The sequence below is a fragment of the Musa acuminata genome, chromosome BXJ3-3 (assembly GCF_036884655.1).
Source record: "Musa acuminata AAA Group cultivar baxijiao chromosome BXJ3-3, Cavendish_Baxijiao_AAA, whole genome shotgun sequence".
Taxonomy (NCBI): domain Eukaryota; kingdom Viridiplantae; phylum Streptophyta; class Magnoliopsida; order Zingiberales; family Musaceae; genus Musa; species Musa acuminata.
Genome location: NC_088351.1, coordinates 553,855 through 687,948, shown reverse-complemented (window position 1 = coordinate 687,948; position 134,094 = coordinate 553,855). Strand labels below are relative to the sequence as shown.

Here is a 134,094-nt window from a genome sequence, read left to right as displayed (position 1 = left end):
AAAGGAGGACGATCAGTGAGGCGGAGGGGGATGATCGACGAGCAATATTATGATGGTCATTAAAAAACAAAAGATTGCTATCTATCAATTTTTCAAAGTTTGAGGCATTCAGTACAAAATTCGTAAACTTATAATTTTTTTAAAAAATTATTATTTATTATATATCTAAATTTATAATGCTCATCATCATTGGAGGAAAGAGATGGGTATAGAGTGTGAGGCCACCACACACAAGGCGTTTCGGGATGGTTTTGTGTGTGGGTTATTGATCGGGTTCGGATCTCGTCGCGCGTGCGAGAGGAGAGTAAGCATAAAGAGAGAAGGGTGTGGTGAAAATGCATACAACCAACGAAGGCGTGTGGGGGTAACTATTGGCACGACAATGTTTGATGTCGGGTGCTACGCACTTGTGAAGTCGTTGCTCCACTAAAGGTCAGTTTTTTGTGTTTTCCAAAATATGATGATTGCACAAATCATAAAGGATTTATAGGCATATGTAGAATACTTGTTATGATGTATTTTGAATACTCAGGTCCTCATGCATAATATTTGTTATGATGTATTTTGAATACTCAGGTCCTCATGCATAATATTTGTTATGATGTATTTTGATTATTCGATATGTGGGATAGATTTGGGTTCTCCTTCTGATTTTATCTTAGGTTGAAGTGCTCAGTTGCTAAGCGATTTTGGCTAACATCTTATAAATATTAGGTTGGGGGTGTGTCCGATAAGCTAAAGAGGGTTCGATAAATATCAAAACTAACGAGTATATTTATTCAAAAAATTCTTTTAAAGACCACACCTAGAAATCTTTCTTAATAGTATGACAGACGTTTGTTAGGTTGAGGTTATGACGGATATCGAAAATTTTTACACATCATTTGATAATCAATTGATCACGAGATTGTATGTCAAATATTATGGTTATGAAGTAATAATTTTATTTGTATGGCTAATATCATGGGGTCGACTCGACATCTTTGTTTGCATCACATCATTAACCTTGTATGATCATATCCCATCTAAAGTGTTAAATCGAGTAAAAATAACATATCAACCGTTGTACTTATAATAGTTCCAAAGTAACAAAATTTTTTGTTAAATAAGTTCTAACCTATACAAAAGGCGTAAGATACGATGAAATAGATATATTTATGAAAATGTAGACTATCCACGTATGAACAAAAAGATCATAGGAAACATTACTGTTCTTCGAGATCAACTTTTAGATATTTTGTGTAACTTAAGTGATATATATATATATATATAATTGTATGAATTCGATTTTCAATTGAGGTAAAAGGAACATTTTTTTTTTTGTGAGTAAAAAATAGGATCACGTTGCTATCATCCTCAGAATACCGATGGCTTTTTCTTCTGAATGACAACACTCCTTTCTCAGATTATCCAATGATAGTTTGATGTAGTGGATGTTAAATTATAGGACGAATGATTGGACCATCAGCCACTGCGGTGGATGCGAGAGATAATGATAGGGATAATTTATAGGAATTAAATTCTGTAAAGAGAAGATAAGTATGATAAATTATTGGGGGAATATTTGACACTTATCATATGATCACACATATGATAAATTATTAGCGTAATCCATCTTAATTTAATACATCAGTCAGCATTTAATCCTTCAAATAGGAAAAATCATATTAATTCTAACTTCATGTTGCCAGACATGTTGAGTTGGTCGATCTTCGTGGTTTGATCTTTACCTAGGAAATTAATTTGAGTATCGAAAAGATCTCAAGTCAAAAAAATTCACTTTATATCAATCCAACTGCAGAGCACACACCCAACCCCTTCAAGGATTGATTGTATTTGAACAAGTGAAAAGCTCTTTTATTTTCTTTTCTTTTAATGTTTTCTGTGATTTAAATTTATTATATATATAATTTGTACGTATAACGGCTTCATTCAACCAAAGTCATCTGTACATGTATTATTTATGGCTACGATCTCAATGTTGACACGTTACTACTGCGCTGTCGTCTGTCTTCCCAGTTTATTTACTTGTGTTCGAGCATTAAATAAGGATTATTAATATAAACGGACTTTTCATACTTGCATTTTGTTTGACTGTGTCGGCTTCTTCTTCTTCTTCTTCTTCTTCTTGCGTCGGAGTCCCACAACGGCAACATTAGCCCTCCGTAGCTTTGCCTTTTGTTAGTTCTCGTCTCTCCTCTTCTTGTGCTTGTTACTTAGCCACGATGATTTCTTACCCGTCTCCTATACCTGCATTGTGATGAGCGGCAGCGGCAGGTCACGTGGTACTACTTACGTCCTCTACTCACAAATCAGATACGTAATCCGGGTGAGCGATCAGACAGTTTATTTTGTTGATGAATACAAGAACCGTTAATTCAATTTTTTTTTCCAATTTTCCTATATATATATATTATTATTATTATTATTATTATTATTTTCGCTGCGCGGTAGAAGTATGGAATCATGGGATGCCCTGACCGAAACGCCGGGAGAAACAGGCACGAATCGTGTGGACACGATTGAATCAGATGACATCAAGATGAAATCACGGTCGTCGGTTTTTAAAATTATTTTGAATTAATCGGTGATTTTAATTTCCTGTATAAACGACGCCGCGAGACTCGAATACTCCTCCCTTTCGGAGTCGCAGAGCCGCCCCCTTTGCAGCACCCAATTCCATGGTGATCGCGTCTGGAGAAGAGGAGGACCGGCCCGCCGAAACGTTGGAGTCGCGGAAGGAGGAGCACCGCTTCGTTTCTTCGCGTCCGCCAAAGCAGCCGCCCCCGCCGCGACTCTCCCGGTCGAGACTGCATAACTTCACCTTCCCCACCGGCAGCTGGGGTTCCCATCGCATCCTCCGCTGCTGTAACCTCCCGCCCGGCGACGCATCCGGATCGGTGAATCCCGCGGCGGTAAGCCGGCCGCCATCCCCTTCGGAGATATTCACCTCCCCGCCGAAGCGGTCCACTGGTTTCAAGGGCTCCAAGGACGGAAAGGGGGGAGGATGGGAGGAATTGGAGGCGGAGAGATCTATTTCTGCGGCTGTGGCGGCGGCGGAGGCGGCGGGAGCGGCGAGGCCTTGGAATCTGAGGACCCGGAGGGCGGCCTGTAATGCGCCGTCCGAGAACGGGCAGTACCAGCACCCTCTCTCGGCTTTCCGGTCTCCGTCGCCTTTGGCCGCCGAGAAAAACTGCCCGGTGACGGAGATGATGAAGAGGAGATCAGATGGTTCGGAGAAGCGGGAACGCCGGAAATTCTCGATCTCGCTGTCGCGCGAGGAGATTGAACATGACTTTTGGGTTATGAAGGGGACGAAGCCCCCTCGGAGGCCAAAGAAGAGGCCTAGAATCGTCCAGCGACAGCTCGATGTAAGACATATGCAAAAAGATTTTTTTTTTATGGTTTTGGTTCGATTTCCTGCTTTTGGCTATCGTTCAAACTCTTCTTTGATTTCTGTCGCTAATTTGTGCTTTCTTTATGCTGTTTCTTTTGGTAATTCTTTATTCAGTCGCTTTTCCCTGGTTTATGGTTATCGGAGGTGACTCCAGAAACGTACAAAGTTGATGATTAAGGTAGTTCTTTTTGGCATACTCATACGAAAAAGTACATTTTTACCTAATTTATTGAATTACTTTTCAAATTTGAACTCATTGAATTGTTCTTAGTCATGGTTATCGTTGTCGTTGCTGCAGAAGTTTAGGAGTTTGCAGAGGAAGGGAGCATTAATGGTGTTTAGATGCTGATTATTGCTGTAATCCTGTAACGTGGTTAGTTTAATTTCCTAGAATTTCCTATTCATCTGTAAAATGAAGTTTGAATATAAGTAATAAAAGTTTGTGTTATCTCTTCTTCGTGTGGTTGTTCAGTTTTTTTTTTTTTTTTTCTACTGTTTCATTCCCATTTAGATCTAAGAAGAGTTTCATTCCCATAAAGCCTTGATAGAGAAGTTGAGGTTTGTAGATATTGTCTATTGCATTTTCTTTGCTGATGAAGTTGTGTGTTTTTATTTCCAAAATGAAATCAAATTATAATGATTTTATTCTGGAAGGATTCTTTTTCCAGAGGTAAAATTGTCCAAGTTGATTTGAAGATTTTGTGGAGTCTGGCAAGAGCTACGAAGAGAAGCTAAAGAGGTCGTGAAGCTAATTGCTTCTAATGTCGATGTCTCTTCTCATAAATTTGTAGTGTATAAACCAAAGAAATACATAATTTGTCTTCTCTGCCTTTAGATGTCATCGATCATTCTTTCATGTTCAAGAAAAACTTAAAGGTCAACTTTGAGATCTCTCAAACACCTGTGGGCCCATTGTAATGTGTCAACCTAGAATGCTTAGAGCAGCTTCTCAAATATCTTGTGCTTCTATGCACATATAATTCTTTAAGGAAACTCAGTCAAAAATTAGATGTGCATGATCGTGACCTTTCGATCTTTGGGCTGGGGACTAAAGTATGATTCTGGCATTAACACTATAGGGCGCTTTAGAGTCTCATGGATTCTTTTTTTTCTGTTTTTCTGAAGAGCTGATTCTGCTCTGGATAAATGCAAAAGTAGATAAATGGGTAAAAGATTTGTGATCAACAGCATGGTTTCATCATGCAGGGGATGCTGATACTACCTTCAGATGCTACTCCTGGTATATGTTTTGTAATTTATTAGTGTGTAATCATGCAAATGTGCTAATGACATGGAAGGATGTTTGAATATACAAATCTGGTTAGAAAGAATGCAACCGTGCAAAAGTTCTACTGATACATCTTATCTTTGTTATTTTTTCTTGCTTCAAACTTTTGATGTTTCCAAAAAGACATGCATCTTTGTTTAGCTAGCAGAGAAACTTGAATAAAAACTGAAACCGAGTATCCATCAGTAATATGACCAAGAGAGCTGAAATACTTCAAACTTCATGCATGTGCATATAGCATTGTTTCAGGTCACCTCATATTACTCTTGTAGTTTCAGTATATTGATGCAAGCTTAGTGTCTTTTCGACAATCACACTGCTTTATATAGGTCTTTATTTGCCACATTACTTGTTCCACATTACATTATTATATTATGAATTTTCTATATGAATTGATGAGATGGAGTGCTGTTCGTGGTTTCTAGATAATGAATTGATCTCCGTCCTTTTGGAAAATTTCATGTAGCAAGCCTGGCTTCTCTTCCAGTCAATAGCAGATGGCATTGTTGCTTTGAGGCTAGATACTGTGATGAAACTATGTGCTTTACAAGAAATCAGTACACATAGGTTTTGTGATTAATTAGGCTACGGGTACATTACAATATGATGCTAATTTGATCTGTTAGAGAATCCCCTACAAGTAACAAGGCAAGTTTCTATGTCAGATTTTAAAGCTCTGTTATTTTTTTTTGGAGTTCTGAGTAATTAGCATAATAAATTTAATTATATAACAGCACTCTAATTTGTAGTTTTTCATCCTTCTCTTTGGTTATGTAACAGTTTTAAATGATTTAATGGGGCCTTTGAGTATTTTGGTGTTACTCTGAGGATGTTAATTAAGTGTGATGCCTTTAGACAAGTTATTTTGCAGTTTCCTGTGCCTATCCGAACCATCTAATAGATTGACTACACAAGCTTGGTTTTATTTTACTGTCTAATGTCTACAGATCCTTTACGACTGCACTCGTGTAAAACTGTCACATGGTAGGAATGAAATAGCATGAGAAATCGTGGTATTTGTTATCATTGACCATCATAAACAGCAACTGTTGTTCTTCTTATGTACAGAAAATAAGGGGTAGTGACCACAACATAAATGTTGGGGTGTAATTGCTGTATCCTCTGAAGGAATGGCGGGTTAAAGCGAATCCTTCACTCACCCTTAGCATTATTAAAATAGTGAAGAGAGAAGAGAATTTACATGCAGAGCAAGAAAGAGAGCCACAACAAACCAAATCAAGGAAAGAAACTACAGAAAGCATCAGATGGAGAGGAAGAGAAATGAAGAGAGGCCTTCTCAGGCCATATTTAATGTGTCCTTTGAGATTAGGCTATGTTAAACATATTTAATGTGTTCTTTGTGATTAGCGGTTTATGATTATAGATATATTTGGTCTTTTTCCTAAAAAATTAAGTTGTTCATATTATTGTTTATCCAATTCAAATTTTTGTCTATTTATTTTGAGTCTCTATTTATTTTGTCTGGCTTTAATCGGTATTTGTTTAATATCATTTCCTTAATTGATTAATTTGACCTGTACGTGAGAAGTGATTATTAAGTCCTTTTTCTAAATTTAAGAATGTGAGGTTTGTTTGTTACCCAATTGAATTATCTATTGAAGGAGAGAGATAAGACTACCATTTTGATGACTATGTGCTAATATTTAATTGCATTGATGACTGCCATCCAACACTATAACACTTGTTGGGCAGAGATATATGGTAGATGAGTGATTTCATTTTTGAATTTCTCATTTCACCCCCAACAACATGTCCATCAAGGAAAATTCAAAATTTTCCATTACTCTTTCTATTTTAGTATTTCCCTTTTTTTTTACTATTTCATTATTTCTTTTTTTTACCTTTCAATTTTAACTCTTTTTTGTTTGGTCTATTTTTTTTTTAATGAGAATATGGTGATTCTCAAATCGACATGGAAAATTTGATTTGGCCTAACTTATTTTTCGATTTAGAAGAAAGAAATATGTTTATATTGAGAGGATATTATATGATAATCATGGCTATATCGGAGTGAATATCTCTTGTTTGTAAAATCGCTTGTATTTTATATTTTATTTTAGTTCAAATGTCAAAAAATACATCATATAAGAACCCCTTCAATTAAATAAATTTGAATTTGTTACTGATGAAAAAAAAAAAAACTTGTAAGAAGTTTAAGTGTTTACGTAAGTTTTAGTAAATTAAAAAGTACAGCTTTATATAATTTTATAAATGATATCGATTATAAAATATTAAGCGGTATGATATCTAGTTAATGCTTTATCATCTTCGATATCTAAGATGGTGTGCTAGTTGACATTTTATCATGGTTGGGTTGATCGAGCTTCATTTGTGAGTATGAGATAAGGACTTATTTGTTCTAAAGCCTAATGTACATATGAGATCTCGATAATTATTATCTATATAAAAGATTACTTAAGTGGTGTCTCGTATATCCTTTTTATTCTGGATGAACACATCGAAGGGCATAAGAAAATACGTTCACGGTGATGATCGTATTGAGGACATTTTTTTTCTTCTTCTTTTTTTGTCTTAGGCAAATTAGTTAGATGTTTTGAATATTTATTATCGTAGGTGAACACATCAAGAACAAGATTGGTATGTTAGGTGTATCAAGCACCTTAAAAAATTTTAAAGTAAGCAAACACATTGTGTTCAAGAAGGACAAATCGAAAATATTAGACACTTCACATGATCTTTTATCTTGAGCACACATATCGATGAGGGCAATAATGGCGACAGGATGTGAATGACGCCAACCACCCTGAACCAACGCCTCACGCCCCGGTCAACGAAACCCCGGGACGCCGACCCAGGCGCATTAACGCCTCGATTGGACCCCGTCCGTCACAACAACGCCACCACCCCTCAGCCGACGAGCCCGGCTCTTCGCCCTCTGGGCTCGGGCAAGGCTAGGGAACACGTCAACCGAGACGTGTCATACCCTGCAGCAGCTCGGCCTCCCACGCAGCCCCAATGGCCGTGTCAGACGCCACGTTAAGTATTCACCTGCCCCTACAAACAGTGACGTCAGGTAACACCCAGGCCCACCTATAAATACACCCGAGTTCCAAACAATGGGGGGGGGGGGGGGGGGGGAGAAAAAGGAGACAAAAAGACTAGAGAACACTACTGCCTCTCTTCTTCCAAAATCCTCTCCACATCGTTGCTAACTTGATCGTCGGAGAGGTCGGGCCGAATTACCGACCCGACCTTCGTGCAGGTACCAAGACGACGCCCCCGCCAACCCGACGACGCCTTCCCCGAGGGCTCCCGATCGCGGTAGGACACACCATCGAGAGATCCCCCGACCACGTGATTCGGACCAAGCCGTGTCGGCCCCGAGGCCACGGTTCAAGGGTGTTTGCACTAACATTTTGGCGCTAGAAGGAGGGCCCCCAGCATGTCGAGGGATCATCGGGACGGTCGTGTCGGACTCACGATTGGAGGGCCATACGCGACCGAGGCAACGAGGGAACTCCCCCCGCTTCAAGAACCTCGGGATGAACGTCCCGCTACGGCTTCGGAGCGCTACTGGCGGATCTTCAACGACCCGGGCCTGTTGCCCCCCGAAGGGGGCCCCGACAACCCGTCGCCCGTTTCGTCCGAAGCCTTCCACGACCTCACTCACCAGGTCCAGCTACTCACCGACATGGTGCAAACCATTGTCCCCCTTGTTTCTCGCCAATTGCGGCCCCCGGTTCCCCAACCGTCGTATCAACAAGGGGCGCCCAGCCGAGCTCCCACCCCGCCCCGAGAGCCCCCCACGTCACCTCGGATGCCCCTATCTCAACCCGGGGAACAGGCGATGCTCTTCCCAGGTCGTACAGAGCCGGAGGCACTATCCTCAAGCTCCGTGGATTCCTTGCGCGCTCAGTTGCGCCTCGTCAACCAACGGCTTGACGATGTGCAAAAGGAGATCCGTGCCGGGTCGCCAGGGGGGCCCACGGAAGCCAAGCATCAGGGATCGCCGTTTGTTCCAAAGATACTAGAGCATGCCATTCCCCCAGGCTTCCGACTTCCCCCCCTGGAAACTTATGACGGCTCCGTCGACCCGTCCGACCACACGGCGGCCTTCCGGGCCCAGATGGCGTTATACGGAACTTCAGACGCCCTAATGAGCAGGGCATTCCCCACCACGTTGAGAGGACCGGCCCTCGCATGGTACGGAGGTTTGAAGACTGCGACGATCGCCTCATTCGACCAGCTCGCCAAGGACTTCGAGCTCCACTTCATAGCTTGCGCACGCCCGAAGCCTTCCATGGCGTTCCTCCTCGGACTCAGCCAGAAAGAGGATGAGCCCCTCTCCCTTTACGTAAATCGCTTCGCGGCAAGGGTCCGGGAACTCCCGGACGCTCACCCTTCGCTGTCAATGCAGGCGTTCGTGACAAGCTTGCGTCCCTCCCGACTCTTCTGGTCTCTCGTCGAGCGACCCCCTACCTCGGTCCCCGAGATGCTCCAGCGCGCGAACCAGTTCGTTGAAGTCGAAGCCTGGACGGGGGGAAAGCGACAGGAATTCAAGAGGGAAAGACCAGAGCCGGCTGAGGGACAGCTCCCTCCCAGACGCAAGCTCCACCAGCCTGATCCTCCCCCGCTACGACCCCGCCCGCTCCCGACGGGCGCATCGCGAACAGAGATCTTTCTCCAGATCAGGGAAAGGGGACTGCTCAAAACCCCCTACCCGATGAACAATCCGCGAGAACTGGCCGACCGGTCAAAATACTGCCGCTTCCACCGCCAAAACGGACATGACACTGAGGAATGCCGCGAGCTTTCGCGGCAAATCTATGAGCTCCGCCGCGATCGGGAGCCCTCAACAGTACGGCCGGCATCCCGCACCCTGTCCATCAGGGCCGTCGCATAATGGAGACCCTACAAGAAGAGAAAGGGTCAAGGAAATCGGTACCAAGCAGCCGAACCCGACTGACGAGGCCCCCAACAGTACGGCCGGCATCCCGCACCCTGTCCATCAGGGCCGTTGCATAATGGAGACCCTGCAAGAAGAGAAAGGGTCAAGGAAATCGGTACCAAGCAGCCGAACCCTAAGAGAAAGGTATACTTACCCAGACCAGCGACTGAGCAGACTTGCTGAGGAGCGTCTCCGAGGGCAGGGTGTACAAATCCCGAGCCAGGTCGGGATGGAGCGCCCCTCGCAGGAACGCCGCAGAGGGATCCCCTCCGGCCCACACCCTATCCCCCCGGCAAAGACCTTCCCAACGGGCGACCAGGGGCTCGCGGAGCTCACCACACGGGATCTCGCTGACCAGTCGCGTCAGAAACGGCTCCCCATCCCCAGCCGGGAGTCGGCACAAGTCACGCACAGAAACGGGCTGGGGCCCCTTCCCCGCCGCACGCCGACCAGGCCCGACCCCGCCCTGGTGAGAGCTCGCTCCCGGCCCCCTCGACGCGCATGTCTTCGCCTTCTTTAAAGGGTGCCCGTCCCCGACCCCCAAGGGGGCACCCTCCGTGCCCGGCCGTGGTTCGGTCACCGGCGCCGGGGGAGGGGGTGTCGATTCGGCTGTCGAAGCCGGCTGTGGAAGTTGTGATTCGGTCTCCGGAGCTGGGGGAGGAGGTCGCGAGGCGGTCTCCGGAGTCGTGGAAGGAGGCTGCGACGCCGGATTCCCTAGGAGCGACCAGAGGTTCACCATCTCTACAGGAAATGGAAAATGTTAGCATCCAAAATCAGCCGCACGAACGCCCGACACAAATGTCACTGACATACCCTAAGGCACCGGGCTAAGGCCCCCCGCCACCAACCACTGCTCGGTCATGGTCTGGATGGCCTGCGACTTAGGGAGAATCTCTCTGAACCTCTCCCGAGCTTGGCGATCCACCTCACCCAAACAAGGGGGGGTATTGTCAATCACCCTCGCAGACCACCGAACCCCGAAGCCCCAATCCTGTGCACGGCTGACATAAAAAAATCTCCCCTTCCATCCCTTGTTATTAGAAGGGGCACCCCCAACGCGAAATCCAGTTCGAGCCGTTAAGAAGTAACCCCCCGAGCCCTTGCAAAAGCGGTAACAGGAAAGAAAGAGGCTGAGGGTGGGGGTGATATGAGCATAATGGCACTCCCCTAGGAATACCACTAGGTAACGCCAGGAGTTCGGCGTCACCTGAGACGGAGAAACCCGCCAGAAAGACAAACAAGACACGATGAAGGGATGAAGGGGGAAACGCAAACCCGCCTCCAAAGCATCAAGGGACAGAGCGAAACCCTTCGGGAACGGGTCATACGCCCGCTGCCCTGGCTCAGGTGCACTGAGGGCATGATCTCCCGGGACGCAATAACGTTCGCGGAGTCCCTCCAGCGAAGATTCACTCACAGTCGAGTCGATGTCATGCGGCCACATCAAAGCCTCAAGCGACCGCGCCGTCTCCTCGTCAAGGGACTCAGCCAAGGTCGAAGGGGGACCGCCCCCTCCAGCCCTAAGCACGGGAGAGGAAGAGGGAGAGGAAGACGGGGAGGAAAGTGAAGAAGGAGAGGACGACATCTCGACTGACCTCGAGAAGAAGACAGAAACCGCGCGGAAGGCCGGGAAGAAGCTTGGGGACACAATGGCGGGGCTCGAAGGTGGAAGCGCAGCAGCAAGGCTTGGAGGAGAGGACAGGCGCCTAAACGTTTAAAGGAGATATCCCGCCAGGGTCAACACCTCATCGCTTCCCGAGAATGGGCGACAACACACTCGCGCAAGCGCGCGCCCGTTACGTCACATCGAAGAATGCCCAAAGGCACCCCGAATTAAAGGAAAGGCCTGACGTGGCGAACCCGGAGGACGCGGTGCCGCCCAAGGACCCCCTCGACCTCAACGCCTGGAAACGTGCAGTAAAAGTAAACCCCATCCACGAGGCAGCAATTAACACGGCAGCTTTTAAGAGCCCCGATGCACGTGCTCGGCCGCTCCTCGGCCCTTCGGCTTTACGCCACCCAAGACATGCTCGGCCGCTCCTCGGCCCTTCGGCTTTACGCCACCCAAGACATGCTCGGTCGCTCCTCGGCCCTTCGGCTTTACGCCACCCAAAACATGTTCGGCCGCTCCTCGGCCCTTCGGCTTCACGCCACCCAAGACATGCTCGGCTGCTCCCCGGCCCTTCGGCTTTACGCCGCCTAAGACATGCCCGGCCGCTCCTCGGCCTTTCGACTTTTTGCCCCCTCGAGTCACACTTGGCCCCTTCTCGGTTCCTTAGCCTTGCGCCACTCGGGACGACACCCCCTTCCGCACCCCCAAGGTCCGTGTCTCCGCAACCGACCAACTCTAAAACACAAGCCATGCCTCGGACTCTCGCTACGACTGCCGACGCATAGCTTCTTTCCGGGGGGGAATATGATGAGGGCAATAATGGCGACAGGATGTGAATGACGCCAGCCACCCTGAACCAACGCCTCACGCCCCGGTCAACGAAACCCCGGGACGCCGACCCAGGCGCATTAACGCCTCGACTGGACCCCGTCCGTCACAACAACGCCACCACCCCTCAGCCGACGAGCCCGGCTCTTCGCCCTTTGGGCTCGGCCAAGGCTAGGGAACACGTCAACCGAGACGCGCCATACCCTGCAGCAGCTCGGCCTCCCACGCAGCCCCAATGGCCGTGTCAGACGCCACGTGAAGTATTCACCTGCCCCTACAAACAGTGACGTCATGTAACACCCAGGCCCACCTATAAATACACCCGAGTTCCAAACAAGGGGGGGGAGAAAAAGGAGACAAAAAGACTAGAGAACACTGCTGCCTCTCTTCTTCCAAAATCCTCTCCACATCGTTGCTAACTTGATCGTCGGAGAGGTCGGGCCGAATTACCGACCCGACCTTCGTGCAAGTACCAAGACGACGCCCCCGCCAACCCGACGGCGCCTTCCCCGAGGGCTCCCGATCACGGCAGGACACACCACCGAGAGATCCCCCGACCACGTGATTCGGACCAAGCCGTGTTGGCACCGAGGCCACGGTTCAAGGGTGTTTGCACTAACACATATTATATGTCAAAGGGACGCTTTGGGTATATTAAACACTTTAATGTTTATACATTAGTTGAACGTATCAAATGCAAGTAAAACGATTTGATCGAGATCATGCCATAGACAAATGCAAGTATACAATGGCCTCTCATTACATGCCATAGACATCATGATCGAGAGATCGACCAAAAGTAGGTAGATCTCTTTATATATATATATATATATATATATATATATATATATATATATATATATATATATATATATGATGGTTGCATGCAACCAAAATAACTTGTTTTCACTACTTAAACGCCGTTGACGGAGCATGAAATAGTACGTATACCCGCAATAATAGTGATTACCTCGTCACCTTTCCACCGATTGTAGCTGAGTTGCAGTACAAAGAAAGCACATAATGCCAGTAGTAGCCAAAGTCAATGGCAAACGTACCCAAACCTCCGCAAAACCACATGGCGAACTTTACCCAACCAATGTAGAACTAAAAATAAGCAAACGAAGAGAGTGATGAGACCTACCAAAAAGGCAGAAGAAAAGGGACAGCTGATCCCCATGAAAAAGTAGCTCCTATCATTACTACAAGCAAACTCATAATTCCCAACCAGCCAGCCCACGCCACACTATGGATAACAAGTCACGGCTGAGCTCTTGGCCATGGCCTTGTCCCCACGCTTGCAGAGGAGGAAGCCGAAGATGCTCAGGCTGCTCGGCGTCGGCACGTTCAGGATCGGACTTATTCTCACCGCATTGCCTTGCGATCCCCGCGAATTCCCCGAATAATAGTAGTACGTCCTCGTCCTCGACTCAGTCCATGGGCTGACGCCGGCGGTCGTGTTGATGGTGGGCATGTTGCAGTACCTCTCGGCGCTTGACCCGGAGGACTTGCTCCGCAGCAGTGGAAGCGGGCAAAGGTTGCTCCTGCGGAACCGCCAGAAGGACCTGCCCCGGGATGGCCCTCTGATGCCGGCGTCGTCCTCGTCCGAGGTCGCCATGATCTCTCGAAGACTGCTGCGCTTCCTCCCGGCCTCCGCCGCTGATGATGACGAGGAGGAGGAAGGATTCCTGATGGGTACGGGGAGGAGTTTGCCGTCGGAGAAGAGGTCGTCGGCGAGGGAAGAATCGTGGGAGAGAATGGCGCCGGCGTCGAGGCCGAAGTCGAAGTCGGAGGATACGGGCATGACCAGGGGAAGGGAAGCGTCGACTCCGCGATCGCCGCCTTCGGTGGAGTCCGAGATGCCGGCCTGGGGGGGTTCGTAGGAGAAGGAGATTCTTGGGCTCACCCCCGCCCATGCCGAGCTCTCCAAGCCGTCCTCCATCGCGCCACGCGACTCTACCCTGACGAAGAAGAAGCTAAAGAGAAGCGCATGGCATGAGGGGGTAAAGAGAGCCACATAAAGAGGGAATAATAACGGGGGGAAGTTAACGGAAAGGCGGTCCAAACGGTTAGACTCGGTCCGGTTCGAACCGGAATCAAACTAGAACCGAACCAGGTCGGTATTAAAACTGAACCAGGTCGATTTTGAAATTGGTCTTGGCCGAACTTGGTTTCCACACAAACCGTTCGTGTGGAGATTCATCCTATGGGCTTCGAATCAATTGAGGCTCAAGGGATGATTGAACCAAGATAGAGAAACAAAAATAAGAGATCATCCGGGAAGACAACAAATACTTATTCGATGTATCGATCGAATGAACGATCGAGATATCTAGCACCGATAATATATGATAATTTTATCAATTTTAGATCATTTTTTATGTCATTAAACTCATTATATGTATTGTAATACATCTAATTTTCAAAGTGACATTAAGAAATAAAATTATTATTTTTAAATTATTTTTAATAAAGCTTAAAAGAAAAATAAATTGTGGGAATCAAAATCAAATCACTAGAATCTAAAGTCGATGTTATTCAATTATGATTTCTAAAAATTAGAAAATAGAATCGTGAGCTCTGAATAAGAAGGTACAAAGGGGCAGATAATTGATGGAGATACTCGTCGGAGACGAATAAATAGATACTCGTCTCCGACGATCGATGGAGATCATTTGGGCATGCTTAAGAAACAAGTTTTACGTCGATACGAATATTTGTGTGTCAGCTATTATATATGTAACACGAATACAAATCTGATTCATTATGGGTTAAACAAATGCTCAATTGTATTGTAGGATGATTATAGTGAACTTGTGCCACATATTAATGTGATCAAATGAAGTCAAGTAACATGAAAATACACTCATATTCTTGCAATTTTCTTCCTAGAGTTAGCAGAAGATATCAATATGGATTAATAAGAAATGATGATGTTATGATTTTTTTCCTTGAGACACTATAACATTGGAGTGCAATTTTCTATGACACTAACACAAGTACGAGAAGCATCACAGAATTTAAATATGTGGGATTGTGTAACCAAGAAATTAGTACATCGATCCCCCCAACAACTCCCAAAGAAAGTCCTCTCTCTGTTGAATAATTCAAATCCATGTGAAATATTAATTAGGATATATATATTTTTTATAAATAATGTGATATCGATATGGATAATCATGTATTAATTGTTCGTTTGTCTTGAGTTTAGCAATATAGATAAGTGTGATGTAACGATGATAATTAGATGTAACATTTATAATGTATCATCGGAGATTGACTCAAAATATCTTTCATAATGATTGAGAATTTTTTTTTTCTTGATAGGGATATGATGGCATGTGAAAAAACCGTCGACACTTCGTCATTATCATATGACCGACACCTTTGATGCTGATGAACAATACATATCGCCCCTCAAATAATAAAGTGATCGAATCGACGCCTTATAGAGACTAATACATGGGATCTAACATAGTGAATTGTTACCTCATGTTCCCTAGATTTGACATTACATAATTGTATTTGTGACTAGAGAAAATGCACAACTACTTGGGACATTTAATCATGGCCTCAAGTGTGATGAGTCAAATCGTACTATAAAAAGATTCCTTATGTGTATTCTTTAGGGCTTCAAACTTTTTCCATACACCCACTTTCATAGATTTAACTGAATTCTTTGAACGTAATACTAAATGGTTCGGACTAAAGCTCTCTATATCATTTCACTCTGAAACGAATACAAAGTAGGACCTCGATTAACTCTAAATCCACATCAATATCAAATAACCAGATATTGATGTAAGAAAGACGACTTCTCGGTGGTGGAGGAGGTTCCTCCGTGGGGTTCACCAATGGCGGGCGGGCTTCGTTTCATGTCCTCAGGCTCAAAGATAGCCTTGATGACGACCTCTCTGGATCTCAAATCTCTGGGCCTGTCTCCGACACCGCAAACGACCAAGTGAGCTTTGAGTAAGTCCAGCCCATTATGACTCGGGCCCAACCCAGCTTTGTAATATACCTGAGCACAGTGGAACTGATCTCCATCGCTCCATTCTGATAGAAACAGACGCTCTCTCTCTCTCTCTCTCTCTCTCTCTCTCTCTCTCTCATCTGCACACGACTTCTTCCATGCATTAATTTGGTGAAGGTAGATGATTCTGAGGGCTCTCATTGCTAATGCTATCTATATGATCGATTCGAATAGTAAGAATGATGCCAAATTCTCTAAAGGATGTGACCTTTCTCCTCGATTATAAAGGAAAATTTTCAGTCTGAGGGACTTGGAAGTAGGAAAGAGCGTTAAACTGGAGAAGACGACATCCATGAGAGATTGATTATATTGAAAACGACTGAAGTCAAGTCCGCTTTTTCTTTGGGTTGCTCTCTCACAGTCTTATCTTGGCAGATCCATAAGAAGAGAAGAGATGAGATGGCACTTTAATCTAATCTCATCTCATGATTTCCTTATTAGTTTAGGATTCAACCTCGTGAGTTCTCAACGTGACTAAACTAAATAACACCGACAAAATAGTGCATCCTCCTAAAGTCTTATCACCGGTGCTGTTGTACAGTCGATTGGAATTGATGCTGCAGAAAAAGAATAATCATCAGAGTATACTTTTTCCCTTTATCCAGTTAGTATGACAAGAACACATGGATGGATAGCATACAAGTTGCACAGCAGACACTGTTCCAACATATGAATGGATGTAGAGAGAGAGAGAGAGAGAGAGAGGAGCAAAATATTTGCTGAATCGAACGGTTCACAGTTCCTCTTCCAGCCGCAGCCAGATACCCTACGCCTACAAAGATTGGCTCCACGTTGATGTTCTTTACCGGTCAGAGGACAAAAGGTTGCAGGTCTTCCGGCTGTTAGGGGATCAGAGGCCTGCAACCGAAGGAAATCTCTGACGGCAGCAGGTGTTGCTCCATCGGTGGAGGTGTAATCCTGCTACAGTGGGGTTTATTCTGTGTTGGCAGTGAGTGGATACACATCCAGGAAGGATATGGCCCGTCCCGGGAGATCAGTCCCTTCACGGGTCTATCTGACAGTGAAAGCTTGATGTGATCGGAGGCTGGCATGTGCATGCACGCAGTACATGCTTGTGAAGCCTCCTCTCCTGAAAATATGGCTTTGCAGGGAAGCACTCGAGACTTGCCCTCCTCCCCTGCTGTAGTTTTCTCGCACCATCACATTTCTTGCTCGAGTGGCATATCTTACAGTGCTTAGCAGCAAAAAGGATTTGTGCAATTATTGACGAGGCTGTCATGAAATAACAAAAATAATAATGTTTTGGTAGCGATATGCTGCTGCTATATACCGACTCCAAATTTTCTTATATATATATATACTTTTTTTTAGTGGTATTCGCTTAGAAGCAACCTTCACTTGGAAACCGATGTTTCGGATCCTGAATTTTAGGTATCCAAACAAAACCAAATGGGGTCGGTCGGTTTTGAAATCGAATTCAAATCGTTAATTTTAGGTAATTGGCTCTTTATAACCACAAACGAAGTGGCCATCCTTTTCCCTTAGTTTATTTTTTCACCACCAAAGTGTGGCTTGGGTAATTGCTTTGGAGCACCGCATCTGTTGTTTGCCACCCACCCGTTTCTTCAGATGATCATATTCCCCATCTTTTATCGATTCTGATTTCTCTTATGCTATCTATTATATAATCATTGCTCGTCTTACTTTGTGATGTGGAACACATTCGGATTAAGATACTTGCAAGTAAACATCTTCCGGTCGAGGAGGAATTGGGTTGCATCAATGCCTTCCGACTAATTAAGTTTCATGCAAGCAAACAAACAAAGCTTTCTTTCTCGGAGAACATGTGGAATCAGCACAGAGATAATGGGCGTGATGTGTGCAGCATATGCTCCGAAGCGAAGAAGAGATGTGATCCATCACTTTGATGTAATGTTTGCCATCATCAAGTCCGGAATCATCCCTCTCGCGCCACTGCTCATCGGTCTCAACTTGTGTCATGCTTGGTGATGTCGAGGTGACTTGTGTGGGTGCAACATGCAAGTGGATGAACATTTACAGGGCATTAACCTCCAACAATAATTGAGTTGCATGCATCAAAACCCTAGTTAGAAATCACATCCATTGATCCCTTTCTGTTGCCGAAGAGCTGATCTTAAGCTTCCTAAAAGGACCGGACAGCTCCCCTTGGAGTCCGAGAAACAATGTTGCGGACTTCATCTGGCGAGCAGATACACTTTATTTACTAAGAGTTGTGACCACCGAGAGGAACCTCAGGTGCTGCTCCACTCATGTAGCTTTTTAGCATGTCATATAACTCATCCATGCTCCACAAGCCATCGCCAACATTTCTGCTGCAATCGTCGTTGGATACGGTGCAATCGACGGCTGGATAAGTAGGCGCCGATGCCGGCGACATCGGCGATAGGTCCCAGCTGGTGTCTAGGTCGTAGGCGTCGCTCGTGGAGTAGCCAGTGGCGAAAGGGTTGAAGGTGACGGCATCGAGCTCGTCGGGTGGCCTCGATGGGAGCTCGGACATGTGATCTGTGAGCTGAGGCAGCGCGGTGGAGCAGGACGATGAGGCGAGTGAGTCCCGGTAATGAGCTTGCTGGGTTCCGGTGTTGGTGCTGGCATCTTGAGATTGCGTGGTGTGAGAAGAGTCCATGTTGGCAAGCAACCTCGGCATCCAGTAGCAGCGCACGGCATCTCGGAACGTGGCGCTGTTGGCGTCCACCTTCAGCTGCCTCGCCTGCTTCTGCACTCGAGTCCTCCAGTAGTTCTTTATCTCGTTGTCTGTTCTCCCCGGTAGATGTTGCGCAATTCTAGACCACCTACATATGCATAAAACTAGCTGCATCAATCTCATCAGAAAACGAGGATGCATCGACCAAAAGTCGACTTGCATCTGGAAACATCACGGTTGACTCGATCATGAGAAGAATTAATGACCTGTTTCCCCACTTGGCATGGAGTTCAAGGATCAGCAGCTGTTCTTCAGGGGAGAGATTGCCTCGCTTTACATCAGGCTTCAAGTAATTCAACCACCTAAGCCGACAACTCTTGCCGGTTCTCTTCAAGCCTATGAATCAGCCGGCTATAGATTAGGAACGAATCACAGACGCCTGAAACATGAAGGGAATTAAGACTAGCAGCCTTTTCCTGCAGGCAAGCTGTACCTGAGCACCTAGCAAGGAGATTCCAACGACCTTCGCCGTGGCAAGCAATGTAGTGGATGAGGAGCTTGTCCTCCTCTAGAGTCCAAGGCCCTCTCCGTAGCTCCATGTCCTCCTCACACATTCTTGCCTCCTAAGAAAGCCTTCTTCTATAGGGAGCCTTGGGGAAGCTACACGGAGGGAGAGGGCTAAGTTTCCGTGTTATATAGAGCATGCCATGGAGAGCCAAAGCCTACCAATAATGGGATACATTTGAAACAGTAGTACCTTAAAGATAAACCTCTTATTGGTGCCTCTTTGCTTTATGAATTGTGCCCAATCATACAGGAATATTTGGTGCTGAACTGCTCTTTACTCGGTCTTTGAGGTCTATAGTGGAGAAAGAAAAGGGAATCTATGAGCTCCATGGAGATGGAGTCATTCATTCAATCCTCTGCGGAGGATTTGATGGTGTTCGTGGATTCTTTCTGCGTGAAACGTGTTTGACTGAACAATAGATTCAGTGGTTCATATATAAATATACAGTGCTGAACTGGAACTGCTTAGAGAGATAAGTAGGGGGAGCTTATTTGCCTAATTCTGCGGCAGTTAGGCTGCTGGAATCTCAAGAACTCCCCTAACATCCTGTTGAGCTTCATGTTTAGGGATGTCTCCCTCATGGAACAAAGAGAGAGAGAGAGATTGATTTCCACCATTTCAACAACAGGAAACAAAGGAGGGAGCCACTCCATAATGATGTCCTCCGGCCTTGGAACATCATATTTCACCCCTGACAAATTTTTCTCGATCCATACTGCCAAGGATAGATAACAAGTAAGGAGAGAAGAACGTGGTTAATCGGATGCATGATGTGCAGATCTACAATGAAATACAACTCGCTGCTCCGGAGAACTAGTTGAGCAACCACAGTGTTTGGAACTCCGAGTTAAGAAAGGTGACCATCCTATAGGTGTTTTGTTCCATACCGTGGCATATGTTACATAGGTTATCCCTAGCTAACAATTTCTTTGTTTTGCGGGAGCCTATCATTCAGGATTCAGTCATTGTTCTCTACTCATCACAGGCTGGTGAATGATCTGCACTGGAGGCAATTTATGTCCTCTGCTCCAGAAACAACAGCTCTGACATAAGTGTTTGTTTCCATGGACCCATTGTATTGTCCTTATCTAAAAAATGTAATATATGCAGTCATGCGCATGTCACTACAGAACGATCGTAATCTACGAGGATATATATATATATATATATATATATATACACATAGCTCCTATGTGTAGCGTTAGTCTAATATATTTCCCGTTTCCATACGCAAGCGAGGAATGTGATGTAGGCTTTCACTCTCTTATAGGCGTCACCTGCTACCCTATTGTCCATCTTAATTAAAAAAAAAAACTCAAGATAAGATCGATAAAAAATTGGAATTAATAGTTCGATAGTTCTGATTTGAAGTTGATAGTGATCCTTCACATCGTGGCAGGGTGAGCTAGTACGACTTGGTTCAGTCTCGCAAAATCGTTCACGTCGGCATTCGGTCATCGACGATCATGGCCCGGTGAGATCAGGCTAGGGCTATGGCTTTAAGGCCTGGGACTCCTTTGGGTTGACCATCTGCTTGGCCTCCGATCCCTGCACAAAGGTTGAGGTTGGGAAGGAGTTCTCGACTTCGTTCCCTCCGAAGAGCTTGTTAGTACTGAGTGGTTGGCTCCTGCCAAAATTCTCCCATTGGTTGATCCCACAAGGGGTTTTTATCCTCCCCCTAGGGGACCAGTGGTACATGTAATGTTTATTATTACTGGTATTGTACTCGGTCAACGCCATCTCGACTCTCGCAGGATGGAATTGTACTCGATGTGCATCGTCTCGACCTTTGTGGGACGATGTTGTACTTCATCAACACCATCCGACCTTTGTGGATTGGCATTGATCGAAGGAAAAGTTGAACATGATGTCCTAAATGTTGATGTGGCCGAGAGCAGTGATGGAGATAGATTCTCGAGACATGTCCTATCATAAGTTTTAGTAGTTTATTTTTTTATTTCAAAAATCTTAAACAGTCAAAAAAATAATATAATAATTAAATATCTCTATAAATAATGAATTTATCTCTTTTAATAATTTAATAAATGATTGATTTGAGAATTTATCTCTTTTGGATTCGTTTCCAAATTCGATCGAACCAAAACCATCGATAACAGTCAAGTCTTTTCCTCCCTGTCTCTACAGTCTACGAAGGGACAAGGCTACATGTATTATTGCATGCAAATCTAGAGGGATGAGGTCAAATTATATTTACATCAAATTATCTATATGGATCTATTCAATTTGTTCTGACGTAAACGCTACTATTGCCATCAATTCCAGAGTCGAATACTCTTCGTTCGTTACGAGAAGATAAACGTTGATACATGGAATGGAATGAAGAGTTACGTCCGATGCTAACTCGGCAAAGTCTATTGAAGGTTGACCAGCTTAGCTTTCATCTCACCATCGAATCACAAAATATTTTTTATAAGAAATTATATATTCTGACCCGATGAGATATATATTCTCGAGGCTTTCTCTATCTTGTAGATATATTAATCCACCATGCCCACCTCAATATCCACCTTAATCTCGTCTGAAAATTGATGTGATTCGTGGCAAGAACAAAAAGCGGCATCAAGATTTCATCCTCTAAGCATATGATGATCGATCTTTACATTAATTTACTTTGAAGGACATGATGCTGAGATGAGATGGACTGCTGTCCATCGAGTAATGCGCATCGAGTAGGTCATTCATGAGACCCCACGACGCATCAATTCAAGAGTCAAGATCAAAACTGGGATGGGACTCGGAAGAAATTGACAAGTGAAGCAAACAGCCAACGGGAGTAGATAATTTGACAGACTCTCCTCATCCCTCTTTCGAAGTGGGTCCAAAGAATGATGATCGAGCTGCGTGCTCTCCCACCAGTTGAGGATTTGGTGCACCGTTTCCTCTTCTGATAATGTCTGCCAAATAGAAAGATACCACAATGAGCTGCCGCCAACAGTGTGGTTATTTCAAATCAGAATCTGACACATGCTATTTCCTCGAAGAAAAACTGGCGAGGAAGACGAAGCTACGTACTGCAGGTGAGGATAGTGTGATTCGCTATGCATAAACTGTTGACCTCGGTGACTTTTTATTCGAGTCTTGAGTTTGGATCAACACCCGCTTTTATTCAGACCAACTGTTATCCTCGGTGGGAACTGACTGATCTCTCGATCAGTCCACTTTTCCTTGTTCGTTCGCTTTCTGTATCATTTTTCCTCGTGAGTGCGTTGTGCAGTCACAAATCCACGGAGGGCTCGCGTAAACCCGACTACAGCAGTGATGATGTGATAGGCAAAACATGTGGTATCACACATCTTACACGTTTAGATATCATTTTTATTGCCTGCAACTGCACCTGCTAAGAAATCTCAATCCAGAAGCAAAGGATCTACGACCGTAATTATTGTCCTTGGAACTTGTTTGATTAGGAAATGTAAAGAGCATCAACTTTACATTTAGTTTAACCCACAGCAAACGATATCTTTTTGAACAAAGAGATCTAGAAGAAGGAATGACGGATAAGAGAGGTAAAGAAAGAAACAAACAAACCGCAAGAAGAAGGAGTAATTATTGTGGGCACTCAAACCATCTTTTTATCCATAGCTATAGATAATGACCGAAAAGATCAATGATCGGTGGATCCATGTAATAATCTTCATCTTTTCCGGTGGTCCTCATCCCCCATGGGAGGAAAGAAGCCACATGTTCTTTTCGAGATGGAAGCAGTCAGCAGTCAGCAGTCAACAGTCAACAGTAAACAATTCTGTCAGATGATAAATGATTATTCTAAGCTGATCATTGAATTGTTCAAACACTACATCTCCTCTGTTATAAAAATATAAGTCTACAAATTATGTTTAACTATCATCAATTATCCCCGATGAGAAGTAAACTAACTATGCAGATATTAAAAACAAAATAGTAAGACCATTGACCATTGACCATTGACCATTAAATGGCAGATGTACAATCTAATGTTCAGACCTGTCCTTAGCATGCTAACGACGTGTCATGTTGGACTGCAACTAAATGCTTCGAACTAATCAATTGCGGTTCAATGTGACTTTCAACCATTATCAGTGACTGTACATATTTATTTAAGTCCAACGATAGCATGAATAGGACTATGAATCAATGATTTGAGTGCTATAATAATACAGATTATTATGATTAGTATGATAGCATTACGTACGAGGACGTGGGAAATCGAGACTTAAGATACGAAGACTGAAGCAGGCCTTATTGGGTCTATTTGGGCCCTATTTGATGGCCCAGTTGAACCGGTCCATCAGCAGTCCCTTCCGACTGGAACAGGCCTTCTTGGGTCTATTTGGGCCCTATTTGACGGCCCAGTTTAACCGGTCCATCAGTAGTCCGTTCTACTTTCTCCGCTCCGATCACCACAATGTTATTACCTTCGAGGATTTGCAGAGCCCTCTCGATGCGACTGTTCCACCGCCATCACCGTCTCCGACCCGCTAAAACCACCCGGGCCACTTCTTTCTCCTCCTCCACGACCAGCACCACCTCCTCAACCCCTCCCGATCCCAGCACCCTGTCCCACCTCGTCTCCCGACAGCACTGGTCCCGACTAAAAACCCTCATCTCCGCCTCCGCCGCGGCCGCCGCCACCACACCCGCCGATGCCGCCGTTTCCTTCCTCCGCATCCTTCTCGATTCTGCGTCCACCTCCTCCGTCGCCGCCCTCCGCTTCTCCCGCTGGTCCCAGTCCCACTACCGCTGCCCCCGCGCCTTCGACCTCCCCCTTCACTGTCGTCTCCTCCTCGCCCTCGCCGCCGACAAGCTCTACTCCGATCTCCGCTCCGAGCTTCACTACCTCGTCAGATCCGGCCCCCACTCCGCCGTCTCCATCCTCCACACCCTCGCAGTCTCCGCTGAGCCCTCCCGCCGGCGCCATGACTCCCTCTCCATCCTCGCCGACATGCTCATCCTCGCCCTCGTCAAGAACTCGAGGACCAGCGCCGCCATCGAGGTCTTTTATCGTTCTCGGGATTTCGGGTACCGACTCTCGGTCCTTTCGTGTAACCCCTTGCTGAGCTCTTTGATCAGAGAAGAGAAATTCGACGCCGTGGAGGCCGTGTATAAAGAGATGATTCGTAGGAGGATTCCCCCCAACCTGATCACTTTCAATACTGTCATCAATGGTTTCTGTAAGGAGGGGAAGCTAAGGAGGGCAGGGGATCTCACGGAGGACATGAAATCATGGGGGTTCTCGCCCTCGGTCATCACTTACAATACCCTAATCGATGGGTACTGCAAGAAGGGCGGGGCTGGGAAGATGTATAGGGCCGATGTCCTCTTGAAGCAGATGGTGGATGCCAACATCCACCCCAATGTTGTTACTTTTAATACTTTGATCGATGGGTACTGCAAGGATGGGAACAGTTCGTCTGCGATGAGGTTCTTCCAAGAAATGAAGCGGCAAGAGCTTTCTCCCGGTGTTGTCACTTATAATACGTTGATCAATGGGCTTTCTTGCGAGGGCAAGTTGAACGAAGCCCTTGAGCTGCTGAAGGAGATGGTGGAACTGAATCTGGCACCAAATGTGGTGACCTACAATGCTATCATCAATGGGTTCTGTAAGAAAAAAATGATGGCAGAGGCTAAAGGGATGTTTGATGTCATTATGGGGAAGAATTTGTTGCCAAATGTTATTACTTACAATACTTTGATTGACGGGTATTGTCGAGCAGGAATGATGGAGGATGCAATGGGGTTGAAACGATTGATGTTGGAGAAAGGTATTAGTCATAATGTTTCGACCTTTAGCTGCTTGATAAATGGGTTCTGTAAAGATGGGGATACGAAGAGTGTTGTGAAGCTGTTGGATGAAATGAGGGAGAAGAATGTAAGACCTGATATTGTGATTTACAATGTGCTGATTAGGGCTTTGTGCAAAGAAGGGGAGTTGACGAAGGCAGTCAAGCTTTTAGATGAGACGCTGGAGGTGGGTCTGAAGCCAACCCATGTAACATATAATACCATAATAGATGCGTTCTGTGTGAAAGGGAACCTTAGGGCAGCTTTGAACATGAGAGCAAGGATGGAGAGGGGTGGAAAGCGTGCAAATGTGGTCACTTATAACGTATTTATCAAGTACTTCTGTGGAAGAGGTAAGATGGAAGAGGCTAATGAGTTTCTAAATGAGATGTTGGAGAAAGGATTGGTTCCAAACAGGGTCACTTACAATATGATTAAGGATGAGATGATTGAGAGAGGTTATGTTCCTAGCATAGATGGACATCTTTGTAACAATGCCTCTTAGTAGGAAAAGAAACAAGAGAATGGAAGTTTTTTTACGTTAGCGTTATTTTTCAGGTGCAGAAAAAGATTATATTTCATAAGACTTTGTTTAAGAAAGACATTGCAGTTTTCAAGATAATATTCTAAATCTTTCCCATGCTATGACATGAGCTGGACGGATTTGTGTTGTTAATGGGTTAAGAGCTTTAGTAAATTTGGTCGTCCACTGCATGATTCGGTAAGATTACTGATGTTATGATCGAAATTAAAAGTGTTGGATTCTTGGAGAGAGGACTGATGTCTATAGACTTACTGCTCTTCTTGAATCTAATTATTGAAAATTTCACATTGATCATATGTTTTGTAGAAGCATGGATTTTCTTCTAGGATATGTGTGCTCATAGAATTAAATTCTGATGCTTTATGAACGCTGCTGTGGCTTTGTGTGAAAACTCAGGACACTGAAGAATAGTTTGGGTTCAAAAAGTCTGCAGATTGAAACAAATCAGTCTTTGTCTTCACTTTCTGATGGAAGGTGCACTGGTACTACTGCTACTATCGAGTATGAATGACAAAGCGAAATTGATGATACACATGATGTAGCATCCAAGTTTCTTTGAGCAGCAAGCACACCGTATTAAAAGAAATATCCACTGCAGGCATACATGTAACATTGCATGCTGAGGGCATACTGTAAGTATAGCTATACTTATCTACACACAGTTTAGGCAGTGCTTGCATCTCATTGTTTTGTATTCTTGGTAAATTCATGTTAGATAATTCATAGAGCCCTCACGAGGAACCTCGTAATTGTTCGCCCCTGTAATAATAGTATACAATGAATCAGCTTGCCAGCTTACATCTTTCTGAGGCCAAGAAATTTTGCTACTCTTGTTCTTTGTTTTGCAACTGCCTTATGCTTTTAATATATTTACTTGCAGAGCATTAACATCTTTTTTATGTTGTATTATTATCAGGAAATCATTACTAGTTTCCGTTAGCAGTCTTTGATGCCGGATTGGTGATTGTTCTCTTTGGAGGAATTAATTTTCTCTATTTGTTGCTTGCTTGTTCCTCATTGGATCAGCAGAAAGCAGTTGAAAGGTTGTGATAGTGTTATATACTTCATTCTAGCGTTCTGGAAGAATGAATGCTGACGGACGAAGCAGGCAACAAAACTATTTACTTCCCTCGAAGTCTATGGTGGCATCTAAAGTGCTGTTCTGATTACTCATGAAACAATTCCTGATTCCACCAGCAGAGTACTTGATGATCTGCAATGGCCACAACACAACATCATGCTCCTGCTCTTGGATCAAAAGATAAATGCATCTCTGAAATCATTGATGGATACCCGTCGATCCATTTGTCAAGACAAACTTCATCAACTTGTTCTCCATGGGTAAGGGCCTTCTCCATCAGCTTAATGGAAGCATGTGTGCAGCTCCTTCAAATGCCCCCACTTTGGTTGTCTTAGGTTGCCTAAATCAAGTGGAGAATCATAATCATAGCTGAATACTGCATGGATAGTGAATGGCTTAGGAGAAGAGAACCCGTCGTTTGATCTGGAAATCATCCATGTGAGAGACCGCCATGGACAATCATAACCAGTTACAACAACGACAATCATAACCAGTACTTGGAGACTACCATCCAAACTGTTGTCTTCAACCTCCAGCAATTCATCTGGTTCTACATGAAACCACAAGTTCTTCATTTGCTTACATCACTGTAGATTTACAACCTTGAGCTTTCTTGTGTTTGCAAGTTCTGTTCTTATGTCACAGTAAAAGTTTGGTAACCTGACAGGCACCGAAACATCTGATTCTCTCTTTATAACATCAGTGTTTCTGGCTACTGAATGTTTAGTCCTTTTCATCCTCGAGACAAGAAAAACAAAAGCTGTTTTCACAAAGTTGCCAAGAATTCAATGTTTACCATAACATTCTCTCTACTTGTGAATGTCCATTCTTTTAACTTGATCAGTGTACCCGACTGTATCTTTGCGTATGAACTTGACGCTGCATCTCATGTTGGTCTTAGCATTTTTCAGCTGATCACGGGTTACAAGGTGAATCTAAGTGAGAAATGCTCGACTGTGATTCCACACCAACATTGCATTCCTAATCTCGTTGCTCGACTGTGATTCCACACCAACATTGCATTCCTAATCTCGTTGCTCTTGCTCCTAACCAAATCCATGATGTTAAAAATTATAACGTTTTTCTGAGACATGTCTTATAAATTATTATGAATAGGAAGAATATGTATTATTAACATAATAATGAAAAGATTAAGTTTCTTTAAACTTGAATTCAGCATAAGCATCTAAAAGGATATATAATATTTAAGTTTATCATAACTTTTGAAAATAACAAAGAAGAATCTTGTTAAAATCGTATGTTATCCTTGTTAAAAAGGGGAGATTGTTAAATTTGAAATGAGTGACATGGCGAAGGAAAAAGTGATGTGCTAGAGGTTTGACAAAATATTGAAAGATGGGACAACATACCAAAATAGTGTAAAACTTGCTTAAAGCTTCTTAAATGTGTTGGGTGTGTGGTTGATTTGTCAAAGTCTTGATTTGGGTCATTATTGATCAATTTGAATTGGTATTGGACTGAAATAATATCAATTTGTTAAGAAAATCGTTAGTCTTGAATCCAGGATGAATTTAACCTGTTAGAAGGTCGAAACAATTGCCTAAACTAAACATGGGCAGTGGTAACGTCAAGTTCAAACGATAGTACCGCTTTAGTCAATTGACAAGTACTATTTATACTTTGTCAACTTTTCTGATAGTGGTATTACTAGATTTTAGATTTCTAACATAATTACGATGGTAGTACCATCCAGTGCCAACGATTGTACCACTCGTACTTTAAAATTTTATGGATTTGAATTTTTTACTCTATTCTTGAAGTCTTTTGGGCTTATAAATACCTCTCTCTCATGCTTGGTTGATGGAGCATTTATTTATAAGCTAGTAAAGTATTATAAACTCTCATTTTGAATATAATTTGAGTCTTTTCCTCTTGAATTTGGTTATAATTCTAAATTATAGAAGGTAAGAGATCTTATGTAAAAAGAGAATATGAATGTTATTTTTTTAGCCTCAAAAATAAAAAAAAATTATAACAATAGTAATTGATTTTCGCCTATTAAAAAAAAATCAATAATGAAAGTCAAACCGATAGTCTTGAGAAAAGATAAATCAAGAGTGGACATAGTTTGGAAAGACCAAACCATAATAAATTGGTTTGTCTCTCTTTACTTGTCTATTAATTTAATTTTATTTTATTTTCTTTACTTACAACTTTAACTTGATCAATAGAGTTTTGGAAATATGTTGATTTATTTATTGAGTTCTAAAATTGACTAAAAATTGAGATTGTACTAATTCATCCCTCTCTCCCCTTAGTGCCATTAAGATATTAATAGTTTTAAGGTATCGAGATGGTTGATACTTCACATCGCCCTACAACTCACAGAGCCATGACACATAAAAATTAGGTTATTTTGGGATAAGTTTTGTCTATTTTAGTGAGTGATCGTTCTACAGCCCTGTAAATTATTTTTACTCATAATTTTCAAGTAAAAAAACATAGAAAACAAGAAAAATAAATTGTAAACATATATATGACGACAAACGATTGAATGTGTTATAAGTATACTGTGGGAAAATCTAGAGGCGATATCATATACGTAGTAGAATAATAAGAAACAAAATTCTTAGATTTTTCAAAAAGATATTCGTCCTCGTACGAAGATTAGTGTGCAAAATTTACAAAGTCAAAAACTGCGTATACGAAAGATTGTGTTTTACCTAGGGAGATATCTATAATAATCCACTCAACTCATCGACTATGGACGTACTAGGCCACTACGTCATAGTCCCCAAAAGGGGAATCTAATTCATTGGACATGTTTGTCCTCAATTACCGTGTATCTATAGTCCCTCGTCCATCTAATATCCCATAAAGTATATACCGAACATGGTGTTGTCAGACCCATACGATTTCTACTCGAGTCTCGCTCTAATCAAATTCTTCGGAAGAACTTATTCTCTCTCAATCTGAATAACCCTAGTTAGGGATTTGTATCTCGATGTCCCTTTCGAGTAACCTATGATCGATATTGTTTAGTGTCGATGTTTGAAGATGAATCTATCTCATTATCGTGATCTCATCACAATCCAATTCTCATTGCATAGATCAATGTATATATATATATATATATATATATATATATATATATATAATTAAAATATAATAAAAAAAATACACATCATGTCACACGTGTTATCACTCATGTGATCGGCACCTATAACTAGCATATATAATAAATATCCAATCATGTACATAATCATTTTTTATATTAACTAAGATCTCAGTCCAATAATGGTATTTCATACTATAAAAAATCTCTTACATATATATTAAAAGTGTTTTTTATTAAATAAATTAATTAAATCTTTTAAATTTATTAGACTTAAGAATTGGGGTAATGTACACCTGTCACATATTTTTTATATGATTTTGAGTTGAATCCACTAATTTTCTAATATTTTAGCGTGAGACATATTTCAAAAAGAATCTTGATTGGTTCATAAATGATAAATGTATTGGATAATCAAAATATATGATAATAGTACCATATATGGCTATCGCTAAACTATGTTCACTCAATAAAATACTTGTATATATTATATATAAGAGAGAGAGAGAGAGAGAGAGAGAGAGAGAGATATATATATATATATCGTATGACAATAGTATCAATTGCCTACAGCCGTAAAAGCCGTCTACTTGGCAGAGGGGGAGTAGGGCCTTGTACCCCGTCAAGCAGTGCGGTTGCACATCATATCCTGTCTCTCTCAAGAAGACAACAGCATCTTTCCTTCAGGCTTGAGAGGCTTTCCAGAGAGCAGCAGCTCATTACTTAGGTTGAGATGGTGGAGGCTCTCAAGGACCAAAAGTGTAGGGGGAAGCTCTGTCGTTAGAGAAGGGAAATGTTAGGAGTCACGAGATAGGGGGCGTAGCGAAGCACGTACAATTTTTTCTCACGCATACATGAGAGCAAATCGCAGCAGCTCATGCCTGAGCTGTGGAAGAAGACAACAGCGTGCAGCTTCACTGCAATGGTTATACATAGACATGCCTCTCACAGTTTCACTCCATTGTACAATGGCTACTTGTCACGCCATGGCAAAAGTGTAGGTGTAACAAAACTATACAGTACCATTTTCTCGTAGGTAGAAAGAATAATCATTAATACGCTGATTTCTGATGCTTCACTCCCTAAGAACACAAATGAGTTACAATCTGGAGGAGAGAGAGAGAGAGAGAGAGAGATAAGATTGACAAGCATCTAGCCGGCAGCGAGAGACAAAAAGAGGACGGAGAAGGAAAGATGTCAGATCATGTGAGATGGGAAGGAAAAGCATCGTCGCCTTCCCCTCGCGCTATCGCCGGCCGTCTTCCGACTGTCGGTGTTAGGGCAGTGGCTAGTCTTAGAAATCTATCACAGTTTCTCACTCCTCACCGCTTCGTTCCTTCCTCGTCTTGCTCCAAAGGATAAAAGGGTGGTGGGTGGACGCATAGCAGGGAAAGAAGCCAAGCTATGTGCTTCCCACTTTTTGCCCAGCCGAGGAAAGCATCAATCAATGTGTTCATATCAGAGCTCGGACTAGAGCTATCGAAGAATTTGATGAGGTTGATCAGGCTACGTTCGAGAGGTTTGTCTTCAATCTGGGGCTAATACAAAAGCCTTCCAGTTAAAATAAGTATGCGTACGTACGGTAACAAACCAGAAAGGGACTGTCGTTGGGCAAATCCCCTTGAGAAAAAAAAAAACTAAGTTTTTATTGCTTTTTCTCACAATATATTTATTTATTTTTTATTTATTTCCGTTGAACGCTCCTTATATTTTAAAGACAATATTATTATTTACATAGAGCACTTCTTATATTTTAAAAGATATAAATTTTCATTACCTTTAACCGATATAATTTGTCTTTGTCCCTCATTCGTCACCTCCTCTGTCGTGCTATCTTCGTCATCACTTTCTCCACACGTCATCTCCTCGCCTTCGTTGAACATCAGCACCTCCTCTCTCTATATGCAAGCCTCAAGTAATCCTCCCCCAACTCCGTCTAAAGTCTCCCTTATCGTCATGTCCCTTGAAGCTATCATAATAATTAAAGAGCATGCGGCGAGGCCCATTAACGCTCTTATTGCGACAGTAGAGGTGCAACTACCGACTCAATGGGAGAGCTAGCGATACCAAGATTCGATAGCTTGGCTCCACTAATGGATGGGCCAAATCTCAAGGCGAGAATGACAGTGAGGGCACAATGACGAGGGCACAATGAGATGAGGTACGAGGAAAAAAAAAAATTCAGGTAATTTTGAGGAATTTGCCCATATATTATTTGACTCAAAAACTTAATATAATCCTATACCAAGATGTTTGTTGAGGAGAATTCAACAATTTCAGTGAGGAATTTGTTTGTAATTCCCATGAGAACTCTCAGGAGGGACTCGCTATGTGAAGTTTGAACCTTGGGTGAGGAAAAGGTACATAAGGAACACATCCAACGCATATTTGGATTCAAAGCTTTGGCCGGAGCAAGATACCATAGCATGCATGCAGGGTTAGGTCCTGTCATCCTTGTGTTCGATGGGAATGCTAATGTTTTCATTCAGGTTCAGACCGTACCAACCGAGTCCATGCTTCAGATCTTCGTAGCAAGATCTGCACTAGCTTACATCCACATGCATACACTACCTATTGTGTTTTGCATGGCTGATCGATCGAACCATGGATGTTCAAGTCAAACCTGTGCTGATGAATGCAAATGCAAAAGCAAAAGAGATCAGATTCTTGACCCAAAGCAACAGTAGTATCTCGTTGCAGAACTGAAGCTCTTCGCTTTGCACTTTATAATAAACATTGGTAGATTGACACATGTACATATTTTGCATGCGCAGAGTATTCAGATGGTTTCTGCATGAGAAAACTCGGTTGCAATGCTACTCTTCAGAAAACAATCTAAGACGGACAGTCCGGTAATTGACAACAAGAAGAGCAGCACAAAGACAAGGTACAGTCTTTGATGGCCCTTATCATACACAAGCTCCGTCTTAGACCATAGGCCTAGCAAACCCTCCCTAAGTAAACATCCAAGAATGACCTTGTAAGAGGTGCCCTTGTGTCCTTATTACCTTCCCGGGGATGACTCCCTTCCTGCGAAGGACGCCGATCTTACATGGTACACCCACCACCATGGATCCTCTCCATTCTCCCATCGAGGATGCAGTGGTAGGGAAAAGAGACCACGGATAGCTGTGTTACCTAATACTTGCTGAAGCTGCAGGAGGGCTCAGAATGTGAAGGGGGCAATAGAGTAGGGTTTGTAGGCGGGGCGGGGGGAGAGAGGAGCGAAGGCGACGTCCCCTCTCAGCTCTGCCCTCGGCCCAACCATACAGAGGCCACCGCTACCGGTCCCCCGAGGCCGAAGCCACTCGTTTTCTGTCAGTCACGGAAACCAAGGCTCATCTGCCCCTAGCATAGCATAAGAAAAAGTGGGGAGAGAGAGAGGAGAGAGACATAGACGGCCGGGCAGTGAGAAACTGCCAGAGAACTTTCAATCTCTCTCTCTCTCTCTCTCTATTCCTCACATTAAAACACAGCCTTGCCTGGAGTGCAGTGGCAAACTGCAGTCTTTTGCTCTCGACGCACCGCAACCTTTCCTCCATCCTCGCTGGAAGAAGTCCAGTCTCTCATCCTCCGAGTGCAATAATACCATGTAATCTTCCATATCATCCTCTACTCTTATGTCAATTCAGAAGAATGCAAAACAAGCAGGGTTTGATTTGGTTTCAGGAGACCAGAAGGTAACTCGCTAGACCTCAACAACTTGCCGGAAGAACATGGCAAACAACCGGTAGAGGAAAGCTCAATGACCACTGCTGCTTCCGCTGACACCACCCGTAAGTAGGCATTTTCTACAGAATGTATGTGAAAATTGGATACTCTGATCCGAACGAAAGATTATTGCAGGGTTTAAGAAGAAGAAGAAGAAGAAGAAGAAGAATAGTGCAGGGAAGGAAGAAGCTGGAAAGGTGTACGAGTGCCGGTTCTGCTCCCTCAAGTTCTGCAAATCCCAAGCATTGGGCGGGCACATGAACCGACATCGGCAAGGCAAGACCACTGACCACCACATTCCTAGCTGTTGCACCCCAAAGAGTTTGAGAAGTTGATGTGACGTTGTTGATTGGAGAGGGAGAGGGAAAGGGAGACGGACACTTTCAATTCCTTTGTTCATTAGACAAATGAATTAGACACTTTCAATTCCTTTGTGTTCATTATTAGAGAGAGAGACGGAGACGCTCACTCGTGCTCGCCAGCTCGTGTTCGGCAACGAAGGCCTTGCCGGTGCTGGTGTTGGTGCGATCGGGTATGTGTTACGGTCAAAGCCATTACCTTACCATGCAATGCACATGAGAAGGTGGAGCTATTTTGGTCTTAGTTGGTTTCAGGGATCTCAGTCTCGGGGGCTTCCGACAACGAGGCGGCGACATCGGAGCGCCATGCCTGCGGTTCCAACAGGTCTATCCGAGCATACCAACACGGCCATCTAATCCGCCACCATGGCAGCAATACCTACACCGACCTACTCATCCGCCGGTCCGCAATTACTACATCGGTCATGTCGTCTCAGGGAGTGCCCAGCGTCTCCCCAGCTACATTTGTGCTCATCGTTATCAAGACACATGAGAGCAAGAAAGAAAGACTCTCTCTCTCCAAAGCCGATATGTTTTCTTCTAGTTTTTGTGAGCATGACGACTTGTCAAGGCTGTTTCTCTTAAGAGTTGTGGGTGCTACAGGACACTCGAGTCAGTAGATTTCCGTTCGAGAAAAGCTTGCCAAATTGGGTGTTGTGGGCACAGCCACCTACCTAAACTTGTAGCCTGATGGGTCTATGCTGGCTTTCATAATAACTTTGGTACACGACACACAAGGCAACCAAACGAGATGTATTAATGATAATAGCCAGGATTTTACCTTTGCGGTGCATGCATGGTTGGTTCTCCATCTGCGTTCTATGATTGGAATCCATGTATGTTCATCAATCTGGACAGAGAGATCATGGCCTTCACCATTCCTGCGCAGACGACGTAAACCAATCAGCTGTTAGGTAGGAAATGTCTTCAGATATCTCTCAGACAATCTTACCAAATGGTAGCTGTGTGCCAAATACCATATAAACATTTATACGGAACAAAATGCAATGACGCATTACCAACAAGCTGCAACATGTATGCTGGTGGTCATTGATGGTTACTGCACCCAAAAAACAAAAAAAGGCAGTCATTAACTTATCTGCCTTCTTTAGTTTCATCCCCTTCTTACACAAAGAATAAACAATTCTCCTCACACTGTTGCGACACTGCTAAGCAAAGTTATAAGCTTTTGCTAAAACCATAGCATCAACTCAACTAGTGATTAGGTATTCTTAAGATCAAAACTAAGCTTTAGAGTTACAATTACTTTATCCTATCTAATGTGTTGCTAACCTAGTAAAGAAGTACAATATTTGCTTCTAGAAACGTTACAACAGACCATAAGAACCACGCAACAAAGTACAGACCATAAGAACCATGCAACAAAGTATTTATAGTGATCCGAAGGCTCTAATTACTTTCTCCTATATAATGTGTTGCTCACCCAAAGTACAATATTTGCGCTCTCCGGTTCTAGAGACGTTACAACAGACAGTAAGAACCATGCAACAAAGTATTTTAAGCGATCTGAAGGCTCAACTTGTTGGTTCACCGAAAGCCAGTTCAGTCCCACCACATCTGTCATAAAGCAACTGAAATATATAAGCTAATTCAACAATGACAGAGCAACTGAAATATATAAGCTAATTCAACAATGACAGAGCAACTGAAATATATAAGCTAATTCAACAATGACAGTTCAAAATTTTGTGCATTAGATATAATAATCTACAGCAGGCCGCATGAGCCAAGTTATAAGGTACTCAAAAGGGTTAAAATGCTCAACTAATTTTAAATTCACCAAAGGCCGCTTCATTCTCATCATAAATTTACAGTAAAATTAACCAAGATACTACCTTCGTAAGAACAGATCTCACTGCTTTGGCATCGTTTGAACAACAATTTGAACCAAAAATTTTGTTGAAATACAAAGATGTCTCCACATTTCTCTTCAGCAAATCAAAGGATGTTGGCAATAATCTAAAAAAAACAGGAGGTCTCCATGTATGGAACTAAGAGGAGGCAAGATCACAGTAGGAGACTCCAGAAATAACTGAAAATAAATGACAAAATGACAGTCTGCTTAACATACATAATGGATGAGCTGGGTTCGTAAGATAAAGCTGCTACATTGCCGCTTAAGATCTGCCAAGAGGATCTATGAATATTTTTTGACATGACAATGGTAAAAGGGTATAGTGAAGTAGTGTACAAAACCTATTCAAGTACATCTAATCGTGTACTACTTTTTAAGCATAATACATATTGTGTAAAGTGTCTTCAGAAACTTCAAATTTCATCTCGTCAGATCCATTTTCAAGCAAAGAATGAAACCATCAGGAACTTCAAATGTCAAAGAATGAGAACTATCCTGCAAAGGCATATAATATATTGCTTCATCTGCTTTCATTCATCTCATATAAAAGTTGACAAAGTCATTGATCATGTAGAAATAGCAGTGACAGAAAGACCTGAATGGAAGAAACATATACTCATCCCTCCACAACCTTAACGCTGGGAACCAAGAAGATTCATAGAGGAATGGTAATTGAGTTATATTTAGCCCATTTGATCTGGACTTGAATTACAAAAATGGTTGAGACTATTTCATACTCAAAGTACTTCCACTTACTTGAATATTCTATCTGCCAAACTGAATAAAGTCAAACTACCTCTTACAGTGATGGCGACCAAGTCATCCATTATAAACCTCCTATAGCTGATGGAGGATGCTACCATGTGACCCAAATTAAAGTATGTGATGAACAGGACAAGAGAAGATAAGAATGGGATGCACCCTTCCTCATCTCAAATTTCAACTTCTATTATCCTTTTGTTCCTTTTCTTTTTGTTGGCTACAAAGTGGCCTGCACCATTCAAGATAGTGATGATGGTCCTACCAGCAATACCTCACCCGCTATAACATCAACTGGTATAGGACTAAGGAGTCGGATCAATTGGGGCTTTGATCGTGACACCCGACAAGAAACGTTGTCGGATAACTGGATCCGGGGGCGGCTCCCAAACATGTCCAACCCGAGCCTTCGCCCACCCAATTCCCCTTGGAAACAAAGAACAAGGAGACTAATCGAGCGAGTACCGTGAAGTCTCTGCTTATTCCTCACAAAATCTGACATGAATGAGTTAATCTAACACCAACAACGGGTGGATCCGCAACAAGGTCTTTGATTTGCTATGCATTCATAAGAACAACACACCGACGGGCATGAAGCATGAATTAACCGAGACTTGGGAAGCAAATGGTATATCATCATAAGAACAGTCGATTACCCATTCCGCAGAATCAAATAACAAATTCCCGGCTGAAATCCAAGAAGAGACGCATAATTTTCCGACCTACCCGGAAGAAGCAGCCACCGATCCGAGCAAAGCAGGTTGTTGAAGGCGTGAGGCCAACCCCTCGGAGCCGGGCGACAACTCCACGAGTCACCTCCCGACGAATCACCGCCCACGCCGGTGCTGCTGCGGTCGACTCGACACCGCAACTCCTCTTGAATGATTTGTGCATTCCAACCCTAGATCGAATCTTTACCAAGAAGACGCTCGCACGAGACAGGCGAAAGCGGAGGAAGAGACGCGTGACGTGCCGTCGGGGCTCTCCGCTGGCAGTGGACCCTCTGCAACCTTAAATACTTCCCTTTGCATGGTGTCCGCTGAGATAGGCCCCACCAAAATCAGTGGCTCCAATTCAGCCTCCACTTTGGGGGAGGTCCAGCTTTACATCAAGACCGTCCATTAGTGTTGGCCTCATTGCTCAGATCAATCAACGTCCCTATGATCTAAAATTTCTTGTGTGCTTAGTATTATATACATAATCGCTACACATTTATGTCGAACTATTATCCTCTCACAAAGACCACATAAACTTAGTCAAGCCGAACACGATGTCCCCATGGATCTCTTAAAGTATAATTAGTGCCATAATCCTGGTTTGACCAAAACAAAGATGACACTGTAAAATAGACTTGGCATGAAAGAAGGCACTGTTGTTATTAGTGTTTGTTTGCTGCCTGCCAGCTTCTTTTGTGGGAGCCCTATCCACCAAGAAACGTAGCCACGTAAAGCAAAAGCTAAAGGTGCGCTTCTCTCTCTCTCTCTCTCTCTTCTCGCTGTATATATATACATATATAATATATATATCACTTTTGTTTTGTCACTCAATGTTCACAGGAGTCCTATACACTTTTCTCCTTTTTCTACCCGACATTGCATCCCAAAACCTCGATCTCCAAGTCACACCAACATGCATGCACCCATGTCCAACTGTGGGCACTTGTCTCTGTCTTTGCAGTGACAAAGGCAGGGTGGGATGCATGTTCTCATGTATATCCAGGTGCTTTATCTAGTCATCAGGCAACCTAAAGCAAAGCAGATTACACGACGCTGGCGACGTTGGAGTCAGCGAACAGGGAAGAAGAAAAGTGGGGATGAATCTCTTTGGATTTTGCCGTCCCATACTTTCACTTTGCTCATCTTCTCCTCGCACCACCGCAGCTGCTCTTGGCTGATCTCAGGCATCCTTAGGACTCTGGACACGATCTTCATGTCTATTAGACCCATCAATATCTCCATATCCTCTTCTCCTTTTCGCTTCTTCTTCGTCAGACACCTTCTTCGCTTCGAGAGATCCTTAAGCCTCGTCTTGTTCTGAAATGAAGATATCGTGTCCGTATGAGTATACAAGGAAAAAGAAGAGCAGAAGTAGAAGAGACAGTGCATGAATGACCCACTTTCTTATTAGTTCTTTTGAGTAGACGAAGAAGATTTGGATCCACCGAACTGGGCTTTGTCTTGAAGAAAGCTTTGAGCATTTGGCAAGGATTCGCCGTGTCTGCCTTGAGGAAGTTCATGAAGGTTCGAATCGCATCTTCGAGAATCGCCAAGAACTCGGTGGATGAGATCATTTCTTCTTTACCTTCATCTGCTTCTGTATCTTTTGAGGTCAGTGATGCACAGAGAGAGAGAGAGAGAGAGAGAGAGAGAGAGGTTAGCACTTGGGAAAGTCTAAAAGATAGGCAATGAGGCAAAGGAGACAGGTGTGTAGCAACCTCGGAACTCAGGAACTTGGAGCAACTTTGGAGAAGAAATCCGCTTCCAAGCGAAGACTTGGGGCCTCCGACCGCGCTCATAAGGCTCATTTTCTATGAATCGCTGCAAGAGGACCTGGAACTGTTGGAATTGCTGAGCTATCCATGCGGTGCAGGAAGAGCTTTCGCTGTCTGATCCCTCGGAAATCCTTCGCCGGAAGTTGGTGTAATTCCAGTTAAGAGCTTCCCATGCGAGGCAAATCTGAGACACATAAGCACCCTCCAGTTCTTGATACGGATCCCTGCTTCCCCTGTTCTTGTGTGTTGTAAATATGTGAGCTATCCTTTGCGAGGTTGACCTTGGTTGGAACTTCATCGATCTAAACAATTCTGAAAATTACGGTATACGTGATCTTGTCAATCCGTGAACCAAATTTGTCGAGGGAGGATGTGAGAAATGCATGACGAATGACCTGTTTCCGTCAGCTTTTGTGCGCTGATTCTATCGAAGAACATCATCTCCTCGTCGTACTTGCGGAACAAGGTGTACGTTTCCCAGTTGGAAGAGCTCCTGCGTGATGAGGAGGAGAAGGGGCATTCTGTCTCCGAGTCCCTGAAGATCGTGGAGCTTCTCCACTCCATAGAGCTCTTGGATGTCGATGCACCTGTGAGAGAACCACCGAACGTGTCCTCCTCCAGCTGCAACCTTTTGCTGTCGACAGAATGGGTTCGGTCGACGATGAAGAGTTTCTCCTTCTTTGACAACTCCTGCTGCTTCTCATCTTCATTGCTGTGGAGCGCATCCCCACCCGTATCTTCATCTGTAATCAACAGCATAAGCAATGTCAACAGAAGGCTTTATGCTTCCAACAAGTAGTGGCATCTAAAGGTACCTTTTAGAGGCCCATTAGATATGATTGAAGGTGGATGATTCGATGGTTTTAGGTCGACGATCGCCACAACATCGCCATGCTCGAGCCCGAGACCTTCATGCTCTTCCAGAGGGGATTCTGCGACAAACCTTTCGTCGACTTTGAAGGCGTGTCGCTCATCGAAGTCTTTTGCTTCTTCGAGAAGTGGGGTATCAGCAGTGATGCTTTCGTTGTAGAAAAACAGTAGGCCGTCTTCCCTGCCAAAGATGCTGGCAGCTAACTCTTCGACATCAGAGTAGCAGTCGTACGTTGTTATGGGCTTGATCTCATCTTCGCTGACGAGCTGCGAATTCCTGCAATAGAAGGTTAGTTAAAGAGACAGTACGAAAGAGAGGATCAAGATAGTCGAGTACCTTTGGTCTGTTGAAGCGGCAACTCTTTCAAGGAGGAAGGTGAACAGCTTGGTAAGGAGGAAGGTGACGAGGTGGAGGAGGACGAGGAAGGCGGAGACATGGAAGACAAACATCACAGCGTATTCTTGGGTGGTTTGGCCATGCCAAGAGAGATGAGAAACTGGTTCGCTGGGAGCTTGCAGGCCAATCACTCGGAGGAATGCAAGGGGGAGACTGGTGGTGTTCATTTATGAGGGTGGGGTGGTGGTAATGTGCGTTGCAGCGAGCACGATGACGAACTGCTGCTTTGTGGTGAGGAAAGTGGGATGACACGAACAAAACTCTTAAAGCGAAGGTTATCATCATATCCTCTGAAAGTAAGTGGGTCAGCAGTGGTGACCTGATTCAACAATTACAAGCTAAACTCCGGCATGGCTCCAATGACCCTTTGACTCGATGGCATAATATGACCAAAGAGGTTTGGCACGTGACACCCGGGAGGTGGGGTATGGCGGGCTCGTCATCACCTGTAAAAGCAGTGAAGCAAACTGAACTACGTTGTTATATCACAATTTGTGTTGCGCCCGCAAGAGCATCAAATGCAACAAATCTTGGTGTGATGACTGACCCAAAGGGATCAAAAAGGGAATCACCATCGCAGCAAAAGAACTTGCTTTTACCTTCTTTTGTGTGTGTGTGTATGTGTGTACTTGGTTATTCTAGGCTAGTGAGAGTCACATGAGATGCAGGCAGATGTCGAACCTTTTTCTGAATTTTGCTGGACTTGCTTCGAACGACTAGGAAAACGCATCAGGGTGAAATCATCCTCTCCAGCTTCAACTTGCTGCTGGTTCTTTTGTTTCTTCGAGTTGGTTTGGGGAGGCTTTGATTTCCGATGCTGGCGGGTCCTTCAGAGAACTGCGCATAGAGCAACTGTTCAAAACGAATGGATGGCTAAAGGCATCCAGCAAAAGCATCTTCATTGTTCCAGAGGAATTCAGCATGCATGCATTAAAACAACTGGGAACAACAATATTATCAATTCATTGAGAAAAGAATGATCACCTTCAAGCCTCTAAACATACTATTGTCTACAATAACAGCTATATATAAGCAAGCATATACTCTCATTCTTTATCGTGGAGGGAAAAAAACCTCTTACTCCAAGTCAGACTAATTATTTCACCTCTGAGCGTTAATTATTTCACCTCCTTTCTCAAGAACACTACCAATCTTTTTCACAGGACAAAGTATGCGATAAATAGTATCAATAGGTTTAGTTGTCGTAGAACCACGACCATGGCTAGAATTATGCCTCTTCCTTTTCGCATTATCAAACTGGTCTCGAGATCGTTTCCTGAAACTGCCTGATTTGGGCCTCCCATATGACTTATGATCATCAATGTTGCTCCTAATAGACCTTCAATGGCACAAATAAAGGCACTATGAATTAAAACGAGTGCTTCCACCTCCACTAGCAAGTAAACTTCCCAACCATCCAGCAAGTCACAGTTGGCAATGAATTAATAGAACCACTTCTTTTGTTACAAAAAGGTACTCTATGTCCAAAATCCATGCCAAAAAACCCTCTACTTGGGAACAAATTATAATACTAGTTAGATGTAAAGCTCTGACAGATGCTTAAAGCAGGTGGTATGTCCACCTTTCATATGCATACAACAAAAGTAGCTTTTTGGAGGAAGCTTAGCATTCTCACATCCTAATAAGTTTGGTATGATGTAGAAAACGAAATTCTGAGTGCTTTGCGAAAGCTTATTTATCCAAACGACCTGACTAAATCTCCATAGCCGATTCAAGAAGCACAATTCGTTAAAGCGAACAGCCCAAGTAAAGCCGAGCAGCCCAAAACGTGAACCGAGGGTTGCAAGAAATCATCCGTCACGCAATTAACACCCAATATTCTCGAAAAACCCTAACTCAGAAACGGAGACACTAAGGGTTGCAGGAAATAATGTGTCACATATATGCTACTCAGTATTCTGCAGAAACCTAAGAATTAAGAAACACTCGAGACTATGGGCTGCAAGAAATCATCCGCGACCCAACAACGACTCAAGAACCCTAAGACACAACAGAGGAAGACAGTGGACAAGAACTATAGAAACGAGCAGAAGCCGATAAAAGCAATAAAGGGGGAGAGTGAGAGAGCTTTCCGTTCGCGTGGGGAACTGCCGCCTCTCCTCGTCCTCCTCCCTAGTTCGAACAGACGTGACAGAGCACAAGCGACAAAGATCGAGGATGGGTTAGGTCTGGTTGCGGCGACGGAAACGCTGTTCCGGCTAACGGAACGCTGACTCGACCACGAGATAGTTCAGCAGTGGCTTCGATAGTCGGATAATGGATTACGAATGGATATATAATTATTATTTATACATAAAAAGTAATGATATGAGAAGAGATAAAGAAACACACGTGTATATATATATATATATATATATATATATATATATATATATATATATATATATATATACGAATGGATATATAATTAATATTTATACATAAAAAGTAATGATATGAGAAGAGATAAAGAAACACACGTGTATATATATATATATATATATATATATATATATATATATATATATATATATATTGCCATTGAATGGCGACAGGAGGAGGAAGACGAACACGTTGGCGGTAGTGGCGGTGGTCCCCGCCCCACCGCAGCCTTTGCTTCGTCGCTTCGCTTCTTTTACCCATCTGTCTCTCTCAATTATTTCACCTGTCGGTCACGCCCGCTTTGTGGTCCCCACACCCCCAGCCCTCACACGCACACGCACACTCTCTCTCTCTCTTTTCCGGTCTCACGTGACTTCCTCCCCGTGTCGGTCTGACGCCTGCCACGTTGCCGTCGCTACCCACGTGTCCTCCTGCCCGTGCTCCACCGGCTCGGCCAGCCGTCGCACGAGTCATCACGAGCCGCACGCCACTGAGAGATGGATGATAAATGCCACTAACCCTCTGCCGCATCGAATCGCTGTCCCCGATCGACCACCGAACACCACTTGCAGCCACTCATGCAGCTACTTCCCTACCTCCCTCGACGCCATCGCCGACGTGCCCGCGTCGGTGGGCGCAAGTTTCGGGACGCAGATGGAAACTCGCGAGGGTGACTAGAACACGTGGCCATATTAACATTTTAGGGCAACTAAAATTTCAATTATCTTTGATCGATTCAAAGTTATCCTATCCAAAACGCGGTCAAAGAGAGAGGGTTTGAATCCGTTAGTGATTCCCCAAACAACATAGAAGCCGCAGGAAACGGTACTTGCCGATGGAGATTAAGATAGGGGAAACCGTCTCCAGCCGAGCCGAGAAGACGAAGCCAAACCAAAAGTAAAAGGCGACCCGCCCGGCGCTCGTGATGCGGTGGCCCCCATATTCCCCGATCTCCGCGCCCACTGCGCCTCCACCTTAAGCCCCCCGTGTTTCGTGACTTATTGCGCGTCTGGTACAATCTGCCAATACTTTTCGTGTTTACGAAAAAGCCCCTGGGAAAGAGAAGAGCAAAATCCCAAACCCCCCTCCCTCGCCTCCCTATATAAGTCCCCTACGCCGTTCACGAACCCATTCACACGCGTACTAGTGCTGTTCTCCGTGCGCTTTTCCTTGCTTTTTCCCATTTTACCCTAATGGAAATGTCTTCTCCATCCATCAGCCGCAAGAGGCGTCGCGACGAGGGCGAGGAGGAATCGCCTCAGATGTCGTCTCCGGAGGCCAAGCGCCTTCTCCTCGACATCCTCGACGACGATGCCGACGCCGACGCCGACGCCGGGGACCAGGACGTCACCTCCGTCATGAAGAGCCTCGAGGAGGAGATGGCCCTCCCCTCGGCCCCGCCGCACGTACCCCCGCAGGATGCGGCGGTGTCGGACCCGCCGGACTTGGGGTACCTCTTCGAGGCCTCCGACGACGAGCTCGGCCTGCCACCGCCGGCTCCGTCCTCGTCCGGTGATGGCAGCGAAGCGTACAATGAGGAGGAGGGGTTCGGGTTCGGCCAGATCTGGGGGTTCGACGACGACGATCTCAGTGGGTACGATGGATTCGAACTTGGGATCCGGGCGGAGGCGGAGGACGTGGTGGTGTCCGACGGCGAGCTGTTCGATTACGGCGACGCGACAGCGTGCGCGGCGCCGCAGTACGCGGATCTCTCGTGGCGGTCAGAGACGCTGCCTGCCGTCTGATGGAAATCGGACGCTTCTCCTCTCTCTTACCTTTTTCTTTTTTGTTGTTTTCCTTGTTTTTAGAAACGGTAGGTGGTGTTTGTCCGTGAAAGGCGAAGCCGTGAGAAGCAGTAATGGGGTCATCAGTTTTCTAATTCAACGATGTAATCCACATGACTCGACCTTCTGATGGGCATCCAACGGTGTAGAATTGTGGAGTAATTCCAAGAAAAACGATTTACTTGTGATATGGGTTACTACTACACCAATTGGGATTACAAGAAAAACTACATGAATTTTGACATTAATTAATAATTAGTTTGTAAAAATGATTTTTATTTTTTTAAAATTGTCATAGGAGATAAGAAATAAAATTGACATAAACATAAACATATATATATATAGTCTAATAATAATAATAATAATATGGATTTAAGTTGGTATATACATAAAGTTGTAAATCATCATATCCACTGATGCCTCTCCCCCCTCTAATTCCCTTTTTACATGTTTATTTCATGCGATAGACAATATTATAAACCCTGGTAAAGGTCAACTATTTCAAATTTTGACTTTTGATTTTTCGTCAACCATTGAAATCCCAATTAATCAATAGGTTACGCCAAATCAAACTCATACGCATACGCACGCTTGGTTGGTTGTAAAAGGTAGATTTTATCTTTAAATAATAATATAATAATATTCATTAGGGTAAATCTAACCATTCTATTTGTTTATATTTAACCAACTATCACTTAGCTTAATAGAAATTGATGACTAGAGTTATCTATTTGATACATTGCAAATCATAATGAGTGAATGGCACGTTACTAATCTATCACAATCATTCTCTTAAAAAATTTACGATGAAAGAAACATCTCTTCTCTCGTATGAATCATGTAACGTAAACGAAATAAATATTATTAGTAAATATAATAATATAATTATCTAAAAGTGGTTAAAATATTTTATTCATCAAATTCACAAATATTATAAGGGTTATTCTTAAACCAAATAATATTATCAAGAATTTATAGTGATCGTATTGAGTTCTAAATAATATTATAGGAATATCCTCCTTAATCTTCAATTGATAGCAGTGAGATCTCTAATTAATTTTTAAAAATATATGTGCACCCTATAATCGATCAAATGCATTTTCAGATAGATAGATGATACTTAGTTTAAACTTTTATAATTAATATAAAGTCTCGTTATTCTATCATTCTTTTTAATAAATAAGGAGCAATGAAACACTAGACAAAAGAAACTTTTATATAGTTCTTGCAATGACTTTGCTAATTCTACAAGTTGGCTTTGATATTTATATCGGGATCAAATTAATAGCTAATTTAACCTTCATATCAGAAGGTAATTTAGGTAAGTCATCGAAAAATAAATCAAGATTCTTCCTAACCATTGATATTTATTAGGTTCTTGAACTAAGCACTCATTTACATATACAAATAAACATTAAAAATCGTTTATAAGATGATGAGACCAGATGATGAATATAAGGTAAAAAGGTAAATCGTGCATAATACTATCAATATAAAATATTAACTGAATTAACCTATAAAAAGTGATCATTTTTATATAATAATTTATACAACCATGAGATTCCAAACAAAGACTATATAAAAGCTGTGTCTAATGATCCTATCGAGTTCTAAATTTATATAATAATTTATATAATAATTTTTATATAATAATTTATACAACCATGAATAAAATATTTTATTCATCAAATCCACAAATATTATAAGGGTTATTCTTAAACCAAATAATATTATCAAGAATTTATAGTGATCGTATCGAGTTCTAAATAATATTATAGGGATATCTTCCCTAATCTTCAATTGATAGGTGAGATCTCAAATTAATTTTTAAAAATATATGTGCACCCTATAATCGATCAAATGCATTTTCATTTTCAGATAGATAGATATATGATACTTAGTTTAACTTTTTATAATTAATATAAAGTCTCATAAGGAGACTTTATCTAGTAGTATGACTTTGCTAATTCTACAAGGTGGCTTTGATATTCATATCATCTTAGGGATGAAATTAATTGCTAATTTAATTTTCATATTAGAAGGTAATTCAGGTAAATCACCGAAAAATAAATCAGGATTCTTCCTGACCATTGGTATTTATTAGGTTCTTGAACTAAACACTCATTTACATATACAAATTAACACTAAAAATCATTTATAAGATGATGAGACCGGATGATGAATATAAGGTAAGAAGGTAAATCGTGCATAATATGCTCAATATAAAATATTAACTGAATTGATGTATAAAAAATGATCATTTTTATATAATAATTTATACGACCATGATACGAAGAAAGTCATCTTGAATAGAATGTTCAAGCCTATTATTAGTCTTAAAATCAACGTTGAAGCGATTTTAGTGAGGTTCCAAACAAAGACTATATAAAAGATGTGTCTAGTAGCATTTCTTTCGATTGAATTATGTTTGAGAGAAAGAGCTCGAGGAACACACTTAGGGCATGGGTTTAGGATGAGATAGAGAGAGTCAAAATGATATTTATTTTCAAAAAAAATCATCAGGGAAGATTTGTTGAGCATACCTCATACTAATAAGATGGGGAGTCTTAGCAACTTATCGAGGTGATCGGATAACTAAGATGTTGGCCTATCTAAACATCTAAATCATCTTGAGTTTGGTAATTCAAAATGGTATTTATTTTCAAAAAAAATCATCAGGTCACATTAAACTTAATGTTCTAAGATGAGGAACAAAATCGATATAAATAAATAAATAATAATAATGATGACGATGATGATAAAGACTTAAGTGGGTATACAAACGTACATGTATATTTTCTTAAAGTTATCAATCATCATATACGATGCATCATGAAGTTTCATGTTTTGCATGTTCATGACGGACAATACGAATAAGAGCACACGCTATATACGTAGAAAGTGGGATATGAATCCTCATCAGGTGAACTATTCCATGTTTTGACTTTTTGCTTTTCGTCAACGTACGTAGCGCCAATCAATCAATAGATTATGCCAAGTCAAGCATACATGCACGTAGATTTTATCTCTAAATAATAACAATAATAATAATAATAATAATAATAATAATATCAATCTAATTATTTTATTTGTTTCCATTTGAATGAAGATCTCAATCTAATATCTTACCAAAGATAACGAGTGCATCAAACATTACGAATCTATCACGATTATTCTCTCAAAAAACAAATTTTTTTAAGATCCGATGAACAGAAAATTTCTGTCATATCAATCATGTACATGAACGAGGCCACTAGAGGGGGGTTGCACTCAATAGAATTAAGTTGACCGAAATCTTTCCTCACCACCGTATGAATCTGATTTTTAAGTATCTTCTCGTTTTTCTCCTTCACCTATTTCTTGAAAGTAATAATTCTAAAATAAAAGGAAACCTTTTTTTGGGTATATTTTATTTATTTATCGTTTAAATCACGCACCGAGAATGACACGAACCCGCTTCTCACCCGATGGTTGTTTCAGCCGTTTGATTACTGATCGCTCTCGTCGAGATTCGCATGAAAGGAGGTGGGGCCAGCGACAGATCAGCGTCACACGTTCACCCACCCCTGCCGGGTCGCTTTAGCTGCCGATATAAATGACCCCCGACCCCATCAGCTTCCTTCCTTTTGCGCCCCCTCCGCCCTCCTTCTCCTGGGGTTTTAGAGAGGACAGGAGCGAGCGAGAGGTTGGATTTATGTCGTCTGGTTCCTTCCATCTATCGTCGCTCCGTGCCGGAAAGATCGAAGCTTTGGATCAGCAGTGCTTTGCCTCTTGTACCATCGGTGGTACCGCCTTTTTGCTCCTCCTCCTCCTCCTCTTCCCACGTCTCATCTTCTATCCGCATGCGACAGAGGCCGGAGGGATCCAAGAAGACGGATTCGATGCGATATATCCGGTACCCATCCATCCCCGCCCTCTCATTCTCGTTATTTCTCTTAGAAGATAAGATTCGGGAAAGATCGATCGTTAGGGCTTTCTCTATTTTTTTGTTGCAGGGTTGGGTTTGGAGTGAAGTATTTTGGATTTCAGCATATAAAGCGGTGCTATTACCTTGACATCTTCTCGAGAGGAGACTTCACTTGACGGAGAGATCAAAACCGCCTACTTTTTTTTTTTTTTGCTTAATTTTCTTTCGGTTTTGTTCCTTTTTTGTTTTGGGTGTTGGGAAGAGAAGCAAAGTGCTGGAGCTGCAGCGTGGAATGAAGCAGGATAAGATGGGGAAGAGGAGGAGGGGGTTAAAGCAGCTCCAACGATCCGATTCTACTCCCAGGATCGAATCCAAACTGTTGATGCGAAGAATCCGCATCGTTTTCGATGATCCTGACGCCACTGATTCGAGCGATTGCGAGGGGACGAACTCCCCCCGCGGGAAGAGGGCGACTCACGAGTTCCCGTTGCCTCCCCCTTTCCCTCTTCCCCTGGCGCAGGCCTCGTCGCAGGAGAGCACCGGGCGTAACTCAAAAGCCCTTCGGAAACCCAAGGACAGATGTCTCGGCTCGGTCACCTCGTCTTCGACCGCTTCCTCCGTCGCCAAGTTTAAGGGAGTCAGGCGGCGGCCGTGGGGGAAATGGGCGGCCGAGATCCGCGACCCCATCCGCGGCGCCCGCCGCTGGCTCGGCACCTACGACACCGCGGAGGCCGCCGCCGCCGCCTACGCTGCCGCCGCTCTCGTCTTCCAGGCTGAGAAGAAGGGCCTCTCCTCCGTCGCGTCATCCAACTCCTCGACCACAACCATCACCGCCGCCGCCTGCGCCTCGGTGCGCTCCGACGCCGTGGAAGTGGCGGCCCCGGCCTCCCCCTACTCCGTACTGGACGTCCCTATCTCCGGCGTCGTGGATCCGCCGGCAAAAACTACAGCGGCGGTGGAAGTGGAGGAGCAGTCCATTGCAGAGCTGTTCGAGGGGCAAGGGCCGCCCCTTCCTTGCCCGATGGAGGCGGAGTTCGGATTCGGGTTCGACCCGTTCCTCATGTGCAATTTCGGGTCGGATCTTTATGCTAACGAGTTGGTTCCCCTGGCGGATCTCCCCATAGACGACGAGATCGACGACGGAGATTTCCCCAGCCTTGACGTCATCGAGCGGTGGATGGACTTTGACTTCTAGTTGACTGGAAAATTTTGCAGCTCATTCATCACCCCCATTTAAGTTACTACTTGTGGAATAAATGAGAGTCAGTTCGGTGAGTGTGGTAGGAATTAGCAGTAGAAGAAGAAGAAGAGGCGTTTGAGAGGAGGGTCCATTTTGCAGTGTTCCTTGTTTGGTTTGTTCATCTGGCGCTCTAAGAGCCGCCCCTTAGTGAATGAGACGCTTGTCCTTAGCTCTCGGTTTTTGCCCTCGGCTCTTTCAGACGCTTCTTTTTCGTGCTCTCTCTCTCTCTCTCTCTCGTGGACTCTCTCCTTTACTCGGTCACAGTGAACCGCACCAACAGCTTGTTTGAACGTCGAACAAACTGACACCCACAAACACTGACCATGAAGAGACGAACGCTTGAATGCTACTAACTATGTGGAAAAATATGACTTATTATTGGGAGAACACTTTACGAACAACTGACAAAGTGCTCGAGACAAATACAATACGTTCGATCACAAGGCTACAAATGTCAAGTAGACGAAGACAAACACTCCTTTGTCGGGCTTTATTTATGTCCCAACTCTAAAACCCCAACGATAGAAATAAAGGGGAGCATGGAAATGAAACACATATAGCCTATTGTACCGCTGTACTATAATGACGTACATGTAGCTGCTGGAATTTGCAACAAGGAACGCTTTGTCCTCCATCAATGCTTCAGCAGCAGGGGTCGAATCATTGCGTTGTCTTCATGATCAAGAATCTGCACGCACAAGGAATTGCAAGTCAGTTGAGTCACACAGACCATATGCTCTGCACATAAGAAGGGCGCACGTAGGAAGCACTTACATGGCAATGGTAGACGTAACCTGGCTCAGCTGTTGCATCAAACGGGTAGTGCGCGTCTCTATCGACAAGCTTAAACTTCACCACGATCGTGTTCATGTAGCCCGGCTCGATCTTCACTATGTTCTTCCACGTCTTCTCGTGCTCCGGCACGGCTTTCAGCTGCCCCGTCGCATGCGCCTTCGCGTTGCACTTGACGGCGTCGTTCTTCTGCGTCATGCACGCTTTGAATGCCTCCAGATTCACTAGCTCCCTCACCCGCACCGCCTGAAACGTCGCCAGATGCAGGTGAAGAGGGTGGTTGTCCCCTGTCAGGTTGATCACCTCCCACACCTCGGTGCTCCCCTGCTTCGGCGTCTCCGTCCCCGGGTCCTCCAGTCTCTTCCCGTTGATATACAGGTGCGTCGGCTCGCCCGTCGTGCTCTGGTACTCGTACAACACGATGTACCTCCGTACCGTCCCCTCCTTCTCGTCCGCCTTGGGGTAATTGGTCATCAAACCCGCTGGAATCCTAGAGTCGTCCTTGGTCTTCTTGGGAGATACGACGAACTTCATGACCTTGCTGCTCAGGGTGCTCACCGGGTCTCCGCCGGGAAATGGGTACGGCGCGCTATTCGTTAGCCTGACGGTGGAAGTTTTTGATTCGGAGAAGTCGACGACGACGTCGAAGATCTCGGCCGGTGCAAGGAGAATCCACGACGCGGTGACGGGCTTCCGGAGGTACGACACGTCGGAGCCGATGACGGTGAAGGACAAGCCGTTGGACAAGGAGAGGTTGAAGTAACGGGCGTTGCTGCTGTTTAGGATACGGAAGCGATACCTGCGGCGCTGGACGGCGAGGTACGGCCACGCCTTGCCGTTGACCACGATGACCTCCCCGAAGTACTCGGGCTGCCACTGCGGGTGGATGGTGGGGTTGTTGCCGGTGTAGTTCATGTAGAGGGAGCCGTCATCGTAGAAGCTCCGGTCGTCGAGGACGAGCTGGCGGTCGTACTCGTCTCCGGTGGGGAGGCCGAAGGGGGCCTCCGCCAAGGGGTTGCGGATGACGTAGGTGCCGATGAGGCCGGCGAGGAGGTTGGCGCGGGTGAGGCCGAGGGCGTGGTCGTGGTACCAGAGGTTGCCAGGGTGCTGCACGTTGGGGTAATGGTAGGTGGCTTGCGTCCACTTGGGGCCCTTGTCACGGAAGTCGGCGGTGTACCACGCGAAGGCGCTGCCGTCCGACTGCGGCTCATGGACGCCGCCGTGGAGATGGACGACAGCAGGGACGCCGCCGTGCTTGGCGATGGCCACCGGGACCGTCGGGTCCCAAGGCAGGATGTGCTTCTCCGGGAGGTGGTTCTCCCAGGTAACGTTGAGTGGGACTCCCTGCAGGGCCTCGATGGTGGGGCCTGGGAATGTGGCCGCCTCGCGGCTGGCTCCGTAGACGAAGAGGGTGGTGGCGGGCAAATCCCGGTGGAACTTCTGCATGAACAAATAAAGGAGAAATTACATAGATTAACATTATATATACCATGATTTTAATACATTAAATTTAACTATGTAAGACCTATCGACCATGCAACAACTCACTAAGATGTCTCCACATGTCCTAATAAGCTACAGTAAGTTTCAAGGAAATAGAATGTTACCCATTTCTTATGGAACATGCCAATGGTGAGACTGATAGACTTTGGATGACCATCCTGCGTGGAATAGCCATAGATCTTGGGCACGATGGGGAGGGGTTCGATGTACTTCTTCAGAGAGTGAGCTATCCTTAGAAGGCTCTTATCGGTCACAGCAGGAGGTGATCGGTTTCCGGCAGCGAGGCCGACGATTAGGACGAGAACAGCGAGCACCAACTTGGCCATCATCGATTTGCGATGGATATCCTGCGACGAACAAGAACTATTGCCACCATAAGAGCACGAAAAAGAGCTTACTTAACATGCAACATGATTATGGGGTCGGATGTGGCAAGCACAAGCAACTATATATATATATATATATATATATATATATATATCTCTATGATTGATCTTGAACATGGTAGGTCATCTTGAGTTGCTTGCCACGCATGAAACAATTGCGGCATACGTAGATTAAAGTGAGAAGAACAATGCTTTTGACACAAATTGGGCTGTTTGAGCTATATGGTGCATGTAGGTAAGGTGGGTTTGGTAGGGAAGTGATCAAAGTAGGGTGCCTTGCTTCCCATAAGCTTAGATACGGTTGGTAACTATTAATAAGATAGCATTTACTAGATCGACTCCATTCTAAATCCCGGTAGAAATCGTCTATAGACAGCTCTCTCTTTCAAGAGAAAGTGTACATTGGTAGCCATGCATGCAATTGAGAACTCATCTCTCTCTCTCTCTCTCCTTGTGCCTGTGAGATTGTATGAAACACTGGTGGTTATCCATCCATATGAGAACTGACAAGACGAGGAACGAGAAGGGAGATGACAAGAAGAAAGGAAACCTTGCCTATTGTAAGGGAGATGTCGTAGCTTTGGAGTCCGGAAAGAGCAACAAGCCGTGATGGAATGGCCGAGGGCATGCACAAGCTCCATCTATATACACACCCAACAAAACCAACGCGTCAACATGCACTATCTCTACACGTTACGTGAGAGAATGGTCTAAGAGAACCGATCAAAGTTATTGTCTTCAGCCAACAAAGGGCTACAAAACAACGGCACCAGTCGATGGATGACATCCCACATCATTATCAGAAAGATTCCTCTTCGTTGAAACATCCTCATCATCCTGTGACTGCTTCGAGCTTTTGAGCATTATAAGCATTCGTTCGTGTTCAACGCTAGCTGCGGAGTGGTTAGCACATAGTGGTATCATGTTTTCTTCCATGGGATGATCATGAAAGGTCAGCTGCAAAGTATTTGTGAAAGCTCGGTTGGTAAGATATAAAAAGCCTCGAGGAAGGACATGGTCGACAATCTTCACATCCTTCTTTTTGGATTTGTTAGTCAAGTCGATCCGGCATGAGAAAGAGTTGACACTCTCTTCTGCCAAATGGACGCAGGAGTTCCACTTCTTGCAGCTGGCTAGCCAACTATTTTGACAAGCGTGCTTCTCTCCATGGAAGATTTTTGCAAGCCCACTGGTTGTCAAACCAACACTCATACATGCATGAAATGTTAATTAGTGATCTTGCTTCCTCATAGGAGGATACTCACCTTTCAAATACATAGTTTATGAACGTAATGCTAAGTAACAGCACTTCCATGTAGGTAGGTGATGAGGCTTTTGTAGGTGGAGAGAAGCTTACGGGTAAAGGGCAAAAGAGAGACGCCGTAGCTCTTCCACGGGCCCACATCGTGGGCCCGCACGAATCTTGATGAAGCTTATATCGATTCTGCACCCATCTTCAAGCGTCCTGCAAAGACGGGACACGAGTCGCGACAGCGCGGGTGTGCATCGTGGGCCTGCGCGAATCTCGATGAGGTCCATCATGATTCTACGCGAAACTCAAAGCGTCGTCTCATGGAGACTTGTTTCTTCTACTTGCGTGCTCGAGACCTGGTTTCGTTTGGTGGCCGAGCGACATGGTGGAGGAACAACTTGGAGGACATTTGAATTCCACGCTGTGAGGTCGGTTCTCCTTTCGCTAGTAGATAAAGATTGGACCTTTGCATGCGGTGATAAAGGAGGAGTTCCTCTTCCGAGGACCTGCTTTTGATGGGTCAAAACCTTGAAGTGAAGATCTTTATGGCATCACCTACTACGTCGACTTTGTGTTTGATGATAAGCCTCTATGCCCCACTCGGAGAACCATAGCAGTAGGAAAGAAGTCGGATCGTTGCAGAGAAAAGATCGGCCTTTTCGGCTTATGTGACGTGTTATGGACGATGGGATTAGGCTGTATCTTTTTTTTTCTCGCGATTAGGCTATATCTTAGATAAGAAACGTATAAGACGCAAATTGTGTGTTATTTGGTATCTGAGATTGCACCATCGTATAAGTTAATTGTACTACAGTGGTTAGGATTTAGAAGTTGAGATTTTAGTACAGGTTTAACACTTCTATATAACCACAAAATGATGATCAAGAACGATCAATCTCTTCTTGCTTGGTCTTCTCTGTTTCCATTGTCTATTGGAAACCAAACCACAAGAAATTGGCAACTGCTTGAAGCTTGATGTACTTGTATGCTGTCCCTGGTTTTAGTATGTCTTATTCTCTTGGCTTCCGGTATCACGATGCTATTCTCATAAGGGCACGTTAGAACCTGGTAGTGAATGACTTGTTGGTGAAGAATTTAAAGAAGATAGATGAAGCTGAATGTTTATGGACGAGTGAGGACAATGAAGGAGATAATGAGAATAATGATAGCCATTTGGAGATGGACATTGGCAAAGGAAGGAAGCGGGCAAAGGAAAACTAAGAAGCTACTGATGGTGATAACAATAATGATTTGTGAGGCGTATGTTGTCAAAGTGTTGAAAAGGCTACTTTGTAGAGTGGGAGTGATGATGTTCCTATTGATGCACACCCAAATGAACATAGTAATACGTATGTAGACAAACTACTTGATTTTTAGCAGACCCCAAAGTTTAAGATCATTTCGGAGCTGTCAAAAGCAGCAAAGGATCCCTTTGTTTATTCCAGGATGCAGCTTGGAGAGCTTTGCACACTGAGCTTCGTTGCATCAAGTGGGAGAATCATTACATCAAGAAGAAAAAATGGATTAGAAGTCCAGGATAAGTCAAATTGGTTATTGGTTCTTGAAATGGTTTCTTGAAAGAGAATGATTCATCTTAAATACAATTAATATAATGTATCTTTGGAGACTATATAAACCCCATATGTTGGGTCATGAGGTGAAGAGAGTTTCTGAAATTGTAAAAGTGTTTTTCTTGAGAGAAATATAGAAGATAGAAAGCTTGTCATACTCTTCCTCTATTTGATAACTCCATCCCCTTTTCCTATCAACATCAACATTTGGTATCAGAGCCAAGTTATGGCCTCTTCCTCAAGTGCCATCCAACTTCAGATCCCCAGATTGACAAAAGAAAATTATGACATATGGTGCATACAAATGAAGGTTCTTCTAGGCTCCCAAGATGTATGGGAGTTTGTAGAAGATGGATTTGCTGAACCAAGTCCAGCAGAAGAAGGAGCAATGAATGCAGAAGGAAGAAAACAACTCAAAGAAAGAAGGAAGAAGGAGAAAAAGGCTTTGTTCACAATCTACCAAGGCCTTGATGATACAATGTTCGAGATCATCGCTCCAGCAAATACTTCAAAGGAGGCTTGGGAAATGCTTCAAAGAGCATTCGGTGGTGTTGATAAGGTAAAGAAACTTCGTCTACAAGTTTTACGAGCCGAGTTTGAAAAACTACAACAAGGTACTTCTGAAACTATTTCTGATTACTTCTCAAAAATCATTTCAATTGTTCATCAAATGAGACGAAATGGTGAACAAGTAAATGATAAGAGAGTAATAGAAAAAATATTGAGATCTCTAGATCCGAAATTTGATTTTATTGCTGTTGCGATTGAAGAATCTAAAGATTTGGAAAAAATGTCTTTAGAAGAACTTATGGGTTCCCTTCAAGTTCATGAACAAAGGATTACAAAAAGAGGAGAAGAGAAAACTATGGAGCAAGCACTACAAGCTAAGTTTGCTCTTGAAAATAAAAGAGAATCAAATTCTCAAAGAGGAAGAGGACAAGGACAAAGAGGAAGAGGAGGCAGAAATCAGACCAATCAAGAATCTCCAAACAGTGAAGATGTTGGAGAAAATTATAGCCAAAGAGGCCGAGGTTATGGTCGAGGACGTGGCCGAGGTCGTGGACGTGGCAGAAACTCTAAAAGGTCTGAAATACAATGCTATGTTTGCAAAAGGTATGGACATTACTCTTATGAATGTTATTATAATCCTAACAATCAAGGTGATAAGGCAAATTTTGTTGAGGAAGAAAAGAAGGAAAATCAAGTTTTGATAATGAGTTATGAAAATTTGAAAAATGATCAGTCTATGACATGGTATCTAGATACAGGAGCCTCAAATCACATGTGTGGCATCAAAGAGCTATTTTCAGAAATGGATACAAGTTATTCCGGGAATATTACATTTGGTGATTTGTCTCAAGGACCAGTAAAAGGCAAAGGTAAAATTCTCCTTGAACTTAATAATGGCAAGGAATTATGCATTTCAGATGTTTATTATGTTCCTGATATGAAAAATAATATTCTAAGCTTGGGACAATTACTTGAAAAAGGTTATGATATTGAGATGAAAGATATGGCTCTCTCGTGACAAGAATAAAACATTGATATCACATGTGAAAATGGCAAGGAATAGAATGTTTCCTCTACATTTGAGTATTTTTGATCAATCAAATTGTTTTAAAGCTGATATTGAGGATATTTCTACACTTTGGCATCTTAGATATGCTCATTTAAATTTTGAGGCTTTGAAACTTCTAGAAAAGTATAATATGGTGACAGGAATGCCAAAAATTGATCGCCCAACAAAATTGTGTGAAGTATGTGTCATGGGTAAACAAGAAAGAAAGCCTTTCAAAGTGAGAAGAACAAAAAGAGCATGGCATCGACTCGATCTGGTGCACTCGGATGTTTGTGGCCCTATCAATCCAGTAACACTTGGAGGAAGCAGATATTTTCTTACATTTACTGATGATCATAGTGGCAAAACTTGGGTTTACATGTTAAAAGAAAAGAAAGAAGTTTTAAGCAAATTCAAAGAATTTAAGGATTTGGTTGAAAGACAAAGTTGTTGTAAGATTAAATGTTTAAGAACAGATAGAGGTGGTGAATATATATCAAATGAATTTGAAAGTTTTTGTAGAAATAATGGAATTCTACATCAATTCACCATGCCATACACACCTCAACAAAATGGTGTCTCGGAAAGAAAAAATAGGACTATCCTTAATATAGTCCGATGCATGTTAAAGGAAAGAAAAATTCTGAAAGAATTTTGGGGTGATGCTGTTGCTTGTGCAGTTTATTTGCTTAACAGGTTTCCGACAAAGCGAATTGGTAATGTTACACCGGAAGAAGCATGGAGCTTACAAAAACCAAGAGTTGATCATTTGAGGATTTTTGGAAGTGTTGCATTTGCCAAGATACCAGAAGAGAAGAGAACAAAATTGGAGGATAAAAGTCAAAAATGCATTTTGCTAGGTTATCCAGAAAATTCCAGTGGTTACAAACTCTACAATCCTATCACAAATAAAGTTGTGATGTCAAGAGATGTTGAGTTTGATGAACAACAGATTTGGAACTGGAAAAGTGATGAGCAGCATAAGAAAGCTGTAGTTTCAGAAGAAGATGATATAATACAAGCAAACACCGAAGTGGCTGTGCCGGAATCATCACCTAGATCAGCTAGGTTACATGATTCAAGAAGTCCAATTATAAGAAGGACAAGACCTATTCAGGACCTATATGATGTGACTCGAAGGATTGATACTAACAATGATGAACTTTCCTTATTTTGTCTTTTTGCAGGATATGATCCATTAACCTTTGAAGAAGCTTATAGAGATGAAAAATGACGACAAGCTATGAATGAAGAGATTCATGCAATTAACAAAAATAATACATGGGAGCTTACTACACTTCCAGAAGACCACCAAGCTATCGGTGTTAAATGGATTTTCAAAACAAAAAGAAATGCAAAAGGAGAGGTGGAGAAATACAAGGCCAGATTGGTCATGAAGGGATATAAACAACAATATGAGATTGATTATGAAGAAGTATTTGCGCCAGTTGCTCGATTAGAGACAATAAGATTACTTATCTCTCTAGCAGCTCAAATGAAATGGAAGATTTTACAAATGGATGTCAAATCAGTATTTCTTAATGGAGTTCTTGAAGAAGAGGTATATATTCAACAACCCCCTGGTTTTATTATTCAAGAACAAGAAGACAAAGTATACAAGTTAAAGAGAGCTCTTTATGGGCTTAAACAAGCCCCACGGGCATGGAATTCTCGAATAGATACTTATTTTATTCAAAATGGCTTTTCTAAATGTCCACATGAACATGCTCTCTATACGAAATCTAACTCTAATGGAGATATCTTGTTTGTATGCTTGTACGTAGATGATTTAATATTTACAGGCAATAATAGCTCCATGATTATAGATTTTAAGCACTCTATGAAAAAGGAGTTTGAGATGACCGACTTGGGCTTAATGACTTATTTCCTTGGTATCGAAGTTATACAAGATGATGGAGAAATTTTTATCTCACAAGAAAATTATGCAAATGAGGTTTTAAAGAAGTTTTCTATGGAAGATTGTCATCCTACAGATACACCTGTTGAATATGGCACCAAGTTGACCAAGGAAGGTGAAGGTACATACATTAATCCAACTTATTATAAAAGTCTAGTTGGATGTTTAAGGTATTTGACATGCACTCGACCTGATATACTATTTGGAGTTGGTTTAATAAGTAGATTTATGGAAGTTCCAAAGACATCTCATTTAAATGTCGCTAAAAGAATTTTACGATATATCAAAGGAACAATTGAGTATGGAATGTTCTATTCATCATCTAAAAAGTTGGAGCTCATTGGATATAGTGACAGTGATCGGGCCGGAAGCTACGATGATCGGAAGAGTACAACTGGATTTGTATTTTATTTTGGTGAAGCTACATTTACTTGGTCTTCAAAAAAGCAACGAATCGTTGCTCTATCAAGTTGTGAAGCAGAATATATAGCAGCTTCTTCTAGTGTTTGTCATGCAATATGGCTAAGAAGATTACTCCAAGAGCTTCATATGCCACAGGAGAAGTCAACCAAGATTTATGTTGATAACAAATCAGCTATTGCCTTAGCCAAGAATCCAGTCTATCATGAAAGATCGAAGTATATCGATACAAGATTTCATTTCATAAGAGATCATATCAAAAATAAAGAAGTGGAGATACATCATGTCAAGACAAGTGAACAAGTGGCTGATATACTCACAAAGCCTCTTAAATTTGAAATATTTCAACAACTTCGAAGAAAACTTGGCATGCTGGATGGAACAAGTTTAAGAGGGGAGAATGTTGGAATTAAACTTGTTCAAGTGTCATAAAAAGGTTCATTGCATCAAGTGGGAGAATCATTACATCAAGAAGAAAAAATAGATTAGAAGTCCATAGAAGGATAAGTCAAATTGGTTATTGGTTCTTGAAAGGGTTTCTTGAAAGAGAATAATTAATCTTGAATACAATTAATATAATGTATTTTTGGGGACTATATAAACCCCATATGTTGGGTCATGAGGTGAAGAGAGTTTCTAAAATTGTAAAAGTGTTTTTCTTGAGAGAAATATAGAAGATAGAAAGCTTGTCATACTCTTCCTCTATTTGATATCTCTATCCTCTCTTCCTATCAATATCAACAAAGGCTACTTTGTAGAGTGGGAGTGATGATGTTCCTATTGATGCACACCCAAATGAACATAGTAATACGTATGTAGACAAACTACTTGATTTTTAGCAGACCCCAAAGTTTAAGATCATTTCGGAGCTGTCAAAAGCAGCAAAGGATCCCTTTGTTTATTCCAGGATGCAGCTTGGAGAGCTTTGCACACTGAGCTTGCAGTATGTTCACTTTGTGATGAGCTTTGCATCTCTATCTTACACAACACTTTGACAGAAAAGCTATCAAATTAATGTGCGATGCAGTTGGATTTGAAGTACAGAAAATTATTGGAACCTATTATATGGGTCTGGCCACATGATTTGTTTTACTGTCACTAAGCTGCGTCGAGGGAAACATCATCAATTAATTATTTGGTTTGGCTGATTCCAGATAACTTTGCACAGGTCCTTCAAATGGTTATTTCTAAAACTTGATTTAATACAGAAAAAATGTAATGTCAGGGGAACTCTTTTATACTAAAAATTTGTGTTGCTAAATCCTAGAGTAGTTTCTTCAATAAGTACAAACTATGGTGCTCTCATGGTAGTTAGTAGATTGAACAAGAAGATGAATCAATCATAAGGTGATTCCGAGTTTGCTGCTAATGATAACTATGCAACTTTCTCTATCTGTGATTAAAACATGTCCATATCATTGGAGATTGAAGGAACTGGGTACCTTTTAGCTTTAGGAAACTGATACAGGAGAGGATGCTGGGTGCATTGTCCCTTCAGCTACTACAGAAGGGGTATGTGGTAAATTTGCAGCAACTGGATATGGGATTAGGTAGTTTCAAAATCTATCTGCAATTCAGCTCAGGAAGAAGGAAATTTCTTGGCCATGGTGCAGCCATTGATTTGGATTAACTCTTGTGTTAATAAAGTTAATTCCATAAGAGCCACACAATTGGAGTTTGCAGTACCATTTTCTGGTTGAAACACATTAATCTGTTGCAAATATGGACTGTCATTAGATAGTGATCTTTATTTCTACTTTCTCTATTTTGGTCCATAAGATATAGTTAGTCTAATTCCTTCTGGAACACAAGTGCTTCAGATACAATTTAGTTATGCAATAGTTAATCCAACCAAAATATCTGACCAAGGTTCAACAAATGTGTCCATATCTCTCTGATCTTGAACATTTGACCTGCTCACTAACTATTATGTTGGCTGATAGGATTACAAAGCTCTCTGTATTCTAAACTGCATGCCAAAAATGCAGAAGCTATGCTGCTTGATCCCCCGGCCAATCCCTGTATCTTTAGACTTTTTATAAACCCTCACCCTTCCTGTCATCATGTCCTTGTACTAAAAGTAAGTGACAAATCTCCTAATGCTACTAAAGCTGACGAGCAACATCCAAAGACTTGTTGCATTTACATTGATTTTGCTGCACACTGTCTAATATAGTCTCAGCTTTTGTCCATTATTCATCTGTTTCTGTCTCTCTGTCTTCTACCAGCCAAGATGGGAGGACTGGTGTGTGGGTATCACATGGGTATTGGTAACCACTCTTTGCATCATTCCCCTGGTGACTCCCAGTGAAAGGCTGCTGACTACCTCTATCTTTGAGACTAAGTTTTGACTGTTGGAGAAAAGGAAAGCAAATCTATCAACTGTGGAACCAAACCTGATCATACCGGCATCTTCTTTTTATCATGCATTTGCAGCTCTGGACTTTCTTTATCCGTCCATCGAGGACTGTGGCACTGAACAATGCTGGTAAGTCATCATCTTTATAGTTTATACTAGTCTTATATATTTTGTGGTTGCATATGTGGTTGTTCTCAGTGCCTTTGAAGTTATTTCTTTATGGCTTCATCGTTTCTTACTCTACACTCATTGTCGCCAATCGAGAGAAGTGGACCTTAAGTTTATTTGTGGATACTCTCATTTCTCATGCTCTCAGGCTGTATTGAGTAGTGCACATTTGTCTGAGTAGTAAATCCTTCTATTGCCATGATATTCCTTAGGGTAGAAGAATGGCTAAGTCTACCAAACCAAGATTTTCTTATCTTGTTCTCTTGGTAATTACAACTTTTTAGGTAACAGTCAGTAGCATCAAAGAGAGTGGAAAGCACATGAACAAGGGGGCAGTAAAATGTCCAGCCAAAGGTAACACCAAGAATGCTGACAGTTTGGAGCACCACTGAGTCACCACTTAGAGAAAACCATAACAGCAACACTTGATCCCATATCCTACATACCTTCTTTTTACATGATAATACAAGCATTAGTGTTTTCATCACTGAAAAGATGGGTACCATAATAACCATTATCAACTTGGTTACTGAGATAGTAAGGGCTTGGGTAGCAGTTGTAGTAACCAGCGTAGGGGGAGATCTGAGAGGTCCTGAGGTGCATCATCTGAGGCTGCATGTATCTGCTTTCATGCACCACCATGTTGTGCCCTCTCAAATTGTTCACCATGGATGATGATGGATGGGTCTGGTAGCCCTGCATGTTCACCGTCACTGGAGACTGGTATTGACCCCCACATTGTGGTGGGTGTCCTGTGTAGCCTTTGAAAGCATTTCCTGGCAAGCATCCATTGGTTCCACCAAGCCCAGGGGGGCCAAGACCCATCACCCCATTGTTGCCCTGAACTTTAGGATTGCCATTGACCACCCTATTGTTAGCTGCAGCATTGGTGCCTTTTTGTTGTGACTCATTTGGACTTTTGATGTGGTTTTGGTTAGCATTTTCTCCCCCTTTCCTGTTGCATCCAATTTTGGCATTTGCACCAGCTTTTCCATTGCCATTCCCACTTTGCTTTGCGTTGGTTGGGGCGTTGTTTGCCTGCCTCATGAAATTAGTTTGCTTCATCTTACTCTCAAGATTTTGCATATCAGCATCATCTTCTTCTTCGTCATAATCTACATCCTCATCGTCATCATCATCATCATCATCAAAGTCTTCCTCATCAGAGCTGGATGGGGAAAGCTTGTTGTGCTGGTTTTTGAAGGCTTTGAGGCCTCGCATGAGGCCTTGCTTGTCTTGTTCTTTATTGTTTTTGTTGGCATCCTTCATGGGGTTGGCTACTTTCTTCTGCTGCTGCTTTTGCTGGTTGAGCTGCTGAGTCTGGTTGATCTTTTGAGTCCATAGCTCTGCATGCTTACGTGCTTTGATCAGCTTCCTGATCAGAGTTTCAGAGTCCACATTTCCTGAAACTGTGACCTTCTGCTGTTCTACATCTATGCTTACTGAGAAGACTCCTGAATCAGATGCAAACACAGTTAAACGATGAACATTATTACTCAATAGACATCAAGTTTCTAGCCACACTTTGTATCTGCTGTCTTTCTTACAATGTGCTTGTGGCCACAAGATAAATCATGGACATCCACAAGGAACAAAAGAGAACATGCATTGTGCTTCTAGTTTCATACTGTAACCTTGAAAACTCTGCATGTAGACCAGAGATGTAGCAGAAACACAAACTAAAGCCTTCCATCAGAGAGACTTCATGAGCACCTTTTTTTCCTTTTATCCTGCATCTGATTCTTGGACTGGAGTTGTGGAAATCAACCCCCAAATATTCGCATTTAAGAGTACTATAATCAAGTAGCAGAAGAACTTGCATGAAACAAGTGGAACTTGGCATTCCAGTAAAAGATCATCTCATGCAAAACTTTTAGCAAAGATGGATAACTGTGGAAGAGTTATAAAAGTCTTTTTGAAACAGCATTATCTTCAGAAAACAGAACATGATGAAAATATGTTCTGGAGAGGGAAAATAAGACAGAGCTAAAGATCTTGGAATTAAGTACCTTCAGTTCTATGGAGGAGTTTCTTTACTTTAAGCTTGCATCCATCACAATGTATGTTCACCTTCAGGATGTGGGTCTGCAAGAACCAAACAAACAGTCTCCTGCACTTAATCTTCTGACTAAATACAAAGCAAAGAAAGGAAGAGAAATACCTGGATTTTGAGGAGCTCGAAGTCTTCACCCTTACCCATTTCCACTGCTGATTCCTCCTGCTGTCTGAGAGATAAAAAATGAATCAGGAACCAAAGTTTTCTCTAAGAAGCTAAGCCTCTACTAAGACAACCCTGGGAAGCCTTTGCATGCAAGACTACCCTGCAGCATGGGAAGCTGCTTCACCGTTCTCCTTCTTTCCCTCTATATATTTCAGGAAGGAACCTCCCACAGGAGACTCCTTTTGTCCTACTTTTTTTCTTTTATCCTTTTGTCCTACTTGCACTATGATACATACACATATTCACATACTCTCCCTTTTCTTTTTCTTTTTGCCTTTTTACTTATTTCTTACCTCGATAGACTACAATAGTATCTTCTTTTTTAACTGTCTTAGGAGGACATTATTCAGGGAGAGAGTGTTGTGAGTAGATATGGCTTGTGGAAGATTAAATATACAGTTGAGCAGAGGAGCTAACCAACTGCGACCTGATCTGACCTGACCTCTGCACTGTTTAGTGTAGTAGGCATAGCCTGTACAGGATCGTCCCTTTGCCTCGTTCCTGACATACAAAGCCACACAAGCTTGCATTCCATACCCATTTTGACCCCTTTTTTTTTCTTTCTCTTTCATCAACTTCGTTCCTGAGATCAAAAGATGTGGAGAAAGTTGGGCAAGATAATGCCTTTCTTGTCCCCAAACGTTTTACTACGCTCAAACTGTTCTTGGGGCAAATAAGCATAATCGCCACATCATAGGCTTGGTCGGATTAATGTAATAACACAACTTAGCCTAATAAAGCTTGTAATTTTATCATGGTACTTGAAATAAAAGCACAGGACAATGAAATCCATATTTGAGAGCTTTAGGTTTCCTTTTGCAATGAGATAAAAAGCTTATCAGGAAGATTGACACCTCAATCCTATAATCTCAAAACTAATCATGGATGGCTCCAGTGGAAAGATTAATTTCGTTGAACATGATACATGGACCAAATGTGCATATATTTATGTGTATGGATAGATATTTCTTTACTATGTTATAACTTGTCCTTTTGTGGTCTGTTTTTCTCTTCCAAATTTTACTCCTTCCATTCAAGGAGTACATGACATGCATACGTATGGGACTCTTAAATCTTTTGACTGTGGACATTGCACCTTAACCATTAAATACCTCCTCAGAGATTCCTTGTAGCATGTTGGTTTAACAAGAGCTGCTGGTTTTCTCTTATTTCTATCGTGGTCAGCTTTTCCTTGGGCTGGCTTTGGGTATAGATCTCTTCTGTAGGTGGTGAGCAATGGAAGGATTACATTACTTGACTGCTATTTTTTACACTAGTTAAACAGACAAATCAAAAATTCAAAATGTTAAACATGATGTGCTTTGCTAATTCTTTGACACAATCATGTTTTCTTGGTTGTCCATGGCATTGATATTATGTTAGATGTTCTATAGGCCGTTTGAAGTCTAAACCATTGTTCTGGTCACATTTAAGTTGGAACTAGTCTTTTCGCTTCTAGTGCCACTTAACCAGTAATGTGCATTTAATTTGTAAGTATAATTGAGGCCCTAATCCCGTTATTGAGATTAGCAACCTCTTTTTATCATGTTTCATTGTCTTTATAGATGCTAGCTTTGTGCATAGCATATATTATATTGTTAAGATTTTTATCTTTAGCTCAAATTTCTTCAATAAAAATATGGCTTTTTTTTTTTGTTATTATTACTTTTGCCAAAGATTTGAAGGTGCCTAGTTATTTCTATGCAGATTCCGATCCCGGAAACAACTTTTAAAACATGCTGGAGGGCTCTTCCGCATTTTCGTACCTTTAGGTCAATTAGCTGAACCTGTGTATAGCCATCCTTGGCTTATTCCAAACATATATTACCTAACTTTTGCTTTATTAATTATATTGTTCAGTTTGATGGAGAGTTAAAAGATTCACTCATCCAACATTCTTGTTCTTATCTTCTTTGCTTCTTGTATATGCTGATTGTCTATATATAATATATATCATATATTTCCTATTTGAGCTAATTCTGGGCTGAGCTTCATTATCTATATCTACAGGCACTTCACCTTCATTTTCCTTGAGTTGTGTCATCCTTCAATTTGTTCAGTTGGAAAGAAAAAAATGCTTTATCCTTTTTCATGGGCAATTCTTAGTTTTAGCTGGTTCATGCCTTTTTATGGTTTTCAAGTTCCAGTAAAGAATGATAAATACTGTTAATTGCATCTCTGCTTCTTGTTCTATCTTAATCTTCATAATTTCCATTTTATTCTTGACTTGTCTTTGGCATCACCCACTTTTCTGCTGATTTCAATATTTTGGTACATAGATGCTGACTTGCATGTTAGTGTAGATCCTCAATAGAAATGAATCGTGAACTATAGTGTGTATTTCTTCTGAATGGAACAATGTAGAACCTTTTCGTGTATAATCTTTCAGGTTCACGAGTGGTCCGCTGCTCATGGCATTTACCTTCGTTCTTTGTTGAATTCATACGGTGCTTAACAGGTAAGAATCCATTTTGTACCCTTTTTCTTTTCTCCAATATATCTATCTGTAACTTTTTCTTAAACTCAGCCCTCAAATTTTGGTCATTTTCTTTGGTATTTGAAGGGAAACCACAAATGCCTTATAATGGATGAATAACTACACTATTTTCCTGAGGAGACAATTCTTGGCAATGTTCTTTCATGTGTCGATGAGCGGATGACGAATCACACACCGTGTCGAAGCAAAGAAATAATCTTCCATCTTGTGAATGCAGCCAGCATGGAAATATCTTCCGTTGCAAATTTAGATGCCGTGCCGCCATCTTACTTGAACAACCAGTATGCTCCGCAGTTCCTTATCTGAGGAAGTGTGATATGCTAATGCATCGGCGGTACGTACAAGATTCTACTTTTAGAATGTCCCTTAGATGTGTTTTACGTTGAATTCTTATCTATTACCTTGATCGAAAATTAAAATAAGATAGTTGACCAGCCCTGTTTTGAGAATTAAAGTCCTTTTTTATCGATCTTTCAACTTAAAACTAGGATTTGGTGGCCAGCATGTGCCATTCTATGCTCTTGATTCTGTGTGGCGAGCATGGTACCTGTTCTATGCTGGTCCTCTTTGGTAACCAGCCCAACGCCTTGCATGTTCTAGTTTGATTTGGCTGTATAGGTTGATTTGGTGGCTATCTATGCTGTTCATGGCTGCAGATGTGTGCTGACACCCCCTGCCACTGTACCCAATTCGTCAAGTTTGTCCTTGTTAACACCATTGCCACTCTCTTCTTCTGCTCTTAGCTAGAAAATTTCAGAGCAGATGATACCAGTTGTTTATGCCCTGTAAGTTTGCAAATCAGAATTCTCTGTTGTTTACGACATATGAGATGTTAAAACGGCAGCCATTGGATTTCTTCATGAAAATTCTACTCCACGCAGGCAGGCGCATTGGTTTATCATTATTTGATTTTAGTTTCTAGTATTAAAATTTTTCGTATAATAATACGATTATAACTTTTTTGTGTTTATAATTTTACTTAAAAACCATGCAAACTCTTTTGCTTGCGTTTGTTTTCAGGTGTATTCAAGTGCCACCAAAAATCCCAGAGACGTCGACCAAATATGTCCGACAGCCGATCTCTTGGAAGATTTCTTTGGTGCAGAACCTGATATAAGATGACACCCCAAGTTAGCAGACGCATGTGGAACTCGGAACGCACTCGAATTCTGCTTGCTATCGAACCTTTGCTTCCCGCTTACGGTGTCGTGAGATGGAGATCGAAAGCAGTTTCCCAATGGCGTGGATCTCCATTTCCATCATATCGTGAGAGATTTCATCCTTGAGGTCTAAGAAAGATGGGAATTGGGTCAAAAGCAGTTGATGACGCTGATGGAATCATGTGTTCGGCAACTTAATTCATGTTGCGGTCAATTCCTTGGGAAGCTAAGTTGACAATCTTGACATGATGGGTTGGGTGTGGATCCAAATCTCGACTCCGTCCTTCTCCCACCGGCACACGCTGACCCACACCCAGTTGAAGGAGCTCATCGAGTGGTCCGGGTAGATGAACTACCAGTGATTCATTTTCTCTTCCACCTAATCCCTCTGAAACCGAAGACCACTGATTCGCAACCATCATTCCAAGGTTTTCTCTGTCTCTCTCTCTCTCTCTCTCTCTCTCTTCTGTGCAAGCCAAGCCTATGACCGCTTCTTTCTCCTACTTGGGTGTGTGTGTGAGGTGGTACGTACTCTCACTCGACTCACTCCAGCCCCTTAATCCTACTGTACTGAAATGTGATGCCGCCTTCAATTTTGCAGATGCATCGACTGCTGCTGGTTTTGTTTCTCGACTCGCCTGACAACTTCAATCCGCTGTCTCCTCCTTCGAGCCATCAAAGCCTGCAGTTCTGTTGACTCGCTTGTCATACGCAAGCTAAGTATTTTTCTAGATGCTGCTAACATGATCATGGTCCCTTAAGATTGTCATTTTGTGGACACCCAACACCTCTCTTCTTCTTCTTCTTCTTCTTCTGCTTAGGACAAGACGAGCTTGGGATTGCCACGTGAAACCCGCCAAACTAGCCATCAAGAATGCATGTACAACTAGGATTTAACGTGTGTTAGTGGAAGGCAATAAGTGCCTTGGGATCTTTCCTTGTCACACAAGACCATGACTCCTTCAATAGTCCCACTCTGACATGTGTTCACCGACAGGTCATCTGAGAGGAGGCGGGTTGTTTAGCTACCGGCCGTCACCTAGAAGAAGAAGACGACGACGACGACGACGACGGCATGGGCCATGGCCATTACTTTGCGGTGCAGAGATGTAGCTGCTACGAGTCAACCGGGTAGGGGATTCGATACGGGTTGTGTCCGAAGCACGGCGAGCTCGGTGGAGGTGTTGTGTTTCGGAATGATTACGACCCAAAGCTTCGCATCGCAGCACAGGAGGTGATAGATGCTGCGAGGGGGCGGTGATGCGAAGGGAGGAAGTGCCCCCTCATAATTGTGATAGGAATTTTGCTCTTCATGTGTGTTTTAGGAAGCCATCTCGTGCATTCGCTTTAACAAAATGAGTGAGATTGTCTGTCAAGTTCTTCTTAAAGGAGCGAGAAGCGTCGTCATGAACGGAACATGTTTCGATGGATGTCTGACTTCATATTGGATTCATGTCTAGTTATAAAAATTAGAAGACGACGTGACTATCTATCTTGGGAGGCTCACGTCGAGAACCCTTTTTTTGTGTTTTGGCCTTGGTGTAAAAGAGAGACTTTGAGCTCGATACTAAGTTGGACGTTCGAGGAGACACTTGGAGCGAGATCAAAGTTTGTGACGTAAATCAAGTTTGAATCAAATTGGGTTGGTCGACTCACTCGAGGATGATCATCGACGTCAGATAATAACAATAAAGTAGCTAACTAGTTAGCATATGTAGCTATAACATACAAATCTACCTGTTTTTGAGTGAAGATTGATCCCTTGAGCTAATTTTGCTCCTTAATTCTGATGTAAAGAAGGGGAAGTAGTAGTATATTGGATACAGTTAGTAAGAGAATCTTATTTTAGAGAGAGAGAGAGAGAGAGAGAGAGTGGTACAAGTAGGGCCAAGGCCATAAATGTGGTGTGATATCAATGCATCATTAATCACACCAAACCAAACACACAACATATTCAAAAGGAGAAGCCACTCCGTTTGCTGCTGTGCTCATCTTCGCTGACCAAACCACTAATATCTTTCTCATTTTATCTTTAATCGACAGCTTAAATCATGTGGGAGGTTCGGTGGAACGAATACAACATATGCTCATCTGCCTAAGCCACTCTTTAGAGGACGACGACTGCAAACACCCACCCCGTTTGGTGATGATGACATGCTGTGGACGCAAAACCAATGGGATCGGACCATGTTAGCAGGCTTAGACGTCATCGAGAGATGCCGTGACACCACGAACGAGTTCGACTCCGAAACCGGTCGTCGCAATGATTGAAGTGGCACCACCGTGACAAGCATCGTGGATTAATTTCACGGCAGAAACGTTGAGAAGGTGATGGCCTATGACGTGCGACGCCATTAGCCTAGCCTCTCTCTCTCTCTCTCTCTCTCTCTCTCTCTCTCTCTATATATATATATGTCTCACTTGTGAGAGAGAGAGAGAGAGAGATATTTGGGGGAGAAGAAATTGATATGGGAATGGGAAAATAATGGCGATAAGAGGGCGAGTCATCGAAAATGATAGGTAAAAGGAGAGTAGAAGTGATGTAAATTAGGACTGTCATCCCATGTATCATGTGAATGTTATATAGTTAATGCACCGAGGGATAAAAAATTGATGAATTTTTTAATATATATATATATATGAGAAAAATAATAATAATAATAATAATAAATATTTATAAATTTTAAAAATTAAGGAATTGGATTCTGTTTGAATTAATATGGACTCGAATGATTCGATTAGATATATTTAGTTAGAAAAGATTTATTATTAAGATTATACTTAAATACTTATTTAAAGTATGATAGACCGTTTGATTGAGATCGTAATAAATGTGATGAAAAGTTATACACATTATTTAACTATCAATAAGTCATGAAAAAAATCATATGTCGATCCTAAAAATACAAGTACTATATGATTAATATAATAGAATCAATTTAGTGTTACGTCATTAACTTTGAGCCCACATGTTGAATGAGATTAGAGTATTTATCGAATGAGAATGATATATCGATCGAATGAGAATGATGTGTCTACGATATGTCATATAGTGTCATAATTATTTGAGTATTAATTACGAACAACAGAAAACACACTAATGTAAGCATAAGTATAAATCCATACATACATACGCACAACTTTGTAAGGCAAATGTGAAATTTTGTAAAGAAAAATAATTAGAGAGATGGATGAGAAAGAAATGCAAAAGGATGGATATGGATGTCCACAAAAAAAGTGCAGGAGAGGGGTAGAATGGGAAATGGATTCTCAGGTGTATTTAAGTTGCAGGACTCGCTTCTCTTGCTTTGGGTTCTCTGGTAAGAAACACCACACCACTCCCTCTCTCTCTTGCTTCGTCCTCAGCTCCCCTGATCTGCTCCTCGTCCCTTCCTTCGCTTCAACACATCCAAGTCCAACCTTGTAAGTCTCCTCCTCCTCCTCTCCTCCTTCCGCTGCTCGGTTTTCTGCTCGCCATGCCTTTGGGTTTTACTCGCGTTCTTTGTCTCTTCAGATTGGGAAAGGAGAGAGGAGGTTTCGGAGTCCATAAGAAAGCTGCCGCCTGTCTCGTTGGTCTAATCCTTTTCTTCTTGGTTTTTGGATTCCTCTGTCTCTGGTGGGTCGTGCTTCCTTTATCGGATTTCCTTCAGTTTGATTCATCCCTCCTCTTCTCATGCCTTCTTCAGATTTATGGATATGTTACCCTTCTTCTCTCTTCTTTTTCGTTGTTGTGGTCATTTGGTGCTTTGTTACGGTGAAAGCTCCCTCCATTTTCGAAAAATTTGAAATTTTGGCGACGTTTTGGTTGCTGCCCTGCTCATGGTCGACTGGATTTTGATTGGTATTTTCCTTCTCAATTTCTCTCTGTGTGGTTCGACAAGGAAGACATCTTTGTTGTGCTTCTCTACTGCAATCTGTTTGGCTTGGTCTCTTTTTCTGAGTATTTATAGATGTTCAGAGTGTTCTTGATCTTATTTTAACGATACTAATAGAAAGCTGTTTTACATTGTAAAGGTATCTTATTTCGTCATTATGGGGTTGGTTGGTTGCGCCCAATTCTTTTCATGATTCTCATGATCTTTCCTTGGGTTCTGAAGACACATCAAGTTGGCTTCTTAATTTAATTTCGTCTTTTCTTGAAGTTCCAGAAGAATGGGAGACCATCTTGCTTTATTAGTGGACCATCTCCTTACTGAGTCAACGCTTGAGGCGGCTATTGGAGGTCAGAAGCACGACCAGATTGCCACCGATTCAGCGCCTTTGGAAGATCCAGGCAAAGAGATTACTAGGAAGAAAAACATCAGAGACAGGAGCTGTGTTGGAAAGTTAGTTGAATGCCGAATTTGTCAAGAAGAAGAAGAAGATTACAACATGGAGATCCCTTGTTCATGTTGTGGCAGCTTGAAGGTAAAGGAAGCTCTCTCTCTCTCTCTCTCTTTTTCTTTTTTTTTCCTTTCCAATTTCCTTTATATTGTTTATCACTTTGGGTTTTATTTTTGTTGATGATGATGCCTTGTTTTTGGGGATTTTACTTGTGCGGGGACATGAAAATTGTGCATTTATCTGTTTCCATTAACTTTGTGTTTACATCTTAAATCAGTAACTTGGTTTCTGACCTAAATTCCTATGATTTTGCCATCCTTATATAAAGAAGGAAACTTGTGTACCTTGAGTCAAACAGTTAAGTAAACTGGTCGATCAGTTCTAGCCTACAAACTAACTGTAGCTCATAACTATGATTCATTAGACGTATGAAAGAAACTAGTACTTTTAACGGCCTAAAGATTTGATTTGTGTGTATTCTATGCCAGCATCTCTGACATGTTAGTAGTGAGGTGATTCGTTTAGTTTGGTCTTACTGATTAACTACGAAGTATTTACTGATTGGAAGAACCATTGCAAAACTTCAAACTGTTAGCCAGCGAGAGAGATTTTTGGGCACTTTCTAGAGTATCCTATTATGTCATCAAAATATACACAGATTTGCTTCGAGTTGATTCACTATAAAGCTATGAAAATGTTCAATTGCAAGGTGAAGAATCTGAGAACCAACCAGAATCATTTCATACTTAAATCATTACAACATCCTTTGCTAATCCAATTCAGGCGTAACCTTACGGAATACATTTTGTAAGTTAACGAAATTGCAATTAATTAGGAATCCGTAGAATGGTCAGTATCCATCATTGACGGTGCATAATTTTAGTTCTGTATCTGTTTGGCAGAGATGATTGCACAATGCTTTTCTCCACCTCCCTCAGATATGTCCTCCATTGTGTTTTGACTTTTTCATTTGATCCAGTGTTGCTTCAGTCTTTAAGACTTCTATTATTTAAAGCTTAGATATATCTGGTATCTCTTAACCTAGTGACGGAAATTGCACTAATGATGGAACATGGTGTGTCCCTTTGCTTTTTTTTTTTTTTTTTTGAGGAAATGGTCTTTTCCCATCTTATTGCTAATTTTCTGTATTATTCAGTTTAAGCCTTGTCTCCTAATTTGTGTCTATGATCTCAGTTCAACTTTACTAGTAAATTGTGTGGTACAAGTACGTTAGTCTTTGTGCTCCAGAAGTAATCAGTTCACTTACTTATTTACTTCTTGCCGTATATTTTCTTCTCATACTTTGTGCTGGATTCTGTAACATAATTTGCATAAATAATAAAAGTTAACTGGATCTTTTCCTTTACTTTCAGTATGCTCACCGTGAATGTGTTCAAAGATGGTGTAACGAAAAGGGTGACACAGTTTGCGAGATTTGCTTGCAGGTGATTCTTTTTCTGGCCCGATAATTCTCTTGACCTCAACATCCCATAACCACCATGGTGAAAGCTTGTCCAACACGCAATTGAGGCTCACTCATTAAGTGGTCATGTTTGCCAGATCACATGCTGATTGTTTCATCTACAAATGTATTTTGATGTAGCATCTGCATTGTGATAGTTTCTTTTCTTTTAATATTGCTTCTGTAGATTCTAATTCTTATCACTCATATTCAGCAATTCAAGCCAGGTTATACTGCTCCCCAAAAGTTGTTTCAGTATGGGAGTATCCCGATGAACTTCAGGTATCCTTTTCACTGTACCCTCTATGTCACCGTTTCTTTGCTTCCTCGTTAATTAGACTTCAAGTTGAGGAATAGCCTTCCTTTCTATAGGGAGAATGTTGCATATTCCTTTCCTAATTTGCATTGATGAGAGCTTCATACACTGAGCCTCCCTTCCTAAGTACATTCTGTGTTTGGGTACTGTTTCTAGGGATATTGGGCAATTTAGAGTTTCAACATTTTCAATTTGAATTGCTGATAGTGTTAAAATGCTTCTCAGAGGAAATTGGGAGATTACCAGACAGGACCTGAATGATTCTCAAATCTTAACGTTGTATCCATCAGAACGTGATGTTATGCATCCTCATGATGATGATTATTCAGCTCTAGGCATGAGAACCACAGTTTGCTGCCAGTCAGTAGCCATAATAGTGAGTTCCTTTCTATTCAAGAAGCACTTCTGTAGAGGAACTTCTGAGTCACAATTTTGTCTTCTCATGCTTCATGTAATTTGATAGAATGTGTTACACACTTTTGTTTCTATCCAGTTCATGGTTCTTTTGGTTCTTCGCCACACTCTTCCTCTCGCGATCAGTGGTGCTGAGCAGTACTCATTCACTATATTCTCAGTAAAACTCTAAACTAAGAAGTTTACGATAATGTTCTTTCAATGTAGTTGCCTAGTTGTTAGCTTCTGAAGCTCTGCGTGATGTACTTGTTTATGTATACATATATGGAAATAAAGCTACTGGTGTTGAGGACTGCTGGAATACTTGTACCGGTCTTTGTTTTGATCAGAACAATTAGGACATTTCATCAGTGCCAGCGCCAACAGGTATGTTTTCCTCAGTGGCTCTAGAAATGCAAGACAATGTCTGTTCTTCTCTGATTATTTTGGGAAAAAAGTCGATGCAGGGAACTCGGGAAGTATCTGATCGAGCTGAAGGAACGCACGAGCTTAGCTCCTGGCAGCTGGTGCAATCTCAACCACATCGCATTCAAGTGCACTGACTTGCATAGAGGTGAAGACTAAAAGGGCGAAGAATAATTCCACCGTCTCGCTTGGTGACACAAAAAAAAGGTGAAATAATGGAAGATGAGAGAAGGTAAAGCGGAGATGAACCAAAATTGATGCTTCGGCCGGCATGGGTATGCAGCCTGCTGCTCTGTACATAATGTGGTAATAGTATATTTGCTCTCAAAATGCTTGAAAATATTGACCATAGTTGGATCACTCTATCCAAAGCCACTCACTTCACAATTGCCATGAATGAAGGGAGAAGTGGTTGCACCACAAGTACCGAAATGGATGCCATGATGTAAAAGGAGATCCCAATTGACATGTTTGACATACTTATGTTGTATGCCATGGTGTAAAAGGAAAAAAACTCATGTTCATGTTGATGGATATTTATTTATGAGCATAAATAATGATTTTTTTTTCTTTGGAGCATGGAAAGAGGGCCACCCTAGCAGAATCTGAAGGTGCATGAAACAAATTTATCTGTGTGGATGTCATGATTGAAATGCAAACTACTTTAGTTTCCTTGACAAACTTCCCATGTAAGATTTATATGCTTACTTCTTGTAATATTTTTGTATTTATTAAAAACTACCCATAATTCACATTGTATTATTAAAAAATGAATAAAACTGCATCTGAAGTGGATATTTGAATATCCATTTTTGGCAAAACCTATGATCCCATAGGTGTTGAACACAGGAAGAAATAGTAGGCAATGTGTTGAGTTTGCAGCATTCTTGGAACTTAAAAGGCCCAACTGGAAGCAACTAGAAAATAATTAGAGCAGTGATAATAATCTAGTAATTAGAGAAACTGGATTATTATCATTGCTATAATTATTTCCCAGAAGGTACCTACAAATCATGCTTCAAATTCAACACATCTGCTACTACTTCTCCATGAGTTGATTATATGGTTTCATAGGTTCTGTAAGAATCGATATGAACATCCACTTTAAGTTATTCACTTTTTAAATAATACATCTATTTTTTGTTACTTATTTTGAGTATATATACATATATAAAATCGTGTGTTCCTAAAAAAAAAATTAGAACAACTTTCAACAATAATAAAAAAAAGAAATATCAAAACGGATGATACAAAACATGGTAATATGTAGATTATTAAGAACAACAAGTAATGCATTAAAGAACGTTAAAAATATAGAATCTAAATTGTCTAACAGATTATATTTATATGTGTAACATCACATATGCATCATGATTGACAAATAGAATTTGTGATGTTTTGAGATGATTTAACTCTTTCAACAACCGATAGAGAGGAATCACATTGAACTCCAATGGTGGTGACGACGACACCATTGGACCATAAATATATCTCACCGAAACAGCTGGGAGAGTGGTTAATATCTCACCCCACCGACGGTGACGACGACACATCTGACCTATCTCCGCCAGCAAGGATTCACCTTACCACCGGTCTGGCCTGTTTGACCCGGCTGCGCAAGCACAGGGATAGCTGAACCGGGAATGATTTGGTTCGGGCGCATGAACCTAGGCTTGGACCCGCTCAGCACAGTGCTAAGACCGGACCGTAAAGTTGGCTGCAGCTTCACTCAGCTCGACTGCACAGGCTGGGCTTCAGTGGTTCGGGTTGGGTTCAGCGAGTCAGAATTAATTGACTCGGTTTCACCGTAAATCACATCGAGTTCGAACCAGCTCAAGTCTAGATCGGGATTGGACTCAACATCATGGCTAATCCGGCTGGACCATTCATGACCGCCGCATCCGGATCCGGTTCACACAGACAGATTGGGTCACCCACGCTGGCTCGCTGCAGCACGCCGACATGGCAACTGGGTTTGCGTGGTAGTGGATTCCATCATCTCATGGCGATCCTCGCACAAACTCTTCGCTTTCCTTCCACCGTCCACGAAGAAGAGAGGAGAATAGGAACGAAGAATCGCGATTAAATAATAGCACTTGTAGGCTTGAGGAGGAAGGGGTTGGAACTATGGCCGCCGACAGCAGGTAGGGGCCTGCTTCTAATAAAATCAATGCCTGTTCCTCTTGGTTAGCTCAGTAGAGAGCTCTCTCCTCCTCCTCCAACTCCTCCTCCAAGGATGCATGCATCATCTGTGTCGTGACCACCGTTACCTGCTTTTCCCATCTGCCATGAGTGCCTCGAGTATACTCTTGTTTTGTTCCGTGGAGGCATGCCAATAAATTCTTCTTCCAGGACTGGTGGACGACCTCAACATGTGAGCTCTTTTATTTCTGATTTAGACATGTAGCATATGTTATTGGTGCAGCTTTCGTTTTCTTGGCAGGGGCAGCCCATGTGTGACCTGTAAGAGCAAGCTGGAGGACTCGTCTCTTGCCACTGAATCAAGTCGTGCGGTTGCCTTTGGTCCTCCGAGACGTGTTCTTCATTGCTGTTTGTTCAGGCAAAGCACGGACACAAACCAAGAAGAAGGGTGGAGGATTCCCGAGACAGACTCTTCTTCCATGGTAAATCTTTTCTTTTTTGTCTTTTATGCTTCGAAGTTTCAAGGTAATGGATTAGATCTGGGCAGTAAAAGATTAGGGAAAACGACGTCCCAACGAAGCCTACTTATGATGATTCCAGGCACGGCAGAATGACGTACAGTGGCCTGTGGGGCGCTCGATCATGACAGGAGCGAGGGGTGCGTTTCCCATGCATTAAAGCTTAGAAAAGTTACTCATGGTTTCCGTCAAAGATTGAGCTGCAAAACTCGGTTTGACCGTGAAGGATGACTTCATTTTTTGGTAATCCACTCGATCATTTCCTTCTTCGCCCATTTCGAGCAGAAGATTGACCCTACTCTTGTTCCTGTCTTCGCACGAGGTACTGCCTCTCTTTATGAGAACAAAACAAGCGCACTACTCACGTTTTAACGAATCTGCTTTTCTGGAAGTCAATGTGTTCTTTCACACAATTGGTGGGGATGAAAGTCTGATCACTGCGTTGAACTCCATTACGGCGTCCAGAGATAATCCAAGTCGACATCATGGTGCCAGCAGTTCACATTCCCCAAGAACGGAAGCAGTGAGTGGGGGAGTCGGAACGTCCTGCTGCTACGTTGTTTTTACTTGGTGACTTGCCGGAGATTATAACCCTCGATTACTGCAAGTCACCGCCAGAAATCACACAAACACGAGTCAGCTAATAAATATGCTCAGATCCAGCAGATCTGCACGCCCATGCTCTTCAGTGAGGAGGAGAAACTTCGAGCTCGAAGCCAATTCATCCTACAGTAGTACTATAGCCTGTCCTTTTCTGGTTGTCTCCATGAATGACTACATCTCCGATCTGATCGTTTGAGAACGAGATCAGAATAGTTGTCACGAGGTAAAAGTCGTTCCGTGTCCAATCATCTCTTATCAGTTCCTCTGTCCAATAGCATTTCAAGTCTTCCTCGAAGCGATAAAGAGAGAGAGAGAGAGAGAGAGAGAGCGAGCGAGCGAGCGAGCTCAATCGTTAGTTCATCATACTTCGATCCATGAGCAGCTGGGTGATTTCCAGGTAGAACGTCCGCCGCAGGCGATACAGAGATGGGGTATCATAAGATCTTGGCGAAGAAACTGGGGCAGATGGAGGCGAGGAAGCTCGGGTTGCCTTTGCTTCTAGGATTCTGCGTCGGAGTATTGACCTGTGTCGTCGTCATGTCAGTATCCACAAGTGAGTCCTCACTCTTGCCTTTCCTTCATCTCTGTGTACGTCGAATGGCATCATGTGTCGGCAAATTGTTTGAGGTCTCTTCCTTCTAAAATCTTCTTCTGATTGTTTTGCAGTCGAACAGCAGTTATCCCTGTTCTACGGAGTTTGGGTTCATCCTGCAGAAGAAATTAGTCGTGATCCACAGATATCAGGTAAAGAAAGGGTCTCGCTACGTTGTAATGGTAGGCTGTCTTGCTTCATCACTGCGCTTCCGTTGCTAATGTCTCCGAGTCATCGCTGAGAAGACGCAGGAATTAGCCCAAACAGTAGCGTGGTCGTCAGAACCAAGCAGAACTCGCCATCAACCATGTTAAACAATGCTGCTTCTACGGGACTGATTCAGCAGAACACTCTGCGGTTGGGTGAGTCTCCTATTTAGCCACCCATGAGAAGTCACGAACAAACGCCGGCGGTGTTCAGGACTTGAAACTAACGTGATCTGACTTTCTTCTCCTTCTGCTCTGCAGAGCATGGAAAAGGGGCGGAGAGAGATCGAGGAAAAGATGCCGACGAGAGGGTCCAACGCCACAGTTCATCCACCACGAAGTTGTCAAGTCCAAAAGTAGAAATAATTGAATCTAAACCGCCAGGTAATCATCAACTCATTCATGTTCGCTAAATCCACAGAGTTCTGTGTCCATGAGTCCGTTACTGTAAGCTTTTTGTTCGGAGCACCGGCGTGTTTGCTGTAGATGGAACGATGAAGGGTATGAAAGCCCGAGAGAAGCCAGTCTGCGATCTCTCGAATTATAGAACCGACGTCTGCGAAATGGACGGCGACGTTCGAGTTCATGGGAAATCTTCCTCTGTAGTTCTCGTGACCGATCACCAATCCCAGGATCCCGGCGTCCAGTCATCGTGGCGGATCAAGCCTTACGCTCGCAAGTTTGACAAGGCTGCGATGGAGCACATCGGCGAGGTTTCAGTGAGATCGTCGACTAGCCTCGGCGACGTCCCTCGCTGCACCGTCAATCACAGCGTCCCCGCCATCGTCTTCGCCATCGGCGGCTACTCCGGGAACTACTACCATGACTTCACCGACGTGCTGATTCCTCTGTTCATAACGTCGCGACAGTTCGACGGAGAAGTGCAGTTCCTCATCGCGACGCAAAAGTTCTGGTGGATCGGCAAGTACAAACCGGTCCTGAGGCAGCTGTCGCGCCACGAGATCATCTTCTTGGACGACGACGATCAGGTCCGTTGCTTCCGGCACGTGGTGGTCGGTCTGCACAGCCACAAGCCCATGTCCATCGACCCCGCGAGAGCTCCCAACGGGTACTCCATGGTGGACTTCACCAAGCTCATGAGGTCCGCCTACTCGCTGGAGAGGGACTCCCCGATCGGGCTGGGGGAGAGCCCGACCGCGAAGCCGAGGCTGCTGCTGATATCGAGGAACGGGACACGGAGATTCGTCAACTTCGAGGAGATCGTGCGGGCGGCCGAGAAGCTGGACTACGAGGTGGTGGTGGCGGAGGCAGGAACGCGGACTAATGTGGCCAGCTTCACCAGGGTGGTGAACTCCTGCGACGTGATGGTGGGCGTGCACGGCGCCGGGCTCACCAACTTCGTCTTCCTGCCCACCAACGCCGTCATCATCCAGATCGTCCCCTTCGGCAACCTGCAGAACATCTCGCGGTCCTGCTTCAAGGACTCCTCCGAGGATGCGCAGCTGCACTACCTGGAATACTGCATCGGCGTGGAGGAGAGCAGTCTGACAGAGCAGTACCCGAGAGACCACCCGGTGTTCAGAGACCCCAAGTCCATCCACAGGCTGGGATGGAAGAAGATGGCGGACGTGTACTTGGATCACCAGGATGTGAAGCTGGACATGGAGAGGTTTAAGCCACTTCTGCTTAAAGCTCGACATCTCCTCCATCATCGGCATCATCATCATCACCAGCGGCAGTAGCATGGCAGAGGCATTGTTGGATTTCTTTTCCGTCACTCTTTTGGATTAAATTATACTGATAAAATGATAAATTATATTACGATGAAGGAGATGGAAAGATTATTTAGGTGGTAGGTAGGTAGGCATCCAGCTGCGAAGTGGGGTCAACGCTGACGCGACCATCGAATGGTCCAGTGAATGAGGTCGACTACAATAAAATGCTTTCATGAATCAACCTACTGAATTCACGTCGTGTCCAAAGATAGCTGGTTGATGTCGACCGAATTTTTGGTAAAACAATGTCACGTGATGATGTCGAAGACCAGAATCTTTCCTTCATCATCATCGTTGATGTCCGACGACGACTATTGTGGATCGGAAACAAATGATCGATGAATAGTTAGTAATATATTATGTATGATAACGACAATTTCATATTTGTTATGAAATATTACGTGCCAGAAAGACAAAAGGGAAAGCATTAGCCGGTGTCGGATACCATTGACGTGGGGCAGGCCACTAATTAGAGGGAGGGAGTAAAAGGGGCATTTTCCAAGCCCAGCACAGGACTTGAGTTAGCACAGAACTTGACTCCAAGATTCCGGACAAAACAAGGATTGTCCGATGGCGGAGGCCCCAACCAGACTGACCACCTGAGTGCTTCCGATCGATCCACCGCACACTGCATTGCGTCTCAGCTCATGCAAGCTGTTCCTGCAGCCCCCCCCCCCCCCACCACCCCACTTGATGGAGTTAATGTGACATTCCGTCCATCCAGCTTTCGACAAAAGTTGCTATTACTTCCTTCCCAGATTGGCGTTTAGTATGGGCAACTTGTGCTACATACGACATGTGCCCCCATGTCCTCACTCCTTAATTAAAATGGTGGCGGTGGTGGTGGAGAAGAGCACGGCACAACATATGAGGCAGAATAATTAAGTTGGAAGGCTGAAGAAGAAGAAGGAAGGCGAGCCACTCAACATTCCCCCGTTTGGTAGATGCTTTCTCTGGGGAAGACACAGGCCAAGTCATCAGTTGTGCCAATGAGGTCTTCGCCTTTTTCCGACTCTACCAGCCGCCCGATATATGTATGTATATATAGTGCTCACTCTTGCACTCGACCATCATCTCCCTCTCGCGATGGGTCTCTCCAATCATCTCCACGGCGTTTCCGGTGATTCTCTCCCCCTCCTCATCCTAGCCGCCGCCGCCGCTTCCCTCGTCTATCTCCGGTCGGTTCTTCTTCGCCTCCTCCCATGTCCGCATCCGCTGCCGACCCCGAGCCGTCCATCGGTTCTGGCCTCGTCGTCCTGGCGGACCACCTCCTCTCCAATCGGGCCTTCCCCTTCTACTACCCGGAGGAGTGGGGGGTGGGCCGGTGGCCGGCGTGCGCGGTGTGCCTCTGCGGCCTCGCCGACGGAGACCGCGTCCGGCGGCTTCCCTGCAGCCACGTCTTCCACAGGGAGTGCCTTGACGACTGGCTCCTCCACCAGCTGAACCTGTCGTGCCTCCCGTGCCGCTCGCAGCTGGCCGAGCCGGATCGGGGCCCAGCTCGTCGACTGGCTTTCCATCTACTGATCCAACGGTGCTCATTCAAAGGAATCTACTTGAAGTAGATACATTCGGATCTCATTCACATATTTTGACTGGTTTCACCAAGTCCATCCTAAATCTACTTATAACAAGTAGCAGATACATCACAAATGTGTCCGGTGATTCTTTATTCTCTCACATAAATTTCATAGATATAATCGAGTATTATTATCATTGTTTCAATAACACAACCGATCGAACAATCGTAGTTGGATTCTAAAAATTGTTGCAAAGACACTACGAGATGACTAACAGAATCTAAACATGAGGAGCATGAGATAGAGAGGCAATCCAGATTTCTTGCCGTGTATCGCGTAGTTTCAGAAGAATTTGGCGAAGGCATCGGTCAGAGTCCTGCTAGAGACCCAACATGCTTTCAGAAGCTTCAAAGCCTGCAACACCGAAAGAACATTCAACAAGTCTATTTGAATTAGAAGGGCAAGAGATCACTAACTACTACCTCTGCTTCACCCAGTGTGAGCGTCTCCTCCCTCAGGTTTTCGAAGTATACATCCTTGGAGAAGACGAGGTCCAACGCCTCCCGGCTGTTGAATGGCGACACATCCATGGTGTCTGTGATCAGAAACTTTCTTGGTCCTTTCATGTATGCTCCTCCGAGTTCTTTGCTTGGAAGCAGGGACTTGGGATTAACCGCAAACACCTTAGCTTCGACCCCCGTGACATCGCTGCTGATGCACGAGTTATCTTCCTCCACCCCCAAGAGCGACACAAGTACATCGCAGCTGAAACTGGAGGCTAGCTTCGGAGCTATGAGCTCCAGCTTGCAATTCTCCGACCTGATGTAGTCGCCCAGCTGCTCCACGCTTCGATACAGGTTATCGACGCTTCCGATGGAGGAGCTTCCGCCGGAGAGCCTTACCAAGGACCCTAAAGGAAGGGTGAGAAAGCTGAAGAGTAGATCCACGAAATCTTCCCCTCCTTCCGCGTAGATCACGTCGTCGTTGGATTTGTCTCGGAGAAGCCTCACGACGATCTCCTTGGACTCGGAGGCCATGTCATTTCTGCAGGGGCGACCTCCTTCAGATATGTATGTCAGATCGATCACATCTTCGAAATCACTCGTGCTGCTCGTCTCCAGGAAAACATCGGTCAAGGGAGTCCTGGATACGAGTGATCTCTCCAGCAGCTTCAGAATCTATCGTGCCATGGAAGCAGATTGATTCAGCAGAGTGAAAGGTTTACGTAACTTTTACTGTGAGGAGACAAGGAGTACTCACCCGGCTTCTCCCAATCTTCACGAACCTCTCCTCCAGGCCGTTGCCATCTTGGATGCCATACCTTCGGAACACCGCTAAAGCATTCTCCACGGAGCTCTCCGCCACACGCAGGTCATCAGTAACCAAGAACATGGCGCCTCCTTTCACGAAAACCCCATCCACGCCATTGGCTCCGGAATGCTTCTTGCACAAGTGTACGTCTCGTTGCTGCACCATGATCCGTCCGCAGGCGCACAACGTGTCCGGAACGAGGCTGAACATCCCAGAGCCCTTGGGGGGGAATCCGCACTTGGGGCACGAGAAGAACTTTTGCGGCCACTTGTCGTCGGCCCTGAGCTTTAGGTTCTCGCAACGTCGGTGGGACGCGCTCACGGGGGAGAGCAGCATGGCTTTGCAGGCTCGGGTCTGCAGGTGCTCCGTGTCCAACTTCTCGACGCTCTGGTAGAGGTGATCCATGCAGCCGAGGGAGGCGCGCTTTCCAAGAAGGCGGACGACGGTGCCCGCGGGCAGCGTGAGGAAGCTCAGTAGTGTGTCCACGAAATCCTTGCTTGACTCGGCCAGCACGACGCGTTCGTGCTTCTTGTCCACGAGAAGCCTGACGTCGAGCTCCTCTTCCGCCATGGCTAATCCTGTCTGCACGTAATATTTGAGATGAAGGTAATATTTGAGTGAAAAGAATTAATTGTAAATATTATAGATACGTAAAAAATACACATAAATCATCATACAAGATTCAAAATTATTATTGATATGATGATTGAGTATTGAATGCTTGTTCACCATTTATCATCGCAAAATTATGATCTCCATATCTACAAGATTGCCTCTCTAATTTCTTCATCGGTTTATGGAATTACAACTGTTGTTTTTATCAATACGAAAAGATTTAGACAGTTTATGGAATTAGATTTATAATTAAGAAACGAAAAAAATTATTATCAATACAAACAATTATTTCTGATGACGATTACACCAAAAGAAACTAATTTAGTCTTCTATTATCCTTCTTTAGAATACATGCAATTTAACTTCCATAAAATACTCTAAATAATAAATATTTTAGACATCTCCAAATACATTCAAAGATCCAAACAGAAATTATTACTCTCCCAAACATCGAACCAAAATTAAAAGGAAAGAAAAAATATAATACAGATCAGGTCATACCATACCATGATCTTTATAAACAATAAAAAAATGAAAAATTTAAACATCTAATCGAAAACAAAAACAGGAAAATATTCTGATGAAGCCTTCGATGCAATCACCTTTTTGTTACAGAATTTTAAACATCATCGTCTAAAAGGTAAGAAACACTACATAAATGAAAATTAATTATAAGTTCCTTTATATTTTATTTACTGCAAAAACAACTCATCATGTTAAACATCGTAATATATATGTATTTTCTTGGGATCATGGCCAATATATATAAAAGCACATAGAGAGAGAGAGAGAGAGAGAGCGAGATGAACCTTGAGGAGCTCCGGCCGGCCCGCTGCCTCTTTTCGAGGTTGGGAAGAATCCTACATATATGTGGATCGAAACATCGCCGAGTCGGAGAGGCTTTCACTTAATTCGGTATTATTATAGTCGAAGCGGAAGACGGAGTTAATTGCGGTTCTTGAAAGATTAAGGCGATCTGTGGGAATCATTGATTGATTGGGATGAGGAGGAAGCGTGATGGATTCATGTATCCACGAGAGACGTCAATCGACGATTACATCAAACGGAATCAGATCGTCCGTACAACAGTATATTTAAGTTAATTTCAAATTAAATTGTAACATAAACACAACAGCTATCGAATAATTTACTAGCCTAAAATGTTTCATTTCTAATTAACAACAATGTATCTCTTACAAATCAATCTAATTGAAGTCTTAGATTCACAATATCCTAGTAGCTTTCTTGAGCATTGCATCAAAAAAAGGGTTCCCATACATGTTTGTTTATTCGAGATACATTACATTAACAAGAGAAGAGGCTTCATATATGAGAGAAATGACAGCGACGAGTACGGGAGCTTCATGTACCAGATGGTAGGATGCATGAATGGAATCTGGTTGAAGCGTGTGTGTTCATCTCTGATGAGTAGAAGAAACTCAGCATTAGAAGCTTCCGAGTGTAATGTCTAGAATCAAACATGTCTCGAGGGGATGGCCACAAGATTTATATTCATGGCCACTTGATCCAGGGTCGTGGAAGTGATGAGAAAGGAAGGAGGAACTCACATGGGATTCCCAGACTTCCGGCGTCCCTTTTGCTTCCAACTCTCCTCCATTCATTCTTTTCATGCCACCTAACGACTCCTCGCAAAGTTACATGCAACTGCTAAGTTGCATTTAATTCTGATCATATACAGAATCTCACCCACATGCACTTTAATTATATGAGGCGCGACTCGAAGCGTGCGTATATAACAACATGCAAGAACAGCACCACCACAAGTAGCAAATCCCCTCTCCTCTCCCTTGTGTTACTCAGCAGATTTCACACCTCTTCATGTCCCTCGCAAGAGATCGGAGTCGAGAAGGCTCACAAGTGTGCCCGCTTGAGCTATTCGGTATGATGCTCCGAGAGGGAGAAACCTCCGATTCCTTCGGGAGCTACACTGGCAGTCTTCTTCCTTTCCTATCAGACCCTGGCAATTCGTCCAGCACTGCGTACGTGCATGGTACGGTGAATTCCCCGCCCCAAGAAGTCCTCTCTTTCATCGACTGTAGAACCACCTCATCCGAACACTGGGCCTACTCCAACGCTTGGGTGCTTAGTTTCGAGCAAGGCGACGACGAGGGCGAATGCGCTGCCTGGATTGACGCCATGGGTCGAAATTGCCAGTTGAATCGCCCTGATATCACGCGTCGAACTGCCGATTCCGGGCCGATTCAGGGGCTGGAAAGCGGGTATGGTTCGGTAAGAAGCCCCGTGAAGGAGAAGCCCTGTGCAGCTGCTGCTGTCGATGGCCTTCAAGAAAGCATGGAGCAAAAGCGCCCGCGCACGGTATTTGTAGATTTGATCATGCTGATGCTTACCAAGGTAACCCGATTAATGAAGTGGTTGGTTTCATGGATTCAATGATGCAGTACGCATGTGATATGCAAAGTCCCAAGAAGCAGTGCGGTAATGCTAGGAAGACCAAAGACAAGTCTAGCCCATCCGAGGATCCTCAGAGTATTGCAGCAAAGGTGTTCTCATTCATCTGCCTCGTCTCCATCGGGTTCAGTAATATGGCTTGATGGTCAAGAACATGACCGAGAATCAATCACTCGGAGGTAACTCGCAGATTCGGTCGACTAACAGATGCATCCTTGTTGCAGAACCGGAGGGAACGGATCAGTGAGCGGCTCAAAGTTCTACAAGGCCTCGTTCCCGATGGCACAAAGGTTTGTCTCACTTCACATCTAATCGCGTTCCTAATTCTGTTTCCTGCACGGTTGTCTGATTAGCACTAATAGCTGCCGCATGTGTTCTCCATTAAAATCTACGTAGGTTGATTTGGTGACCATGCTAGAGAAAGCGATTAGCTACGTGAAGTTCCTTCAGTTGCAAGTGAAGGTAGCGAGATCAGACATTGATGTTTTCCTTCCGAACAATATTTTTCTTCGGCATGAAATAAATGAATGAGGCCTTTGAATCAATCCCATGCAGGTGTTGGCAGCCGATGAGTTCTGGCCGGCGCAAGGGGGGAAAGCACCAGATGTTGGGAACGCAAAGGAAGCCATCGATGCCATCTTATCCACTCACGGAGACAGGAACCGCAGGTCTAAGCAGTGACCCAAAACAGCCATGGATTGAAGCCAGGAAGGACTTGTTCCCTTTCCCTTTTCATTTGTAACTCAGATGTAATGCTAACTGAATTCATCAGTGCAATGAATTTGGCCTTTTGTCTACCTCATCAGTCTGTAGAGAAGAAGACTCCATTTTCTGCTGTGAAATTATTGGCAGCACAAGGATCCAAGCCGAGCTATTAGTGGAATAGAATAAGGATTTTATGTACAGTGTTGTCTCTAATCCACAAGGCTCAATGTCAACTACAAAGATAATCATTAAATGAAGAAATATATCGATGGGTTGACCTCTATCGACAAGGTTACGTAGCATGGGAGGTGCAGCAAGCAGTACTAGCAACAAACCATTCGTTCCCTAACTCAAGAGCCAACAAAAGCAACACATGTTTCTTCCGGGGAACCGGCCACCATGATTTGCGTCGTGTGGAGCTACAGACCACATGATCGATCGATCGGATCAGCTTTCGAGCTGGTATATCGATCGTTTTAGAAGTAAAACTGAAATTGATTGAGGGCAGCAATGGAATCAATTGATGAGAAATCTAATTTATATTTTTCATTCGCTACCAAATTCTGCTGCATACTAATCTACCCGACAACTCAATCCAAAATAGATTCACGAGTCATTCGCAAAGTATTGTTCTGAGATGAAAGAAGAGACGAATAGGGTGTGTTTATTGGATCGTACAGATAGTATCAGAATCAACATCTGCTCTATTTCTCTTCCAGACTTCCAAACCATGTGATGTGTGATGGACCTCACTATCTATCTTTTGTATCTGAACCCATCTCTTTGCACGTAGCAAAGGAATAAATAATAATAATAATAATGTAGACGTGACTTCCCTTATTTTTACGTTCTATCTCAGCTCCACAACGTAGAAACCTCTTCGGTCACACACGTGTGGGGATAGCTTGTAATGTGGGGATTCCACATTAACACGCGCCAATCGGAGAGATCCCACGTTTGATCTGCAACTCCTCCTTTCTTCTTCGTCACGTCAAAGACGACGGCATTAGCAGGTCGCAGGGAAGGGCGTAGCCATCGTCGAGGTGCGGAGGACAAGACTGCAAGTTTGAAGATTCTGGTGACCTCCGGTGCTGATAAGAGAGCGGAACCGTTAAGGATTTGACGCCAAAAGAATTTTTTTTGGCCCTCTTTGTCGCTGGACTTGTGCACGGTAAGCACACAGGCGGTGTTCATACCAACAGTTTATGGGTCTTGCTTGTAAGGTAATAGTCGTGGAGGACAAAATCGTAAATTCCAGATTTCGGTCACCATCAGTGAGAGTAAGAAAGCGGAGCATCAAGGATTTGACGCCAAAATAATTTCTTTTGGCCCTCTTTGTCGCTGGACTCGTGCACGGTAAGCACACAAGCGGTGTGCATACCAACGGTTTAGGGGTCTTACTTGTAAGTTAATAGTCGTGGAGGACAAAATCGTAAATTCCAGATTCCAGTCACCATCGGTGATAGTAATAAAGCGGAACATCAAGGATTTGACGACAAAAAATTGTTTTTGGCCTTCTTTGTCGTTGGACTCGTGCACGGTAAGCACACAAGCGGTGTGCATACCAACGGTTTAGGGGTCTTACTTGTTGTAAGTTAAAAGTCGTGAGGACAAAATCGTAAATTCAAGTTTCCGATCACCATCGGTGATAGTAATAAAGCGGAACATCAAGGATTTGACGCCAAAAAAATTGTTTTTGGCCCTCTTTGTCGCTGGTCTTGCTTGTAAGGTAATAGTCGTGGAGGACAAGGTCGTAAGTTCAAGATTCCGGTCACCTCCGGTGAAAGTAAGAAAGCGGAACATCAAGGATTTGACGCCAAAAAAATTGTTTTTGGCCCTCTTTGTCGCTGGACTTATGCACGGTAAGCACACAGGCGGTGTTCATACCAACAGTTTATGGTTCTTGCCTGTAGGGTAATAGTCGTGGAGGACAAGGTCGTAAGTTCAAGATTCCGGTCACCGTCAGTGATAGTAAGGAAGCGGAACATCAAGGATTTGACGCCAAAATTTTTTTTTTTGGCCCTCTTTGTCGCTGGACTTGTGCACGGTAAGCACACAATCGGTGTTCATACCAACGGGTTATGGGTCTTGCTTATAACTATAAGGCCAGGCCCATGGCGTCCATTAATGGAGCCCAAAGTTAGTCTTTGGACTGTGAGCCGACCATAACTGCTCGATTTGTACTCACAAAGAATTAATATATCCAAAGAAAAAAAAAAGGGTAAAAGGAAGGGAAAAGAGAAATAAAAAAGAAAAAGGCATAAAGCAGAGATGCTAATTTCTCCCCCCCCACACAGAAGGCTGTGTAACGCATGATGATTGATACAAAGGCGACTTGAAATTTGAAGTGCTGCATTGCATTGCATTGCACAGTGCAACTCCAATTCCATGGTCGTCACCCACTTTACTGCTCTCTGGAAATTTTAGAGGAGCCGCTTTAACGGGATTCGAGCACATATGAGTTTTGCATGCCACAGAATTCATGGCAATGATTGCAGAGGCTCCGAACGACAGACTAATGTAGTCGCAAAGCGGAAGCCTGAGCTTTGTTTGAATCCTCCACCAAGACGAAGAATTCTCGAGGCAGCAGCTGAAGAGCGTGTTCCCGTGGAGAGCTCTACAACAGGGTTGGGTTGCACGGTGATGATCCACGGAGCACGAGAACCGAGGTGGAATCTCTGGGATTTGTTGGTCTCTGATGTACCCAACACTGGTCACTCTCTGTCCCTCCCTTCAAGGCTGGCAACTTGGTACCGAGGGAGGATGATCCTAATGGAATGGCTGCAGCTGTGGAGTATGTTTGATGAACCACCCCATTAGAGTAGGAGAAAGCAGAGGAAGCTCATAGATAAGGAGTGTCAGTCAGACCAGCTAAATCTTGTCTCGACTATTTTTTTAATTGATTTTATTATTATTAATTTTTAAGATTGTTCTCTTGCTATCTGCTATTGGTGATTGACAAGAACAACATAATTTTTTTAATATTATTTTGAAATATTTATTAGAAGATATCTTCTTGAGGATGATACATGATGTGGAGGTGCCTGCCTGACAATAACATGACATTAATCTGTGCAAAGATGGTCCCCAGAATTGTCTCATGTGGATCTCTCTCTCTCTCTCTCTCTCTCTCTCTCTCTCTCTCTCTCTCTCTATATATATATATATATATAGATATAGATATACATCATGTCCTTGTTAGACTATAATCATGCAAGAAATTTACCATCTTTACTGGTTATTACACAGACACTGAAAGTGTGTGGCTTCATCATCCCCAAACCCAATCAAAGCTGTTCATATAGCAGCAACTGTAATATAGGGGAAGATACAAAGCACTAAAAGAAGGGATATTTTGTAGTCTATTATCTTTTACTCTTTCAAATAAAAGGAGATGTAAAGTTAATAACTATATTGTCCTAATTCAATAGATCTTTTACTCCATTGTATTTATTCATGGAGAAAGCTAAAATCCAAGCAAAGCTAGAAGAACAAGTTGAGTTGCGTCCATCACACTGCACGATGTGTGGCAAAAGCCGTGCGCTAAAATGGATCCGATGAGGCTTCATACAATAATAAGATGCTTCTTGTTCTGACATCATAGTACCCTAAATAATGAGGGTTGGATGGTACTGAAGAGCAGCTTACAGGGAATCAAATGTGAAAACTTTGACCAACAACAAAGATTTGTTGCATCCAAGGAGGAGAAGAAGAAGAAAGCACCACACAAGTCACACTTTATGCTGCTGCTGCTGCTGCTACAGCTTTAGAAAAGCAGGTTGCAATCATGATGATGCTTGCAGAAATCCTTAATGGACTTTGTTTGGCCTTAGCAAAGTGGGAGCTCTTCTGCCATTAAACCTCTTTAACATTTCAAATTGGCAGCAGCAGCATCAGCAGCATCAGCAGCAATGATTGAGGAGCGTCTGCAATGGAGGTTTCTGTATTCCTCTGGCTGTTTGGCAGAGACAAGACCCTGTGAAATCTACTGGAATCATCTTCCGAAGCGAAACAACATAGGAAGCTCCTCTTCTTCTACTTGACAGTCGAGTGATACGCTTGCCATGATCTGTAAACAAGCTGCGAAGTAAAAGACCGTGCCGAAGCTTTCCTTGGAAAAAGCCAGTGCAGATTTATGTTCACAGTGAGCAGTAACAGAGGACGGATTACAATACCCAGAGAAGAAGTAGAAAGGCGACTCATCCCACCCTAAGCACAACCTGTAGATTACACTTTAATGTTAAGGAGTTTGGCTATTATCACAAACAAAGCAGCAGAGTCTGATGTTGTTAGACTCTGAGAAGATAGACACTGAGCTCAGGGCCGCCGTTGTTGTCGGGGTTCATCATGTAGAAGGCCTCCGAGTCTTTGGAGCCGACCACCCTCTCAAACCTTGCTCGCATGTACATCACATCCCTGTCGGTGCTGCCGCCGTCGCCTGGGATCACACCGGCCCCCATGGACACCGGCTCGACGGCCCTCAGTACCTTCCAGTCCGCCAGCCCGCAGTCGCGCTGCACCGCGAACCCGCACTTCTTGCCGTTGACGTACGCCCGCCAGAGCGGCTCCTCCACCAGCCTCGTCGCCGTTGTCGTCGTCGTCTCCGCCTTCTCACCGCCGCCGCCTGACTTGCGCTCGCACTCGAGCGAGATCCTCACCAGGCCGGAGGCCATCTCGCGCACGAGCGCGCTCGTGGCCGTGGCCAGCTCGACCAGCACCACCGGGCACGACTTGCCGTCCGCCTGGAAGGCGAGGTGGACGTGGCCGCGTCGGTGCCCGTAGAGCGTCCCCGTGACGTGGGCGCCGAGGCCCGCCATCCGGTTCCGGCGGAGGAAAGGCGCGGCCGCGAGAAGCGACCGAAGCCTGGAGACCGCAGCGTCTGCGACCGAAGCAGTCCTCTTCTTCTTGGGCACAGCAGCGGCGGCCGTCTCTTCTCGGCAAGGACAGGATGAGGAGGAGGCCAAGAAAGAGGGAGCGGCTTTCTCTTCATCCGGCTGGTCATCTCGCTCCTTCCTCTCAGCTGCTCCTTCCTTGGGACACTTGTTTATCCTCCACTGGAAGTGTCTTCTGGTGGAGGAGGAAGAGAAAGGGGAGGACGGGGAGTCACGAGGAGTGCTTCTTCCCATGTCGATGGTCCTCATCAAGGACTTGGGAGGAGTAAGAAAGAGGGGAGTGGTGAAAGCTAGGAAGGAGTAGGGTTGCTTTATGGCGTGTTGTCACTCCTCTTTTCGCGCTCTCTCTCACTCTCTCCACGACTGGGTGGGCTCATCCGTGTCCCATATCCATGCATCGGTGAGAGCATGCCGTCCTCCTCCAAGGCAGGCTGGGGATCGTCCCCAGAATCCTGACAAAAGTAAGGCTGGTGGCCGCCCCCACACAACTGCAAGTGCATATGAGGAGGGTCGGAAGACTGAAAGCCATGAAGAGATATCATCATCTCGGCGGGCACCCATCCCTCGTCCGCTCCCGATTTACTGTGTGTGTGTGTGTGTGTGTGTGAGCGTGTCTGAGAGAGAGAGAGAGAGTGATGAAGACTTACAGAGAGAGAGAGAGAGAGAGAGAGAGAGAGAGAGAGAGAGAGAGAGTGATGAAGACTTACAGAGAGAGAGAGAGAGAGAGAGAGAGAGAGAGTGAGAGAGGCTTATGAATGAGCCACACCAACCGACCATGGAGCTCAACCTGGTACTGCTGGTGAGCCCACCGATGGAGCCAACGGCAGCAGCGTTATGGAGAGACTCGGCCGTCGGTACAGACATGTAGGTCCCCATCGGCTGGAATGCTTTAAATGCTGTGAAATGGAGTTGATGTGGGCACAGCGACATCATACGGTTGGTTGGCCCTTCCAGGGTTGGATGAGCAGCAGTGCTACTGCTCCCGCAAATACTCATTTTAGCATTTGCAACCCACCGAATGAATCCATTCATTCTCCGCAGATGAAGTCTGCGACGTAGCGTTTGCTATATCCACCGAGGTTGGTTGACCTGTCGACATGTTGATTGAATCACTATATATATATATATATATATATAACACAATGAACAAGCAACTCAAATATCAGATAAATCATGTACTCTTTAGCCCAGAGCAGCAGCAGCAGCAGCAGGAGGAGGAGGAGGTAAAATAAAATACTGTGCTCTATGAACTCAAACATGTTTGAGAATTTATATCCTTCCGTAAAATAGTGTGGATTTGCCTTCGAATCTGACCAGGATTTGAATCATATTTGTACCCTGTTTCTCGTATCACTTTCAGCATGGTGACCTTCTTGACCTACTTCTGGTTTTCCACCTACACATCAAATGCTGGAAACAGATGAGACTCTTTCACCATACTGAACAACTACATGTACTTGTACACATGAAATGCCGGAAACAGAAGCGATGGTGTAGCCATCAGTTGTTTCAAGTTAAATGGAGATCGGTTTCATTGATGGTTGTAGTCATACTGCCTCAATTTCTTGCAGACGCTCCCCACGTTGATGTGAGTAGATCAGTGTGGAGAAGCAAGAAACATTGAGACGAAGAAGTGCATCATAAGAGTTAGATCATGGAGGTGCAAAGAGCCAAAGCACAGCGCCAGCCAACATCGAGACAAAAGCATAGGTGGGATCACGTGCCACGCCAACCACCAGATATGTGGCCTCTCCAACTGCAAACAAAAGAAATCCAGGGTTAGCATCTCACACATGGCCTTTATATGAGCCAGAGATGAACAGTGACAATGGTTTCAAATATACAGTTGCAACGAATATACATTATATTTGGTAGAATTAGATCTAAGATCTGCAATGTAGAACATGTATTACATGATTTATATTATTTGTCCTGTAATCGAGATATTTTCTAATCGAACATAATCAAACTAGACTATGTTAGTGTTTGGCTCAGTAAAAAAAAAAAAAAAAAAAGACTCCACTCATGGTGCGCATGAACAGAGTTTGATCTGTCTGCAAACATCATGCCAAGCCGATAACCTACCAACCGCAAATATCTATTGTTTAGTGCGGAAAATATATATTACAGGGCTAACAAAACAAATCGACCACGCTTCCACAAGAAAAAAAAAAAATTGTTTCCTCTTTTAGCTTGACTGCCGGTAAAGGACAACAGGAAATGAAAGCAAGTTTAGTTTTGATTGAAACTGATGTCCTAATATCTACCTTCTCATTATAATGAAAGCAAGAGTAATGTTGCATATAGAAAATCATCTTCTAATATAGAAAATGAGACTGGTTAAATAGCATACTTTCGTTAACTTGCTCTGTGGGCAAGTATGCTCCCTCCTAAATGAAGAAAACCAAAGCTGAAGCTTTCCTTGCATAAGCAAAGGACCCTTATTTGCAATGGGAAAAACAAAAGCTTCTGCACAAAATTTCATAAGAAAACAGACACACCTAAGACGGCAACTTTTTGTATAAAGTAATCACAGAGACATATATTTTCCACTTCATAACTGGAACAACGAAAGCATCACAAGTAGAATCATTTTCTTTAGTATATTATAATCAAACACTATTTGTCACTACCCACGAATTTCCAATGTTTTCGATCATTAAGATTATATACTCAAGTAAATGCTTTGAAATCTATAAACAATTTGGGGTATTTAGAAACTACACTGATGACAAATGGAAACACAGGGGAAGTTACACCAATATGAGCACAACTTTGAAAGTCTATAGGGGTTATCAATGGCAGGATCAACTTGAGAACATAAAAATTACCAAAGTATGCAAGCAATTTTCATAGTTCGCAAACAAGACACATATTAGTGCATGGGTAAATATGACCCTCTAAAGTTCTAGGTTTTGTCAATTCAATTTTACTACAGAAGATGCTGATACATTTGCCATTTATTTATTCTCCATTTTTTATTCCATGAACAGTGCTCCAATAAAATAACTATATGATGAATTATGCTAAGCCATTCCTTGTTTTGTGACATCAACACAAAAATAATATTGCAAGGATTGGTAGCAACAAATTGTTGAATAATTACCTTGTAATTGAAACATGAATTTCTAGAAGGGACTTATTTTGCGAGCCAGCTGCAACATGAATTCAGGAACAAGACGACGTGGCAAGGGTGCTGCAGATATATGGGCATGTGCAGCTGCAACACCACCATAAATGACTGCAGCAATATGTTCCAGCAGTTCATCCTTTCCCCCTCTAAGAGGATCCTAAAATGCCAGTTAATTAAGGAAAATGTTAAATAAAGTATCCCTAATTAGTAACCACAGAAAAGAAAACAACTAATGCTTCTTGGCTGTATATAACTGAAAGGGCATTTTTTCAGATGAATCACAATTAATTGCACCATTTTTTCATCTGCTATAACAGTCTTCAGTCATCACTATGAAGAATGTATGCTTCTCTCCATGTTGTGACTCCTTTTTCTTTGTTCTTGATTTTTTTTTTAATGGTTCAAAGATGCTCATTTTTTTTTTTAACAGTCTTTGTTATCTTACTGTGAAATCAACAGCTTTCATCTTTTTTAAGAATATTATTTTGTTAATAATAACTTCCAAGTGAACAAGTACAGATGCTCACATCTAGTAAGTAAATATTATGACTCGTAACCATAATCTGTAGCAATTTATGACATTCTTGCTTAAAGTTTACATATTCCTTAACATTGTAGAATAATGTTAAGGTTTGGTGTATAAAAATAACATATGCATAATTACATTTTATTTCCATATTCATGTTTTCTCATACTTATTTTTCAAAGTTTTCCATGTCAGCATATCCATATGATTTTGTATCTGTATACTGTGTTGAAATCCATGCTTTATGGTAGCTTCATTTAGTCGGCAAACCTACACTTTAACATGAGACAAACTGTTGAATGAAGAATCATTCAAAGAAGATTAAGCTTCAATAGATGTACGAGTATTAGTGTGCAACTCCACCATATCAGAATCATTGAAATAGCCATCTGTTATTACCTGAAGAAACAGATCTGTGTGAGTTTTTCCTTCAAATAAAACGATGTCAACCTTAGCACCAACACTGTGAAGGGTATCAACAAACTTTTTGCTGCAAATAACAGTCTATTCATATTCAGTAATGATGGATATTAGGTTAGGAAAACCATAGTCTGCAGAGTGACAGCATATTGTTGCATAAAAGACATACAGGAGAAGAAAACTCTTTCAGAAGACATGAAAGCTCACAGTAAAATAAGGTGACATCTGACAAAAATCAAGGTCAACAGTAATATAATTCTAGTAGATCAATCATCATCTCCAAAGACCTCATGTTCAGGCCTCAACTTGTTTGCCAATAAAGCACCACAACATTAAGTGTGTAAAATTATGGAAAGCTAAAAAGAGAAAACTAAGACAACTAGTTCCTGGTTAAGAGCAAAAGTAATATGCCATCTCAATTACAATAATAAGGCACGAGTAATTTATCACTGATTTCTTCATACAAGGAGCATTTTGCATCTAGGTCAGTATATTATTAACCAAGAAGTATACGTTTCCTTCTGAAAACAAGCACAAACTAAATGGATTAAGGGAAGAAATTACAGTTTGTTAAAAGTAAAACTAAATTTAGAATGAGATCTGTTGCATGGTTATAATTATGGTCACATTTTGTCTGCTTCTAAATTTTGTAAGCATCTACTCAAGCCAAGGGTCTAAGAAGCATCAGCCAGGGCATATAGATTTCATTATCCTAGCAATTCCTGTAAACCAACCTGGCAGTTGATGGTATAGATTGATCACTTGTTCCATGAAACAGGATGACATGAGGCAGCAAAGATATGGCATGTTTAATACTAGAATCCTGGACCAGAACTTCAGGAGAAAAACGCCACAAGTTTTGCTCCCCTTCCATTATGCTGGAACAGATAATATAAGAACATTCTGATTACTGGTAATGCAAAGAATGTTTTGAGAAACAAAAAGACATCAAAAGAATAATACAAGATAATATCGATATACAACAGAATACAATTAATTAATACCTTAGAAAAATAGACCGGTACAGGCCACGACTATGGAAATGATCGACCAACTCAAGCATGTTATACCTGCCAATGAAAGTTTTTGAAATAAATCTTTAAGATAAATATGCCTTTGTGTTTCTCTAGACAATATATAGAGACTCATGCAAATTAACCAATTGTGAAAAGCACTCAAGGCATGCTTTCACTGTGTAGCCTGCATTCCAGGATGGGTCCTGTTGAGTTCCAAGTAGTGAACATATGTAGAAAGTCCAATACTTTTAAGAAAAAAGCATGATGGATGTAACATTAAGAGATGCAAATTGTTTATTAGCAAATTGACCACTTTAATATTTCTATTTGTTCATCCGTCAGATTCTCAAACAGAAAACCTCATAGTTGTTACATAAATGTCTTATCATTCAGCAATAAAATAGTAATATTTCTAAAATCTATATAAAAAAGTCCAACACTTCACTAACATGGTTCATAAAAATCCTAAACTTCGATGAGAAGAGCTCATTGTCGCTTTAAATGTTCTGGAGAAACAGTAAAATAAATTGGCCCATGATACACATGCTGAACAGTATAATTTTTTATTCCTTGTTGACACCATGTCACTTGAAAAGATGTCTTTCTCAACGAAGAAAGAAAAGAAAAATTCTATACACGAGTTGAAATTGACATATATTGAAAAACTGGTTAAAACAGTTTTAAAATTTTAAAATATTTTCTATTAATATGAGCTGCTGCCTTGAGTTATTCTTACTTTTTTATAAGAGGCGCAACAACAATTAAAAGCTAAAACTATTGGACTGCGAATAGTTATAAAGGGTGAGGGAATAATTAGGAAAAGTAATGTAGTTCATGAGCGGCATCCTAGAAGGAAAAGAAGAATGCCTGTTAGGAGAAGAATTCTAATGCACATAAACTGAATTAGCTATATTTAGCTTAATCTAGTCGGGGTTGCTTTTTTTGTTACAAGTTCAATATCCACTACGTACCTTGAAGCAAGGATTATTGTACCGCCCAAAATGGTACGAAACGGATGGTACATACCGGTCCGAGCGTGGGACAGTACGCAGACCACCCCTGTTCCAAGCAACCCAATCTGGTAAAAATAATAAAAAATAGAGAACAGCGGTGGGACCCAGCCAACTTGGCATTAAAAAAAAAATCCTAAAATAAAAATTACGGCTCATGAACGTGCTCTTCTCACATTCAATGCTGCTGTCATTGTTGCTGCTTTCCCATTGCCATTGTTTCGTGATGACGCTGCCAACACTGTTGCTGTCGAGCTCCTTCTTCCTAAGTACGCTCCCACCTCTTCTCCTTTTCTTCCTTCTTCCTCCTCCACCATTTCTTCTTCTTCCTCCTCCACTGTTTCCTCTTGTTCCTTCTTCCTTCCTCCTCCTTTCTCCTTCTTCCGCTATTCCTCCACCGCCCCTTTCTTTTCTCTCTCGTTTTCTTCCTCTTCGAAACACCAGTGCATACCGGTTCACCATCACCGGTACACCAGTACTGACCAGTATGTACTAGTTTGACAGATTACCGAAATGGATCTAGTACCCAAAACGACGATCCTTGCTTTGAAGCATGATTTTAAAATCTCAAAAGAAAAAGATTTGAGAAATTGAGAGTAATAAAGAAAAGAGACCAATTAAAAGACATTGAGGTGTGACTTGGTCAGGCCTAAGAATGTAAACTCATGGGCAACTTGGATATACTCCATGGAATCGGAAGTCAATAGAAGCAGCTTAAGAATTTAAAGGTTTAATTGGTTGTGTTTCTGATTCAATCTACAGTTCGCTTGGTTGCATCTAAAGCTTGCACTTTGCACTCTGTTTGAAAATCTAGCATTTAAACTCATGGGCAACTTGAATACGAGGCGAAATGGAGAATAACTGATAGTTGCCGGTGAAAGAACAAGCTAGAGTAGAAATGAAAGCCACTATACATATGTACTTTGTAAAATGCCTGCAGTTACAATTCAAGCATTCCTAGTTGCAGATAAGTGATATAAGCCCATGAATGTGAGTGCATTATCATTCTGAAACCTCATACAGCACCACACACATATCATAGATAACCTAAAATATGCAAGTTTGAAGCCATCACTTCTACAAGAAACCAGAAAAAGATACTGATAGCTGAGGCCGCAAGCCCTAGTACAAATAGAACATTATTGAGGTAAATAAAAACATACAGATACAAACAATGAAGAGATTTACCCCCCAGATATACCAAAGTATGCTTTTATTTGTGAGACACTCCATGATGTGCACTCTCTTTCTCCACATTCTTTAATTGCCTGATCAAGAATAGTGCAAGCAGCAATATGTGCACCCGCAGATTGTCCAATCAAATAGATCCTTTGCAGAAAAAAATGGAATGACAAGTTAATAGAAAATTCTTTCTCAGGGACCATGAAAAATTTGGTACAAAAACAGAATATTTACAAATTAATGCTTAGAAAATTCAAAGGAAACTTACAGCCAACTTGGTTAAGAAAGGATATCAGCATCTCAAGATTATGTGCAGAAGTGAAGATGAAAATAGCAAGCAACTTTTCTGAACTTGTGCATTTACTACATAGATGGACAACTTTGGCATCTTACGCTGGTTTCATAAATGTTTACTTCCTGAACATCTTTCTAACTGTAGCATAAAAAATCAGAGTGTTGATCTGGATGGTTTGTTGGGAATAAAATTACAGATGTTCCAAATAGTATGGCTTGAAATTATAGTAGTATCACTAGATAGGTATGGCAATTTTCTGTTTTTGATAAAAATTGACATGTAATCCTTTATTGAGTGTTTCTTTCGTTCTCTTTTACTTTCTTACCTGCTTTACTAGGTACTTGTATTCATACCTTGCAAATATATGAGGCATTGCCTCCTTTTCAATAAATATGAATGAGATACTCAAATGTATAAAGGGGCATTTGCAGAAAACCATACCAAAAAGAAATTAGTTGTCAACTTTGACTATCTCCTTCTTTGCTAAACCCATCTGATTATTTCTTATATTGCACCCTATATTCCAATTATGTTATATTGATCTGAGGACACCATAAGCATATATCTTACAAGGTAAATAAAACCTCTTAGATATATTTGTCCCAATAAAGCCCCTAAAATTTCCCTTCTGACACACCCAGGACAAATTCCTTTCACAAAGATTAACATGACATTGAAATTTTTAATCAACAGCTAAAAAAAGAAAGTAATACATTTACCAAGTCCAGCAAGTCTTGCTTAATCTAAATTTAGTACAACATATAAATGGAACCCTGAACTGAAAAAGAAAAACTTACAAGTATGCCATTCTAAAGCCTAATGATGAGGTTCATTTAACAAATTCTTTTATGACATATCAGTGAATCCATTTAGCAAAAGAATCGGGAAAAACCATGAGCACATCTTCATACCAAAAAAGTTATATTATGCCTTGTATCCTTCTTTGCATGCCATGCACCAAAGCAAGACAATCTTCAGTCAACAAAATATAAGATGTAACATGGTACTAGCACAAATTTGGCATTCATTCCATAACGTCTTATGGTGATCCATATATTTCATGCTTCACAATTCTAGAATGTCAAGGGCCCTTCATGAAATTGGGACTTCATGGTGGAAAACCTTTGAATAATATCCTCCCAAAATTTAACATACACAAGATCAGATGTTTGATGCCTACTGTTGCTGTGAGAAACAGATCCTTTTACCTGTTTGGATCGCCTCCATAACTTCCAATGTTATTGCACACGAATGAGATGCCTTGAGATGCATCCTCCACCATATCGCTGATGGTTCCTTGAGGGAAATTTCTGTACAAAGATGTCATACTAGATATGTAGGTACGGTACAAGACCACGAATGAGCACTACAGCGTATCCTTACTATAAAATGGTAAGGTCACTGTAAACAATGCCCACAAGGTCCCAGAAAAAGAATCAATATGTAATCATGAGCTAAGGCAGAAGAATATAGGAGGTTGCTTAGGATTGGGAGAGAATCCTGGCCGAAAAAAAAAACTACTCTCTTAAGAAACCAAATCATATATCACATTCCTTCTCCCCTCTCATTGTATCCAATCAATTTTTTTTTTTGCAGCTTTATTACTTCACTAAAGTTGAATTAAACGCTGATCACATGCTCGATCTTTTCTTCTTCTTTTTTTCTAGTATCAGGGTTCAAGTTACAGAAAAGCACTCTCTGCTGCAATTGTAAGGTGCCCTAGACCTACATTGACAAGAGCCATGTATGCTGGGTAACCTTCTCAGTGATAAGGACACCCCTACTTTTTGTAATCATAAGGGAATAAATGATATTTTGTCAATTTTTTTCATGGCAGTGCATTTAGTTATTGAACAAAGCCCCTTAAACAACTTGAGCTCGGCTTGGTTGCAAGCTTGAATAAGCTGAGTTTTAATAGCAAACTAGGTGAGAAATTAATTTCAGAAAGATCCTAAATGTACTGCCACGATAAAAACTTGACAAATTCAAGTTCTTTTGAAAAACATGAAAGGAGCTCAATTTAGCTTAGGAGATCACTCGATACATGATTGAGCTCAACTAGATTCAGAGTTAGCCTCCACTAAAGCTCAACCAATTATGTAACAAGCCAAGCTTGACCATTTATTTAGGCGTGAAACAAATTCATGGCAAGGTTGAACACGTATAGGCATGATCAAGCTTGGCCAACAACACCCCTATGCAGCAATTTTATGTAATTACACATGCCCAACAATAGTATGTAGATAAGGGCAATTTTTGTTCTTCAGTATGGCAGAGTCTGAACGACATACCTATAATCTATGCATGCCACTATGATGCCTCTTTCTGCCAACCGCCTTCCTAAAAGTGCACCCCAAGCTTTATAACTGCACAAAATTTCAAGAAGCAAGGGACTGAGATTTAAGTAATTTTCAGAACAACAACCTGTCAGAAACAAGACCCAAGTTACCAAGTTTTCCTGTTTACCACATATATTAGCACTCACCCGATAATCCACGCTCCTCCAGTAACAAATGCAACAACTGGTTTCAAACCATCAACTTTTGTCGGTAAATAGAGATCTAATCTGCAACAGTATATTATAATCAATTCCAAAAGGGAATCAGCATATGTATCAACAACTCAAGAAAGATGAGTCTGAGATAAATTTTAATCAAGTTCCCAGTGATGACATACCGATTTCTTGGCCGATCTCCATATATAATGCTTCTACGTACCTGACTTGAGAAGAAATAATAATATCCAACTATAACAAGAAACACGTAGTTTTGGTTAGAGTAAGTGATATTATATGTTACATCCGTTTGAACTTTTTGATGAAGCTGGAGTTATTATCATCTAGAAACACAAAGTAGCTAGAACAATATAATTGGTTGCCAAGTCTTTGTGCTTCAGAATATTTTTAGAAATCAGCCATTAGTACAGAACTTACCCTGGAGAAATCCTGGCATAAGCAAAGTTGCATAACAAATAAGGGCAAGAAACTTTGTGATCCACCTATAGCCCACCCTGAGAAGAGACGAAGTAGTCAATACATTGGGGTAACACTAAAAAAGGGATGCTTTTCCACTCCATTGCAATTATAATAAATCGTGTCAAGAAGTATAAAGTACATTACAATAGTTGAAATTTATCATATACAAGAAACAGTGTGCCAACATTTTAGACATCAAGAAATGCTCCATGCCTCGAAAGAAATGTTTCATCAGAAAATTTTGAGCAAGATTAATAAATTTGATGAGAAGCTAATTTTCATCAAGGGCAGATCAAAATGAACACAGATATAGCATTTCTGCCCAAAAGAATTAATGGAAGAATTATGTTTGAAGACTAACCAAATAAGTCCAAGAAGATATACTGGAGGCTGACACAGTCCATTTCCATATTTCTCAGTTCAAAAGTGTTAGACACATAATCTCAAATTCAAACTACCCAGCGCTAAACTGGACTTTATTAACAATAGTGGTATTTGAAGTTTCCATACTAGAAATAGGTTATGTGCCTTTGGACATCTCTAGTTACATTAGGTATCCTCCAAGTCTTTCAAAGAAACAACTAACAGAAATTAGATTGCCATTCAGCATCTGCAATATACGTCCCCAAATGCTAAGTTTGATGATTCTTTGGTGTCCAGGGAAGAGTTGAGTTATAGAAAAGTTTTAGTACTTAAAACTTCAAAGTTCAGTTAGTGAGAAAAATAGCAGCACCCCAACCTTAAAATGCCTTTTTTTTCCTACTGACATAGGTTCCTTAACCAACAATATGAAAGAAAATGTCGATGCAGGTAATTAAAGATTCACTGTGATCAAGACGAATAGCTACTTCTTCATCGGGTTTAGGATTATCCTCCATTTTGATGTCTTGGCTAAGATTGATTTTCATGGTACCCGGATGCTTCTTTTAATTTTTCTACTTTGTGCATGATATGAATCTCACGTTTTAAGATTATCAATCAGAAGCCAAATACATTTTGACCAAAACACGACTCTGAAGACTTAAGTTAGCCACCTGGAAAGATTTTGTTGGTTATTGACTATTATTCACATAAAGGTCTCTGAAATGCTTTAGATTCCTTTACAAAGAAATTCTTGAAATGATATTTTAGGGGTATATTAAGTTTCCATGCGGTTCTTTGATTGGATCATAACGCTATTTATTTTCCCAACTAAACGACAATGCAATTGTTGGACGGTCTAATGTTTAGCTTTAGATGGGGAGGTTTAGGTTCTACTTCTCAGACCACCCTATCGGGATATTATAATCATGGTAAGTGGCGCAAAGAGAATACTAAGTATAATATTTTAAATGAAAAAATTGCTTCGGAAAGCTTAAAAATTCTTGAAACTTATCAGGCAAAAACATACAGTTGAATCGCATCACGAGAAGTACCTCTCCGAACAGAGGGTTTGGTCCACAGAAACATTCATGAAATGAGAAGGCATGCAAATTTTACCTTACAAGTTAAAACAAATCGATTATCCACAAGACAACATAACATCCGATAATTGTAGAAAAAGAATCTTTCATATTGGATAATGTACAAGAACTGGTGCACAATATGCTTCAAGAAATTAAAAGAGGTGGAGACAAGAGGAACATCAGCTCCAACATGAAAAATGAAACATTTAAATGGAAACGGTATCAAGAAGCCAAAGAACTCAAGAAAATTCTGCAAACACTATAATTCAAGAAAAACTACAACTGCTTTAGAAACTTTCCATGGAAATAGTTTCAGAAACCAGAAAAAATTCGAGAAAAGCTAAACCTTTCTAAGCCAAAATGAAGCGAGGAACAAATAAAGCGATAAGGAGGTGGAGGAGGAAACCCGAGATAGCGGAGGAGGGTGATGGCAAGGCGGGTAAGAAGAAACGTCTCGGCGGCAGCGTGGCCGACGTCTCTACCGAAGGAGCGGCCCCGCGAGGTGTGGGAGGAGAGGGATCGGAGCGAGGGTTCGCTGACGGTCCTCCGCCTCCGGCTTCTCCCGCCGCCTCCAGCAGCCGACGCCGAGCGGCGGAGAAAGGGTCTCGCGTCCTCCGCCGCGGGCGACGACGCCGAGGAGGAGGAGGAGGAGGGGGAGGCTTTCTCCTCCTCATCGTACTGCGGCGATGGCGCGTGGGGATGGAGCTCCAGCGACATCGCCGGCTCCGAAGACAGGGAGGGGAGAAGGGCCACGGGTGGCATTCGTGCCAAATAAATTGGGCGGTGGGAGGACGGAACGGAATACTGCGATGCTTCTGAGTCGTCTTGCCAGTGCGACACGTGGCTCGTTGTCCACACACCGGTTGTGCGCTACTACCGTCATCGACTTGCTTCGACCGTTCGTTTCGTGGAGGACGGTTCGATCATATCTTGAGATCGAACAAAGTTGACGAGGAAAAGGGTTCCTTTTTCTTTTGAAACAATCATATTTATCCTTAATTTTAACATATTGGTGATAATAATAATAATAATATTATTATTATTATTATAATTAACATTTATTAATTATTATTATTTTCGTAGAATGTGTCAATTATTGAAAGTGTTCAACTCGTTTTTCCATATGTGATTAATTACATAATGATAAAATATGGATCATGTAGGATTGAGGCATCATGTCGTGTCATTATTTCTAAATTAGCCAATGGTTTTATAAGCGTGTAGATAGATACCTTAGTTGCTGTTCTTAGCTTCCAAGGTCTCGAGTTCCGTATGAATTCAACTGAGACTGCTTACGCCGATTAGACCGCGAAGAAGGAACAGGATGATGATGATGATGATGATGCGACACACAACCGCAGTACACAATCCATGGGGCCAAATCAACTTGACAGATTTGTCAATGCAGATAACTGTAATATAGAAAACATTCATCACATCACAACAGGACGAGTCTATTATGCCCATTTATTAATTTTTATGGAGATACCCAAAGGTTAAGGTGCATTTTTTTTTGGCAATCAAAGGGGTATATGCATCCAATGTAAACAAGAATGACTAAGAGTCACTGAAAAATTCTTGCATGCAACAGATGAGCAACAACACAAGTTGTACAAACTCGTGCTGCATTTACTTGGCCTTATCGGCAGACTGGGCGGTGGTGGTGGTGGTGGAGGTGGAGGTGGCAGTTGCATCCCTGGGGCACTGTGATACATATGGCTTGAGCTGCAGAAATAAGTAAATACCATGATTCAATGTCACTAAGAGAAGACGAATGATTCAGCTGAACTTTGAATTCTCAGAACACAGCAAGAATTTGTATTATATGCAATAAGTGGAACAGATGATAAAGCATGTGGTAGGAATTTTGGCCATAATAGTGCTGGTGCACACGGTGCGAGTATTATTATTATTATTTATTAGAGTTAAGAAAATAGATAGAAAGAAATAGCATCACCACAAGAATACACTTTCACATAGCAAATAGCAACTGAGTTCATAAAACTCCAGTGATGGTTTCTCCACAAATAATTAGTATAGAGAATAAAAATTACTTAGTTTAACATTCCTAGAGTTATTTCCAATAAGAAATCTATAAAGTTCATATCAGAGTACAAGCATACGAAAAAATAGCAATTTATTCAAGATATGATGCTATTAACATTTAAATTACCTTAAAGTCGGTTAAATCTGGGACAACATAGAGTGGCAACTTCTCATCCATCACTACATACCCACCTGTTACAAAATGATACATTTACCTCAATAACAAATAGCATTCCCATCAAATTTAACTCAAGATTAGAACTTGCTTTGAGTTGCTTAACGAAGTAAAATATTATACTACTAACTATAGTATAGTATTCATCTATATGTTTCATTTTCTTTGAACCCCTAAAGAATGCAGATTATGCAAGGAGGTGAAAATTAGTATAAGTCTAAAACAGGACTGCATTATGAAATTCTTGGACACACATCTTGCATAGCATTATGCAAAACTATGAAAGCATATGCCAAAAGGTGAAAAAATAAAAGACCAGTATGATCCTTTCACTCGATCATCACAGTAGACCAACTAAACTCAATTGATTCATGAATCATATCAACCACATTAAAGGAATAAGAACTAAGAAATATTCTAGTGAATGCCTAGCCATGAGATTTCAACACCCCTTAAAAGAAGTAAGTAAACAAAACTGAAATTATGAAAGACCGCGGAACACAGTAAACAAAATCGAGTGTGATGATCATAACCTTTACGAGTGTGGAAACCAGTGGGCTTGCAATTTTTTCCCTTGTAGTAGTCCCGGGGCCCTCTTTTTGAAGATAATATACTCAATGATGAAGTTCGCTTCCTCCGCATTGCCCTCGCCAACCCCACTATCAATCCCAGAGGCATTTTGTTTGTTTTTATTGTTCTTTATCCTTCAGCCAACATAAAAGACAATGGAAAGTCGAGAAATACTAAACATAAGCAAAAATAATATGCAAATACAGAAACAGAAGGAGTCTCATGTGCCTCCACTCGAATGCATGCCTATACAAATTTGAAAATGGATACATAATTGACAAGGAACATAGATGGCCTCAGTCAAAATCATATGAAAAGAACCAAGAAAATAAAAAAATAGCTGATAAGCTACAAACATGATAACCATTAGAAAACATGCAAATGATACCAGCAGAGCAAAATGGAATGAATGCATGAGCATAGTTCTAGCTTGCAGTGTAGTCAAAGGTGATAAGCGCTAAAAGCCGTGAGTGCCAAAATGCCGAGGCGTTAGATGCTCGGGCGACCGAGATGAGGTGATCGCTAATATTAAAATTATAGAAAAATATAATCGCTTAAATAAAAATAAGACAATACATCATATTTCAAATATCACTACTAAATCATCAAATTACATTCATTTAAAGCACCAAAACCCCAGCAATGACAGTTTCAATCCTTCAAACAATTCATAGGGGTTGCCTGGGAAAGAAGCAAATGCTATCGGGGAGAAGGAGGGGGAGAAGCAGGGAAGCAGCAAGGGGTTGCCTGGGAAAGAAGCAACGAGAGGGGGCTGACGATTGGGACTTGGGATGGGAGCTATCGGGGAGAAGGAGGATGATGATGAGGATAAGGATGAGGAGTAGGTGGGAGGGGGATGGGAGCTGTCGGGAAGGCTCAACGGGGGCCGACGGAGGACGAGAAGAAAGAGGGAGATGCGGGATGTCGGGGCCTGGGGAGGCCGTTGGTAGGGACGCGAGATCGGTAGGACTCGGGCTGGGGCGACGGCAGAGGAGGAGGGGAGAAAGAAGGAGAGCGATAGCAGGAGAAGGAGCAGAGGAGAAAGAAGTAGAGCGTTAGCACGAGAGTGGGGAGGGGGAGGCGCACCGTCGAGAGCGAGGAACCGCGGACGATGTGGCCGTGGTGGAAGCGGAGGCGGAAGGAGTACGTCGAGCTCCTGGAGGGAGGCGCGGTGGAGACGCTCGCTAGCGGCCAGGAGTCGCGGGCGGTTAGAGTTAGGGTTCGGCTTCCGGGGTTTACGCGGTCGGCCGATATGCCGCCGTATGCACAACAGGACTCGCGAGGCTCCACAGGAGAGAAGCCAAGGGATCTGACGGGCCACAAAGCGCCGAGATGGACTTATCCGGATCAACTGACGGATAGGATCGATGGATTGGAGTAGACGGCTGAGCTCTACCCTCCTCAGAATTGCATCGACACGTATCTAATTAGGTCCCGTTCTTAAAGAAGACTCTTGGTATTACTGTTATCGACAACATTCTCGATGTATCTGGAATGCATAATAATGCTGTCTCTGCTGTTTCAGACACATGGATTTCATGATAGAATCTGCATCAAACTCAGCTTAAAATCTCATATTGATTCTTGATAGAAAGAAAGATGGATCAATCGGTACGTAGAAACTATGACAGAATGTACAACAAAACACAATGATGTTGCATTTTATGTCTTGCTTTCTACAAAGACAAATACCATTTGGAAGTAAATAAATTTAAGATGTACCATCTCATCAGCAAAAGATGGATTCTCAAATCTCACTGTAAGATAAAGCAGCACTTCTCGATAATTTGATATTTATTCATGGATGTGTTGTCACATGAGCAAAGACCACAAAGACATTCTCAGAACCAAATTAAACAGCCAGTAACAACACAACATGGACTAACTTTTGGACAAGCCAAACAAAGTTCAAACAATTACCATCATAGGCTTCGACAAGCTTGCATTGCTCACATCTGCTTGTAGCTTTATCTTGATTGCACCTCGATGTCCTAAAATTAGTTTGTCTGGGCTGCTCCATAGTTGTGGATGCTTGGAGGATGTAAAAACAACTTGCTAACCACCAGATACATAGAAGAGTATATTACGCTTGATTTGCTCAGCACATAGGTAGAGTATCAGCACGGCGAAACCAAGTCACTCTTCGACAACATTCACCAGTTCATATTCCACCAGAGATAGGTTATTATCCTCTTTCACAGTGAAATCTGCTGGATCGGTCACTTCAATACGGCCCCATTTGTCCACAGCAAGTCTCATGGATCCCTTGAACATATCAATCTTTGCATTCCGGAGAATTAATGTGGTCCCTGGCGTCATCATGTCAACTGAAAAAAACCGTGCATTTACAGGTTACAGAAGCAATGTGAAAGAATACAATTGAGAAGCAACAATTAGAAAAAACTTAAATAGAGAATTGTCATTTAATAATTATACAGGTTCAGGGTGCCAGAGATTGCAGTAAGCTCATGTAAAGAGAAGGGTGGGCTAAAAATACATCATAATTTGCATAATTGAAGCATGAGAAGAGCAGAAAGTATGAAACCAGGTCTTCAAGGAACATTTCCAGGAGTTCCATACAAGCCCAACTTTTACCTTTTTCTTCGTACATGTATGGGAAAAGAATGAAAGGAATCGATATGAGAGATGAAACAGCATGCAAACATTTTGATTAACCCACTTGCATTTTTCTCTTCTTCATAATAAAATTGGTTTTCTCCTGTTATGCAGTCTATTTCCAACTAGCTTCCACGATGAAACAGAAGTGACTGTCGATACACTGCAGCAAAGAGAGCATTCGGGTGTCTAATTCATTAATTTTAGTATTTCATTTACATTTGATGGCTGAAAACTGGAATAGTGGTTAAATCTTACTTTGGAATTCTCTAATCAGTAGTTCAAGTCTTAGATAATTATCGAGCACTCATCATCACATCAGTAGTTTGGTTCATTTCAGAATCCTCTTCTTCACATTGTTTCAATTTAGAATCTTGATTGAATTAGGATAATTCTTGATCTATCATCGTATGTTTTTGGCTTCAGATGTTCTTCTCTATTAAGTTCAGCTAAAAGGAGGATGCACGAGGCTCCCACCAAAGCAGGACACAGGAAGGGTCAAATATATGCAAGCTTGCCATTTGTTGGGTTACCAAGACTTAAATGTTGAGACTTGAGGAGGAGGAGTCACCCTGAACCATGATAATACATTATAAAAAGCACACATAAATCTATTGATGTATTTAAGTGGACTGGAATGGACTAGTAAAACTATAAAGGCTTATCCTGTTTGATGCCATAAATCAGAACAAAATGGTTTACCCTGCTCATTCCTAGCAGTGACGAGAATCATGCCAGTTTCATCACCAACCAAGCATTCTGCAATACGCATTTGACGTACTTGAGGCCCATCAGGGCGCTTCTTCTGCAGGACCATCTTGGAGTCCACCACCTTAACTGTCAATGTATGCCCATTGGTTCCGGGCCGAAGCTGATCAACCTTGGTGAATACTGGTTTTCTCAACCCAGGCTTCATATCAGCCATTTCTGAGGAATAGAAAAATAGAGTAAGCAACAATTAACCAGAATAAATGAAAACTAAGCTCACTCAAAAATCCCTTTTATGTTTAATGATAGAACATGTAACAAGGTCATTATAGAAATTAACACAAGCATTTTTTATATGGTAACAATTGTTTGCTCTCAAAGATGGTTTTGCTAATGATCTAATCGATAGGGACAGAATCACCCTGAACAGTCATAGTAATTACGACAACTTAATTATGGATAGTAACACAAAATATAGTTTCTATTACTAGCACCATTATTGACCACTAGTAACACAAGATGGCTAAATTTGACGACAAAGGAAACAAACTTGGGCTAATCTACAAACGTAGAGTAGACAGATATCGATGCAATCATATGAAATTTAATCTAACTTTGTACATGTTTAAGCACAGTATCGACTATCTTTCTTAAGAATTCTCTATCAAGTCAAAGCATATGAACTTTCTCGGACATATAGCTGGTATCTTTTCTTACATTTTTAACAGATACAGTGCATACGATTCGAACCAATAATTGACCACATCCAGAAGAAATTTCAAAGTTGTCTTGTCATCATCATGATCCCAAAGGAACACAGATCAGAATTGGTTATCAAATAAATCAAATTTTGATCAAAACTGGACAAGCTGACTTTTCTCTACCAATTAAGAAACGAAACCCACGCATTAGGAATCCTTCAGGAAAGCATACAATTGGAATCTTTACTAACATAAGAAGAGCAGATTAAGGTACAAAACAAGATAACAAATCTATTTCAGGTATGATCCAAACGCAGAGTCATAAATCAGAAGAAATCGAACTCTTGGATCAAAAGAAGGCGTTCCGAACCATCGACAACGAAAGGGAAACCGAAATGATGAGATATTTGGAGATCGGCCTCGCAATCGGAGAAAAAAAACAGGATCGTAACTCTAAATCGCAATCCGACTGAGGAGATCACAATGGATAAGAGCACAAAAAGATACCTCCTTTTTACCTTTTCTATTTCCTGTGAGGGGAGAATGAGGCGGAGATCCGTGTGGTCGTGGCGGAGGAGCAAGACTTTGGAAGCTCGCTTTTCGAGGGGGGAAAGCCAACGGTTCTCTTGCCGTCCGATTGGATGATCCCGGCCGTACATCTGGATGGCGGGCCACGGGGTTTCGAACCGAGAAGACAACATATTTCAAAACGGCCCTCCGATTTGAAAGTAATTGCTATTTGGGCGGGGCCCGTGGAGGGTCCACGGGGCGGTGGGTGGGGGCGGCTTTGCCCACCCGGTTTCGGATAAGATGCGATCGGACCATGGATGTTGGTGCCTCATAATGATCCGATAACCCGACTTGAATCTGACCCGAAATTGTCTCTTCTATCTCAAATTAGACTTTATGCGATTCACATTCACATTTGATGCTCTGATACGACATCGAAAGTGGTAAAGAGGGCTTGGATTGATTCATAAGATCTATATGTGACTATATTCAATTAGATATGATATATTATAGATTTGATTGATTATAATTATCAAAAGTTATTTATAATATGATTTCTTAGGAGTTATATTGATGGAATGAATTCTCTTAATTATCATTTTAGATTCTTTACTCTTATCTATAAAATGATAGAATCTTAATTCTTCATCTCAATTTCACTGGAGTGATCTTCTAAATGATAGAAAGAGAAAAGAAGATAAGTTTAGTTTAGTTCTCCTTTCAAATGGGTATTATTACTTCTTTTGGATTGGACAAAGGTGTATTTGCATATCTCAGTTTCTAGCATTTAAGTTTTTCGTATAGCAACATAATTATAACTTACAATTAGTATTAGATTTTTGAAATCAAAATATCTTATATCTATATCAGATCTGTTTTGTATTTATATTTGTTTCTCAGCACCATTCATTTATAAAAAAAAAATATATTCGATTTTGATTATATGATGCTTGAACGCCTATTTTATGGACGATGCTAAGTGAAAGAATGATCACCAGGTGTAGTAGCACAACACCAAAAAGGAGCTCGATGCTGTTTGGGGGGTCATTGTCGAGTGTGCAATGACGGAAGCAGATCATAGGTAGGTCATGGGCCACCAAGAACGGTGCGACGACAGAGAAGCCAAGTTGAAAGATCAAGATGTAGCTTGCAGTCGGGGAAGATTCAATTTTGACCTAAATTAGGTCACAATTGATTAAAAATGGATAGAACAAAGATGCATTTGTAGAGTCTTTTTGGACAGAACACACCGCCATTGATGATGGCACACAAGTCAGGTTGTCTACAATGGTGTTCTGTTATTGTGGAACTGCTGGAGTAGGACTCGGAGAAACCAGAACAATAGCCATCACAAGGATTTGTAGTAGCTAGCACAAGAGGAGAGTTCGATACACTGAAATGAACACTTCGCGAATTGGAACGCAACCCATGTAGCACACTACATGGTTTATTACGATAAACCAACACGATGATTCACATGAAAGCTTCCGGGCGCAGAAGAGAGGTGTATCATCACTGGTACTGGCTCGCTAGCTTTCCCTCCTTCACAATGTAGTTTTGGGCTGGGAATTCCTGTCCTTTGAAGTAACAATCCAGCATGTCCTTCACTCCAGCAGCATACCTCAGCTGCATGGTTGTGATATAATTCCAAATATAACTATTTGACATTCGGCAAAGATTTAGAAGGGATGAAGGAAACCAAGCAAGAAAGAAGGCATACTTGGCCGTCGATGGTAGTTCCAGAAATGTGGGGTGTCATTGCCTGGTTTGGCATGTACCGCCATGGATGATCTTTGGGAGCTGGCTGTGGATTCCAGACATCGCCGCTGTAACCTGAATGATCAGAGGATTTCAATTCTAATTATCATAAATAGTGACTTGAACTACTGACTAGGAGAAAAAAATAAGAAACATATGGAATAGAGTTTTTGGATAGTTGCTGAAACGGTAATTATCCTATATGCGCATGCTTATTACAGTTGGAATTTGAGCCAGTTTAGTTAGGGAAGTGGAATCCCACCAATGAATGGTCCATCAGAATTCGTCATGATCTGGCAAGCTAATCGTTCTCTCATACAGTATTAAATAGGAGCACCCAAATCAAGTTAGGATTTTCAGATAGTGCTTCTATTTCCGATTAATAATGTCAGGCTGGAGTACAATATTAACTTCTTTCAGTTAAAATGCATGGCCACAATAAAACTACAGGGCATTTAATAAGTTAACTATCGTGCTGAAGTTGGTTGGTGTTTTCTAGGTAGGATCATAAGGATGTCCATTGTATCTTATAGTGGAATTCCTTAAATCTGTGATGCAATGTTTCGTACCCTTCTCCTAATAGCTGCTCAAGAATTCACTCGAACAAAGAAAAAGGAAATAGGACGAGAATTGCATGAAAGCCTCTTTGTGTCCAAGTTCTCATAATTTTCGTTCCTACTATAGAATTAAGTGCTTGTCATGGACTCTTTTTTTTTTCCGGACCTTGAATATTTTCCTTGGGACGATATTCTCTTTGTTCAAATATGAGTTTGCGCAAACTGGTGTTACAGTTAGAATTCCTATTTTTCTTCAACAAATCCTACGCACCAACATATTCTTAGCTTGTTCAACAAGTTAGACATTCTTCACATAGCCAATAAATTAGAGTCATTATTTACGATCACAGAGCTATTGACTAAGCCATACTACAGATTATTCAGTTTACAAGCTAATCCAATATGTTCTTTTACATTTTATGTTTCAATTTGTCCAGCAAATCTTCTTGAACATTCCATGCTACTAAATGACTGATCAATACAATCAGTTTACAACGCAGGTTTCTTATAATTGCATGTCTCACCAATATTCCATCCTAACTAAGTTAGTTGGCTGCTCCTCTCTTCCGTGGATCTCTGTTAAAGACATTTTATTTATCATCTTTACCAAGAATCATTATTCGATTCTTTGATTCTAATTTTACATATATTCTACGTGTACAATGACAAAGGTAATGTGCTTACAAGCATTATGTACCATGGCAGAGGTGGTGAACGCGGAGGTCTATATGACCAAATCAAGTGAATAATCACTTTACCTTAAGATCATCTCTAACATTACGAGAAACAATGATATCAAGCATTTAAAACATAGATCTGATAAGTAATGCACCTGCAATGTGCCCACTGGAGCAAGCATCAGCAACTGCTTGAGTGTCCATGATAGCGCCTCGAGCGTTATTCACGATAAGAACTCCCTTCTTCAGCTTTCCAATCCTCTCCTTGTTAAACATTCCTCTGAAGCAAACAGTGCAACACTTAGCACCAGATTACGATCAAATAAACAAAAGACATGACTACATGCACAATGATCCAACTAACCATCTCAAATAATTAAATTCTCCAGTTTATAGAAAACTTAAAGCAACTTCATAATCATAAAATAAAATATTCCACTTTCAATCATTAAATAATCAAAGAAAGAAACCTGGTTTTCTCTGTAAGAGGTGTGTTTATAACAATAATGTCGCATTTAGGAAGCATTGTGTCAAGATCTTCCTCAAACTTTGCCCCTATCTCTTTCTCCAGTGCAGGTTCCATCTTGATCCGGTCATAATAGAGCAGATTGCAGTTGAAGGGCTTCAAACGCTGGAGCAAAAGCTTTCCAATTCGGCCAGCACCAACAGTTCCAACAGTCTTGCCCTCCAGATCATACGCTCTGTATGCGATTCCTGCTACATTCCAATCACCTTTAATCACCTGAAGATAACCGGGAACGAAGTTTCGGACAAGAATGAGAATTCGCATGAGCTCATCTTCTGCAACAGAGACCACATTGCTTCCGGTGACCTCTGCTACAGTCAATCCAGCCTCCGCTGCAGCTTTCAGATCAATGTGGTCTGAGCCAATTCCAGCAGTGAGAAGAAGTTGCAAGTTTTTAGCCCTCTTTATCCTCTCCGCGGTAACATAAGCCGGATGAAATGGGGTTGTTATCAGAACATGCATATCATGAATATGCTTCTCAAGCTCTGGCACAAGAAGAGAGAACAATTAGTAAAGGAACAAATGCATAAAAGAAAATCGAGAGAACAATCACTACAAAATTCCAGCTGGAATCACTCTATGCAATCTGAAAAGAGGTAAACTATATGAAGAAATACTGCTAAATGCTAATATGCATTAACACTCTCCATCTTTGTCAAAGCATGTTGGCAAAAATTCATCCGTTGACATAAATTATTCAAGCATATTTGAAGTAACATCGAATCCTGAATGGTACCAACCACAATTTGGGCCTTCTTTATCATCAGTGACAATGTATTGGTGGCCTTGAGATTCCAGCCAGTCCCGAATGCCCAAGGATCCCTCGACGCACCCTACGAACTTGGGGTTCAACGAAGCATACTCACTGGCTTTGTAGAATACTCCGACGATCTTCTTGCTTCCGGGAGAAGCCTGCATGATTATCACGATCCAAAATTCTTGTCACAACTTTCTTTTAACTTTTTTTTTTTTTTCTCTCTTTTTCATTCAAGACAATACAGGAAGAAAATTAGATAAAGAATGCTCAAAACAAACAAACAAACAAGACTACAATTCTCAATTTCTAAATTCTTTTTTTTTCTTCTAGGTCATTTTTTCTTTAATCGTAGATCAAGCAAGAAGTCAATACACCAAGTGTGCATCCTGAGAAAACCAAAATTACCAAAGACCTACACACCAAAGATTCAGCCTTTTACTACTTCTTGGGTTTGATTAACCAAATTAGATCGCCAATCACCAAAGTTATCAAAAGATAGAAACCCAACGGCCGCTTATAATCATTTCCGACGCTAATTAAACTGACTACATGTTAATCAAACTTAAAATTACCACCTAACTTATTATGAAGGCGAGAAAATTTCAGAACGCAGTCACTCAAAATCAGGCATTTAAAGGCACCAAAACAATTGTGACTTTCCAGATCACCGCCAAGACGAATATTATTCGAAAACAGTAATCGGAACCCAGGGAAATTGCTGCTCCATCAGGAGGGGGGGAAAAACCAGTAAGGATCACAAAAAGGGAATTTATAGGTTACATGAAGCATCCTTGAGAAAGGAGCCGCATCGGGAGCCGTAGAACCCAGGGATCTCATCGCGTGTTTCGCCGCCCTCAGCATCGCCATCGGCCTATTGCGATCGAGACGAGAGATCGGAACGGAGACGGGAGAGCAAGCGATGAGGTAAAGTCACTGTATATAGGACTAGTAGACTTGTGAGAGCAAGAGAGAGTTCAGGGAAGCCAAACGGCAGAAGAGAACACGTGTCGGGCAAATATGGAAGGAGGAAGCCAAGGCTTACTCTCCGGTCGCTGGAAACGCCTTGTAACTCTCGTGTCTCAACGTCTTCAGCAAACAGGGAAAGACGACTTCTCATTGGATCGCAAGTTAATAAGATCGTTTCTTTTGAGTTCGGTGGCTTCCCAGTTACACAGGTGATCCTCAAGCTATCGGGCAGATCGGATAGACCATACCCTCGTTTGGGACCAGATCCGGTGTAGTAATCTGCCGAAGGAAATAAAATAGCACTGTCGAAAAGACGACGCGTGTTACATCCGCTACAGTGGCCTACGAACTTGTCTACGTGTTAGATAATGACACGGTGAAGCGGTTCGTTTGGTGCGCCGCTGTGACGTGCGATTGTTTTCACCGGGGGGCCGTGGCAACGAGAGCAACAGCTGGGCCCCGGGCGGCTTGGCTGTTGGTACGATGGCAGACAAGGGGTGGATTCCTGACCGTCCGACGCATCATGATACGTTACACACGATCCTTTGTCGTCGAAATTATATATCGGATATGAGCGAGTACTGTTTGGCCCGTGACATATCTCAAGATTGATTGATTCGGAGGGATGATCTCTTTAATATGCTATGATGGGAGACTCTCGCCAACATTACTTTAGTGTTCATGATATAAGGGATATGATCTCTTTAAACAAAGTCATGGCAGAAGTGATTGGATGAAGAGAAGAAAGATGTGTCAATCTTTAGCTAATGGAAAGATAGACTAGATATCCACAAAGCTGAAGAATAGGAACAGAATAGATAGATTGACTTGTTTATCCACGAGCTCTACGTCATGTCTCATCACCATGTCGATATGATCATCTTCCTTGTAATCAATATCAATCAAGAGATAATAATATTATAATCTTATTATAAGAAGAATATAAATACATAGATATTATATTGATATTATCTCTTATCAAGTAGTATTAATGGAAATACTATTCACGAAATTTTATGGAGTTTGATAAAATCAAAGTCGCTCAAAAACAACTTAGAATCAATGCAAAAGAAGAAATTTGATCAGATTCCGAATCAATAATCAGGTCCGATAACAAAAAAACTAGCTTAAAAATAGTCCATTCCATCAAATCATAAAAAGGTCATACCAAACATTTACATATTAATAGAAATAAGAGAAATTTCGATTTGAAGTTGCTTAATTGTATAAAGAAATAAGAGAGATTAGGGTTTGCTTGAGGATAAAAGAAGTTAGGATTATTAGAACGGGTGATGTGACCGGCGGAGGCCGTTCACTGGAGCAAACAACCCCAGGAGCTGTTGTCGGTACGGTAAGAAGGACCGCCTCGGTCCCTTCACCGCCTTCTCGCTTGTTCCCTTGCCGTGGAACCGACGGTGGCCGGTGACCGCATCAACCTCCGCTAACCGCCTTCCCTCCTTCGCCCCCTTCCCACCTGCCGCCGCTCTCGCGGTGTTGGGACTCGTGATGTTCTTTTTGGCCGACGCCTCGAGGAACACGAACTTTTCCTTCCCGTCGCTGTGGCTCCGGCCGACCATGTCACGTAGCCGCCACTGCATCGACGATCCGGTCGAGGCGCTCTTCTTGCACCGGTCTGCTCCACCCGGGAAGTGCTCTCCGGCCGCCGCCGGCTCCTCCGTCGAAGACTCCGCCCCTGTCACGATCTGGAGCCGTCCGAACGGAATCTGGTCGGCCTGATCCTTTTCTGTGATCGTCGGCTCGTCGGCGGCGGAAAGAGGGAGGAGGAGGTCGCGGTTGAAAACGGGGTAGGTGGGTATGATCCGGCCGCCGGAAAAGATCTCGTCCGCGGTGACGGAGGGAAACGCATCGGCGTCCCTCACCGCGAACGTGAACTCGAATTCATCGCCGGAGTCGTCGTCGTCGTCGTCGTCTTCGTCGTCCGCGTTCTTCTCCTCCGCCTCCGACGGACTAACTTGGTGAGCGGAAAAATCGTGGCGAGAGGCAGAGTTGGATGCATCGGACGCCGGCTCGTTCTCGTCGACGGATGCGGATGCGGAGGCGGAGGCGCCGCCGAAGCTGGGAGAGGCCTCGAGGGCCGGCTTCCCGAGCGGTTCCGTCGTCATCCTCCCTTGCTTGGTCCGCGGTGTCGTGGAAGCAGAGCGAACGAGGGCTATAAAGAGGGAGCGGACAAATGGAAGGACCGCGTCATCGTCGTCAGGGTTCAGGTTTCCATTAGTTATCATCGAAAGTCCGATGCAATGGGCTCCACTTATCGATGGTGGGACACACGACGAAGGTCGAATTCTGGACCGTCGTTGTGGATGGTTGGAGTTGTCCAATTAAGTGGCGAGGGATGCGTGGTAGGTGGAAATGGTAGGCGACCGGCCCAGGTCGACTGTTGCATGGTTGCTTCCCTCGGAAGAGGATAAGCAGGACGCGTAGAGCTTCCAGAAGGTCGACCGTTTCACGCGGATGCCTTCCCTAAATAATTTATATAATCCATCCCACGTGTCTGTCACTGTTCTATGATAAGATTGATCGCGTTGGTAGAAATCACAAGATTGGAATACATGCACAATGCTGTCTTCTGACGAAGCCGCCTGGGCCCCGGGAGATTAGCTACGTGAAGTCACGCATGAGGTCATTGGTTTGGCCAATTAATGGGCCGGGCCGGGCCGGGTTTTGCCAGACCATATCCATACTAAGATTTACAAGGCACCGGCCTGTAGAGGGGGATGCGTCCGAGGACGGGGGGTGAGCTTCTGGTGACGGCAGGTGAGAGAGCAAGGAAACTCAATCTCAAGAAAGTAGGCTGTCAGGGAAAGAGTAAGGAAACTCATATCTCAAGAAAGAAGGCTGTCAGGTATACTTATTGAACGATGATGTAGCAGCCTTCACAACGAGGCATTAAATGATAAGATGTTTGTTGTTGTTGGTTTACAGACGGCAGCAATCAGTGGACGATCAATTGACATGTTCTAAAATTCCACACTGACACACACATGGAAATCAGGAGAGGAAGCACGAGGATACAAAAGCTGGATGCACTCTGTTGGCAAATATCACCTGCAGCGAAGTCATCTATTCTAATGACCATACTTCTGGAATTCCCACTCGCTGTTGTCTGGAGATGTATTAAGAGTATTTTGTCAATTCAAGACTACGGTAGTAAAATAAAAATAAAAATAAAAATTGAGAGGAATTGGTAGTAAAAGATTAATTACCCAGAGGGCAAACTTGACGAGTCTTGAGCCACCGACTGATACAATGGAAATGGAAGGCATGATTGCAGACACCTGTTTGGAGCAAAGCATGGCGCGGCCGTCAAGAAAGAGCACAAAGTTAAACCATTGAAATAAATCAGTGGACAAAATTAAATTCAGTAGCAACTATTCAGGTGCTAAAGATGATCATCAAAACAAACTTGTTGTCATTGTATCCAATTTAAGGGTATCCATTACCGTGCAAAGACGGTATCCATGATCTTTCTTTACTAATGGATGTTAAAGACAGGTGGATGAGCATTTTAAGTTTTAAAACAAAAACACAACTATCCATTCACCATAACTCACTGGTTCCATGGCCCTACTACTGCCATTTCACAATGTTCACAGAAAAAGTGTTCCTTGAAATATATAGAAAGTATTAAAAATCTTTGATAGTACACGTTGTTCATTGTTGTTGTTGATGATGATGATGTTCAAAAGACAACGATAAATGAAAGTATTTTCAACAGCAGCAGATAATGTGTCACTGATAATGACTCTCCAACATGTCCTGAAGTTCATATATTGGTTATATGTGAATTCAACTCATGCATACAAAAAGTTAAATAAAACAGATAAAATGATCAAGATTGTATCTCCATCTTGTGGATAACATTTTGTAGGATAGGCCTATTATTATGATCCAAATCCTATCTAATTCAAGGCCTACTTGGCCTGGAACCATCACGGTTGGACCATGTTGAAAATCTACAAGGGACAGTTTTAGCCAAGTTCAAGCTTAACAAAATTACTTACAATGCTGACTTGATCTTTATTTATAATACAAATGATCACATGATCTCTTCTTCATACCAAAAGACAACACTGGCAGCTCAAGACTCATCCTAAAAGATTATATGATAGTCGATGCCTAACGCCTAACTTGGATTGGCATTAATCTTTCAAGAACACCGCATCACTTTGCACAAGCTCATTGGTAGCTCTAGATATCTGATCAAAACCAACCACCGGTCGGCACCATCTGTTTACATGACGGTCCTAGCCAGCCATGCTCCAGATGTGGTAGCCTATCACCCAGCTTGTTGGAACATGCAATGACGGAATAAAGTTTCGTAACTGGAAAATATCAAACTGCATCTAGATCAGATTAATCTCCTAGTCAAAAGGAGATCCGATGAAATCAGACTTAAGAGGATCGACCTCATCTAGCTAGGGCATCCAAGTCATACCCAGATATTTTAGTTAGTATTTCTAAAAGTCATTTTGGAAATCTCTAGACTCATAACTAGATAAAAGTCCAAACTATCCGACGACAAAGAAAAAATTGAAATTAATCCGTGAACAGAAAGAAACATAACCAACCATCTATAACTCTATTCACATAAACTTTCACCTTGGAAACAATTCCAACTTTTCCCAACATAAAAATTGACTCGTAAACTAATTCCCCAAAGAATCTATATGTTGTGAACACAAATATGTCTTCAATTTCAAGTGTACCGTTAATTGTTGAGAAGGCCCATAACCATCACCTATCATTTTACAAATCCAATAACCTATTTTGAATTGAAAGAAGAGGCAACAAAAGAAAGTAAGGAGTGAATTATACTTTGAGAATGGTTATAACAGTTAAACAAGTGGAAAGGACGTAGTTTCCTTTGGTCCAGAAACAAATTTCAAAGAGAAGTGGAGAGAAATTAAAATCATGTAATCAGGAAAACCCCATTATCTTTCCACAGAAGTGGAAAGTTGAAGAATTTTCATTCATCATTCAAATTTAGAGTTCAAATTTCCTATTATAGTAGCCAATAATTTTAAATTTTGAACTACATATTAAGTTGCAAAGCCCCTATCCTCCTATTAATTTTGTCTAATCCAACTGATCAAATCCGGCACCAAATAATCAATCATTTCTGCAATCAAAAGTTTCAAATCCATATGACTATTCAGAAGTAAAAAAGAAATTGTAACCTTGTGGCTCTTGCAACAAAAGGAATCTTCCCTATAAGAGAAAAGCAAGATGACCAAACTTGAAAATGACATGCCATCATGGATCTGGGAGTTCAACAAAAGATTGACTCACATAAATCATGTCTTATCCACAATATCAAAGCCTGGGTTCAGTTTTCTTCAGATGGCTATGAAGGTTAAGTTATATTTAGACAACATACTTGTCCATCTTCTATAAAGTAAAAGAAAAAGAATCTTTGAGACCGTTGTGATGGATGCCAACACTTCCTGAGAATTCCCTCAACGTCATGTTTATAACTAGTGTCAGGGGAAACTACTCTACAAGTCCTCAAGATGACAGCAACTTCTCATTCTTTCTCCACCTTTCCTTTTCCACACGCAATTTTCTTGTTTTCTTGCAATTGCACCATTATCACACCTTGTGTGATGCATGAAGGCTCAGGAAAATTGGCTATGTGTAAAAGGAATTAGTATGACAAGGAAGATCCATTTTTTAGGCCAAGAAAAGTGGCCTAAAAAATATCCAAGTTGGGCTGTAGGACGAACTGCTGCCTAATTTATCGCTTGTGAACAAGTATAGACCATCAAAGCAGAAATTTACTTTACCATATAGACAGCATAAAAGAAATTTACGAGATTAAGATGCATCATACTCAAAAGTCAAAAGGACTAATAAGTTTGTTGCTTACATAATTCTCATGAAGGAAAAAAGTTCATATGATAATCATTATAAACAAGAAATCAAAGAAGAACTTAGATTGGTCAAGTTTCGAAATCATGAAGCATACCCCAAGCCACTGTGCACTCTTCACTCGTCGCACTCGCCTGATTAGCCTGGCACTCGATGCCTGCAAAGATGTTTCAGGACCAAGAATGTCAAAGCCAGAACAAACAGATCAGAAACCCTAACGCTAGCGCACGAAAAATCTGTAACCAAGACAAACAATTAAGAAATCATAGAAGGGGAAAGACAGCTCACAGAGGTCCATGATGTGGTTCCTACAAATAGCGCAGTTATCCACCACGATATCTGCAACGATCGCATCAATCGATGAGATCCACGGATAAGCAATCAAGATTCGAAACCCTAAAACTGCTACGACGGTGTGGCGATCGGGCACATACCCCAGGCCCAAAGCGCGACGGCGTTCCACTTCTTGATCTCGAACCTTTTGGGTTTCTTCGAGGAGGAGGGCCCGGCGCTGGACCCCTCGCCGGCAGGAACCATGTTGACGTCGGTGTCGAGGGAAGCCATGGATCAAGGTGAGAGAGTAAGGCGGAGAGACGAGGGTTCGGGACGGCGAAGAGGGGAAGATATTTGTAGTAGCCTATGGGGAGCTTTGAGACGGACACCCGTGTCGGAAGAATCTCATACCGTCCATTATTAACTTCCCGTATTTTTCCGGTTGGGCAGGAAAGCATTGAGCAAAATCTTTTTGATTATTAATTTAGTTTTGGTGTATTATTATGCTTGTAAGAATTTAAGAGTACTAAAACTTAATTTAATGAATTTGGATTTAAAACATACTTAATGACCACTATGTATTATAATATATATATTTTATAATGATCGTTGATTACATACGATTAAGTTTTTTTTAATAATAATAATAATAATAACATATTTCTTTTATATGTTATGTTGACGTGACATGATTAATTAATTAATCGATACGATGCATCTTCGAATCGAAAAGAACGATCATATCAATCAATGGTAAAGCAAATCCACGAGAAACACCCCGAGGTTGTCCATCAAGAACCTGTTTTGGCTTTGATTGGCGGACCAGGATTGCTTGCTGCAATGTCATCTTTAATGACACGAGACGGGGAAGAGAACTGCGGAGAACAGAGACAGCAGAGCAAGAGAATCCTTGGTGATCGAGCTTATTACTCATAAATTTTCATGTTGATGTTGCAACAACCATTAGGTGTTTCCAATTCTTGACACCCTACATAGCACAAACCCTTCTGTGTTTCCAATTCTTGAAATGCTGTGTTCAGAACGGCAAAGAGAAGTTCCACCTCAAATGAACACAGTAATTTTCAAGTGTCTTACGAAGAGATCAAAAACTACGACAATTAACTTAACAGGCCAAACAAATAATTAAGTGCTCAATGATGAATAACCATGAAACATCTGTCTTTTCCAAACAGTTCAGAAATTGCTCAGAGTCGCTAAATATGAATTAAACAAAAGGCCAACTGGTATCATCTAGAAACTCAGTAAAGCATTACGATCGAGGTTTCTCCTTCTTTTCCTTGAACAGTGCCAAAAGGGAGACACCAGACACCTTCACAACCTTAAACCTTACTCCAGGAATATCACCGACTGCATGGCCCTTCCGCCCGAACCCGGCAATCAACACTTCATCCTGCAAAAGCAATGCAGTTCAATAACAATTTATAGATGAAGAGATGATCGATCAAAGATTATGATGAGCAAGTGCCATGATCATGGGGTGTGCAGGCTGTTCAAAGCAGGTCCCGATACAGGCCTCATGGCCATGCTGAGAGTGTGCATATACACCCCAGGCAATGTGATCATTGTCAGTTGGCATGAAACCCTTGCAGTACCATGCTGATTGGTTAATACCAGTCCGAGCAAGACCAGCCTGATACCAGCTCTCATGATTAAATCCTTATAAGTGCATTAGATCATTCCTCTGGAGAGCTCAATGACGTTAAAAATATCGAAATATAAAACTTACATTTTCTTCTATGAAATTTAAGCAACCATCATTTGGAACAAAGGCCGCAATTTTCTTCCCATTCTTTATCAGCTGAACTCTAGCACACTTTCGGATAGCAGAGTTTGGCTGCTTAGCTTCAATACCTCTGCAAGATGCAATCAATGTCAGCCTTCCAAACACGAGCAACGCCAAACTGAAAGAAAAGGAAAAAAGAATAGCAATTAGCTTGGCATACATCTTCTCAAGGACGATACCCTTGGCATGTGAAGAACCAGCGAAGGGTTTCTTCCACTCATTGCCAAGGTGACTTTTCTTGTATGCTTTGTCTGCCCATCTCTGCCTCCTCCTGTGAGTTTTGAGCTTACGCCCAGCTCCCATACCACGAGTCTTCCTGTACAAGAGCCTCTGATTAAAATCATTCATCTTCAATCAAAATATTTCTTGATATGATCTCTTTACTTTGAGAGGTGTGATAGAAACTTGGTTTGCATTTCTTATCATATGTGTTGCAAGTATAATAGTCAGGCACCACGAACAAATGAATTTGCTATGACACTTGGAAGCCAAAAAGAAATCCTTTCTACAGATAGTATGCTTCCTAATCAAGATCTAAACTAGAACAGTGTCTTTCTTAAACACAAACTTAAAAGGTACTCATAATTGAATTAGCTGGTTATGTCATAGATAACTACATTTCATCTTCACAATTAAATGACACAGAATTAACAAATGCAACACCATTGTTTTTTGTTCTAACATGATCAAACCAGAGGGATAAGAAAACACATAATTTGATTCATATAAAGATAGGTAGTGCCAAGTAGTCGAATACTGATTACAACTCATACGAACCCAAGAAAAATGGTGTAAGGCTGCAGTAAACAAAACAAAGAAAGGAAACAAAACATTCATTTCTTGCATATGCTGCTAAGTTGCAGTAAGAAAAAGTGAGATAAGCAACCAAGAATTTTAAGGTAGGAAAGAAGTATATAAATGACACACACACACACACTAACTTGAACCAATGATGGACTCCAACCATGAAACACATACATCACAAGATATTCCAAAAGAAAGTGCTTATCCACAATGTACGGAAAAGATACTCGTTTTTGTTGTTACACCAAAATGTTCCAGACCAAAGTGTGGAATTCCCTCCACATGAGCTGGTCCATTGCGATAGTAGTCAGTCAAGCGATAGTATAAACTATAAACCCTTAACAACAACTTATGTAAAATGGAACATGATGCGTGCCCAAGGATAATGATTAACTTGGGCATAAGAAAAGGTTTGCTGAGTACCAATTCAACAACTATAAAATGTAAGCATAGATGAAAAATTTTATCCCCATACTAGGCAAAATAAGTTTATTTTTGAGTCATCAGAACAAAAATTATAGCTCTCAACAATGTCCACTTTTAAAGCATCCTCATCCAATTCTATTAACATTATATGATTTGGATTCCCAAGACAACAAATCAATGTCATTTTATTCTTCGGTTCTCTCACATAATTGCCCAAATCAACGAAAACAACCGATCGAAGTTGAAATTTCTAATCATGAACCCCCAAGACAAGGATCCACACTCCATAAGAGAAACAGGTAAAAGAATCAAGAACGATCAGCTCGAAACAAGATGGACATAACAAAATCCAGCCACCGGAGCGACCGTTCAAACGTAACATTAGAAAGCGACGAAAGAAGTAAGAGCAAATAACGCGATCAGGTTCTCCGGCAAACTCACCCCATCTTGTTGGAAACCAAAGCTCGCCTTCCTCTCGCGCTCTGTGCAACCGCGGGCTGCGACGGATGGAGGAGCGGCGGAGGAGGACATAAACCCTAGTCGCGCTCTCTTTTATAGAGGCGAGGATAGGGTGGACTTGAACCGTCAATGAGCCGGGCTTGGTCCGAGAAATAAATTGCCCGGCCCGGTCCGGTCCGATTTCATATCGTTTGTGTGTCTCATGTAGACATCATCTAATCGAATGTTGACCACATGACTCAGTTTAGTGTTATATTGAAAGTGAATAAAGATTTCGATTATTAATAGATTAATTGTATTGCGGATTGGAATTCTTCGGGTGGAGGTAAAGTTAAGTCGATATATTTACTTAGATGTTTGAAGTGGATGGGTTTCCCCTCGCGCAGTTTCTTGGACATACCAATCTTTCAAAGCACCACATAAAACAGGAATCAGATGCAAACCCTATTACAAAGGTTACTTTGGATCAGCTGCTGCTCGCAGCTATATAATGGACGATTGAGGCACCTTTGGATCATCTTTACCCTTTCCTCGTGTCTTGATATCTTCCTCCGTTACCTTTCAACTTAACGAGCTTCACAGCTCTCATGGCCGACCGACCAAAATGGCAGCAGCCATTTCGCTTACGGTTCCCACATTGGAATCCACCGTCGAAAGCTCCACCTCCAACTCAACCGCCGGGAACATCAGCTTCGCCGCCTTCACGAGTGATTCTAAGACAACAACGACAGCAACAACCATCTCCTTCTACAAGGAGTCTTTCTCGGTCGTCAAGCTCGTCGTCTCCACCGGTATCGAGAACAGAAGCTCCAGCACCTCCACCGGCTATATCTCCATCCTCATCTCACGGTGTTCCCCAGCCACAACAGTGGCCTGAGGAAGCTTCCTCTACATCCCCATCTCCAGCTCAAGGTGTTCCCCAGCCACACCAAGCACCGTCACCTCAGGAAGCAGCTTCCATGTCTCCATCTCCTTCTCGAGATACTCCCCGGCCACCACAACCATCATCAACTCAGCAAGCCATCCATACCCTGAACTCTGAATCTGTAATAGAACCCCTCGATCCTATCAGCAGAGCAAACCCAAACGAAACAGATTTATCTGAACAGAAACCAGAAATGGACACCGAACCAAAAGAAACTACGAATCCCTCTAAGCTTCCACAAGCCACAGAACTGACTCAATCCCAACAAAAGCTGGTGGAAGGAAATCCTACGGAGGACGATGAAGATAATACAAATATAGAAATCGAAATCACAGAGGAGATGACTCCCATCGGCCGAGAAACAGAGTCGCCGTATGCCTCGACTGAAGAACCAAAGAACAAAACGGAACCTGATCCAGGGCCGACGGAGACGAGAGACTCGAGGACGCAGGAAGATACGAATGGCTTAGGAGGGAAAGGAAACACGGATGCCCCGCCAGCTTCACCAACCACTGTAGCAGATAATTTGCAGACCCAGATGCTGAACAGTGGGCACTCACAGCATGCAGGAAGAAGAAACATAGAGTTAGCTGGTAAGAATCAAGGTGCATCAATGTGCGTCGGACCTGAGACAATAAGCACGTCAGACCTGCAGAAGGTAAACAAGATCGACACGCACACGAGTGCAGACATCAATCGTAAGAGTCAAACTCTCGGAGAGAGATCACATCAGACAGGTGATGAGGTTCCATCCATCACAAGTGTTAATAGCAACGTGCAGTGCATAAACAACTCTATACTCCACGAGAGCTCCTGTAGCCAAAAAGATCCAGGAGTTTACTTCTTCTATGGCAAACCAGCATTCAATACTCGAGGAGTTTCTCTTATCACAACTCCAGCTCAAAGTCTCACCTATCAGCCACATATCGAGAAGAAACAAACCAGATCTGTGGAAGAGAAATCTCAAATGTCACATTGCTCAGCTTGACTTTGGTGCGCAGAAGATCCACCCTTGACATGCTTTAGAATGTATGACGAAATTGTGTTGGAAAATGGTCGTTCATGCACTCGACTGTGATTGTAAGGAAGAGCTTAATGATTCATGTTCAAATAATTATGACAGTGTACACACGAGGCTCTTTAAGAAATATACAACATAATGTATTCTATGTTTGGAGATAATAAAGTGGTATCTCTGTACTTTCACCAATTCATTCACATGATGGCTTCATGCAAAACTGGTCAAGCAGACTGCGATTGCATCAATCTCCGGCACTGCTACAATGACTCTGTCATTGGAATCACAAGAGTCATGCATACAGCCTGACTAATTTAATGAAGCTGTCAGCGGCGCAGCTGCTCGTCTTTGGTTTGCTTCTTTTAGGGTTTTCCTTCTTCTTCTTCTTCCTCCTTGCTAATCCCCATGCCTGAAGGTACCTTAGAAGGTTGCAACTATTAGAAGAATGCAAGAACAGAGAGTGCAGTTTTCGTACATCTGCCTCGCCCATTCCGTTCATGAGAAACAATGTACTCGCAGAAGAGATGAATCTGAAAAGAAAGAACAGAATGCACGCAGATGATGTACGTTACAAAGTAACTCTTACATCAAACATCTGGGAAGCAATAGATCCTCTCAGGCAATGTATATATGAGGAGATAGTGATATCCACTATTTCTTATGATCAGAAGTTCCGAAAATTGGTACATCATATAATATACAAACTCAAATCGCTGTATAGCTATCACCAATCGAAAGGTCGATTAAGATCTTGTAATCAAAATGTCAACTTTGGCCGGGTGTATCATCTCCTGCCATGGGAGCCGGTGCTGGATCTGCCGCCGGCATCATTGCTCGTGCTATCGTCCTCATCCTGCTCTTCTTTAGACTACCATTGTCCATGGATCCCATCATTCTCCTACTGACCTGCGTCTCGAGCAGTGCCTCTCCTATCATGTATAGAATGACAAATTCTTACTCGACTATAAAGAGACTCCGTGGAAAACACTGAAACCCTAAGACTGTCACCAGAAAGGAGGCAACTTTAGCTCTTTGGGGCGAAACAAGATCGGAAGAAGTAGAGTGCAAATGAATCGATTGCGACGACTTTTGTTTCTTACCAGGAGCAACAAGATATGATTTTGCTGATGCTGACCAATAGATAAGAGTCGGGGTGATGACCGTGAGCAGAACCCAGGAGACGAGGATCAAAACGTATCCTCTGGGGGGCATCTCTCTGGAGCTCTTCGAAGAGAAATGATGGTCTCGGGCCAGCTCTCCTAAAAAAGAGAGGAGCAGACTTGGCTGACAACGAGATCTGAAGAATTTGTCAGCGGCGCAGCTGATTGTGGGGGAGAGGAGGAGAAAGTGGGGGGAAGCAGAAAAGCATAGGGCATCAGGATTGCTCTTATTTTCTATCAACACCATCACGCCGAAGCAATGCAACTTGTTGCGATTAGGCGTAGCTGATGAAGACTGTGCCTGAGCTCCCCCACCTTCGCAATGCTGTCGACGAATTGTTTTGTTTCTGTGATCGTAGCGTGCATCAGACGAGGATGAACTCAGCACCAACCGAGAATTGCGAAGAAGAACAAGAAGAGCGAGAGTCCTCGTGCTTTAGAGGAAGATCAAAGTCTTAACATCTTCATCGACTGCTCCGATTCAGGACAACCTCTCTCCATGGAATTTGCATGAATGAAACCCATGGAAGGCAGGCAAGAATTATTTGGACTCCTTCAAAGGAATTGGCCCATTTGGACTGTGAAAGGCGTCCGACTCGGGCAACGCCGGAGCTTGCGACCTGTAACTTTCTGTTCATCCGACTGCCTTCCGAGTGTACCAGTAAGTCATCGATCGATATGATTCGACAGCATAATTAATCTATTAAATCTATAAGTCTGAATCATTCACAGAAAAAATATTTAAATTTAAATTCATGCCTCTACTCACTTTTGAATATAATTAGAGAGATACGATATATATATATATATAGATAATCAACGCTATGTCATCTGACTCATTCTCGATATGTCGACATCCTTATCCAAGTCAGTCGATATATCACGTCGGATTCAACTCTACAAAACTAACAAAGGGGCATCCACGAGAATGTCGATCTAGCATGACGATGTTGGTCATATAACTCGGTGGTCAAATCGACTTGTCTAGTCATTACATTATATCATGCATAATTTTACGATATATTGATAGTCCAATAATATAAGTAATCATTATCAATATTTATTTATCACACATTCTTGATTACTAATTATTAATGATAAAATAAATTTACTTTAGGACTAAACCTCTAACCCTCCTAATATCTCAACACGAGACAAACTAGAAAGTGGACGTCACAACCTCTCTAGTTAGGACGAACAACTAAGATTTATCATAACATTTACGATTTATCCTAATGCCAAAACCGACACATCGATCCACTTAATCTAAATCGTCGAATAAAAATATTTAATTATAAATTAATGATACAAAATCCATCTGAAATTTCGTAAATTAAATCAAAATTATTATTTTTAATAGGAAAAATAAATTTAAGATGGTGCAACTTCGGCAAGACAGGCTACACTGTGCCTTGGATCAACAAGGACGAGGAGATAATTGTGTGTGCGTGTGTGCTGTCGGGAAGACGAGGACGACAACAACGGAGATGTTTCTTGCTACTGCGTCGACACGCAGAGATTTGCTACTGCTTCCATAATTGCATCGACTCATGTGGCTCCATCAGTTGCAGGTACGACCTCCTCTCTCTCTCTCTCTCTCTCTCTCTCTCTCTTCCGGTTTCGACTAAAGTGAAGCAGAGAGAGGTGGGAGAAGATTGATTGCGGAGGTGAGATCGTCGACAACAACAGTGATCACTGTTCTCCGTCAGTTGCTCCAATCACCTGCATTTACCAAGAGACTCTCAACAGTGAGGTCGCAGAGAACATGTCAGGGGGCTATGATGGAGCATATCCAAATGACACGCTCCTTGCAACTTGAATCAGCAATGATGTGATACCCTTTGGGATCCACAAGGGGTCACGGGACAGAAAGCTTGGATGGCTTTTGCTTTCGGCTCTCTGGTGGAGCAGATGAGACCCTCCCTACCCAAGAACATGGAATCATGCGGTTCTTCTCGGTTAGGTTTCTTTTACGTTACGTAGGGAGGCTACACCATTCTTTTTTATCTCGTTCATCGACAAATCCCAGTGCTGCACTTCTTTTAGGGAGCTTTTTTGTGTTCCTCGATGATTCCTGAGTGGGGCTGATCTCACGTTGTCTTCGTTTTGCTTTATAGATATAAAAAAGGTGAAAGAGAGTACTGCGACCATTCATTGTTATGTTGATAGAGCACAAAAATCAGCTCTCCTTCTCATATTTAAGCCCATCCACCATGCTAAGTTCGTCTTGACAAAGTACCTTTGCTAGAACCATTCATTGTAATGTTGATTGGATGCTAATTCATAATCAATCAATCTTTTTTTTTTTTTTTGTCTCAATTCGATATTGGTGTTTGTATAATAACCCCAAGTGTATCGAACCCTACTAAATTATACCATGAGTATTTCTAATAAATATTCTTCTGATGCTTATGTTAATCGAAAGTTGGAAAGGTTCAAAATAAAATTTTAAATTATATTCATGTATTCGAGGAATATACCTATGGAACATTTTTATGGGTAACAATTACGTAGTCCTCTCTCGACTTTAATTGTGATCATCCATGCCGAGTCCAATAATATGATACGACGTTTTAGCTAGTTAGACTATGTGTTATCAAGTCATCATCCTATATGATCGTGGCCCAGAGGTATTAGATTACGTAATGTTAATGTTAATCATGTTATTTATCTTATATCAATATTTAATTATTTTTTGTTCTTTTTACCTAAGTCGTGGTTATGTTTTGGTCCGAATCTAAATTGAACCAATTAAAAATTAAAATTAAAAACAGAGAACATAAAATATGGTAAGACAATATAAAATTTCCTATTGTGTATAGATCTCAACTAGTGCTAATTAAAATTGGGGAGGTTGCAACAATTATTGCAGCACAAATTTGTCTTTGTTCAATCACATTGGATGATGGTGCGGTGCTCCAACAGCAGACTAAAAAGATAGGGAGTGTCTCCTCCACCCACCTTTCTTCCACACATGCCAAGCTCAAAATGGCATGGGCACATGAACAGGTGAGTGCTGCTACATACAGTCAAAGTTTGAAGAAAAGGAGGTCATAGGAATCAATCATGGAAGAGGAAGAAAAGCACTTTATTAGACCACTGCAATAATGGTCAGATGTTGCAACCATTGGACCCATTTGCTCAGACACAAAAGACCACAGACTCTGAAATCATAATCATGCTGTGAATGATTAATGGATGGGTGATGGTAGTTTAGGCAGGCATTCAACATTCAATCAGTGACACTTTCTCTGATCACTTTTGTCATTGCCTACACGACAATCTTCTATTCCATCACCAAATGGTTGAGGAAATGCCTCATTTTTATTATTATAAACTATTCAGTATAGATTATCTTTTTATTTATATAGATATATATCTATAAGAAAAAACCTAATTTCCTACAAGTAAATAGAAGAATGTAAGATCTATCTGAATCACTAAAAGAGAACCATTACCTAAGAATGAAACCGAGTCATTCAATTCCCTTTAGTCGCTCAAAGCCAAGAATCAATCTCATGGCAGACCAGAAGAATAATAGCAATTTTGAAGGATATTATTATATTAGGGTTTGGGCTACCCCTATTAATTATAATGATGTTGTTTGCACCCAAACAGAAGTACCCCGATCGTCTCTGGCAATCCATCATACGTATGCTGCCAACATTGCTTTGAATCCGTCTCGAGACTCCATAAGAAATCTTCAAACTTGTTGACTCTTCCGTTGATTTAGACCCCGTCAAAATGACATTCTTCAAAGAGTTGGTGAGTGTTTTTGGCACCGACCACACTTTGAATCGGTCTCAAAACTCTATCAAAGCAATCTTCAAACTTCTTGACAAAGAAAACTTTGTCGGTGTAATTTTTGTCTCTTGATTCGTGACACATTGAAATAGAAATTAGGGTAAATTTTAGAATTTTTTTAGAACGTCCAAGTTTGAAAATTTTTACTGAGCATTTTGATTATACGAAAAGATTCTTTCATACTTATCATTTTAAAAAAAAATTATCTCAATATTAATGCTCTTTCACCTTAGCCCTCGACTTTTATTATCGTCGTTGGCTATGAGTGTGAGCTATCCTCCTTCTTCCTCACATATGATCGACAACGAAGAAGGGATACAATGAGACTATGCTAGTGAGGAAGATATATAAAAAGGTTATGCGACCCTCGCTGGATACCTGATTGTCACCATTGTGGTTAGTTGCAAATGTACCATGTAGCATCATCGAAGCTCACTAGAGGGGCAAGGACCATTGTTGTCACGAGGGTAACGAGGGTTACTCTATTGCCTTTGTCTGTGCAAGGGTAACGAGGGTTACTCTATTGCTGGTCTAATAAGATGCTATGGTAGCCATTATACTTTATCACCGGGCGAGTCTAATGGAGAGGGAAGACGATCGGTGAGTGTCCAAGCGATGGATCGACAACGATAGCCATAGGAGTAGGATGATCATTTAAAAAAATATTCTACAAAATATTATTTAAGAAATTCTAAAACCTACATATATATTGAAAATTGAATGAACCTCTAATAAAAACTCTTTTAGGTTCTTCTAAATATTTTTTTTTATATTGTTTTAGAAAAGATATCAAATGTTATATTCACAAGATAGCTGAAGCACTATTCATAACACCATAAAAACTTGTCCAATCTCTTTTATGCATAAAACTCAATCTCTCTATGTATATGATTCATGCTTTCAGTTATAGCATTTTTCATACCTTCATTAAAATATAATAAATCTATTTAAAAAAATAAAAATTAAAGGTAAGTTGACCCAAAAGTCAATAGATACCGGTTCATATATATATATATATATATATATATATATATATATATATGATTTTAAACAAATAAGTTGGTTGGCTTAGGAACAACAATAACAATTAAATATGGAGACTTCTTATGTTTATAATACTTTTTAAAATATTATAACTTTATTTTTTTTTTAAATAATATTATTTAAAAAAAAAAAAAGGGACCAATCGAAAACCGTGAGCATCGATGCTTCCCGATTTGCTCCACGTTACATGTCAAACACGCCAATTCCTCAATACCATTTTATTGCTGGGCAATAGAACACAAGAAAAAGAAAGATTCTTAAAATACCCAAATTAAATGACTGATAATTATTATGCCAGCCAAATGTTTCCTTCAGCATAGCTATGCCATCGGAATGGGGGAATCCTAAGGAACCACATTTCCCGCTAACC

At 42.1% G+C, this 134,094-nt stretch overlaps 23 protein-coding genes across 41 annotated transcripts; 9 read left to right on the top strand and 14 right to left on the bottom strand.

Moving 5' to 3' along the window:
* Window positions 1-2,622: 2,622 nt before the first annotated feature.
* LOC135633039 (uncharacterized) lies at window positions 2,623-3,854 on the top strand. Its single transcript, XM_065142089.1, has 3 exons — window positions 2,623-3,371; window positions 3,512-3,575; window positions 3,696-3,854. Exons 1-2 carry the CDS (start codon window positions 2,682-2,684, stop codon window positions 3,572-3,574), a joined length of 753 nt encoding a protein of 250 aa, XP_064998161.1. The 5' UTR covers window positions 2,623-2,681; the 3' UTR covers window position 3,575; window positions 3,696-3,854.
* Window positions 3,855-13,301: 9,447 nt separating this feature from the next.
* On the bottom strand, window positions 13,302-13,997 carry LOC135633816 (uncharacterized). Its single transcript, XM_065143752.1, has one exon. The coding sequence runs from the start codon at window positions 13,995-13,997 to the stop codon at window positions 13,302-13,304; it is 696 nt and encodes a 231-aa protein (XP_064999824.1).
* A 3,862-nt stretch (window positions 13,998-17,859) lies between these two features.
* Window positions 17,860-19,406, bottom strand: LOC103977211 (myb-related protein 305). The gene is made up of 3 exons (XM_009392662.3): window positions 19,226-19,406; window positions 18,999-19,128; window positions 17,860-18,880 (listed from the first exon to the last, which is right to left on the bottom strand). The coding sequence occupies exons 1-3, from the start codon at window positions 19,344-19,346 to the stop codon at window positions 18,295-18,297; spliced, it is 837 nt and encodes a 278-aa protein (XP_009390937.2). The 5' UTR covers window positions 19,347-19,406; the 3' UTR covers window positions 17,860-18,294.
* Window positions 19,407-23,707: 4,301 nt separating this feature from the next.
* Window positions 23,708-27,518, top strand: LOC103977212 (pentatricopeptide repeat-containing protein At1g09820). Of its 4 annotated transcripts, XM_018823322.2 has the most exons (3): window positions 23,708-26,257; window positions 26,542-26,966; window positions 27,042-27,518. In XM_018823322.2, the coding sequence occupies exon 1, from the start codon at window positions 23,742-23,744 to the stop codon at window positions 25,584-25,586; it is 1,845 nt and encodes a 614-aa protein (XP_018678867.2). In that variant the 5' UTR covers window positions 23,708-23,741; the 3' UTR covers window positions 25,587-26,257; window positions 26,542-26,966; window positions 27,042-27,518. The 4 variants fall into 4 exon arrangements, with proteins under 4 accessions (XP_018678867.2, XP_065000174.1, XP_065000173.1 ...); XM_065144102.1 differs by having other exon boundaries at window positions 26,655-27,518; XM_065144101.1 differs by having other exon boundaries at window positions 26,652-27,518.
* Window positions 27,519-32,481: 4,963 nt separating this feature from the next.
* On the bottom strand, window positions 32,482-41,286 carry LOC135585917 (uncharacterized). 4 transcript variants are annotated; one of them, XM_065141855.1, is made up of 9 exons: window positions 40,186-40,905; window positions 39,794-40,125; window positions 39,374-39,721; window positions 38,922-39,290; window positions 38,604-38,806; window positions 37,214-38,520; window positions 35,297-35,430; window positions 34,805-34,912; window positions 32,482-34,733 (listed from the first exon to the last, which is right to left on the bottom strand). In XM_065141855.1, the coding sequence occupies exons 1-6, from the start codon at window positions 40,410-40,412 to the stop codon at window positions 38,272-38,274; spliced, it is 1,728 nt and encodes a 575-aa protein (XP_064997927.1). In that variant the 5' UTR covers window positions 40,413-40,905; the 3' UTR covers window positions 32,482-34,733; window positions 34,805-34,912; window positions 35,297-35,430; window positions 37,214-38,271. The 4 variants fall into 4 exon arrangements, with proteins under 4 accessions (XP_064997927.1, XP_064997928.1, XP_064997926.1 ...); XM_065141856.1 differs by lacking the exon at window positions 34,805-34,912 and having other exon boundaries at window positions 32,483-34,733; XM_065141854.1 differs by lacking the exons at window positions 32,482-34,733; window positions 34,805-34,912 and adding an exon at window positions 40,927-41,286 and having other exon boundaries at window positions 35,056-35,430; window positions 40,186-40,691.
* Window positions 33,528-34,345, top strand: LOC135633815 (zinc finger protein STAMENLESS 1-like). Its single transcript, XM_065143751.1, has 4 exons — window positions 33,528-33,558; window positions 33,629-33,769; window positions 33,941-34,025; window positions 34,108-34,345. Exons 1-4 carry the CDS (start codon window positions 33,528-33,530, stop codon window positions 34,343-34,345), a joined length of 495 nt encoding a protein of 164 aa, XP_064999823.1.
* A 2,534-nt stretch (window positions 41,287-43,820) lies between the features above and the next one.
* LOC135633814 (uncharacterized) lies at window positions 43,821-44,372 on the top strand. Its single transcript, XM_065143750.1, has one exon. The coding sequence runs from the start codon at window positions 43,821-43,823 to the stop codon at window positions 44,370-44,372; it is 552 nt and encodes a 183-aa protein (XP_064999822.1).
* Window positions 44,373-48,067: 3,695 nt separating this feature from the next.
* On the top strand, window positions 48,068-49,732 carry LOC103977216 (pathogenesis-related genes transcriptional activator PTI6-like). Its single transcript, XM_009392665.3, has 2 exons — window positions 48,068-48,306; window positions 48,407-49,732. Exon 2 carries the CDS (start codon window positions 48,611-48,613, stop codon window positions 49,511-49,513), a length of 903 nt encoding a protein of 300 aa, XP_009390940.2. The 5' UTR covers window positions 48,068-48,306; window positions 48,407-48,610; the 3' UTR covers window positions 49,514-49,732.
* A 182-nt stretch (window positions 49,733-49,914) lies between these two features.
* Window positions 49,915-52,853, bottom strand: LOC135633529 (multicopper oxidase LPR1 homolog 1-like). Its single transcript, XM_065143071.1, has 4 exons — window positions 52,795-52,853; window positions 51,958-52,200; window positions 50,333-51,790; window positions 49,915-50,246 (listed from the first exon to the last, which is right to left on the bottom strand). The coding sequence occupies exons 2-4, from the start codon at window positions 52,180-52,182 to the stop codon at window positions 50,193-50,195; spliced, it is 1,737 nt and encodes a 578-aa protein (XP_064999143.1). The 5' UTR covers window positions 52,183-52,200; window positions 52,795-52,853; the 3' UTR covers window positions 49,915-50,192.
* A 9,020-nt stretch (window positions 52,854-61,873) lies between these two features.
* Window positions 61,874-63,804, bottom strand: LOC103977218 (heavy metal-associated isoprenylated plant protein 37-like). Its single transcript, XM_009392667.3, has 3 exons — window positions 63,647-63,804; window positions 63,495-63,570; window positions 61,874-62,939 (listed from the first exon to the last, which is right to left on the bottom strand). Exons 1-3 carry the CDS (start codon window positions 63,683-63,685, stop codon window positions 61,939-61,941), a joined length of 1,116 nt encoding a protein of 371 aa, XP_009390942.2. The 5' UTR covers window positions 63,686-63,804; the 3' UTR covers window positions 61,874-61,938.
* Window positions 63,805-70,682: 6,878 nt separating this feature from the next.
* On the top strand, window positions 70,683-74,862 carry LOC103977219 (uncharacterized). Of its 5 annotated transcripts, none has more exons than XM_009392671.3 (9): window positions 70,686-70,786; window positions 70,878-70,979; window positions 71,512-71,770; window positions 73,060-73,131; window positions 73,363-73,430; window positions 73,690-73,840; window positions 73,958-74,038; window positions 74,155-74,244; window positions 74,316-74,862. In XM_009392671.3, exons 3-9 carry the CDS (start codon window positions 71,516-71,518, stop codon window positions 74,418-74,420), a joined length of 822 nt encoding a protein of 273 aa, XP_009390946.2. In that variant the 5' UTR covers window positions 70,686-70,786; window positions 70,878-70,979; window positions 71,512-71,515; the 3' UTR covers window positions 74,421-74,862. The 5 variants fall into 5 exon arrangements, with proteins under 5 accessions (XP_009390947.2, XP_009390944.2, XP_009390946.2 ...); XM_018823865.2 differs by having other exon boundaries at window positions 70,692-70,786; window positions 71,506-71,770; XM_009392672.3 differs by lacking the exon at window positions 70,878-70,979 and having other exon boundaries at window positions 70,683-70,786; window positions 71,506-71,770; window positions 74,325-74,862.
* A 2,829-nt stretch (window positions 74,863-77,691) lies between these two features.
* On the top strand, window positions 77,692-80,133 carry LOC135634225 (beta-1,2-xylosyltransferase XYXT1-like). 2 transcript variants are annotated; one of them, XM_065144552.1, is made up of 5 exons: window positions 77,692-78,099; window positions 78,213-78,290; window positions 78,390-78,500; window positions 78,606-78,728; window positions 78,831-80,133. In XM_065144552.1, the coding sequence occupies exons 1-5, from the start codon at window positions 77,973-77,975 to the stop codon at window positions 80,045-80,047; spliced, it is 1,656 nt and encodes a 551-aa protein (XP_065000624.1). In that variant the 5' UTR covers window positions 77,692-77,972; the 3' UTR covers window positions 80,048-80,133. The 2 variants fall into 2 exon arrangements, with proteins under 2 accessions (XP_065000624.1, XP_065000623.1); XM_065144551.1 differs by having other exon boundaries at window positions 77,806-78,099; window positions 78,384-78,500.
* Window positions 80,134-81,719: 1,586 nt separating this feature from the next.
* LOC103977222 (uncharacterized) lies at window positions 81,720-84,492 on the bottom strand. The gene is made up of 4 exons (XM_009392675.3): window positions 84,333-84,492; window positions 82,858-83,490; window positions 82,080-82,775; window positions 81,720-82,011 (listed from the first exon to the last, which is right to left on the bottom strand). Exons 2-4 carry the CDS (start codon window positions 83,476-83,478, stop codon window positions 81,940-81,942), a joined length of 1,389 nt encoding a protein of 462 aa, XP_009390950.2. The 5' UTR covers window positions 83,479-83,490; window positions 84,333-84,492; the 3' UTR covers window positions 81,720-81,939.
* An 833-nt stretch (window positions 84,493-85,325) lies between these two features.
* LOC103977396 (uncharacterized) lies at window positions 85,326-86,759 on the top strand. Its single transcript, XM_009392890.3, has 5 exons — window positions 85,326-85,860; window positions 85,944-86,045; window positions 86,178-86,243; window positions 86,350-86,415; window positions 86,509-86,759. Exons 1-5 carry the CDS (start codon window positions 85,363-85,365, stop codon window positions 86,632-86,634), a joined length of 858 nt encoding a protein of 285 aa, XP_009391165.3. The 5' UTR covers window positions 85,326-85,362; the 3' UTR covers window positions 86,635-86,759.
* A 3,987-nt stretch (window positions 86,760-90,746) lies between these two features.
* Window positions 90,747-92,507, bottom strand: LOC103977224 (protein MIZU-KUSSEI 1-like). The gene has a single exon (XM_009392676.3). It carries the CDS (start codon window positions 91,797-91,799, stop codon window positions 90,948-90,950), a length of 852 nt encoding a protein of 283 aa, XP_009390951.2. The 5' UTR covers window positions 91,800-92,507; the 3' UTR covers window positions 90,747-90,947.
* A 289-nt stretch (window positions 92,508-92,796) lies between these two features.
* LOC103977225 (probable isoprenylcysteine alpha-carbonyl methylesterase ICMEL1) lies at window positions 92,797-104,323 on the bottom strand. Of its 6 annotated transcripts, none has more exons than XR_010494997.1 (13): window positions 103,958-104,319; window positions 102,065-102,141; window positions 101,809-101,878; window positions 101,618-101,698; window positions 101,424-101,498; window positions 100,341-100,442; window positions 98,844-98,984; window positions 96,634-96,699; window positions 96,364-96,507; window positions 95,609-95,713; window positions 94,657-94,840; window positions 93,904-94,019; window positions 92,797-93,306 (listed from the first exon to the last, which is right to left on the bottom strand). XR_010494997.1 is itself a non-coding variant. In XM_009392677.3 (12 exons), the coding sequence occupies exons 1-11, from the start codon at window positions 104,311-104,313 to the stop codon at window positions 94,679-94,681; spliced, it is 1,365 nt and encodes a 454-aa protein (XP_009390952.2). In that variant the 5' UTR covers window positions 104,314-104,323; the 3' UTR covers window positions 92,797-93,306; window positions 94,657-94,678. The 6 variants fall into 6 exon arrangements, 2 of the variants coding, with proteins under 2 accessions (XP_009390952.2, XP_064998896.1); XR_010494998.1 differs by having other exon boundaries at window positions 93,904-93,971; XR_010494999.1 differs by having other exon boundaries at window positions 95,609-95,699; window positions 103,958-104,317.
* Window positions 104,324-104,984: 661 nt separating this feature from the next.
* On the bottom strand, window positions 104,985-107,623 carry LOC135633236 (uncharacterized). The gene is made up of 4 exons (XM_065142458.1): window positions 107,429-107,623; window positions 106,306-106,476; window positions 105,725-105,789; window positions 104,985-105,276 (listed from the first exon to the last, which is right to left on the bottom strand). Exons 2-4 carry the CDS (start codon window positions 106,448-106,450, stop codon window positions 105,181-105,183), a joined length of 306 nt encoding a protein of 101 aa, XP_064998530.1. The 5' UTR covers window positions 106,451-106,476; window positions 107,429-107,623; the 3' UTR covers window positions 104,985-105,180.
* Window positions 107,624-108,118: 495 nt separating this feature from the next.
* Window positions 108,119-111,041, bottom strand: LOC103977227 (uncharacterized protein At4g28440). Of its 3 annotated transcripts, none has more exons than XM_009392682.3 (3): window positions 110,886-111,041; window positions 109,661-109,885; window positions 108,119-108,669 (listed from the first exon to the last, which is right to left on the bottom strand). In XM_009392682.3, exons 2-3 carry the CDS (start codon window positions 109,881-109,883, stop codon window positions 108,479-108,481), a joined length of 414 nt encoding a protein of 137 aa, XP_009390957.1. In that variant the 5' UTR covers window positions 109,884-109,885; window positions 110,886-111,041; the 3' UTR covers window positions 108,119-108,478. The 3 variants fall into 3 exon arrangements, with proteins under 3 accessions (XP_009390957.1, XP_009390959.1, XP_009390958.1); XM_009392684.3 differs by having other exon boundaries at window positions 110,875-110,951; XM_009392683.3 differs by lacking the exon at window positions 110,886-111,041 and adding an exon at window positions 110,738-110,869.
* Window positions 111,042-112,219: 1,178 nt separating this feature from the next.
* Window positions 112,220-116,177, bottom strand: LOC135632302 (formate dehydrogenase 1, mitochondrial-like). The gene is made up of 6 exons (XM_065140758.1): window positions 115,933-116,177; window positions 115,136-115,307; window positions 114,340-114,880; window positions 114,025-114,149; window positions 112,598-112,710; window positions 112,220-112,503 (listed from the first exon to the last, which is right to left on the bottom strand). The coding sequence occupies exons 1-6, from the start codon at window positions 116,017-116,019 to the stop codon at window positions 112,390-112,392; spliced, it is 1,152 nt and encodes a 383-aa protein (XP_064996830.1). The 5' UTR covers window positions 116,020-116,177; the 3' UTR covers window positions 112,220-112,389.
* Window positions 116,178-117,241: 1,064 nt separating this feature from the next.
* Window positions 117,242-118,314, bottom strand: LOC135632303 (uncharacterized). The gene has a single exon (XM_065140759.1). It carries the CDS (start codon window positions 118,239-118,241, stop codon window positions 117,399-117,401), a length of 843 nt encoding a protein of 280 aa, XP_064996831.1. The 5' UTR covers window positions 118,242-118,314; the 3' UTR covers window positions 117,242-117,398.
* Window positions 118,315-118,961: 647 nt separating this feature from the next.
* On the bottom strand, window positions 118,962-122,678 carry LOC135632304 (RING-box protein 1a-like). The gene is made up of 5 exons (XM_065140760.1): window positions 122,442-122,678; window positions 122,296-122,346; window positions 122,105-122,164; window positions 119,343-119,414; window positions 118,962-119,242 (listed from the first exon to the last, which is right to left on the bottom strand). The coding sequence occupies exons 1-5, from the start codon at window positions 122,569-122,571 to the stop codon at window positions 119,205-119,207; spliced, it is 351 nt and encodes a 116-aa protein (XP_064996832.1). The 5' UTR covers window positions 122,572-122,678; the 3' UTR covers window positions 118,962-119,204.
* A 742-nt stretch (window positions 122,679-123,420) lies between these two features.
* Window positions 123,421-125,891, bottom strand: LOC135633265 (small ribosomal subunit protein uS12). Its single transcript, XM_065142551.1, has 4 exons — window positions 125,756-125,891; window positions 124,245-124,400; window positions 124,028-124,154; window positions 123,421-123,691 (listed from the first exon to the last, which is right to left on the bottom strand). The coding sequence occupies exons 1-4, from the start codon at window positions 125,758-125,760 to the stop codon at window positions 123,551-123,553; spliced, it is 429 nt and encodes a 142-aa protein (XP_064998623.1). The 5' UTR covers window positions 125,761-125,891; the 3' UTR covers window positions 123,421-123,550.
* A 425-nt stretch (window positions 125,892-126,316) lies between these two features.
* Window positions 126,317-127,916, top strand: LOC103977232 (pollen-specific leucine-rich repeat extensin-like protein 1). Its single transcript, XM_009392690.3, has one exon. The coding sequence runs from the start codon at window positions 126,361-126,363 to the stop codon at window positions 127,684-127,686; it is 1,326 nt and encodes a 441-aa protein (XP_009390965.2). The 5' UTR covers window positions 126,317-126,360; the 3' UTR covers window positions 127,687-127,916.
* Window positions 127,917-134,094: the final 6,178 nt, after the last annotated feature.

Excerpts from the sequence above, each read along its gene's own strand:
- LOC135633236 (XM_065142458.1), bottom strand. The coding sequence starts at position 106,450 with ATGCCTCTGGGATTGATAGTGGGGTTGGCGAGGGCAATGCGGAGGAAG. Across the intron at positions 105,790-106,305 it reads TGGTTTCCACACTCGTAAAG|GTGGGTATGTAGTGATGGAT; the intron begins GTTATGATCATC and ends ATTTTGTAACAG. Across the intron at positions 105,277-105,724 it reads CAGATTTAACCGACTTTAAG|CTCAAGCCATATGTATCACA; the intron begins GTAATTTAAATG and ends TTATTTCTGCAG.
- LOC135632304 (XM_065140760.1), bottom strand. The coding sequence starts at position 122,571 with ATGGCTTCCCTCGACACCGACGTCAACATGGTTCCTGCCGGCGAGGGG. Across the intron at positions 122,165-122,295 it reads GAACCACATCATGGACCTCT|GCATCGAGTGCCAGGCTAAT; the intron begins GTGAGCTGTCTT and ends ACATCTTTGCAG. Across the intron at positions 119,415-122,104 it reads AGAGTGCACAGTGGCTTGGG|GTGTCTGCAATCATGCCTTC; the intron begins GTATGCTTCATG and ends TGCTCCAAACAG.
- LOC135633039 (XM_065142089.1), top strand. The coding sequence starts at position 2,682 with ATGGTGATCGCGTCTGGAGAAGAGGAGGACCGGCCCGCCGAAACGTTG. Across the intron at positions 3,372-3,511 it reads TCGTCCAGCGACAGCTCGAT|TCGCTTTTCCCTGGTTTATG; the intron begins GTAAGACATATG and ends TTCTTTATTCAG.
- LOC103977232 (XM_009392690.3), top strand. The coding sequence starts at position 126,361 with ATGGCCGACCGACCAAAATGGCAGCAGCCATTTCGCTTACGGTTCCCA.
- LOC135633816 (XM_065143752.1), bottom strand. The coding sequence starts at position 13,997 with ATGGAGGACGGCTTGGAGAGCTCGGCATGGGCGGGGGTGAGCCCAAGA.
- LOC103977211 (XM_009392662.3), bottom strand. The coding sequence starts at position 19,346 with ATGTGTGAGGAGGACATGGAGCTACGGAGAGGGCCTTGGACTCTAGAG. Across the intron at positions 19,129-19,225 it reads TCTCCTTGCTAGGTGCTCAG|GCTTGAAGAGAACCGGCAAG; the intron begins GTACAGCTTGCC and ends GCTGATTCATAG. Across the intron at positions 18,881-18,998 it reads CATGCCAAGTGGGGAAACAG|GTGGTCTAGAATTGCGCAAC; the intron begins GTCATTAATTCT and ends ATGCATATGTAG.
- LOC103977212 (XM_065144102.1), top strand. The coding sequence starts at position 23,742 with ATGCGACTGTTCCACCGCCATCACCGTCTCCGACCCGCTAAAACCACC.
- LOC135633814 (XM_065143750.1), top strand. The coding sequence starts at position 43,821 with ATGGAAATGTCTTCTCCATCCATCAGCCGCAAGAGGCGTCGCGACGAG.
- LOC135585917 (XM_065141854.1), bottom strand. The coding sequence starts at position 40,412 with ATGAACACCACCAGTCTCCCCCTTGCATTCCTCCGAGTGATTGGCCTG. Across the intron at positions 39,722-39,793 it reads ATCTAATGGGCCTCTAAAAG|ATGAAGATACGGGTGGGGAT; the intron begins GTACCTTTAGAT and ends TGTTGATTACAG. Across the intron at positions 39,291-39,373 it reads ACAAAAGCTGACGGAAACAG|AATTGTTTAGATCGATGAAG; the intron begins GTCATTCGTCAT and ends CGTAATTTTCAG.
- LOC135633529 (XM_065143071.1), bottom strand. The coding sequence starts at position 52,182 with ATGATGGCCAAGTTGGTGCTCGCTGTTCTCGTCCTAATCGTCGGCCTC. Across the intron at positions 51,791-51,957 it reads GCATGTTCCATAAGAAATGG|AAGTTCCACCGGGATTTGCC; the intron begins GTAACATTCTAT and ends TTGTTCATGCAG. Across the intron at positions 50,247-50,332 it reads GTTACGTCTACCATTGCCAT|ATTCTTGATCATGAAGACAA; the intron begins GTAAGTGCTTCC and ends TTGTGCGTGCAG.
- LOC103977219 (XM_009392669.3), top strand. The coding sequence starts at position 71,516 with ATGGGAGACCATCTTGCTTTATTAGTGGACCATCTCCTTACTGAGTCA. Across the intron at positions 73,431-73,689 it reads AGTATCCCGATGAACTTCAG|AGGAAATTGGGAGATTACCA; the intron begins GTATCCTTTTCA and ends AATGCTTCTCAG. Across the intron at positions 74,245-74,315 it reads ATCAGTGCCAGCGCCAACAG|TCGATGCAGGGAACTCGGGA; the intron begins GTATGTTTTCCT and ends TTGGGAAAAAAG.
- LOC135632303 (XM_065140759.1), bottom strand. The coding sequence starts at position 118,241 with ATGACGACGGAACCGCTCGGGAAGCCGGCCCTCGAGGCCTCTCCCAGC.
- LOC103977224 (XM_009392676.3), bottom strand. The coding sequence starts at position 91,799 with ATGAGGACCATCGACATGGGAAGAAGCACTCCTCGTGACTCCCCGTCC.
- LOC135634225 (XM_065144551.1), top strand. The coding sequence starts at position 77,973 with ATGGGGTATCATAAGATCTTGGCGAAGAAACTGGGGCAGATGGAGGCG. Across the intron at positions 78,100-78,212 it reads CGTCATGTCAGTATCCACAA|TCGAACAGCAGTTATCCCTG; the intron begins GTGAGTCCTCAC and ends ATTGTTTTGCAG. Across the intron at positions 78,291-78,383 it reads TCGTGATCCACAGATATCAG|ACGCAGGAATTAGCCCAAAC; the intron begins GTAAAGAAAGGG and ends ATCGCTGAGAAG.
- LOC103977218 (XM_009392667.3), bottom strand. The coding sequence starts at position 63,685 with ATGGGTAAGGGTGAAGACTTCGAGCTCCTCAAAATCCAG. Across the intron at positions 63,571-63,646 it reads TCGAGCTCCTCAAAATCCAG|ACCCACATCCTGAAGGTGAA; the intron begins GTATTTCTCTTC and ends TGGTTCTTGCAG. Across the intron at positions 62,940-63,494 it reads ACTCCTCCATAGAACTGAAG|GAGTCTTCTCAGTAAGCATA; the intron begins GTACTTAATTCC and ends CATCTGATTCAG.
- LOC103977222 (XM_009392675.3), bottom strand. The coding sequence starts at position 83,478 with ATGGCGGAAGAGGAGCTCGACGTCAGGCTTCTCGTGGACAAGAAGCAC. Across the intron at positions 82,776-82,857 it reads TGAAGATTGGGAGAAGCCGG|ATTCTGAAGCTGCTGGAGAG; the intron begins GTGAGTACTCCT and ends ATGGCACGATAG. Across the intron at positions 82,012-82,079 it reads TCACACTGGGTGAAGCAGAG|GCTTTGAAGCTTCTGAAAGC; the intron begins GTAGTAGTTAGT and ends TCGGTGTTGCAG.
- LOC135633265 (XM_065142551.1), bottom strand. Across the intron at positions 124,155-124,244 it reads GGTATCGTCCTTGAGAAGAT|AGGTATTGAAGCTAAGCAGC; the intron begins GTATGCCAAGCT and ends TGCATCTTGCAG. Across the intron at positions 123,692-124,027 it reads TAAATTTCATAGAAGAAAAT|GATGAAGTGTTGATTGCCGG; the intron begins GTAAGTTTTATA and ends TTGCTTTTGCAG.
- LOC103977227 (XM_009392682.3), bottom strand. The coding sequence starts at position 109,883 with ATGGCTGATATGAAGCCTGGGTTGAGAAAACCAGTATTCACCAAGGTT. Across the intron at positions 108,670-109,660 it reads CACTGCTAGGAATGAGCAGG|TTGACATGATGACGCCAGGG; the intron begins GTAAACCATTTT and ends GGTTTTTTTCAG.
- LOC103977225 (XM_065142824.1), bottom strand. The coding sequence starts at position 104,313 with ATGCCACCCGTGGCCCTTCTCCCCTCCCTGTCTTCGGAGCCGGCGATG. Across the intron at positions 101,499-101,617 it reads GGAGGAGCGTGGATTATCGG|TTATAAAGCTTGGGGTGCAC; the intron begins GTGAGTGCTAAT and ends AATTTTGTGCAG. Across the intron at positions 94,841-95,608 it reads ACACAGATCTGTTTCTTCAG|GATCCTCTTAGAGGGGGAAA; the intron begins GTAATAACAGAT and ends CTGGCATTTTAG.
- LOC135632302 (XM_065140758.1), bottom strand. The coding sequence starts at position 116,019 with ATGGCGATGCTGAGGGCGGCGAAACACGCGATGAGATCCCTGGGTTCT. Across the intron at positions 115,308-115,932 it reads CTTTCTCAAGGATGCTTCAT|GCTTCTCCCGGAAGCAAGAA; the intron begins GTAACCTATAAA and ends ATAATCATGCAG. Across the intron at positions 114,150-114,339 it reads CCTCTTACAGAGAAAACCAG|AGGAATGTTTAACAAGGAGA; the intron begins GTTTCTTTCTTT and ends TGTTTGCTTCAG.
- LOC135633815 (XM_065143751.1), top strand. The coding sequence starts at position 33,528 with ATGACCACTGCTGCTTCCGCTGACACCACCC. Across the intron at positions 33,559-33,628 it reads TGCTTCCGCTGACACCACCC|GGTTTAAGAAGAAGAAGAAG; the intron begins GTAAGTAGGCAT and ends AGATTATTGCAG. Across the intron at positions 34,026-34,107 it reads GCTGGTGTTGGTGCGATCGG|GGATCTCAGTCTCGGGGGCT; the intron begins GTATGTGTTACG and ends AGTTGGTTTCAG.
- LOC103977216 (XM_009392665.3), top strand. The coding sequence starts at position 48,611 with ATGAAGCAGGATAAGATGGGGAAGAGGAGGAGGGGGTTAAAGCAGCTC.
- LOC103977396 (XM_009392890.3), top strand. The coding sequence starts at position 85,363 with ATGTCCCTCGCAAGAGATCGGAGTCGAGAAGGCTCACAAGTGTGCCCG. Across the intron at positions 86,046-86,177 it reads CTCAGAGTATTGCAGCAAAG|AACCGGAGGGAACGGATCAG; the intron begins GTGTTCTCATTC and ends TCCTTGTTGCAG. Across the intron at positions 86,416-86,508 it reads TCCTTCAGTTGCAAGTGAAG|GTGTTGGCAGCCGATGAGTT; the intron begins GTAGCGAGATCA and ends AATCCCATGCAG.